This window comes from Aethalodelphis obliquidens, unplaced genomic scaffold, assembly GCF_003676395.1.
Source record: "Aethalodelphis obliquidens isolate GAN/ISIS:26980383/991018 unplaced genomic scaffold, ASM367639v1 scaffold22, whole genome shotgun sequence".
In the NCBI taxonomy this organism is placed as follows: domain Eukaryota; kingdom Metazoa; phylum Chordata; class Mammalia; order Artiodactyla; family Delphinidae; genus Aethalodelphis; species Aethalodelphis obliquidens.
Window position 1 is genome coordinate 26734497 of NW_020837966.1, and position 144179 is coordinate 26878675.

General features: G+C 42.5%; 2 protein-coding genes across 3 annotated transcripts; both read left to right on the plus strand.

The window, feature by feature from the left end:
• The first annotated feature begins 6596 nt into the window (after positions 1–6596).
• ARL8B (ARF like GTPase 8B) lies at positions 6597–72404 on the plus strand. The gene is given in 9 exon segments (XM_027121461.1): positions 6597–6698; positions 6700–6735; positions 6737–6910; positions 55431–55511; positions 56861–56934; positions 57573–57666; positions 67760–67827; positions 68388–68458; positions 70336–72404. Coding segments are annotated over 9 exon segments (735 nt in total). The 5' UTR covers positions 6597–6611; the 3' UTR covers positions 70386–72404.
• An 8094-nt stretch (positions 72405–80498) lies between these two features.
• On the plus strand, positions 80499–106437 carry EDEM1 (ER degradation enhancing alpha-mannosidase like protein 1). 2 transcript variants are annotated; one of them, XM_027121463.1, is made up of 13 exons: positions 80970–81259; positions 83748–83835; positions 86351–86423; positions 89724–89827; positions 91005–91176; positions 92411–92594; positions 94330–94504; positions 96059–96179; positions 96657–96827; positions 98687–98760; positions 99630–99726; positions 100902–101105; positions 102581–106437. In XM_027121463.1, exons 1-13 carry the CDS (start codon positions 81091–81093, stop codon positions 102668–102670), a joined length of 1722 nt encoding a protein of 573 aa, XP_026977264.1. In that variant the 5' UTR covers positions 80970–81090; the 3' UTR covers positions 102671–106437. The 2 variants fall into 2 exon arrangements, with proteins under 2 accessions (XP_026977263.1, XP_026977264.1); XM_027121462.1 differs by lacking the exon at positions 83748–83835 and having other exon boundaries at positions 80499–81259.
• The last annotated feature ends 37742 nt before the right edge of the window (positions 106438–144179 follow it).

The following is a 144179-nucleotide window of genomic DNA, read 5'->3' on the forward strand; positions in this document are numbered from 1 at the left end:
TTCTTACAATGGGGTTGACGAGTTCGGTTTTAGAATAATGAGGAGTGTTCCTTTAAAGAGAATTCCCTAACTGGTTCTTGCTTCCCTTTTCCTGAGGTTGATGCTCTCTTTTTAAAAGACAAAGCTGGCATTCTGCCCCTTGTCAATTTTGAAGGGCACTCTCTATGACCTGGGCTGATGTCCATGGCTAAGGAAAGATTCTGGCTCTTTGACTGACTTGGCCAAGATGCGGCCATGTCCTGTGGAGAAGGCTCAGATGCTGTCATTTTAAAATGCTGTGAAACTGATAATTAGGCCAGTGGGAACATATGGAATGTGTCACACCCGTCTTATTCCTTGTCCAAAACTATTATCTCATTAGACAAATATGAGGCTGACAAAACAGACAGCTAAGAGATGAGACCCTAACCACTCATTTTCTCAGAATGACTTTATTAGTTTAAGTAGAAATGGTCCCTGTTCTTAAGATTACAACTGAAAATCATGTCGCTAGCTGTGATATTTCCTCCTCCGTGCCTCAGTTTTCTTCTCTCTCTCTTTCTTTTTTTGAGATCGACACAGCACAAGCTTTATTCAGTGGCCAAAGAATGGAGGATCTGGAACTAAGTTCACAGATCAACTTCTCACCCACCTGGGGAGAGTTATTTATTTTATTGTATTTATTTATTTTCTAATTTTTTAAACTTTTTATTTTATATTAGAGTATAGTTGATTAACAATGTTGTGTTAGTTTCAAGTGTACAGCAAAGTGATTCAACTATACATATACATGTATCTATTCTTTTTCAAATTCTTTTTCTGATAGCCAAAACTAGAATGGTCTTCAAGGATGCGTCCAGGTCTGATGCCATAGAGTTTTCCATTTCTTATACAACAGCCATGTAGCAAACAAACGGGTTATTCTGATCACTTGCCTTGTCCTCTTCATCCACATTCCCAGGACAATGGGATTCCTGACCTTTACGCATGACTTGGGAATATATCTGAGCACATGATCCTGCATTCCCATTTTTATTATTTATTTATTTACATATTTTTAAACTTCTTTATTGGAGTATAATTGCCTTACATTGTTGTTTTAGTTTCTGCTGTATAACAAAGTGAATCAGCTATACATATACATATATCCCCATATCCCCTCCCTCTTGCATCTCCCTCCACTCTCCATATCCCACCCCTCTAGATGGTCACAAAGGACCGAGCTGATCTCCCTGTGCTATGTGGCTGCTTCCCACTAGCTGTCTATTTTACATTTGGTAGTGTATATATGTCCATGCCACTCCCTCACTTCGTCCCAGCTTACCCTTCCCCCTCCCGGTGTCCTCAAGTCCATTCTCTACATCTGTGTCTTTATTCCTGTCCTGCCCCTAGGTTCTTCAGAACCTTTTTTTTTTCTTTTTAGATTCCATATATGTGTTAGCATACGGTATTTGTTTGTCTCTTTCTGACTTACTTCACTCTGTATGACAGATTCTGGATCCATCCACCTCACTACAAATAACTCAACTTCGTTTCTTTTTATGGCTGAGTAATATTCCATTGTATATATGTGCCACATCTTTATCCATTCATCTGTCGATGGACACTTAGGTTGCTTCCATGTCCTGGGTATTGTGAATAAAGCTGCAGTGAACATTGTGGTACCTGACTCTTTTTGAATTATGCTTTTCTCAGGGTATATGCTCAGTAGTGGGGTTGCTGGGCCATATGGTAGTTCTACTTTTAGTTTTTTAAGGAACCTCCATACTGTTCTCCATAGTGGCTGTATCAATTTGCATTCCCACCAACAGTGTAGAAGGGTTCTTTTTTCTCCACATCCTCTCCAGCATTTATTGTTTGTAGATTTTTTGATGATGGCCATTCTGACTGGTGTGAAGTGATACCTCATTGTAGTTTTGATGTGCATTTCTCTAATGATTAGTGATGTTGAGCATCCTTTGATGTGTTTGTTGGCAATCTGTATGTCTTCTTTGGAGAAATGTCTATTTAGGTCTTCTGCCCATTTTTGGATTGGATTGTTTGTTTTTTTGATATTGAGCTGCATAGGCTGCTTGTATATTTTGGAGATTAATCCTTTGTCAGGTGCTTCATTGGCAAATATTTTCTCCCATTCTGAGGGTTGTCTTTTCGTCTTGTGTATGGTTTGCTTTGCTTTGCGAAAGCTTTTAAGTTTCATTAGGTCCCATTTGTTTATTTTTGTTTCCATTTCTCTAGGAGGTGGGTCGAAAAGGATCTTGCTGTGATTTATGTCTTAGAGTGTTCTGCCTATGTTTTCCTCTAAGAGTTTTACAGTGTCTGACCTTACATTTAGGTCTTTAATCCATTCTGAGTTTATTTTTGTGTATGGTGTTAGGGAGTGTTCTAATTTCATTCTTTTACATGTAGCTGTCCAGTTTTCCCAGCACCACTTATTGAAGAGGCTGTCTTTTCTCCACTGTATATTCTTGCCTCCTTTATCAAAGATAAGGTGACCATAGATGTGTGGGTTTATCTCTGGGCTTTCTATCCTGTTCCATTGATCTATCTTTCTGTTTTTGTGCCAGTACCATACTGTCTTGATTACTGTAGCTTTGTAGTATAGTCTGAAGTCAGGGAGCCTGATTCCTCCAGCTCCGTTTCTCTTTCTCAAGATTGCTTTGGCTATTCGGGGTCCTTTGTGTTTCCATACAAATTGTGAAATTTTTTGTTCTAGTTCTGTGAAAAATGCCATTGGTAGTTTGATAAGGATTGCATTGAATCTGTAGATTGCTTTGGGTAGTATAGTCATTTTCACAATGTTGATTCTTCCAATCCAAGAACATGGTATATCTCTCCAACTGTTTGTATAATTTTAATTTCTTTCATCAGTGTCTTAGAGTTTTCTGTGTACAGGTCTTTTTTCTCCTTAGGTATGTTTATTCCTAGGTATTTTATCCTTTTTGTTGCAGCGGTAAATGGGAGTGTTTCCTTAATTTCTCTTACAGGTTTTTCATCTTTAGTGTATAGGAAAAATTCCCATTTTTAAAACTTAACTCTAGATAAAGTTCAAAGGGAAGAGTACCCACAGGACTTTGTACATGATGGACTGACTCCAGAAGAAAATGCCTCCTCAGTTAAAATATCAAATAAGGGTGGTATCCTTACCCCTATTTTACAAATGAGAAACTGAGCGCCTGAATTGCTAACCAAATGTCCTGAGTCGCTATGTTCCAGAAATAATAACTAGCATTTAGTGAATGTGAATGCTGCACCGGGTGCTATAATAAGAGTTTCATGTGAATTCATTTACTCTTCACAATAACCTTTTGAGGCTGATAGCAATATTACCTCCCTTTACAGTAATTAGAGGCACAGAGAGGTTAGACAGCTTGCACAGTTCACACAGCTGATAGGTAGAGGAGCTGTGATCAGAAGGTTCATTCTATACTATGAACACTATACACAAAAAGTATATCATCTTGCCTTTCATTATCTTACTTAATATAATTTACTATTATTTTATTTAATTCTCACTTTAGTGCTATGAATTAGGTACTATCAGTAGTGTGCCAGTAAATGTCTAACAACTGGCTCTCCAGGGAATGGTAAATTGTAGCCTAAATTGTAGTGCTTGCCAATTTCCATGGTGCAAATACTCCCAGAGTGGTTAATTTCAAACTACCAATGAGAATCGATGAACTCGGAGTTGGGAAGAAATGTTCTCCATTATATGGTATTTCCATCCTATGGATACACTACTTGTAAATAGCTTCAAGAATATAGCCAAGGGCTTCCTTGGTGGCACAGTGGTTAGGAATCTGCCTGCCAATGCAGGGAACACAGGTTCGAGCCCTGGTCTGGGAAGGTCCCACATGCCGCAGAGCGGCTAGGCCCATGAGCCACAACTACTGAGCCTGCGCGTCTGGAGCCTGTGCTCCACAACGGGAGAGGCCGCAACAGTGAGAGGCCCGCGCACCACGATGAAGAGTGGGCCCCGCTCGCCACAACTGGAGAAAGCCCTCGCACAGAAACGAAGACTCAACACAGCAAAATAAATAAATAAATAAATTTATTTTAAAAAGAAAAGAATATAGCTAATAGTAAACTGTATTAAAGTGATTAGGAAATGATAAGTTTTGAATATCTATTTGAATATTTATGCCTTTCTTTTTAATGAAATGTATTTAACTATAACTGAACAAAGGAAGCTCTAGAATAATACCTACAACATGTTCCCATTTTTGTGCATAAGAGAAAATTCTCTACCCCGTATATGTGTATAAATGTTTGTTTGATCAAAAAAGAGTAAACTCTTAAAATGGGTTACTTCAGAGATGGGGACTTGAGGATGCCAATAGACAGATTCCCTTTTTCTTATCATACCTCTCTACTAGTTGATGGTTTTACAACCATCATATTGTGCTTTTATGATAAAAAATAATTTATAAAGTTTTCTTTTCTTTTTTTTTTTTTTTTTGGCCCTGCTGCGTGGTTTGCGGGATCTCAGTTCCCCAACCAGGGATTGAACTCGATTGAACTTGGGCAGTGGAAGTGCTGAGTCCTCACCACTGGGAACACCTGATAAAAGGGGTTTTGTGTTTTTTTACTGTGAAACTAGAATCAGGAGGTAAGAAGTGACTTTTCTATTAAATGGTTTTAGAGGTGAAGGAAATTATGATAATTGTAAAGGTTGAGGAATGTTCAACTTTTCATTTTGAAATTAGTTTGTTGACTTGTTCACTGTCTTTCTCTCTAGAACGGAAGGTCCGTGGCAGCCGACACCTAAGTGTGTCCAAAGTCTTGGGCCCAGCCACCAGCATCACTCCCTTACACTAGTATAAGAGCTTCTGAACCCATCTCACTGCTTCTGCTCTTTCCCTCTGTATTAATTTGCTAGGGCTGCCATACCAAAGGACCACAAACTGGGTGGCTCAAAACCACAGAAATGTATTGCCTCACAGTTCTGGAGGCCAGAAGTCCAAGATCAAGGTATTGGCAAGGTTGGGTCCTTCTGAGGCTGTGAGAGAGAATCCGTTCCAGTTCCTGGTGCCTCTCTTCCAGTTCCTGGCGGTTTGCTGGCAATTCCTTGGTGTTCCCTGGCTTGCAGCTGCAACACTTCAGTCTCTGCTTCTGTTGTCCCATGGGTCTCTCCCCTCCTGTGTCTGTGTATCTTCTAGTCTTCTTGAGGAGAAGAAGTCATTTTGGATTAAGGGTCCACCATACTCCACTAAGACCATCTTAACTGATTACATTGGCAATGGCCCTGTTTCCAAAGAAGGCCATTCTCTGAGGTACTGGGGGTTAGGACTCCAATGTATCTTTCGTGGGGACACACTTCAACCCATAATGCCTTCCTACAGTCAGTTCTGCATGGAGCTGCCAGAGAAAACTTTTAAAAATATAAACTGGTTCACTCTCCGAGTTCCCCATCATATCAAGACCTGAACTAGGGCGACCATACCCTACTTCCTCTGGTCCCTGCATCTTTCTCCATCCATATCTCTTAGTATTAGGATTCTGAGCTAACCACAATGACTGTCTTTCTATTCCTAGAGCATTCCATGTGCCTTTCCCCTTCAGAGTCTTTGCTGTTCCTTCTGTCTGAAACGTGCTTCCACCAGATGTGTGCCTGGCTCTCATTCTCATGTCCTCCAGGTCTTCCCATCCAGGGCCAACTCCTTTGAGAGGTCTACTCTGACCCTAACCCCTAGAACAGGGACCACTCCTGTGTCTTCTTGTTCAGTTTTCTTTATAATGCTCAGTACTACATGGCATTATATCTTATATTTATTTGTTTATTATGTTACATATCTCCCCCCTGGAATGTAAGCTCCTCAGGGGAAGGTATTTTTTAAAATTTGAAAACCTTGCCGATATTTTAGTGTACTTTTTAGTTAAGTTAAACTTTTGAACAGGTGACTTATTTACATGGTTGAAAGTGAAAATGATATAAAAAGATATCCAGAGAAGGCTCGTTCCCATTTCTGGGAACTATCCAGTTTCTGACTATCCAGTTTCCCTGACCCCCATAGAAAACCATTTTTACTAGTCTCCCAGTATCTCTTTATGCAACTACAATACGTATTTGTATATATGTACATATATATTCTTGTTTTCCCATCTTATACTGAAGATGTCATTTAATACATAGTTGGCCTCTTGCATTTATGTTCCTTCAAAATATTTCCTGGACATCATTCCATATCAGTTTATATAGAACTTTCTCATTCTTTTTTTTTTTTTTTTTTTCTCATTCTTTTTTAAACAGCTCTATAGTATTCCCTTTTGGGAACATACTGGAGTTATCACTTCTCTACTGATAAATACATGTGGCTTCCATATTTTATTATATACGACAGGGATTTCCATGCTGTATCCCCAGAGTTTTGAAGTCTTTCTGCACAGAGCGGACTGTCAATAAACAATTGTAAAGAGGATGAAAGATGAATGAACCAATATGAATGAGCCAAGGAGGGTAGTAGGAAAGGAGCCCAAGGGCGGCTCGCAGGTCGCGGTGCTGCACGGAGGCCCCAACAGGTGGCGCTGTAGGCGGCGGGCGCGCCTGGCCGGGGGGGTGGGGGTGGGGGCCCGCCGCTCTTGCCGTGGGCGCAGACGGCAGCGCGGGGACAAGCGTGCGGGGTAGGGCAAGTCATATGACCCGTTCGGCTTCCTGGCTTCGGCCGCTGCCGCCGCCAGCCCGTGCCCGCCAGCGTCCAGCCGGGGTCCCGAGGAACCATTGGGGGGGTTCGGGCCGAGGCCCACTTGTGTGGAGGTCGTCGTCACCGCTGCCTGCCCGCTCGCCCGTCCGTCCTTCCTCCCGGCCGCCATCATGCTGGCTCTCATCTCCCGCCTGCTGGACTGGTTCCGCTCGCTCTTCTGGAAGGAGGAGATGGAGCTGACGCTCGTAGGGCTGCAGTACTCGGGCAAGACCACCTTCGTCAATGTCATCGCGGTGAGTGCCCTCCCGCTCACCCGCCCGGGGCGCCGCAGCCCGCGCGTCCGGCGCGGGGTCCGCGGGCAGGCCTGGCTTGGGGGTCCCCTCTGCGCGGCGGGGCTCTTGGGAGTGTGTGTGTGTTGGGGGAGGGAGTAGCCGTGCTTGTCACCTCCCCTAGGGTCAGGACTCGGAGCTTCGCGTGTGTTGGTGGCTGAAGTGTAGCGCTGAGATCGGCAGCTGAAGGGTTAATTCCATTTAGTTGTTTTCTTCCAAACGCCGTGTTCTTAACGCGGCCGGGGTTTGGAAAGGGTGGAATTGGGCTTATCACATTTTTAAGGCGCTTGGGGGATTGGGGTTTCCTTCGGGTTTGGACTGTGAGGGCAGCGGAAGGGTTAACTCCAGCTTGTCACTTTCCTGAAGGGTGGGATTTGGCGACTCCGTGTGTCCCGTGAGAAAGCATAAAAATTGAGATCCTCTCAACTAGCCACTCGGGACGAAGAGCCCCGATGTAGGAAAGCAGGGGACCGGTGGGGACTCATTCCTGAATTCTGTGGGCAGCTTCTCCGCTGTAATTCAGTTACTGGTTTTCACCCGTTCCCCGAGGGGCCAAGATCAAGTTGATTGTGCTGCGCTCACCGGTAAAGCTGGGGAGGGACATTTCCAGCCAGTCCAGAGTAGTGCACAACTTTTATTTTACTTTATTCTGTACTTTACATATCTAATTGAAGTATAATTGATTTATAAATGCACAGCTTTTATTAAGCCGAGCAGTTAGGGGGTCTTTGCATTTCTAGAGCTAAATGTCCTCATCTAGGGGGTAAGATTTGCAGCCAGCGTAAAGTTAACTACGTTGAAAAAGCGGGGGTGGTCTTTTGTGATGGTGCTTCTTAAATGAAGGGAGAGGAAGGGTCTGGGCAGGAACGTAGCTTATTCCGCGCCCAGGGAATGGGTGTCTGGGAGGGAAATTGCCCTGGGAACCTATATATAATGTGGTGTTTATTCAGCAGTGATTGAGGGGAAGGAGGATGATTCAATATTGCTTGTTTGGTTGGCTGGGGAAGAAATAAGAGCGAAAGATGCTCGTTAATCTTTATTTACAGCCCAGGAGTTGCCGTGCCTCAGTCTTAGCTGATAGGGGCTTGTGCTTGCCCAGCTACTCCAAAGAGAGATGGCAGCAGTTCCTCCACCGTTCAGATGATGGGTGAAAAAATAGGCGACTAGCTGTCCAACTGGTTGGGTTACTGGAATTATTCAAACACGACTTCCTTGTTAGGGAACACAACTTGTGTAACTCGTGACTCTCAGTCCTTGCAGTTATAGAGCAACAGGAATGAGTAAGACTTGGAGAAATAGAGATCAGCAGAACTCCAAACTTCCTTTGAGGAATGTTGCATGGCCTACTTTTTGGGCTCTTTTTGTATAATATGATTGGGGGGGTGCTTGAGGTGACTTTTTTCAACAGTCATAGAAAAGTGGCATGTGTGTCTAGTACCACTAAAATTAGTAAGGAAAGACTTTGCGCTAAGTATCCATATTCGAACTTTTGTGTGATGTGGAAAAGCTCAGCCTGAGTGCAGCTGAGCTCATTTAACTGTACATTTTCTGATATTCCTTTCAGATAAGAATTGGTGTCTCCTCCTAAATTCCATCTTTTTGACAAGACTGAATTATTTTATAGGGTATATAGGTATATTACTACAGTCAGTCTTGTTTGTTGCAGAGAAGTAGTTATTCTTGGGAAACCTAAAAAAAGTTTAGTAAATCTTTGAGGAACTTCTAAAAATACAAGCTCTATTTTCATGCTTATGTTTCCAGTAGACAGTGTAGTTTAATATAATGAGCATGAACTTTGAAGTCAAGCATCCCTGGGTTTGCAGTCTGGCTCTGCCACTTAGCAGCCTTGTATCCTCTTTCAGTCCTTGATTTCCCATCTATTAAGAGGAGATAATAATGGGTTTCTTACAGAGTTGCTGTGAGTACATGAATTGACAGATGTTAAGTGACTCGCGTCATGCCTGCCTATAGAAGGGGTTAGATAAATGGTAACTGATGTTATTATTTGTAGTGGGTATACTCGTTTAATGCAGAAACGATATTTTGAAAAATATTCAGAAAGGAATTAGCTGGGGTCATTTCCGTCTTTGAATTTGTGTATGTATCCAAATGTGGACTGCTGTAGTGGATTCCTAGATTGTGGCAAGTAATCACATCATGTCCTCTCTGTTCCCCCCTTTTTTGCATTAGATTATTTTAACATCTGGAAAGCTGTTGAACTCAAAGTGAGCTATTATTTTAATGTTAGACTCTTCATTGCGTTTTGTTTTGGCTGCGCGGTGCGAGTTGGGGAATCTTAGTTCCCCGACCAGGGATTGAACCTAGATCTATGGCAGTGAGACCTCTGAGTCCTAACCCCTGGACCGCCAGGGAATTCCCTATACCATTCTTTTTGAATGATATGATGTGGGTAGGTTCTGTTAAGAAAAAATCGTGACGGTAATTGCCCGTGGCCTTTAAGATGCTGGAAAAAAAGAGACCTCAGTAAATTTCATGCCTTTTTTTAAACCTCAGACTTTAATCTAATCTGTGGTTCCTATAGAATATATTGAGGGTGAGGAAAAAGTTAGTAATTAAAAGTGAATTTACAGAGTTTTAGATAGAAACAGTGTGTCCAAAATAGTAAGTTTAGCTTTATCTTAAAAAAAATCAACTGCATTATTCTTTGTATAAAGTGTTTGATTTATAGACTCAGAAATTCAGACGCGTTGACTCCTACGTGTTACTTTAGAAAGTTGGCCGTTTATTTCTCAAATTCAACAAGTAACTTTCCAGGTAGGAAAAGCTTCAGGTGAAGCCAATTTTCTTAGGTAAACATCAACTTTTTGTAAACATCAAATTAAAATGTGTCTTTATTTTCTGCCTTAAAAGTTAAGAAAACTTTGAGTGATGTCATTTAACTTACTCAAAAGGTTTGTGAAGCTGAATTACTTATATGCAGGGTTTGGTCCATTCTGAAATTAGGCAGTTTGCTTACAGAGAGTTTCAGTCCTCAAATTCATATTCTTATGGTTTCAAACCCCAAATGATACTTCATGTTATCTAATGTTTTATGTAGAGACATTTAATATACGTAGTGTTCTCTTTGCTTTGAATATTAAAAAACAGAAAAGAAACACATCTAGTCTTTAATTTTTTTGATTAGTGTTAGGAAATGAAATACTGCCCATTGCTAAGTATTATGGCAGTTATGACGTAATAAAGCATGTGTCTTGTATGTATAATGTATGTTGAGTAATCTTTATTTTTAACTGAGACCCTTAGATGGGTTATAGGATACTTATGAAGAAATGTTTAATAGGATTTACCAAAATGTTATGGGATAAGTTTTATAGACATTGTGTATTTTTGAAATTAGTAGTAGTATAAAAATTTGTCTACATTTTTGTGAAGTATCGAGAGCTCAAAGGTTCATCCAAGGAAAAGTTTATTACTGCTGAGAATTAGAAAAAGGAGATATTTGGAAAAATGGTAGAAATCTGCACCTAGAATAATTTTTTTAAGAGTTTGTAAAAACCTTAATTAAGTGGTCTAATTTTACCCTCGTTTTATAGTTGTAGGTAGGAGATCCAGAAAGGTTAAGTGAAATTCCTAAGGCTGATTAGTAGCAGAGATAAAATTAGAACCCATGGCCAGTGCACTTTCTGCGTCTGTAGATTTACCTGAGGTTAGAACCATAGAGCTGTGAATTGGGAGCTCTTAATCCTTTAAACATCTTTTTTGAATATAAATATACTCCTCTTACAAATCTGGATAGCTTTTTAGATCCAACCTTCTTAAGCATATTGACTAACATTTGAGGAATATACACACACACAGACACACACACACAGTGTTTGTGTATTTGAGGACATCAATTAGAGGAAAGAATGATAATCTATGGAAAGTAGCAATAGTGGAATATTATACTACTGTGTTTGGACATTTAAATAACTGGCTAACAGGCATTGTTGGGTTATTGAACTACGTTTAATATCTTTTAAGAGCAGAAATAGTTCTGTGATCACAGTGCTTCTTATTGAATTACTTTGGGGTAAGAAGGGCAAAAATAGTTTTTAAAGAAAACATGCTCACCTGTAAAGTTTAGCAAATCTGAAACTTGACTGTAGGAGCTGGCCTTCCAGTGAGGTCATCTTCAGATACAGATTCAGAGTTGTGGAACAGGAGGCATCCTGCCAAGGAGCATTTCTTCAAAGTTCTTTACCCCCTTCCCCTTTCCCATTGTGTTTTCCATGCAGGCTTAGAATCTCAAAACAAAATGTTCTCCTTAAGAAGCTGTTAAGAGTGCATTAAGGCACTTTAAATTACTAACTTAGAGGATATTTCACAACTTAAAGCACTGTGTTTCTCAGAGATAAAGTGGAATGTCAGTGAACATGGATACAAAATGCACTGCACCTATTAAAGAATAGTTATTTACATATTATTTTTAGAAGATCTTTTTTTCCCCTAATTATCAAAATAGCACAGGGTCATTAGTAGAAATTTGAAAAGAATACTATAAAATAGAAGAAACCGCTTGTTATCTCCACCATCCAAAGTTAACTACTGTCAGCATACCAGAGTATTTCCTTTTCATCTTTTTTTTTTTAAAAAAGTATATATCTAAACGGCTAAAAAAGTCTTGAGATAACGTTCATAATGTTTGTATCCTGGTTTGTTTTCTTTTAATTACGGTGTACACATTTTTCTGTGTCTAAAACCATCTTTAATTCCTTCATAATTTATCCTGTTATAGCATATCTTGTGGATATACCACGTATATTTGATCATTTCCTCATTATTGGACAGTTGAGTGGTTTGCAGGGTTTTGCTGTTGTACATCAGTTTGATCTGCATTTCCTGAGGATGGGTTCCAGAGTTGGCGTCACTGGGTCAAGGGTGTGAACATATTTCATGTCAAATGGCCAAATTGCTTTCCAGAAAGTATGCACTCCTACTGAGAAGGTCTTCTGAACAAAACTTGGACTTCATTTAAGCACTTTGTCCTGTGGTATTTTTAGGGCATACTTAGTTTTGTTGGTAAGGTAAAGTTAACCAGCAGTATTTTAAAACTATCCTATCAGATAATTGCTCTGTTTCTTTGTTTAATGTTTTAAGAAGTGCCTATTTATGCTTCAGCAACCGCTAAGACTGAGACTATAGAGAACATAATTCCTTTTTCAATTTTCTTTTTTACTAAACTTTGCAGGCAAGCCATATAAATACAGCTCATCCCCTTTAGCTATCACAGCCTAATTTGTTTTAAACTTCCTGGTGGATTGTGTTAGGGGTTTGTATTCCAGAATTATGGCATGTTTCCGTGCAGTCCTTACCTGGTCTTGCCTATTATAGTGGGATGCTGCTCACTTTTTTTGCGGGGGGTGTATTAAAAGCAGTTTTTCCTAAACCAGAGTCTAAGAAAGTTTGCCAGGTAGACCACTTTTTGAAGCTATAGCATATGAAATTTTTAAGTTTATAACTTGAGTATCATTTATACTTGTAAAAGTTGATTTATGTCTTTTGAACTCTTGTACGAAAAAAACAAAGGAAAGAAATATTAACCTGTCTGCTGAATAGGTCAAAATCAAACGATAATTTAAGGCATTTAGTTTTTCTGAGACAGGACAAACCAAAATTGAAATCTGTAATGGAGTGATTTGAGTTAATTTCTTTCTTCAAAGTAAAAACCACAAGTCTTACATTCTATTGTGCTATTTTTTTTAAAGGTTACATTGTTTTTTGTTTTTAATAAATTTATTTACTTTATTTATTTATTTTTGATTGTGTTGGGTCTTCGTTGCTGCGTACAGGCTTTCTCTAGTTGTGGTGAGCAGGGGCTACTCTTCATTGCAGTGCAGGGGCTTCACAGTGCAGGGGCTTCTCATTGCGGTGCTTCTCTTGTTGCGGAGCACAGGCTCTTGGCGTGCGGGCTTCAGTAGTTGTGGCTCGCAGGCTCTAGAGCACAGGCTCAGTAGTTGTGGCGCACGGACTCAGTTGCTCTGTGGCATGTGGGATCTTGCCAGACCAGGGCTCGAACCTGTGTCCCTTGCATTGGCAGGCGGATTCTTAAGCACTCTCCCACCAGGGAAGTCCCGTTATATTGTTTCCTAAATTAGATATTGGATCTTGTATTTGGATCTGATTTCATAGTTTTCCCAGTTTTATATAATAGAATAAGATTCTTATTTCATATCCGGACAAACTTTTTTAAAAAATTAAAATATTAATAAAGCTTTAGGGTTCATTGAGAAATTATCTCTAAGAATACTGTATTTTTAAAAAATTATAATACTGGCAAAATAATTTTAGGATTCAGGTACCTAAGTAGTGACACTTTTCTTGAAAATTGAGGCCTTTCCTCTTAAACTGGGCTAGAAAAGTAATCATTTGTTGTTAAAAAAAAATTGTATGATGATTGGCAAAATGCTTCTAAAAATGTCTTTTGTATCAATTTACTTGATGACAGTTACTTAAGCATCTACCAAAATAGTGTTACTATAAGAATATATTTTGAGCCTAAATTTGTTGGTATATGAATGTGGTATGGTTGAGTTTATTTGGAATATGTATAAGTGGCTACATGAATTAGAATGCATGGAGGTTGGGAGTTGAAAGCCAGATTATTTAGGTCCAGATCCTGACTCTTAACACCTGTACTATTTTTGGCAAGTTATTTAACCGCTCAGTATCTGCTTCCTTACTTGTAAAATAGGAATAATAGTAGTTTCTACCTCATGGAGTTATTACGGGTTTATACTTCTAAAACACTGAACAGTGATCAAAATAAGGCATGTGTTAGCTGCTAGGTTACTATAATATGATCTCCTGGAGAGCAGGGAATTCTCTCTTTTTTGTTCACTGATGTGTTCCAAGTGTCTTAAACAGTTTCTGGCATACACTGGGTGCTAACATGTATTTTGCAATGGACAAATATTACATTTAAAATATAAAATTAAGAACAAGTGTCTTTATGAACCCATATTCATATTTCAGTATGCAAAGTGTAGCATAATGTTAGGAATGAGAGTTTTGGAATCTGATAGATTTGGATTTGAATATTGACTTGGCTATATATCACTTGTATTAGCATCTGTGTGTTTCATTTTTTCCTCCTCTGTAAAATGTAGATGGTCAAAGAACTGCCTCCTGGAGTGGTTTTCAGAATTAAATGAATGTATGTAAAGTGCTTAGCACTGTGCCTGGCACATAGCGCTCTAAATGGTAACTGTTATGTGTCAGGGGTAACATTTGATGTAATCATCAGCCTTTATGCTCAATTATTTTTTAGATTTCTCTTAATTATATTTAAATATTTGTAGCTTTTGTTTAGGAAGTAAGGTTTGCTTTTGTTTAATTCTTGGAAAAGTTTTGAGCACGTTATATTTTATCATGTTGAATTTTTTTGATAGCTGAGATGGGCTGGTAGAAAAAATGTTTTAGCCTCCTGGATAGGCTAGTTATTTTTGATGGACCTACTCATATAATTCTTCCTTTTAGAAAATGAGGTTAATAGATCTATATACTTCTCCTTGGACTGTGTGTGTGTGTCTGTGTGTGTGTATATATAATTGTATTATTTGTTATGGAAAGAATTTACAGGGAATTGGAAATATGAGTTGTTCTTTTGTTTGTCCCACCACTGACTAATGGCAGGACTGTGGACAAGTCATTTAACTTCTCTGTTCTTCGGTTTTGATGCTTGTGAAGAGTGAATAAGCACTGACAACCTTATTGTTTGAGAATTTAGTGGTGCTTTCCTATATCTGGAATTGGAACTCTTACTCACAGATCAGAGAATAAAATAAAAGTGTAAAGGCTCCAATATAAAATGCCGGTTATAAGATCCCAGCCTCTTGCCAGAAGAAAAACTGAGATGGTTTGCTGCTTTATTTAAGAGGTGGAAAGGTAGACGGATCCCAACAGGAAGAAAAGAGTGAACCTTTTGAGTAGTACCTGCTCTCTAGAATTCAGGTGTCCTGTACAAATATATGCTTAGATGAACTTTTTAAATTTGTATTAAACCATAGTAGTGCTTTTTGTGTATGTTTGTTGTAATTTTTAAACCAGGATTTAAGATCTAAGTGGATTTTAGTCACTGTTGACAGCTGTAAATTTGCAAGCCCCAGCAGGCAGTGTGCTGTGTCTGTGTTGGCCTGTTCCCCTAGATGAGAACTGGGCTCTGCAGACTGCATGCAGGCTGGGCCAGAAAGGGCTTTTGGCAGAGTTTCCTTTCTTAAGGTGGCTTAAGGTCTGGTTTAGACACACATCACTAGGCTACCTTTTCTTTACTTTTTTCTTGAAAGCTCATTTTGTCTGGAGAATGGTTTAACACAAATATATAGATTTGATCATTTCTGAATAGTTTCTTTCAGAGGAAAAACTGGGAAATGGAGGAAATTCACTTTTTTCTCCCTCTATAATCTACCTGTTTCACTCCACTAGCTGTTGGTTTCCTTATTTTGATCTTATTATTTCTTCATTCAGTGGCTGAATTAAAAAACTTAAAACGTTTAAAAAAATACACAAAATCCATATTGTTTAAAAAAGTAGTGTGGATATACAGATTGGAAAAAATAATCTTTAATACCATTAAGATTTAATCACTATTAACATTAAGCTGTATATCCTTCAGATTTTTTCTTCTCCCTTTATATATACAAATATCAGCTTTTAAAAAATTGATGTATTTGACATATAATATATTAATTTTAGTTGTATAATGTAACGATTCTATGTTTGTATATACTGTGAAATAATCACTACAGTAAGTCCAGTTAACATCACTACCATACATAGTTAGAATTTTTTTTCTTGTGATGATTACTCTCGTAGTAACTGCAAGTATACAATACGGTATTCTTAACTATAGTCACTTTTCTGTACATTACATCTCACGACTTCTGTATGTATTTTGTAACTGGAAGTTTGTACCTTTTGATCTCCTTTCACCTATTCCAGCCCCAATCTGTTCTCCGTCTATGAGTTGGGATATTTTGTGTTTTGTTTTAGATTCCATATATGTGTCTTTCTCTGTCTCAGTTATTTCACTTAGCATAATGCCCAGTATATGCTTTCTTGACAACATTGATGGGATCATGCTGTACATGCTGAGTGGTCTCGAGTAGTCTACTTGATTTACCTACTTTGACGGCTAGTAGGCAACTCACATTCAGTCAGTTCAAGACGGAATTCCTGATCCCTTCCTCTCTCAATCCAAGGAACCAACATCTACCCTTATCTTAAAAATATTTTTTAAAAAAAGAAAAAAAGGATGTTACAGGCTTTAAATAACCCTTATGTGTACATTTTGGTTACAGGCATGATTTTCCACTGTTGAGTGATTGAAATGTTGGCGCCTAAAACTTTCATTTTGTAGTTTTCTTTGGAGTTCCAGGAAGTGGGCCAAATGATTTGACCAGCTTTAACCTTTACATTTTCCTGTCATCCTGTGTATGGTAGGTATCTTCCCCAGTCAGTATTGATCATGTCATCTCCATTGTAATTTTCACCACACTTACCACCATCAGAGATTATCTTGCTTATTGTCTTCATCTGTCTTCTGAATATAAATTCCATAGGGGCAGGGCTTTTTCCTTTTTTCATTGGTGCATCCCAGTGCAAAGAACAGTGCCTGGCACATAGTAAGCTCTCTAAATGTTGAGTGAATGAATGAATATAACAGCAAAGTAGTGTATCTATTCTTTTATACTCAAACTGTGTGCAAGGCATCATGGTAGGAGATGATTCATAAATGTATCAGGCAGGGTTATTTGTGGTAGAGTATTTGCCTCATAATAGCCATGTATAGGATAGAAATATTAAGTGCCTTAAAATTGGCACATAATGTTATGGGAATCTCCCTACCCTCACGGAAGACATAAGGGGAGTTTTAGAAAGGCAGTTTGCTGGCTTTGGGTGGGACTGTGTTGAGAATGGCCATGGAGCTGAGCTTTGAGTAGGGTGGTTTTCATTCATTCAGTGGATAGTTGAATCAGTGTTCTAGGCAACATATGCATAATGAAGAACAAAAGAGATACGGTTCCTTCTGTTGTGGAGCTTCCAGTGCCACGAAGGAACAGTAGGAGAAGCAAAGACACAATTGAGGGCAAGAACTTTTGTCAAATTGAGTGTAACCTGCATGAAGGGAAAAAAACCCAAAAGCCTAGAAAAATGGGTTGAATCAGTTAACACAAAACCTTGAGTAAATTTAAATCTGTAGGCATGGGGAGCCATTGAAGATTTTGTTCATGGGAATGAAGACCTGTGTTTCCAAAGGATTAATTTAGTAGCAATATAGAGAGCATCAAGAAGGAAATTGGTTGCAAGATTATTACAGAAGTCTAGTTAAGAGATAATTAAGTGGGGTGGGGAGTAAGAGAAAGTAGTGAGCTTTATTATGGAAGTGGAGTGGGTACAGTTGAACAGTTGAATCAGATGTACAGGGCAAAGGGGAATTTGTAGTCAAAGACCTTTTTAAGGATTTAAGTGGAAGGTGGTGGAAGAGTGAGACGCGGAGATCACCTTCCTCCCCACAGATACACCAGAAATACATCTACATGTGGAACAACTCCTACAGAACACCTACTGAACGCTGGCAGAAGACCTCAGACCTCCCAAAAGGCAAGAAACTCCCCACGTACCTGGGTAGGGTGAAAGAAAAAAGAATAAACAGACAAAAGAATAGGGACGGGACTTGCACCAGTGGGAGGGAGCTGTGAGGGAGGAAAGGTTTCCACACACTAGGAAGCCCCTTCGTGGGCGGAGACTGCGGGTGGCGGAGGGGGAAGCTTCGGAGCCAGAACCGCGGAGGAGAGCGCAGCAACAGGGGTGCGGAGGGCAAAGCAGAGAGATTCCCGCACAGAGGATCGGTGCCAATTGGCACTCACCAGCCCGAGAGGCTTGTCTGCTCACCCGCCAGGGCAGGCGGGGCTGGGAGAGGGCTGGGGTTGGCGGCGTGAGCACAGCCTGCAGGGGGTTAGTGCACCACGGCTAGCCGGGAGGGAGTCCGGGGAAAAGTCTGGACCTGCAGAAGAGGCAAGAGACCTTTTCTACCCTCTTTGTTTCCTGGTGCGCGAGGAGAGGGGATTAAGAGTGCTGCTTAAAGGAGCTCCAGAGACGGGCACGAGCTGCGGCTAAAAGCGCGGACCCCAGAGACGGGCATGAGATGCTAAGGCTGCTGCTGCCGCCACTAAGAAGCCTGTGTGCGAGCACAGGTCACTATCCATACCCCCTTTCTGGAGAGCCTGTGCAGCCCCCCCACTGCCAGGGTACCGGGATCTAGGGACAACTTCCCCGGGAGAACACAAGGCGCACCTGAGGCTGCTGCAATGTCCCACTGGCCTCTGCCACCGCAGGCTCACCCCGCACTCTGTGCCCCTCCCTCCCCCCAGCCTGAGTGAGCCAGAGCCCCCGAATCAGCGGCTCTTTTAACCCCGTCCTGTCTGAGTGAAGAACAGATGCCCTCCGGCGGCCTACACGCAGAGGCGGGGCCAAATCCAAAGCAGAGCCACGGGAGCTGTGAGAACAAAGAAGAGAAGGGAAATCTCTCCCAGCAGCCTCAGAAGCAGTGGATTAAAGCTCCACAATCAACTTGATGTACCCTGCATCTGTGGAATACCGGAATAGACAACGAGTCATCCCAAATTGAGGAGGTGGACTTTGGAGAGCAAGATTTATTATTTTTTCCCCTTTTCCTCTTTTTGTGAGTATGTGTATGCTTCTGTGTCAGATTTTGTCTGTATAGCTTTGCTTCCACCATTTGTCCTAGGGTTCTATCCTTCCTTTTTTTTTAAAAAATCTTTTTCTTAATAATTATTTTTTATTTTAATTTAATTTTATTTTATCTTACTTTATTTTATTTTACTTTATCTTCTTTCTTTCTTTCCTTCCTTCCCACCCTCCCTCCCTCCCTCGCTCCTTTCTTTCTTTCTCCTTCCTTCCTTCCTTCCTTCCTTCCTCCCTTCCTCCCTTCCTCTCTCCCTCCCTCCCTTCCTCCCTCCCTCCCTCCCTCCCTTCCATTCCTTCCTTCCTTCCTTCTCTCCCTTTTATTCTGAGCTGTGTGGATGAAAGGCACTTGGTGCTTCAGCCAGGAGTCAGTGCTGTGCCTCTGAGGTGGGAGAGCCAAGTTCAGGACACTGGTCCACAAGAGACCTCCCAGCTCCACACAATATCAAATGGCAAAAATCTCCCAGAGATCTCCATCTTAACACCAGCACCCAGCTTCACTCAACTACCAGCAAGCTACAGTGCTGGACACCCTATGCCAAACAACTAGCAAGACAGGAACATAACCCCACCCATTAGCAGAGAGGCTGCCTAAAATCATAAGTCCACAGACACCCCAAAACACACCACCAGACGTGGACCTGCCCACCAGAAAGACAAGATCCAGCCTCATCCACCAGAACACAGGCACTAGTCCCCTCCACCAGGAAGCCTACACAACCCACTGAACCAACCTTAGCCACTGGGGACAGACACCAAAAACAATGGGAACTACGAACCTGCAGCCTGCAAAAAGGAGACCCCAAACACAGTAAGATAAGCAAAATGAGAAGACAGGAAAACACACAGCAGATGAAGGAGCAAGATAAAAACCCACCAGACCTAACAAATGAAGAGGAAATAGGCAGTCTACCTGAAAAAGAATTCAGAATAATGATAGTAAAGATGATCCAAAATCTTGGAAACAGAATAGACAAAATGCAAGAAACATTTAACAAGGACCTAGAAGAACTAAAGATGAAACAAGCAGCGATGAACAACACAATAAATGAAATTAAAAATACTCTAGATGGGATCCATAGCAGAATAACTGAGGCAGAAGAACGGATAAGTGACCTGTAAGATAAAATAGTGGAAATAACTACTGCAGAGCAGAATAAAGAAAAAAGAATGAAAAGAACTGAGGACAGGCTCAGAGGCCTCTGGGACAACATTAAATGCACCAACATTAGAATTATAGGGGTTCCAGAAGAAGAAGACAAAAATAAAGGGACTGAGAAAATATTTAAAGAGATTATAGTTGAAAACTTCCCTAATATGGGAAAGGAAATAGTTAATCAAGTCCAGGAAGCACAGAGAGTCCCATACAGGATAAATCCAAGGAGAAACATGCCAAGACACATATTAATCAAACTGTCAAAAATTAAATACAAAGAAACCATATTAAAAGCAGCAAGGGAAAAACAACAAATAACACACAAGGGAATCCACATAAGGTTAACAGCTGATCTTTCAGCAGAAACTCTGCAAGCCAGAAGGGACTGGCAGGACATATTTAAAGTGATGGAGGAGAAAAACCTGCAACCAAGATTACTCTACCCAGCAAGGATCTCATTCAGATTTGATGGAGAAATTAAAACCTTTACAGACAAGCAAAAGCTGAGAGAGTGCAGCACCACCAAACCAGCTTTACAACAAATGCTAAAGGAACTTCTCTAGGCAAGAAACACAGAGAAGGAAAAGACCTACAATAACGAACCCAAAACAGTTAAGCAAATGGGAATAGGAACATACATATCGATAATTACCTTAAATGTAAATGGACTAAATGATCCCACCAAAAGACACAGATTGGCTGAATGGATACAAAAACAAGACCCATATATATGCTGTCTATAAGAGACCCACTTCAAACCTAGAGACACATACAGACTAAAAGTAAGGGGATGGAAAAAGATATTCCATGGAAATGGAAACCAAAAGAAAGCTGGAGTAGCAATTCTCATATCAGACAAAATAGACTTTAAAATAAAGACTATTAGAAGAGACAAAGAAGGACACTACATAATGATCAAGGGATCGATCCAAGAAGAAGATATAACAATTGTAAATATTTATGCACCCAACATAGGAGCACCTCAATACATAAGGCAAATACTAACAGCCATAAAAGGGGAAGTGGACAGTAACACATTCATAGTAGGGGACTTTAACACCCCACTTTCACCAACGGACAGATCATCCAAAATGAAAATAAATAAACACAAGCTTTAAATGATACATTAAACAAGATGGACTTGATTGATATTTATAGGACATTCCATCCAAAAACAGAATGCACATTTTTCTCAAGTGCTCATGGAACATTCTCCAGGATAGATCATATCTTGGGTCACAAATCAAGCCTTGGTAAATTTAAGAAAATTGAAATCGTATCAAGTATCTTTTCTGACCACAACTCTGTGAGACTAGATATCAATTACATGAAAAGATCTGTAAAAAATACAAACACATGGAGACTAAACAATACTTAATAACGAAGTGATCATGGAAGAAATCAAAGAGGAAATAAAAAAATACCTAGAAACAAATGACAATGGAGACACGATGACCCAAAACCTATGGGATGCAGCAAAAGCAGTTCTAAGAGGGAAGTTTATAGCAATACAATCCTACGTTAAGAAAAGGAAACATCTCAAATACACGACCTAACCTTACACCTAAAGCAATTAGAGAAAGAAGAACAAAAAACCCCCCAAAGTTAGCAGAAGGAAAGAAATCATAAAAATCAGGTCAGAAATAAATGGAAAAGAAATGAAGGAAATGATAGCAAAGATCAATAAAACTAAAAGCTGGTTCTTTGAGAAGATAAACAAAATTGATAAACCATTAGCCAGACTCATCAAGAAAAAAAGGGAGAAGACTCAAATCAATAGAATTAGAAATGAAAAAAGAGAAGTAACAACTGACACTGCAGAAATACAAAGGATCATGAGAGATTACTACAAGCAACTCTATGCCAATAAAATGGACAACCTGGAAGAAATGGACAAATTCTTAGAAATGCACAACCTACCAAGACTGAATAAGGAAGAAATAGAAAATATGAACAGACCAATCACAAGCACTGAAATTGAAACTGTGATTAAAAATCTTACAACAAACAAAAGCCCAGGACCAGATGGCTTCACAGGCGAATTCTATCAAACATTTAGAGAAGAGCTAACACCTATCCTTCTCAGACTCTTCCAAAATACAGCAGAGGGAGGAACACTCCCAAGCTCATTCTGTGAGGCCACCATCACCCTGATACCAAAACGAGAAAATGATGTCACAAAGAAAGAAAACTACAGGCCAATATCACTGATGAACATAGATGCAAAAATCCTCAACAAAATACTAGCAAACAGAATCCAACAGCATATTAAAAGGATCATACACCATGATCAAGTGGAGTTTATTCCAGGAATGCAAGGATTCTTCAATATATGCAAATTAATCAATGTGATACACCATATTAACAAATTGAAGGAGAAAAACCATATGATCATCTCAATAGATGCAGAGAAAGCTTTCGACAAAATTCTACACCCATTTATGATAAAAACCGTGCAGAAAGTAGGCAAAGAGGGAACTTTCCTCAACATAATAAAGGCCATATATGACAAACCCACAGCCAATTTCATCCTCAGTGGTGAAAACTGAAAGCATTTCCACTAAGATCAGGAACAAGACAAGGTTGCCCACTCTCACCAGTCTTATTCAACATAGTTTTGGAAGTTTTAGCCACAGCAATCAGAGAAGGAAAGGAAATAAAAGGAATCCAAATCGAAAAAGAAGTAAAGTTTTCACTGTTTGCAAATGACATGATACTGTACGTAGAGAATCTTAAAGATGCTACCAGAAAACTACTAGAGCTAATCAATGAATTTGGGAAAGTAGCAGGATACAAAATTAATGCACAGAAATCTCTTGCATTTCTATACACTAATGATGAAGACTCTGAAAGTGAAATCAAGAAAACACTCCCATTTACATTGCAACAAAAAGAATAAAATATCTAGGAATAAGCCTACCTAAGGAGACAAAACACCTGTATGCAGAAAGTTATAAGACACTGATGAAAGAAATTAAAGATGATGCAAATGGATGGAGAGATATACCATGTTCTTGGATTGGAAGAATCAACACTGTGAAAATGACTATACTACCCAAAGCAATCTACAGATTCAATGCAATCCCTATCAAACTACCACTGGCATTTTTCACAGAACTAGAACAAAAAATTTCACAATTTGTATGGAAACACAGAAGACCCCAAATAGTCCTGGCAATCTTGAGAAAGAGAAATGGAGCTGGCGGAAACAGACTCCCTGACTTCAGACTATATTACAAAGCTACAGTAATCAAGACAGTGTGGTACTGGCACGAAAACAGAAAGATCGATGGAACAGGACAGAAAGTCCAGACATAAACCCACACACCTATGGTCACCTTATTTTTGATAAAGGAGGCAAGAATATAGAGTGGAGAAAAGACAGCCTCTTCAATAAGTGGTGCTGGGAAAACTGGACAGCTACATGTAAAAGAATGAAATTAGAACACTCCCTAACACCATACACAAAAATAAACTCAAAATGGATTAAAGACCTAAATGTAAGGCCAGGCACTGTAAAACTCTTAGAGGAAAACATAGGCAGAACACTCTGACATAAATCACAGCAAGATCCTTTTTGACCCACCTCCTAGAGAAATGGAAATAGAAACAAAAATAAACAAATGGGACCTAATGAAACTTAAAAGCTTTTGCACTGCAAAGGAAACCATAAACAAGATGAAAAGACAGCCCTCAGAATGGGAGAAAATATTTGCAAATGAAGCAACTGACAAAGGATTAATCTCCAAAATTTGTAAGCAGCTCATGCAGCTTAATATGAAAAAAACAACCCAATCCAAAAATGGGCAGAAGACCTAAATAGACATTTCTCCAAAGAAGATGTACAGATACAGATCTGTACAGATCTCATATCAGTCAGAATTTCCATCATCAAAAAGTCTAGAAACAATAAATGCTGGAGACTGTGTGGAGAAAAGGGAACACTTTTGCACTGCTGGTGGGACTATGAATTGGTACAGCCACTATGGAGAACAGTATGGAGGTTCCTTAAAGAACTACAAATAGAACTACCATATGACCCAGCAACCCCACTACTGGGCATATACCCTGAGAAAACCATAATTCAAAGAGTCATGTACCAAAATGTTCATTGCAGCTCTATTTACAATAGCCAGGAGATGGAAACAACATAAGTGTCCATCATTGGATGAATGGATAAATAAGATGTGGCACATATACACAATGGAATATTACTCAGCCATAAAAAGAAACGAAATTGAGCTATTTGTAATGAGGTGGATAGACCTAGAGTCTGTCATACAGCATGAAGTAAGTCAGAAAGAGAAAGGCAAATACCATATGCTAACACATATATATGGATTTAAGGGGAAAAAAATGTCATGAAGAACCTAGGGGTAAGACAGGAATAAAGACACAGACCTACTGGAGAATGGACTTGAGGATATGGGGAGGGGGAAGGGTACGCTTTGACAAAGCCAGAGAGTGGCGTGGACATATATACACTACCAAATGTAAAATAGATAGCTAGTGGGAAGCAGCCACATAGCACAGGGAGATCAGCTCGGTGCTTTGTGACCACCTAGAGGGGTGGGATAGGGAGGGTGGGAGGCAAGGAGACCTAAGAGGGAAGAGATATGGGAACATATGTATATGTATAACTGATTCACTTTGTTATAAAGTAGAAACTAACACCCCATTGTAAAGCAGTTACACTCCAATAAAGATGTAAAAAACGTTTTTTTAAAAAGGATTTAAGTGAATGGTGGGAAATGTGATTGTGTGATCAACAAGTAGCACATATTGGGGTAGAGAAGGTGGAATGGGTGAAGAGAAGGGGATAAGTTGAGTATAGAATGTATTATATAATTAATGATATAAAGGGAATGCCGTTTGGGAAGGGAATTAGTACTATATTTACGTACAGTGGCACTAAAACTGAGAATTGAAATTTCCTCCAAAATCTTGCCAGTGTTTAGTATGCAAGGACCAAGCAGAATATCTCCACTTCTTCAGAATTGCAGTTGGACTATCTTTTTTTTTTTTAATAAATTTATTTATTTTAGTTTTGGCTGAGTTGGGTCTTCGTTGCTGCGCGTGGGCTTTCTCTACTTATGGCGAGTGGGGGCCACTCTTCGTTGTGGTGTGTGGGCTTCTCATTGCGGTGGCTTCTCTTTGTTGTGGAGCACAGGCTCTAGGCATGCGGGCTCGGTAGTTGTGGCTCACGGGCTCTAGAGCGCAGGCTCAGTAGTTGTGATGCATGGGCTTAGTTGCTCCGCAGCATTTGGGATCTTCCTGGACCAAGGATCAAACCTGTGTTCCCTGCATTGGCAGGCGGATTCTTAACCACTACGCCACCAGGGAAGCCCCAGTTGGACTATCTTGATTTATTTTTGGTGCTTAGGTGCATTAATCTGTGCCCAGAATGAAGGCCTTCCATAACAGGTCCTTTCCGCTGCTGAATGAAGGCTGTGTGTTCAGAGTGATTCATACTCTTTTATAGTCTTGGAAGCCCTTGCTACTTTGAAGAGGAATGTTTCTATCCCTGGAACATGTCTGGTTTAGTGTCTTTCTACTGAAGAGAAAAGTTGTTATGTGTCATTTATTTTCTTTAAACATAAAGAGTATCCGATTTGTTGGGATTTTTTCTTAGGTGCTGGGTAAGCTTGTAGATAGTATTAGGCTCAGAATATCATTTTTTCTTTCTTGTCAGGTTACATTACTGATTATTTTACTGTGTGGTTGTGAAAACAAAGTGTGATCCTCAGTTCTCATGTCAGGCAGTTTGATGTCTGCTTAGAGCCTCACTTAGTGCAGTCTGTCGTGGATTTATAGTGCTCAAAGTGCTCAAAGACATCAGTTCATCTTCGAATGTGGACATTACCATAAAACAAGACAGGAAGTGGCTGTGCCACCTACACTATGTCGTTCTCAAGGGTGATTAACACAAAGAATGTTCCTAGACCTCCTATTTCTTTTAATTTCTTTTATTTATTTATTTTTGGCTGCATTGGGTCTTCATTGCTGTGCGTGGGCTTTCTCTAGTTGCGGCGAGCGGGGGCCACTCTTCGTTGCGGTGGGCGGGCTTCTCATTGCGGTGGCTTCTCTTGTGGCAGAGCACGGGCTCTAGGCGCACGGGCTTCAGTAGTTGTGGCACGTGGGCTCGGTAGTTGTGGCTCGCAGGCTCTAGAGCGCAGGCTCAGTAGATGTGGTGTACGGGCTTAGTTGCTCCAAGGCATGTGGGATCTTCCTGGACCAGGGCTCAAACCCGTGTCCCCTGAATTGGCAGGCGGATTCTTAACCACTGTGCCACCAGAGAAGCCCCATCCTACTGTTTCTTAATCCTCCTTTTCCTTTATTTCCATCACACAGAGCATTCAAGAAAAATCTTTTCATTCATTTAGTTAATGAAACAGTTGACTGTTTTATGAAGTGCTTTCGCACACAATGCATTGTATGATTTTTTGTGGCTCCTTTGTTAAGTGGATATTCATTATATAGGGTAAAGAAAGGTTTAAGTGACACAGTTTTTAGATAGATCTGGAATTCAACTCCAGTGCTCAGCCTGAATGTTGTATTCCATAAAGAAGGCGAACTATGATGAATCCATGGTGACCGACAAATCCTTTAGGGTTGTACTTTGCCACCTGATAAGTACAGTTCTTCCAAGTCCTGTTACAGACTAGTTTGGAAATTGGACATGACCTTGTGTTGTTCCATATGCGATTTTAGCTTTCTTTGGCTGTTTGTTGCCAAATACTTTGTCTCCTTTACTGGTTGTTTAAATAGCCCCTATTTTATCGTTTCTAGGAGCATTTCTAAATCTTAGTGTTTTGTTGTGTTTTTGTGAGACTTAGGAGGGGGTCTTAAATTTGCCAGTGTGGGTGTGGGGAGAAGGATAGAGGAAGCAGGCCTTTGGAATCCATGTTAGACTGTGGAAATGAAGGAGAATGAGACACCCAAGATATCAACACCCCCCCCCCCCTTTAATTTTGGCCTACAATACAGTTTTTATCTCCCAGTGTTCCTTTTCCCTTAGATGACACTGTCTTACACATTGTTTAGGTCCCAGATCTGTGAAACCTTGCCCCAGCTCTTCTCCCAGGCAAAGTTAATTGTCCCTTGCTCTGTTGTCATAATACTTTGTTCAGAATTGTATTTGAGCCAGTTATCTGTTCATCTGTCCCTACTTCCAGACTGTAAACTTACTTATTATTATTTATGCCCCCTAAGTGTAGATCTGGGCCTGACTCAGTAGGTGCTTCATAATTATTGACTTAATAGAGTGAAGCAGAGTCAGGTCATGTTTAAGTATGTTGGGTCAGACAGGCCTAAATTTGAATTCTAGATCTGTCAAAGCTCTGTGATGCCCTCAGAATTTTAGTTTGCTCATTGGTGATGTGGGAGTGAGACTAGGTACCCCAGGGACGCATGGTATGAGGTAAGGTAATCAGCACAATCCCTGGCATGTAGTGAATGCTCCATAGTTAGTAATTATCATTGTGGTTGATGTGATGTTTGGGAATTAGGGCAGGGGCATGTGCTCCATTTAGATGGTAGGTGAAATGGAAACCCCTCACTCCTCAAGTGAGCACTGAGTAGGGATTCAGTTTCAGCGGGGGATGAAAGGCTCCTGAGAGTCAGGGTAGAGGTGTAATGGGTGCTAGGGACCAATTTCTGATTCTTGGTGAAGGTTTTCCATTATTGTGAGAGAGAAACTAAAATAACAGACTGTCCTTTGCCATAGTCCACTGTAGATGTGCTAGGGTGTTTAGAGCAACCGTTTGAAAATTTTGCTGGTTTATTTGGTTTGTCTTCCTGTTTGTACATTTAGTTGTGGTTACTGGTTTTGGCTTGGTGGGAGAGATTCTGATTGCTCTAAGTTGGTATTTTACTGCACATGCTAGTAGAATACTAGCATAGTATCTATTTACAGCCTCTCAATTGACCATTGAGTGTGTATTTTGTTGTTGTTGCTTTTGAGCATCCTAACGTTGCCTTCAAGCTTCTGGACAGATGATGACCCTTGCTTATTTATCAACAAATAACCCTCAAATGCCTGAAGTAGTATATTCAAGTAGTGAATAACATTAGGGCTTTGAAGTTTAGACTTGGATTCAAATCCCGGTTTTGCCACTATTTATAGCTGAGTGTGTGACCTTGACACCTTGACCTCTAACTTCCATTTCTGTAAAGTGAGGCCAATAAATCAAATGGTGTTGTGCTGCTATTGTTATTTTTATTGTTATTAATAGGGTAAGCCAGCAACATGTATCCTAGCTAATAACTAATGTATTCTTGATGCAGTAATCACATATAACTGGAAAATATTCTTGTTACTTCAGCCTCTTTCTGCACTTTCAGTTCCCTGCCAAGCTCCCCACCCGGATGGTAGTAAGTGGGGTTGTAGACAGCTACTGAATTAATAATGATGTTAGCATCTTAGAAGGCTCTGCAGTTTGGAACCTGAGCAGTGTACAGTGACTCAGTGTTTCATGACTGTCCATCATTTAAGAGCTGAGTTTCAGTATGAAGCAATTCTGATAACACTGATTGGGCTAATGGAGTAACTTTACAGTGTTTAATGTTTCTTTGGGGACACCCAGAGAGCCAGAGAGTGAAAAATAGCCACTGAGAGAGAACGTATTCAGATCATTTTGTGCAGCCATGCCACTGTACTGCCAAACTGATAAACATTGAATAAGAGATGCCTCCGCTGATACACAAATAAATAGATAGCTAAAAGAATTGATGTGTTTTAGTTTAATATGTTTTTAGGGAATTATTAACTTTAATATTTAAAAAAGTAAACAGCGCTACTAAACATTTTACAGTGGGGAAGACAAAGCAACCCACATGACGTTATTAGTGGAGGAGATAAGTTTGTAAATCCACAAGGCCAGAAAGTGTTACAAGTAGGCAGTAAAGGACTAATAAATTAAAATCCATGTTTTAATGTATCCTAATGATAGGTCCCACAGTTTGCTTTCTCCAGAGTCTGACATCAGAATTGTGTTTATAAACATTTTCTTGCCTCCACTACTTCTGTCAAGAATGCCTAGGCTAGGGCTTCCCTGCTGGCGCAGTGGTTAAGGATCCGCCTGCCAATGCAGGGGACGTGGGTTCAAGCCCTGGTCCAGGAAGATCCCACATGCTGCGGAGCAACTAAACCCTTGCGCCACAACTACTGAGCCTGCACTCTAGAGCCCATGAGCCACAACTGCTGAGCCCGTGTGCCACAGCTACTGAGCCTGTGCTCTAGAGCCCATGCTCCGCAACAAGAGAAACACTGCAATGAGAAGCCCGCTCACTGCAACAGAAAGTAGCCCCCGCTCTCCGCAACTAGAGAAAGCACATGTACAGCAACGAAGACCCAATGCAGCCAAAAATAAATAAATAAAATAAGTTAAAAAAAAAAAAAGAATGCCTAGGCTAGTCTTTAAAAGATAAGGGAGGATTGCCTATCGGTTTTATGAAATAATTGTGGAGCATGGTTTTAGTAGCTTCATTTATCTTCCAGATGGAAACGAGAACTGATAAGAGATCACACATATACTGTCATCAGGCAAGATATGGTGTAATCCTAGGTTACATTTAGAGGATTTTTCATTCTAACATTTAAGGGTTTCAAGTAGCAATAGTAGTCATGGATTAAGTTCTAAACTAGGAGATGGTTTCTTGGTACCTTCTAAGTAATGTCTTTGACATTTGTTTGATTGCAGATCTAAAAAGCCACTAATGGATATTACAGTTTCAGTGAGCAGTGAAATTTGTTTGCCTGGAAATAGATTGAGGCATACTCAGACAATTGTGTAAAACGTTGCCAACAGTTAGATTTCTTCATGGCCTAGAAAAACTCCTGTATAACTTCCCTTAAAGAAGTGGAGCTGGGCTTCCCTGGTGGCGCAGTGGTTGAGAGTCCGCTTGCCGATGCAGGGGACACGGGTTCGTGCCCCGGTCCGGGAGGATCCCACATGCCGCGGAGTGGTTGGGCCCGTGAGCCATGGCCGCTGAGCCTGCGCGTCCAGAGCCTGTGCTCCGCAATGGGAGAAGCCACAACAGTGAGAGGCCAGCATACCGCAAAAAAAAAAAAAAAAAAAAAAAGAAATGGAGCTGAACAGGAAGCAAAAGTAGTTAATGGATGATATTGGACCTGGGAGTTCTGAATGTGTCAGTTCAGTTCCTACAGGGTGTCCTGTCTAAGAGAAGTTAGGGGAATATGCGATACAGAGCTTGCAGGGCTCCTAGTGACCTTCTTACTCATATTCTTTCAGAGGTGGCAATGGTCATGGCATCATCTTCCTATACAGGATATGATAGCTTGTTTTCTTCACTTTGGGGACCATGTGTGGCAGTTTTAAATTTGATGCTCTTTTGGTGCCTCAGGAACTAAGCTTCATGGATAAATTCCAACACAGATTAATCTTGTCTTTATTTCTCTATTTAGAGAATATTGGAGCAGGTTTTCACACTGCTTAAAACTGAAATGTGGGTACAGTCAGAAGAGAAAAGACACCCTCGGGGAAGCAGCTGTATGTGTGGAACTGATTTGTTGTATTCTGAAAATTAGAATAAATGGTTCCTGGGATACCAGGAACCATCGAGGAGTTATCACCAGTAACCTCCTGGCAGGGGAGCTTGGCATGCTCCCACTCCACTACCCTTCCCCACCAATCTCTGTCTGGGCCTAGAGATTTCTATTTAAGAAGATTTAAAATTACTTATTCCATTTCTTTAATAAATAGAGGACTGTTAAAGTTTTTCTTCCTTGGTAAGTTTTGATAGATTGTAACTTTTAAGGAATTGGTCCATTGCACTGGAGTTGTTGAATTTGTGTGCATAGAGTTCATAGTATTTCCTTATTATCCGTTTAATGTCTGTAGAGTTTAGTGATATCTCTTCCTTCATTGTTGGTATCCATAATTTTTGTCTCCTCTTTTTTCATTTGTTAGTTTATCAGTTTTATCTATCTTTAGAGAACCAGCTCTTGGTTCCATTGATTTACTTCTATGGATTTTCTGTTCAGTGTTATTAATTACTGCTCTTACTATTTTCTTCTGCTTATTTTGGATGTATTTTGCTCTCCCTCCCCCCCTCCCCAGTTTTATTGAGATATAATTGACATAAGCACTGGGTAAGTTTAAGGTATACAGCATAATGATTTGACTTTCATATATTGTGATGAAATGATTGTCCCAAGTTTAGTTAATACTCATCACCTCTAGATACAAAAAAAGAGGAAAAATTTTTTTTTCTTGTGATGATAACTCTTCGTATTTTCCTCTCTTAACAACCTGCAAATATACCGTACAGTAGTGTTAACTATAGTCATCATGTTGTACATATCTTTTCTTTTTCTAATTTAAGTTGTTAATTTGATACCCTTCTTCTTTAATATAAACATTTGAGTCTTTGAATTTCCTTCTAAGCATTGCTTTAGCTGCATCCCACAAATTTGGATGTGTTTTTGATTTAGTTCCTTGAGACTTCCTCCTTGCCCCATAGATTATATATAATCAAGTATTTGGTTATTTGCAGATACTTCTGTAGTAATTATTTCTAGTTTAATTCCATTGCAATCAGAGAACATATTTTGTATGACTTGAACCTTTTAAAATTGCTTAAGTGTTGTTTGATGGCCAGCATATGATTTATCTTGAATGTTCCATGTTTACTTGAAAATAGTGTATATTCTGCCCTTTTTGAGTGGAGTGTTCTATAAATGTCAATTAGACCTAGTTGGTTGTTGGTGATGTTAACTTCTGCACCCTTGCTTGTTTTCTTGCTATTTGTTCTATCAATTAAGAGAGGAATCCTGAAGTCTCTATAATTGTGGGTTTATTTCTCCTTTTAGTTCCATCAGTTTTAAATTTATTTTGAAGCTTTGTTGTTAGGTGCATACATGTTTAGGATGTTATATGCTCTTGGTGAGTTGATTTATCATTATTTAGGGTCCCTCTTTATCCTTGGTAATTTTTCTTGCTCTGAAGTCTGTTTTGATATTAATATAGCTATTCCAGCTTTCTTTTGGTTAGTCGTTGCATGGTGATACTCTTTCTAGCTTTTTCCTTTTAACCTACCTCTGTCATTATATTTGAAGTGGATTTCTTTTTTCTTTTTGTTTTTTTTTTTTTGCATTACGCAAGCCTCTCACTGTTGTGGCCTCTCCCGTTGCGGAGCACAGGCTCCGGACGCGCAGGCTCAGTGGCCATGGCTCACGGGCCCAGCCGCTCCGCGGCATGTGGGATCTTCCCGAACTGGGGCACGAACCCGTGTCCCCTGCATCGGCAGGCAGACTCTCAACCACAGTGCCACCAGGGAAGCCCTGGATTTCTTGAAGATAGCATATAGTTGGGTCTTTTTAAAAATATATATATTCCAACAGTCTGTCTTTTAGTTGGTGTGTTTAGACTACTTACTTTTACTGTAATTATTGGTATGTTTAGATTTAGTTCTACCATTTTGTTTTGTTTGTCTCCTTTGATTTTTGTTCCCTTTTTCCTCTTCTGTTTTCTATTCATTCTTCAGTATTTTAATTTATTGAGGTTTTGACTGTTATCTTTGTATGGCTCCTTTAGTGGTTATTCTTGGGATTAAAATAGACATACTTTACCTAGTTTACCTGAAATTAGTACATTATCACTTCATGTGGAATGTAGAAACCTTACCACCATATAGGTTCGTTTACCTTTTTCCCTTTATGTTGTGCTTGTCATATCATATCTACATACATTGAAAACCATACCAGACAATGTTGTAATTTTTACTTTCAACCATCAAACATTTTATAGTAAAGAGAAAGTAAATACTTTATTACATTTACCCAGATATTATCATTTCTTTTGCTTTCCTTTAATTACTGAAGCTCTAGGTTAGTTTCTTTTATGGCTGAAGAATTTCATTTAGTATTTCTTTTAGAGCATATCTGCCAGTTGCAAATTCTTTTAGTCTTCTTTCCTTTGAGGATGTCTTTATTATCTTCATTCCTAAAGGATGTTTTCCCTGGATATAGTGTTCTAGGTTGACAGTCCTTTTTTTTCACCCAGCACTTTTGAATAAGCATTTATTATTTATGATGAGAAATTCATAATCATTCAAATTGTTATTCTCATGTCATATATCATTTCTCTCTGGCTACTTTCAAGATGTTTTTCTTTGTCTTTGGTCTCAGCAGTTCAATTATGATGTATCTGGGTGTGGATTTCTCTGAGCTTACCCCGCTTTGGGTTTGTTGCATTTCTTGAATCTGTAAGTTTGTCTTTCGGCAAATTTTGAACATTTTCAGCCATTTGCTCTCTTTTTCTTTATTGTATAATTGACATCGAACATTATGTTAGTTTCAGGTGTGAAGTAAAATGATTCAATATTTGTATACATTGCAAAATGATTACCACAATAAGTGTAGTTAACCTCTGTTACCTTACATAGTTGCCAAGGAACTTTTTTTCTTGTGATGAGAACTTGAAAGATTTACTCTTAGCAACTTTCAGATATTTAATACAGTATTATTAACTTTTGTCACCATGCTGTACATTATATCCCCATGACTTACTTATTTTATAACTGGAAGTTTGTAACTTTTGACTCTTTCACTCATTTCTCTTACCCCCCATCACGCATTTCTGGCAACCAGCTGTTTGTTCTCTTATCTATAAGCTTAGTTTTTTTGCTGTTTTGTTTTGTTTTTAGATTCCACATATAAGTGAGAGCTTTTAATATTTGTCTTTCTTTGTCTGACTTTTTTCACTTAGCATAATACCCTTGAGGTCCATCTGTGTTGTTCCAAACAGCAAGATCTCATTCTTTTTAAAGACTGAATAATGTTCCATTGTGCGTGTGTTTGTATGGGTGTGCACATGTGTATATGTCTATTAATCTGTCACATTTAAAAAATCTTTTCATTCGACACTGGACACTTAGGTTGTTTCCATATTTTGGCTGTTGTAAATAATGTTGCACTGAACATAAGGATGCATATATCTTCTTGGGTTAGAGTCTTCATTTGCTTCAGATAAATACCCAGAAGTGGAATTACTCGATCATATGGTAGTTCTGTTTTTAATTTTTTGAGGAACCTCCAGACTATTTTCCAAAGTGGCCAAAAGTGCCAATTTACATTACCACCAAGAGTGCACAGGGGTTTCCTTTTCTCCACATGCTTGCCAAAACTTGTTATTTCTTTTTTTTTTTTGATAATAGCCATTCTAACAGGTGTGAGGTGATATTTTCTTGTAGTTTTAATTTGCATTTCCGTGATGATTAGTGATGCTGAGCACTGTTTCAGGTACCTGTTGGCTATCTGTATGTCTTCTTCGGAAAAATGTGTTTTCAGATCTTCTGACCAGATTTTAACCAATTGCTTGTTTTGCTAGCTTTTGAGTTGTATGAGTTCTTACATTTTGGATATGGGCCCTTTATCAGATACATGATTTACACATATTTTTCCTATTTGGTAAGTTGCTTCTTCATTTTGTTGATGGTTTCCTTTGCTGTGCAGAAGCTTTTTAGTTTGATGTAGTTTCACTTGTTCATTTTTGCTTTTGTTGCTTTTGGTGTTAGATTCAAAAAATTGTCACCAAGACCTGTGGCAAGGAGCTTAGTGCCTATGTCTTCTTCCAGGAGCGTTATGGTTTGACGTCTTTTATGTTCAAGTCCTTAATTCACTTTGAGTTAATTTTTTTAATATGGTGTAAGATAGTGAGTGGTACAGTTTCATTCTTTGGTCAGTGAACCTGGACCACTATCCAGTTTTTTGGTTGTCCAATTTTCCCAATGCCATTGATTGGAGTGATGTCTTTTCCTTATTGTATATTCTTAGCTCATTTGTCATAAATCAGTTTATTTCTGAGTTCTCTATTCTGTTCCATTGATCTTTGTGGTTTTTTTAGGCTCATACAATACTGTTTTGATTGCTACAGCTTTGTAATAGAGTATGAAATCAGGTAGCATCGTGCCTCTAAATTTGTTCTTTATTCTCAAGATTGTTTTGACTCTTTGAAGTCTTTTGTGGTATCATTCTTTTTCTCTTATTCTTGGATTTCAATGACATGAATGTTAGACGTTTTTATAGTCTTATGGATCCTTGAGGCTCTGTTCATTTTTTCCCCCAGTCTTTTTTTCTGTTTCTTTCAGCTTGGAATAATTTCTCTTGATCTGTCTTCAACTTCATTGAGTTTTTTTCTGTCACCTCCATTCTTCTGTTAGCCCATCCATTGAGGTGGTTTTTGTTTGTTTTAGATTTTGGTTATTGTATTTTTCAGTTCTAAGATTTCCACTTGGTTCTATTTTATGGCTTTTATTTACCCTCTGAAACTTTCTTTCCATTCATTTCAACAGTGTTTGCCCTTCTTGGAGTATGGTTATGGTAGCTAGTCTTTGATATTTCCATTATTTGTGTTATCTTGATGTTGGCATCTGTTCAGTGTCTTTTTGCCTTGCTACTTGAAATTTTCTTAATTCTTCACATATTCAGTTATTTTGGACAGTTTGAATATTATGAGACTCTGGGTTTTGTTTAAATTCTTTGGAGAATGTTGATTTGTTGTTTTGTTTTAGCAGGCATTTGGCCCAGTTAGGTTCAGGCCACAAGCTCCAATCAACCTTCTTTGGTCTTTGGTTCTTATGTCAGTCTAGTTTGCAGTAGTACTGTTTGGATCATTCCTGCCTGTACACTACTGAGAGGATTAACCAGAAATCTGGCTAGTGGTCTACCTCATAGTTTAGTTCTCAAGGCCTTTGTTTAGGGTCAGACCCACATACCACAGTTTGAGGATGAGCCCAGGAGTTCAGATACAACTTATGGGGTTCATTTCCCTAGTCCCTTTCTTTATGAATCTCCCTGATACTGACTCATAGGGCTCTCCCCCTCCCCGCTTCCTGATCCTCTGGCTATAAAGTTGTGGGTGGTTGGATGGAGTCAGTCTCCTTGCTTTGCTGTGCCCTTTCCTCAACTGAATCTCTCAGGAGCTAAGTGGTAGGAGAGAGAATAAAGACTAAAAAAAAGAAAAAACAAATCAACAGGGATTTCTCCCTCTACCACCCCCAGTGCTCTTCTCATCCACCCCACCCCCAAGTACTTTCCACAGTTGCTATGGTTAGAGAAGATTCCTCTTCTCAAGGTACTTGCTTGGCCATAGCTGCTGTTAGGTGCTCACAGCTTCAAGACTTGGTTTGTCTGGGGGCTATGGCAGGAGAAAGGATAAAACCCAGGGCATTTCTCCCACTTTCTCTGTCCTATTACCCACCTCCCTGCCGGCCCCCCCCACACAAACACCCATACACAGTCCTCCTACCAAAAAGAGAAGACTCCTCTCTAAGCTTTTTCTGTTCATGCTTGGTATACATTTCTGGCAATTGGGCTGCCTTTGATCCAGGCTCTGGGAGATTGAGAGGGAAGAAAAAAAAGCAAAGAAGCAACTAGGAAATAGCATCAGATTGCTTATGTTGTGTTTTTTTTTTTTTTGAGGATATATTTATTAAAAAAATTTTTTTAATAGATCTTTATTGGAGTATAATTGCCTCACAATACTGTGTTTCTGTTGCACAACAGAGCGAATCAGTCATATGCATACACATGTCCCCATATCCCCTCCCTCTTGAGCCTCCCTCCCATCCTCCCTATCCCACCCCTCTAGGTCATCCCAAAGCACCGAGCTGACCTCCCTGTGCTATGGTGCTGCTTCCCACCAGCCAACTATTTTACATTCGGTAGTGTGTATATGTCGATGCTACCCCAGTTTCGCCCTCCCACCCCATGTCCTCAAGTCCATTCTCTGTGTCTACCTCTTTATTCCTGCCCTACAACTAGGTTCATCAGTACTTTTTTTTTTTTTTAGATTTTATATATATGCCTTCGCATACGGTATTTGTTTTTCTCTTTCTGACTTCACTCTGTATGACAGACTCTGGGTCCATCCACCTCACTACAAATAACTCAGTTTCGTTTCTTTTTATGGCTGAGTAATATTCCATTGTATATATGTGCCACATCTCCTTTATCTATTCATCTGTCCACGGACACTTAAGTTGCTTCCGTGTCCTGGCTATTGTAAATAGTGCTGCATTGAACACTGTGGTACATGACTCTTTTTGAATTATGGTTTTCTTAGGGTGTATGTCCAGTAGTGGGATTGCTGTGTCGTATGACAGTTCTATTTTTACTTTTTTAAGGAACCTCCATGCTGTTCTCCATAGTGGTTGTATCAATTTACATTTCCACCAACAGTGCAGGAGGGTTCCCTTTTCACCACATCCTTTCCAGCATTTATTGTTTCTAGATTTTTTGATGATGGCCATTCTGACCAGCGTGAGGTGATACCTCATTGTAGTTTTGATTTGCATTTCTCTAATAATTAGTGATGTTGAACATCTTTTCATGTGCCTCTTGGCCATCTGTTTGTCTTCCTTGGTGAAATGTCTCTTTAGGTCTTCTGCCCATTTTTTAACTGGATTGTTTGTTTTTTTGATATTGAGCTCCATGAGCTATTTGTATATTTTGGAGATTAATCCTTTGTCTGTTGTTTCATTTGTAAATATTTTCTCCCATTCTGAGGGTTGTCTTTTTGTCTTGTTTATGGTTTCCTTTGCTGTGCAAAAGCCTTTAATTAAGTCCAGTTTATTTGTGTTTTTATTTCTCTTACTCTAGGAGGTGGGTTAAAAAAGATCTTGCTGTGATTTATGTCAAAGAGTGTTCTTCCTATGTTTTCCTCTAAGAGATTTATAGAGTCCAGTCTTAACATTTAGGTGTTTAATCCATTTTGAGTTTATTTTTGTATATGGTGTTAGGGAGTGTTCTAATTTCATTCTTTTACACGTAGCTATCCAGTTTTCCCAGCACCACTTATTGAAGAGGCTGTCTTTTTTCCATTGTATGTTCTTGCCTCCTTTGTCGTAAATTGTGTTTTGAGTTCTGATTTCATTGTCTAATCTATCTGCTACACTTACTTTCAGAGTTCTCAGTTAGCTGCTGCGTGCATTCTGTCCATGGTGTTTAGTTACATTCAGTGGAAGGGACAGGGTGGAGTGTGTTTACCTAATCTTAACCAGAACACTGTGAACTACTTTTTAACATCACATTTCATGGACTCTATGTGATGATGATGATAGCAAATATTCAATGCTTCCCCTGTACCTGTAACCAGTGCCCAAAACAGGCATTGTTCTAAACGGTGTATGTATTTTAAATCATTTAACTTGAGGTAGAGACTTGGTTATATTCATTTTACATTTGGAGAAAGTGAGTTTCAATAAAGACTAGGCTTTTGGGTTTTTTTTGGCTGCATTGGGTCTTCGTTGCTGCGCACGGGCTTTCTCTAGTTGCGGCGAGCAGGGGCTACTCTTTGTTGCGGTGCACGGGCTTCTCATGCTGGTGGCTTCTCTTGTTGCGGAGCATGGGCTCTAGGCGCACAGGCTTCAGTAGTTGTGGCACACGGGCTTAGCTGCTCTGTGGCATGTGGGATCTTCCCGGACTAGGGCTCAAATCTGTGTCCCCTGCAATGGCAGGGGGATTCTTAACCACTGTGCCACCAGGGAAGTCCCCTCTTATTTTGTTTTAAAAGAGTTCAAGATTCATTTTACCATTTGTAGGTTACAAGTTGTGATTTCCATCACAGTGTTTTTCTTAAGACTGAAGGGCTTTTGTTATGTATGTAACTCATTGATGTGTACCATTTGGTTGGCTTTAGGAATCCCCTTTTTAAATTTAATAATAGAAGCCTATTTTAGGATTTGAAGGAAAGTTTTTCTTTTTATAATCTTTTTTTTTTGAACAAGCTGTACATGCACACACAGAAGGGCATACAGTGAAAAATAAGTCTCTTTCTCATTTTAGTTCCATCAATACCCAGTTCTTCCCAGAAAGAGGGAAAGAAACTTTTAAATATAGAAAATCACTTATTTTGTTCAGTATAACTGACATATAGCACTGTATAAACTTAAGGTGTACCGCATAATGATTTGACTTATGTACATCATGAGATGATTACCATAATAAATTTCGTGACATCTATCATCTCATATAAAATTAAAAGGAAAAAAATTCCCTTAGAACGCTTAGGATTTACTCTTTTAATAGTTTTCATATGTAACATTCAGCATTATAATTAATTATATTAATCATGTTGTACATTACATCTCTAGTACTTATTTATCTCATAACTGGAAGTTTGTACCTTTTGACCACCTTTATCCAATTCCCCCTCCCCCCACCCGTCACCTCTGGTAGCCACAAATCTGACCTCTAAAAAGAGTGTTTGTTTTTGAAGTATAATTGACCTGTAATACTATGTTAGTTCCTGATGCACAGTATAGTGACTTGATATTTCAGTACGTTACAGAATGATCATACTGTAAGTCATCATCTGTTACCATATATAGTTATTACATTATTATTAACTGTATTCCCCCACTCTTGTACATTTCATCTCCATGAGTCATTTATTTTGTAACTGGAAGATTGTACCTCTTAATTTTCCTCAGCTGTTTCACTCATCCCCTCCACCCTCCTCCTCTCTGTTTTCTCTGTATCTGTGGCTCTGTTTCTGTTTTGCTACGTTTGTTCATTTGTTTTGTTTTTTACGTTCCACATATAAGTGAAATCATACTGTATTTGTCTTTCTCTGTCTGACTTATTTTGCTTAGCATGATATCCTCTAGGTCCATCCATGTTGTCACAAATGGCAAGATTTCATTCTTTTTTATACCTAGTATTCCATTGAATGTATATATATCTATACACACGCATGCACATATCACACCCCACATCTTTTTTATCCATTCATCTATGGGTGGGCACTTAAGGTTGCTTCCTTATCTTGGCTATTGTCAATAATGCTGCAGTGAACATGAGGTGCATATATCTTTTCGAATTAGTGTTTTTTGTTTTCTTTGGAAAAAACCCAGAAATGGAATTGCTGGATTGTATGGTAATTCAATTTTTGATTTTTTAAGGAACCTCCATACTATTCCATAGTGGCTATATCAATTTATATTCTCACTGACAGCACACAACAAGGGTTCCTTTTTCTCCACATCCTTGCCAGCACTTGTTATTTGATGTTTTTTGATAATAGCCATTTTGACAGGTGTGAGGTGATATCCTATTGTGGTTTTGATTTGCATTTCCCTGATGATTAGTGATGTTGAGCATCCTTTCATGTGTGTGTTGGCCATCTGTATGTGTTCTTTGAAAAAATGTTTATTCATGTCCTCTGCCCATTTTTTTAAAAAATATTTATCTCTGCTGTTGAGGTCTTAAGATTAGTGTCTTTCAACATTTTTATTTATTTATTTATTTTTACATTTATTTTTGGCTGTGTTGGGTCTTCATTTCTGTGCGAGGGCTTTCTCTAGTTGCGGCAGGTGGGGGCCACTCTTCATCGTGGTGTGCGGGCCTCTCACTATCGCGGCCTCTTATGTTGTGTAACACAGGCTTCAGACGCACAGGCTCAGTAGTTGTGGCTCACGGGCTTAGTTGCTCTGCGGCATGTGGGATCTTCCCAGACCAGGGCTCGAACCCATGTCCCCTGCAGTGGCAGGCAGATTCTCAACCACGGCGCCACCAGTGAAGCCCTGCCCATTTTTAATTGGATTGTTTTTTGATGTTGAGTTTTAAGAGTTCTTTGTATATTTTGGATATTAAATCCATATCATGTTATCTTCTCCCATTCAGTAGGCAGCTTGTTTCCTTTGTTGATAGTTTCCTTTGCTGTGCAAAAGCTTTTTAGTTTGACGTAGTCACATTTGTTCAGTTTTGCTTTTGTTTCCTTTCCCTGAGGAGACATACCCAAAAAAATACTGCTAAAGATTGATGTCAGGGGACTTCCCTGGTGGTCCAGTGGTTAAGACTCAACTCTCCCAATGCAGGGCGCCCAGGTTTGATCCCTGATTGGGGAACTAGATCCCATATGCCCCAACTAAAAGAGTCCTCATGCCGCAACTAAAGATCCTGCATGCCTCGACGAAGATCCCGCGTGCTGCAACTAAGACCCAGGACAGCCAAATAGAAAAATAAATATTAAAAAAAAAAAAAAGACTAATGTGAAAGACCATATGGCCTATGTTTTCTTGTAGGTGTTTTATGACTTTAGTTTTTACACTTAATGTAGCTGTACAGTTTTCCCATCACAATTTATTGAAGAGGCTATCTTTTTCCCATCGTGTATTCTTGCCTCCTTTGTCATAGATTAAAAATTAATCTAGTGTGAAATCCAGCAAAGGGCATGTGTACCCATGGTGCTGAAAGCCAAACTCTGATAGTGGTAGTTTGCAGCAAAGTAAGGATATGTTGCAGGACGCCAGCAAGGGAGTAGGAGGCAAGCCTCAGATCCACTCCAACTTGGTCTTTGAGTTAGTTTTTTGTTTTTGTTTTTTTAAAGGGGGGAGAACAAAGAGGCTGGGATTAATCATTGTCATGGGACATTTCTTACTTGAAGTTTTGGGAGTCTGGTTTATGAGTATCTGCCAAGTGGTCCATGGGTTGGGGGTCTGTTAGCTCATCTTGCCCTGGAGGACAACCTGAGTTTGTACGTTAATGTTGATATGATGATATCTGTGATAGCAGTTTTAGTACATTATCGATGGCATCGACAACAGCAGTTTCAGTCATCCAACTGGTTGATTAGTATTAAGTTAGCACAGCATTGAGGTCAGAGGAGACAAGAAAGGGAATAAAGTATAGGACAGAGAGATTAATGATAAACTTGGTAAGGGAACTTAGTTTTAGGGAGACTCAGTTTCAAGTGTGGGTTCATTTCTGGGCTCTCTGTTCTGTCCGTTGATCTATGTGTCTGTTTTTCTGCCAGCACCATACTGTTTTGGTTATTGTAGCTCTGTAGAATAGCTTGAAATCAGGTAGTGTGATATCTTCAGCTTTGTTCTTCAAGATTGTTTTGGTTATTCAGAGTCTTTTGTGTTCTTATACAAATTTTAGAATTATTTGTTCTACTTCTGTGAAAAGTGCCATTGGTATTTTGATAGGAATTGCATTGAATCTGTAGATTATCTTGGGTAATATGGTTATTTTAACAATATTTATTCTTCCAATACATGACCATGGTATATTATCTTACATCTTGTGTCATCTTCCATTTATTTAATCAGTGTCTTACAGTTTTCTGAGTATAGGTCTTTTACCTCCTTAGGTAGGTTTATTCCTAGATATTTTATTCTTTTTGATGCAGTTGTAAATGGGATTTTTTTTCTTGCTTTCTCTTTCTGATAGTTTACTGTTAGTGTGTACAGACACAATAGATTTCTATATATTAACTTTGTATTCTGCAATTTTACTGAATTCATTGATAATTTTTTTTTTTTTTTTTTTTTTTGGTGGTACGTGGGCCTCTCACTGTTGTGGCCTCTCCCGTTGCGGAGCACAGGCTCCGGACGCGCAGGCTCAGCGGCCATGGCTCACGGGCCCAGCCACTCCGCGGCACGTGGGATCTTCCTAGACCGGGGCACGAACCCGTGTCCCCTGCATCGGCAGGTGGACTCTCAACCACTGCACCACCAGGGAAGCCTGATGAATTTTTTTGATGGTGTCTAGAATTTTTTATATGTACTATCGTATTATCTGCCAACAATGGCAGTTTTACTTTCTTTCCAGTTTGGATTCCTTTAATTTCTTTCTCTTGTCACTTTCTTTATGAAAAGGTATTTGTTACAAAGGAAAGTAAAATTAAAAAAAGTAGTAGAATTGTCTAGAGACCAATCAGTAGTAATAGTATCAATGCCTGAAAATGTGACTTGTATGCTAATTCCCCTGACCCTCATGCTTCGGACTTCAGAACATGCTTCATCCTACATGTGAAGATTAGTAGACTTTTTTCATATAAAGATACAAGTATTTATTACAGATTTATAGTGGGCTCTTGATGTTCATGGGAAATACATCCAGACATATTAATGACTTGACAAGTTAGCAAATACTGTATTTGCTAAAGCTCTCCAGCGCTGATTTCTTTTGGGGCCCTTTTTTACATTGTTATTGCATCATCAGAATTTCTGACTGAGTGAAGATGCTGCACTGTGATGTGGTTGCCCAGTGATTGACTAGGGATGCTTACTAGCAAATTGTTCTATAGACTAGCAAATTAATTTTCTTCAGCAGTTCTTTGGATGTAGATTTAGTAAAACCGTTACTAATGTGCTGTTAATGAAAGTCGTAGTGAACGTAGGAAATAGTCATTAGAGACCTTTTGAAGTGAATTTTCTTCAGGAATAGAGGTTAGCAGGAATGAGAGTTTTCAGACTCCTAATTGAAATTGTGGGTTTGAGAACATTTTAATCCTCAAGATTTGTCTTTGTAAAGGAGATTGCTGCATAGTAGCTCTATTGGTATTAGCAGGCAGTAGGGATTAATTAGTTGTTTGAAATGAGTTGAATTACAGTGACAGGCATTTAATTAGTTCCCTATGTCATTATGCTTAGTAAAAAGTTTTTTTTTTTAAATTCGGCTGTGATTTTCAGTTAATTTATTTTATTTATTTTTGGCTGTGTTGGGTCTTCGTTTCTGTGTGAGGGCTTTCTCCAGTTGCGGCAAGGGGGGGGTCACTCTTCATCGCGGTGCGTGGGCCTCTCACTATCATGGCCTCTCTTGCAGAGCTCAAGCTCCAGACGCGCAGGCTCAGTAGTTGTGGCTCACGGGCCTAGTTGCTCCGCGGCATGTGGGATCTTCCCAGACCAGGGATTGAACCCGTGTCCCCTGCATTGGCAGGCAGATTCTCAACCACGGTGCCACCAGGGAAGCCCGCTTAGTAAAAAGTTTTTATCTAAAGAATTCTCATCTGTTATATTCAGATTTCATAGTTTCATATCAAAGAAAACATAGTGTCTTTCACCTAGTTTTAATGTTGCTACCTAAAAATAACTTTTAATTCATGTTGCTACTATTTGGGGTGTATAGATAAAACCTAACCAATAGTTAACTTTAAAAATAAACTATTCACCTGAAGTCCCTCCCAAGGCAAAACTGATTGCTTGCCAAATTACCATAAATTTACCATCAAAAAAGAACAAAACAAAAAAACCTGGCAATTTCAATCCTAAAACCTGGAGACTTGCCTAACTGGACCCTTTAAAGGAGTGGTCTTCAGTCCACAAGTATATCAAGAGTGCCTCTGACAGCAGAGAGACAATTCTTGAGTGGTTTATGAGGATCAGGATAGCAGTTAAGGGTTAAATATTACATATTATGCATCCGAGTGGGTCTGGAGCGTTAAATATCACTCCTTCAGAGAGGCTTTCCTTGGGTACCCAGTCATCCTGTATTATCTCCTCTGTAGGATATATTTGTTGTGTGATGTCTTTATATTTGTTTCCTAGTTACTTTTCTTTTCCTTTTCTCTGTTGTTGAATAAGTGAGTGAATAAATGAATGAATAAAGGCAGAGGCACAGTAGCTTTGTGGGTTGATAAAACCATAAAGGAGGGGGTGAACAATAATAGTTGTTTGTGAATCATTACAATACAGATTCATTATCTGTGTCTGCTGTTGATGATTGGATCATCTGCAAAGTAGGCTTTTATAATTGGCCTGCCGACATTAGAACATCTAGACCAGAGTTTGTAAATGCCTAGCATGAGAGCCACAAGCACTTCTCCCTCATCTGTGTGGATAACACAGATGAAAGAAGAGCACAGCACTCACTGTGCCCAGGTGGAAGCCGCTGCCAGTCAGTTTGAGTTGGCAGACCAGATGGAAAACATTGGCATCTAGACCACAGTCTACACGGGGGCCTGTCCATGCCAGAATCTAGGGATGCCTTTATCTTTTTGGCTAGTGTTTTTTGAAGAGTTAGAAGTTTTTTTTGAGTCAGTATTGTTGCAAATTACGCCACTTTTTGAAGGGTAATCCTGGAACTTTATGATTCTGCAGAAAGTTTTTATTACTTAATTTGCTTCAGAAAAATAGCTCTTCAGTTTGGTTTATTTGGAATGATGGCCCATTTTCAGAATCTGGGCCATTTGGAGATGAGAGGCCTTAATTGATTATGCCCCTAAGAAACCTAAGATTTAAAAATTTTGCATGCTACTTAATTTTTTCTGGTAAGGACTGAAGAGAATCCCTCCCTCTCAGAACAAACAAAAAACACAAACAAACCCACTGGGATTTTGAGAGACATTATTCCTTGGTTACTAATATTTAAATCTCAAATGAATCTTAACATGTGCTTTTAAACTGACATCCTGTGGGAAGCAATTTTGTCTGTAGTTGGAAGTAACTCTGGCACATAAAACTGAGAACAAATTACTGTCTTTTGGGAAATTATTTAAGGAAATGTCCAAAATGTTCTAAAATAGAAAATGAACATTGTATGATCCTTGAAATACTGCTGTAGTGAATGGTCTTTTCTAGCCCCTTAAAAAGAGGTTGTAGGGAGATATCCTTAGATACGATGTATGTGTTCACAGTGGTAACTACTGTATGAAATGTTCAGAAAGAAAAGAAGAATATGTGTTAAGTGGGACAGTTTTCCCCAAAACTAAGAGGAATTTAGACTTGGAAGAGCACACTATGTTTAATTCATTTCCCAGCTTATAAATAAATATTAAAACATTGGAGTAGATTTTAAAATGCCAATTTTAAAGCCCAGAGGCATTTTCCTTACACTGAAACTATAAAACATGGATTTTTCTATTAGAAGACATTTGTAAGTTAGTATTCTTTTAGAATATTAAAGGACAAAACAAGATTAGCAATGACTTGTTCCTGAACTAGTTGTCATAATTCCTTGTGATTGAATGTATTCATGAATTTCACTACTATTGTAGTAGGTAATTTATCTTCTAATTCTAGTTGTGTCCTAGATATGATATACAAGAAGATGGTATTTGATTATTCCATTTAAGAAATCTTTTATTTGGAAACAATTTCAAATTTACAGAAATTTTGCGGGAATAAAAGCATTCCAAAAAACATTTATATACCCTTTACTGAGGTCAAACATTTTACCTCATTTGCTTTATCATTCATGCACTGCGTGTGTCACCTTAGGTAAGTAAGGTCTATGTACCATGGCCCTTATTCCTAAATACTTAAGTTTGTGTTTTCTAAGCTTAGGAATATTCCCTTGCATACTAATTTAGTTGCCAACTTCATTATGTTAGAAAATGATACCTCACATTTTATCTCTTCCTGTTTTGTCACTTGACCCGATAATGTTGTTTATAGTGTTTTTGTTCTCCAGTTCAGGATCCAGTCTAGGGTCAGCCACTGCATTTAGTTGTTGTGTCGTTTTAGTCCCCTCTATCTAGTCTGAAACATTTTTACAGCCTTGATCTTTTATGACATTGACATCTTTGAAAAATTACCCTCTCTCCCCCGCCTTTTTAAGAGAATGTTCCTCTGTTTTGGATGTTTCTTCATGATTAGATTATGAAGAAAATATGTTAGAAAATGATAACCTCACATTTTACCTCTTCCTATTTTGTCACTTGACCCGATAATGTTGTTTATATTGTTTTTGTTCTCCAGTGCAGGATCCAGTCTAGGGTCAGGTACTGCATTTAGTTGTCATGTCTTTTTAGTCCCCTCTATCTAGTCTGAAACATTTTTACAGCCTTGATCTTTTATGACATTGACGTCTTTGAAAAATTACCCTCCCTCCCCCGCCTTTTTAAGAGAATGTTCCTCTGTTTTGGATCTTTCTTCATGATTAGATTTAGTTTATGCATTCTCAGCTGAAATACTATATGGGGGATATTGTGTCCTCGTAGTAATACTTCTGTAGGCACATGAAGTCCATCTGAGAAGCCCATGTGAAGTCAAGATGTTGTCTGATTTCTCCATTGTAGAATTGCTTGTTTTTCCCTCTGCAACTGATGCGTAGTTTGTGGGGTACACTTTAAGATCATGGAAATACCCTACTCCTCATCAAAAGTTCCCCTAGATCTACCTTTCATTTTAAACAACTTCAGTAAAAAATAGGTTGCCATTTTTTTTAACTTTTGTAAATTGAAATAAAAGAGCAATATTATCAGTAATTCTACTTATTAGTGAAATATAAGAAGCGTAATAATGCTACAAACTAGGAAAATGGGTATTGATAATAACAGTTTTCCATTTGAATTAAAAGTTCTTGGAAAGAAAAATGACTAACTTGTGTATTTATTGGCCATATCTTCTCACTGTCAAGTGTATAAATTTTGGCGATTAAACAGTTGAGTCATAGTGTGAGATGACCACTCTGCTTAACATGCGAAAGTAGTTTCTTTGGCTGAAAGGAGAAATTTAGTATGAGTATTTTGTTGTGCTCTTTATTTCATTCTTTAGCTTGATAACTAAAGCCTTAAAAAGTAAAAAGATTCTTAGAGAAAGAGACTGTGAGACATTTGTCGAAGCAGGTATTTTTCCACTTGTGTTTAAAGTTTGTTGAATTGGATTGGACTGCTACTACAGAGGAACAGATTAAGCAAAGAGAAACTTCTACTACCATGTTGTTAATAGCTTGATTTCTGCATTTGTTCATTTAAAAGAGCAATGGTAAAGTCTAATCTGTTCCATTTGGAGTCTCTACTTTAAAGCCCTGAAATGTATGAGTATTTCACTGTGTTCTCACTAGTGTCAGATATCATGTATATAAGCAGCCAGTGCTGCATGGTACGTCTCTGTACATTAACCTGTTTACAAAGAATAGACCCCTCCCCCATTCTTATTGTCTTAGAGTACACTCAATGAAGTGTCCTTTCACTAATACAGGTCCACTGCCTCCTGTTTTCTGCCTTCGTGGTGTTAACTTTTGCCTTGGTTGTTCTCTTTCCTTCCCCTTTTCTATTTGCCTCATTCCTACGATCTGCAGTAATAAATTTAGGTCAGCTCTGTTTGCTGAAGTTGACACTAACAAAACTTTATGGGACAAGGTCTGCTTTTAGCCTTTGGTATACTAATGAATTTTTGGAAAAAAAAAAAAAAAGAGCCACATTTTTCCTACAGCTGTAGGCATTCATTTCTTAACTATATTTTAAATGAGAGGCCTATGAATAAAACATAAAACCGTAAATGTTAGAGCTCGAAGTGATTTTGGAAATACTCTTCCAAGTACCTTTTTCTCTAGTAAGAAAGCTTAATCCTGAGGGTAAGATGACTTGCATGTGGTTAGTAAGTAGTGTAATTGGTGATAAGATTCCTGGACCTTGAGATAGTCTTTTTTTTTACCGTTTTATTTTGCTTCAATTTTATCTTGTCCGAAGCCAGATTCCAAAGATACTACCTTGTGACTTTGGGTACACATTGATAACTGCAGTTCTGTCCACTGTCACAAAATCACAGTGAGTGTCACTTGTGGTCTTGAATTTGTGTTATTAAGAGAAGGTCAGTTTATGTTTCATATCCTATTTAGGAAGACAGGTATGAAAGCATATTTTTACTTCTCTTCACAGATCTTAAAAATGATGGGACTTTGAGCAAATGACTTAACTTATCTTTGCCTTGGTTTTCTCATCTGAAAAATGGGGATAATGCTACTTACTTCATAGGGTTGTTAAAAGGATTAAGTAAGTTAATACTGATTAATATTTACTAAGTGCTTAAAACAGTGCTTCACATTATTTAAGTGTTTGTTAAAATAAATAGCATGATACACAATTAAGTAGTACTTTTAAAGCATCTACTTGTTTCCTGAATTGCTAGTCTCAGCCTAGTGGCATTTTGACAGCATAGAAATAAATTCTGTTATTTAGAGCACAACTGCCAGCTTAGTGGTTTAGTCATTCAGCACAAACTTTGAAAAGTGACGATTAAGATTTGATACGAAGAAAGAAGTTGAAAATGCTTCCAAGTCTGTAAAGTTGTTATACCACAGAATCCATTCATAAAAGCTAGTGAATGATTTTTGAACATTTTGCTGTACTCAAGACATTTGGGGATTAAAAACCCGAAGATTTGATTACCTAATTTTCAGCCATTGCAGATTAGCAGTGCCAGGTGAATTAGGGAAAGTTATTGTTAACATCTGCCAGCAGTGAGAAGTAATGGTGAAGGGAGAGATGAACATTTATGAAAGTTCAGGGGCAGCCGTGTATACTACAGCCCCCTACATCATTTCATCATGGGCTGGTACTATAATTGATGGTCGTAATCATAAAATTTTACTACCAGAAGGGCCCTTAAAGGTTATCAAATTTAGTTTTCTTGTTTTTTTAAAAAAAAATATTTTAAGTATTTCCACTTTTTTTTTTGGGCCGCACTGCATGGCATGTGGGATCTTAGTTCCCCAACCAGGGATAGAACCTGAGCCCCCTGCAATGGAAGCACAGATTCTTTTTTTTTTTTTTTTTTAACATCTTTATTGGAGTATAATTGCTTTACATTGTTGTTTTAGTTTCTGCTTTATAACAAAGTGAATCAGCTATACATATACATATATCCCCATAGCCCCTCTCTCTTGTGTCTCCCTCCCTCCATCCCTATCCACCTCCTCTAGGTGGTCACAAAGCACCGAGCTGATCTCCCTGTGCTATGTGGCTGCTTCCCACTAGCTATCTGTTTTACATTTGGTAGTGTATATATGTCAGTGCTACTCTCTCACTTCGTCCCAGCTTACCCTTCCCCGCTCCCCTTGTCCTCATATCCATTCTCTACGTCTGCGTCTTTATTCCTGTCCTTCCTCTAGGTTCTTCAGAACCTTTTTTTTTTTTTTTTTTTTTAGATTCCATATATATGTGTTAACATACGGTATTTGTTTTTCTCTTTCTGACTTACTTCACTTTGTATGACAGACTCAAGGTCCATCTACCTCACTACAAATAACTCGATTTCCTTTCTTTTTATGGCTGAGTAATATTCCATTGTATATATGTGCCACATCTTCTTTATCCATTCATCTGTCGATGGACACTTAGGTTGCTTCCATGTCCTGGCTGTTGTAAATAGTGCTGCAGTGAACATTGTGGTACGTGACTCTTTTTGAATTATGGTTTTCTCAGGGTATATGCCCAGTAGTGGGATTGCTGGGTCATATATGGTACTTCTATTTTTAGTTTTTTAAGGAACCTCCACACTGTTCTCCATAGTGGCTGTACAAATTACATTCCCACCAACAGTGTAGGAGCGTTCCCTTTTCTCCACACCCTCTCCAGCATTCACTGTTTGTAGATTTTTGGATGATGGCCAATCTGACTGGTGTGAGGTGATACCTTATTGTAGTTTTGATTTGCATTTCTCTGGTGATTAGTGATGTTGAGCATCCTTTCATGTGTTTGTTGGCAATCTGTATATCTTTGGAGAAATGTCTATTTAGGTATTCTGTCCATTTTTGGATTGGGTTGTTTGTTTTTTTGATATTGAGCTGCTTGTATATTTTGGAGATCAATCCTTTGTCAGTTGCTTTGTTTTCAAATATTTTCTCCCAATTTGAGGGTTGTCTTTTCATCTTGTTTATGGTTTCCTTTGCTGTGCAAAAGCTTTGAAGTTTCATTAGGTCCCATTTGTTTATTTTTGTTTTTATTTCCATTTCTCTAGGAGGGGGGTCAAAAAGAATCTTGCTGTGATTTATGTCTTAGAGTGTTCTGCCTATGTTTTCCTCTAAGAGTTTTACAGTGTCTGGCCTTACATTTAGGTGTTTAATCCATTTTGAGTTTATTTTTGTATATGGTGTTAGGGAGTGTTCTAATTTCATTCTTTTAAATGCAGCTGTCCAGTTTTCCCACCACCACTGATTGAAGAGGCTGTCTTTTCTCCACTCTATATTCTTGCTTCCTTTATCAAAGATAAGGTGACCATATGTGCATGGGTTTATGTCTGGGCTTTTTATCCTGTTCCATTGATCTATATTTCTGTTTTTGTGCCAGTATCACACGTCTCGATTACTGTAGCTTTGTAGTATAGTCTGAAGTCAGGGAGTCTGTTTCCTCCAGCTCTGTTTTTCTTTCTCAAGATTGCTTTGACTATTCGGGGTCTTTTGTGTTTCTATACGAATTGTGAAATTGTTTGTCCTAGTTCTGTGAAAAATGCCATTGGTAGTTTGATAGGGATTGCATTGAATCTGTAGATTATTTTGGATAGTATAGTCATTTTTCAATGTTGATTCTTCCAATCCAAGAACATAGTATATCTCTCCATCTGTTTGTATCATCTTTAATTTCTTTCATCAGTGTCTTAGAATTTTCTGCATATAGGTCTTTTGTCTCCTTAGGTAGGTTTATTCCTAGGTATTTTATTCTTTTTGTTGCAGTGGTAAATGGGAGTGTTTTCTTAATTTCTCTTTCAGATTTTTCATCATTAGTGTATAGGAATGCAAGAGATTTCTGGGAAGCGCAGATTCTTAACCACGGGACTGCCAGGAAAGTCCCTAGTTTTCTCTTTTTACAATTTATAAAATAACCCTGAAACACCAAGAACACATTAAATCATGTTCCATAGACTGTGAGAAGTTAACCAAGTATGTATTTCATTTTAGAAAGCTTTCTGTGCAAGCTTTTTTAAAAGTTTTGTTATCTAGAAACTTTAGCTACAATTTCTGGCTGCTTTATTATGTATAGCACCTTTTCCTAATATACCAAATAAATGAAGCATTATCTCATACACACCTCTCCTCAGATATTAATTAAAGCCTATTACAGTTCACAATGGCGATCTGTAAGACATGTAATCAGCAACTATTGAGCTATGTGACCTTGGGAATTTCTTTCTTGTTCTGTAAAGTAGTAGGGATAATTGCCTCCCTTTACATCATACATTTCTAAAAAATGTAAAACACACAAAACGTTAAAATTACCATCTTAACTGTTTTTGGGTGTACAGTGCTATTAAATACATTCACATTTTTGTGTAACCATCACTGCTGTCCATCTATAGGACCTTTGATCTTCCCAACCTGAAATTCTGTACTCAGTAAGCATTAACTCCTTGTTTCCCCCTTCTCTAGCCTTTGGCAACTACCATTCTATTTTCTGTCTTAATGAATTTAACTACTCTAGGCTCCTTATTTAAATAGAATCATGAAGTATTTGTCTTTTTTGGGACTGCCTTACCCTTAGCATAATGTCTTCAAGGTTCATCCACGGTGTAGCATGAATAAGGTTGGGTTTTTTTAATGTCTTTATTGGAGTATAATTGTTTTACATTGTTGTGTTAGTTTCTGCTGTATAACAAAGTGAATCAGCAGTACGTATACATATATCTCCATATCCCCTCCCTCTTATGCCTCCCTCCCACCCTCCCTATCCCACCCCTCTAGGTGGTCACAGAGCACCGAGCTGATCTCCCTGTGCTATGCGGCTGCTTTCCCCTAGCTGTCTGTTTTACATTTGGTAGTGTATATGTGTCAGTGCCACTCTTCCACTTTGTCCCAGCTTACCCTTCCCCCTCCCCGTGTGCTCAAGTCCATGAATAAGGTTTTTAAGGCTGAAAAATACTGCATCGTAGGACTAGACCACACTTTATCTGCTCATCTGCAGGTGGACACTCAGGTTGCTTCCACTTTGTGGCTATTATGAATAATTCAGCTGTGAACGTGGTTATACAAATATTTCTTCAAGTTCCTGCTTTCATTTGGGTATATACCCAAATGAACTGGAATTGCTGGATCATGTGGTAATTCTGTTTTTAATTTTTTGAGGAACTGCCATATTGTTTTTCATTCTCCAGCCCCTGACAACCACTGATATTTTTACTGTTTTCATAGTTTTGACTTTTTCATAATGTGATATTGTTGGAATCATACAGCATGTAGTCTTTCCACATTGGGTCTTTCATTAAATATGCATTTGAGGCTTCTCCATGTCTTTTGTCGCTTAATAGCTAATTTCTTTTAGTACTGAATAATACTGCATTGTCTGGATATACCAGTCTATCCATTCACTTATTGAAGGACATCTTGGTTGCTTTCAGGTTTTAACAGTTATAAATAACGATGCTGTAAGCATTTAATGTGTGAGTTTTTGTGTGGACTTAACTTTGCAAGTTCTTTGGGTAAATACCAAGGAGTGTCATTGTTGGATTGTATGGTAAGAGTATGTTTGGTTTTGTAAGAAACTGTCAAAGTGTCTTCCAAAGTGGCTGTACCATTTCGCAAACCTATCAGCAATGGCTGAGAGTTCCTCTTGCTCTACATCCTCATCAGCATTTGGTGTTACCAAAGAATACCAGATTTGGGCCACTCTTATTGCTTTGTGGTGGTATCTCATTGTTTTAATTTGCATTTCTGTGGTGACACATGATGTGGTGCATCTTTTCATATGCTTATTTGCCATCTGTATATCTTTGTTGATGAGATGTCTGTTAAGATCTTCGGCTCATACTTTAATTGGATTGTTTGTTTTTGTACTGCTTAGTTTTAAAAGTTCTTTGTATATTTCCCATAACAGTCCTTTATAGAGTATCTTTTGCACATATTTTTCTCTTACTCTGTGGCTTGTTTTCCGAGTCTCTTGGCATTGTCTTTTGCAGAGCAGAAGTTTTTAATGAAGTTATCTTATTATTTCTTTCATAGATTATGCCTTTGGTTTTGCCTTTGCCCATTTTCAGGTTATATTTTTTGTTCTTGTGTTATGGCTAGTTATGATATATGTAGTTTTGATATCATGACTAGATCTTCACACATATAAATCGTATATGTGAAAGTTCTGAAAATTATAATGTCTGTATGTATAAATAAAGTAGTGATTATGGTTGTGTTAACTTTCTTCCTTTCTCTCTCTCTCTTTCTTTCTCTTTCTTCTTTCTTTTCTTTCTTTTCTTTCTTTTTTCTTTTTCTTTCTTTCTTCCTTTCTTTCTTTCTTTCTTTTTCTTTCTTTCTTTTCTTCCTTCCTTCCTTCCTTCCTTTCTTTCTTTCTCTCTCTCTCTCTCTCTGTCTCTCTCCCTCTGTCTCTCTCTCTCTCTTTCTCTTCTCTCTCTCTCTCTCTCTCTTTCACATTTTTTTGAGATTAGCCCAAACTCCACTGAACAGGAGGGGAAAAATTTTTAAAGTAGAACACTTTTGGGGTTATGTAGAAGAAATTAATTTGTAAAATTGGAATTCATTGTGCTTGGTACAATTGGTACTTGTAGACAGTTTTGGAATGAATGTGTGGCAAACAATTGGCCAGTGTTAGGGCCTTGAAAACAGTTCCATTTGTTTAATTACTCCCACGTTGATACATTTCATAATCCCGAGCTGTACCTGATAAATAAGAGACCACTTGAGAAATAAACATTTGGCAAATAAAATATATGAATATGTAAATATATAAAATCTGTGTCAATTGTGACTCATTAGGTGTACTTCATAATTGCAGTCAAAATAAAGAATATGACAAGAAAGATGGAAGACCTGTTAGAGAATTATGATACTTCACTGAACAATATAAGGGTTTTGAATGTTTGAGTGGACAAACCATGTGCCTAGGTGGAGAGACTTGGTTAAGTATCAAGAGTTGATAAAGGGAAGTTAGTATTTTAACAGAATTATTAATTTTTAAAGTTTATTTCAAATGCGAGAGATGAAACACATTCCTGAACATTCCAACTTCTTGATCTGCTATATAGAATAATATGTAGGATAAGCTACAGTAATTCATGTAGTCCTAATTTATTTCCAATTAGAAATAAACAGACTAATGGAAAAGAATGGAAGACTCAGATATAGAATTGTCTCTGTATGGAATTTGGCATATCACATCAATCTAGTTAGGAAAGTGTGGATTTTTAAATTAGGAGTGAGGGCATCCCTGATGGCGTAGTGGTTAGGAATCCGCCTGCCACTGCAGGGGACACGGGTTGGACCCCTGGTCCAGGAAGACCCAACATGCTGCGGAGCAACTGGGTCTGTGCACCACAACTACTGAGCCTGCGCTCTAGAGCCCCCAAGCCACAACTACTGAGCCCACGTGCCACAACTACTGAAGCCCACGCACCTAGAGCCTGTTATCCGCAGCAAGAGAAGCCACTGCAATGAGAAGCCCGTGCACCACAATGAAGAGTAGCCCCAACTCGCCGCAACTAGAGAAAGCCTGTGCACAGCAAAGAGGACCCAGCACAGCCAAAAATAAATACTAAGTAAATACATAAATATTAAATGAGGAGTGAGGTGATTATAGGTTATACATTTGTAAAAAGGGCCTTTCTTGCATTGTATAATCAAATCCTAGATGGGTGAACATTTTAAATTTAAAAATATAAATACTCTTAGAAGATATTTAATTTTAGTCCTCTGACAGGAAAGTCAGAAACCAAAAAGGGAATATAATTGATTACATAAGGGAGGATCATGTTCATGAAGAAAACATTTTATAAGCCTTGTTAAAAGACTGACTCAGAAAAGCAACAGTGAATTTTAACAGTATTGTCAAAATAATTTCAATCCTAAAAATAGAAAACTTTGAACTTTTACTTCCGATTTACTTGTACCTTGTATGCAAAAATTCACGTATAGGTGCAAGAATTAATAAATGTTCATATGTAGTTGTACAGTATTTCTTAAACTTAAAAATATGTAAAAAATTATAGTAGTTTCAGAAGTATCTTTAATGGAAGACTATGTCTTTGAATGAAAAAAATAATGCACCTCTTCAAGATTTATGGCTATTAGGAGTGTTTTCTTAAGGTATATTGTTATCGTCACTAAAAAATTAGTTATTTGCTAAGATGGGTACAGAGTAATGTTGATGTGAAAGGTTTGCAGTGTTACATGTCTTAATAAACAACGATTAGTCTAAAAATGTTTTCTTTCAGTCAGGTCAATTCAGTGAAGATATGATACCTACAGTGGGCTTCAACATGAGGAAAGTAACTAAAGGTAACGTCACAATAAAGGTACGTCAGCTTCTTGCCATACTTGATTTACATTGTTAGCAGATACAAACTAGGAATTTTTCTGTTTGTTTCTTTGCGTTTTACATGAGTATTGGCAGTTCTTAATTAATGAGTGGGCATATTCCAAAAGAGTGTAAATCAAGTTTTTTTCTTTCTTGCTCTAATAGATCAAAATGTGTGTGTTGAAATGTTGTTAAGTGCCCATAAAAAACTTAGCATATGGGTTGGCAGAAGTATTATTTGGGATTTAGGTGTTCCTAGGAAAGAAAAATCCCATCTTCAGAGTATTTGGAATGTGATATTATTACATTATTTCATGAATGATATTTTATATTGAAAGATAATAATTGTTTATAATGTTGGTAATTTAGTATTATATTTGTGGTAGCAAATATGGTAAACTAGTTTTCCCTTTCTTTGCTAATAAGCCCTAAAATTAAAACTATAAAACAGTAAAAAGTTAACTAGTTTAACATAATTTTGTTTCTAGAATAAGTTTCATAGGTTTGAATAATGGACTGTTGGACTGTTTTTTAATTTATTAGTAGTATTATTTTTGGCTTCCCTGTTCATGGGGGGAGTTTACTTCTATAGCCTGAACTTTATGGCCATTTTACCCAGTTCTTGTGGTTCACAGAAGCTGTTTACTAAATTCGTTCCATAGCTTATCTAATAAAGCTGCTAATTTTTCGTGTGTGTCTTCATGCATGTTTCCAGTGTCTATGGCTAAATTGGAAGCCTCCTAAAGATAAATATCATGACTTCAGACCTTTACATAGCCCTACAGAGTAGCCATAATAGTGAAATTACTGTGGGTAGTAGCTTTCATATGGGTAAAATAATTTTATATAAGAAAAGCACCTAGGTAGGAATGTTTTCTGTTATGTACAGAATAACTAAAAACGATTAGATGTTAATATATACCCAATCAGACAACTAAAATAGATTCTGAATGAACTGTTTTTTTCTGTCTTGGACTCCAAATATGGATGACGGCTGATTATGCATATTCTAAGAGTGCTATTTCAAAAAATACGTATTTTCAATATTGGAAATTTATTGGTTAACAGGCAAAGAAAGTATTGCACAGAAACTAAATGTTTGCTCAAGCACCACCTATTAGGTCTAATGTAAACATATTAAGTAAGTATGAGCTTCAAGTTTAGAAGTGGCCCCAAGAACTTCCAGATTAAGAGCTTGTTTGACCTCAAGTTTTTCAAAAGCAGTTTGGCTCTAATACTGTGGAAATGAGCATATCTGCTTGATCTTTGTCCCCTCCTTCTGCTGCTTTTTTCTTCAATGTGTTATTTGAAATATCTTTATTAAGAACTGTCTATCTTGATTTGAAGATTTGGGACATAGGAGGACAACCCCGCTTCCGGAGCATGTGGGAACGGTACTGCAGAGGGGTCAACGCTATTGTGTAAGCTGCTTCCACGCCCCTCCCCCCCTGCGCCCCCCCCCCCCGCCCCGTCTCCCCCCTTGCAGTCAGTTTAGGTTTCAAGGGAAAAACGCTGGTTTTCATACTTTTAAAGGCTCAATTTTTACTTCGGGCAATAACAGTCTTTCTTAGATATTTTCTTAGTGTAATCCCATTAGCATCAGACTTTAAAAATAGAATGAGAGTTTTATTTGCTTTTTATGTAGCTAAGAGCTAATGGATATAAATGTTTTACTATCATGTATTAGCCCCCTAAGAACAGTCTACCTATCTACTTATTTTATTGAAGTATAGTTCATTTTCAGTATTGTTTTGGTTTCAGGTATACAGCATAGTGATTCAGTAGTTTTAATTATATTCCATTATAGGTTATTACAAGATAATGGGTATAATTCGCTGTGCTATACAGTATATCCTTGTTGCTTATCTAATTTTATATATAGTAGTTTGTAGAACAGTCTATTAGAAAGTATTTTTGGGTGCCAGCCTTTTAAAATCGAGGACTTTATTTTAATGAACAGTTACAGTAGTATAAATTAAGAAAATTAAAACATCTATTAATTGCGATCATCAAAGAATATGGTGGAGACATATTGAGATCACTTTATGTTTCTGTGAAGCTACATGATAGATGCTGCAGATCGTGAAAAGATAGAAGCCTCTCGAAATGAACTACATAATCTTCTAGATAAGCCACAATTACAAGGAATTCCAGTGAGTATGAAGTACTGGTTAATTTTACATTATATAATTATAATATTTATAATTATTATTACAAGTATAATTACACATTTTTATTTATTGTGTTTGAAATCAGTAAAATGTCTTTTGTTTTAAAGCGTGGAAGGCTTACATTTACTGAGTATCTGCCACATACTGTGCAGTGTGCTGTTTATTCATTTCTTAACCAGCTGTTTATTGCACTGTATGTAGTAGGAGCAGTGATTAGTCCTGGGGAAATAGTAGTGAGCAGAAATGAAAAGAAACATGCTGCCTACAATCATGGAGCTTATGGTTTAGTAGGAAGCTAGGTAGATGATATGAAATCATTTGAATAATACGGCTGTGATCAGTGCTACAAGGGAGAGGTACAAGGGGCTATTGAGTTGTAAGTTAGAGGGGAGATTTAATGTAGTTTGAGGGAAGAAGGAAGGATTCCCTGAGGAAGTGCTGCTTGAGCTGAGATGTGAGGGATGTGTAGGCATGTGAGGGATGTGACAGCTGGAGGAAAAGGGAGTTGCAGGCAGAGGCTCTTTGGTAGGAGGAGGTGGGGCACTGGGAGGAAGCCAGTGTTTCTTGAGCACAGAGCAGAGTGAGGAGGGTGGGGTAGAGTGTGGCGAGCTTGCGGCGGCCCGGACACTAGAAGAGGCTGTGTGGGGCGGGACTGTTTGTTTCTCTTTATTTATTTATTTTAACATCTTTATTGGAGTATAATTGCTTTACAATGATGTGTTTCTGCTGTATAACAAAGTGAATCAGCTATACATGTATCCCCATATCCCCTCCATCTTGGGTCTGCCTCCCACCCTCCCTATCCCACCCCTCTAGGTGGACACAAAGCACCGAGCTGATCTCCCTGTGCTGTGCACCTGCTTCCCTCTAGCTATCTATTTTACGTTTGGTACTGTATGTATGTCCATGCCACTGTCTCACTTTGTCCCAGCTTACCCTTCCCCCTCCCCATATCCTCAAGTCCATTCTCTAGTAGGTCTGCATCTTTATTCCTGTCTTGCCCCTAGGTTCTTCTGATCATTTTTTTTTCTTTTTTTAGATTCCATGTATATATGTGTTAGCATTGGTATTTGTTTTTCTCTTTCTGACTTACTTCACTCTGTATGACAGTCTCTAGGTCCATCCACCTCACTACAAATAACTCAATTTTGTTCCTTTTTATGGTTGAGTAATATTCCATTGTGTATATGTGCCACATCTTCTTTATCCATTCAGCCGATGATGGACACTTAGGTTGCTTCCACCTCCTGGCTATTGTAAAAAGAGCTGCAATGAACATTTTGGTACATGACTTTTTTTGAATTATCGTTTTCTCAGCGTATATGCCCAGTAGTGGGATTGCTGGGTCGGATGGTAGTTCTGTTTTTAGTTTTTTAAAGAACCTCCATACTGTTCTCCATAGTGGCTGTACCAATTTACATTCCCACCAACAGTGCAAGAGGGTTTCCTTTTCTCCACACCCTGTCCAGCATTTATTGTTTCTAGATTTTTTGATGAGGGACATTCTGACCGGTGTGAGATGATAGCTCATTGTAGTTTTGATTTGCATTTCTCTCATGATTAATGATGTTGAGCATTCTGTCATGTGTTTGTTGGCAATCTGTATATCTTTGGAGAAATGTCTATTTAGGTATTCTGCCCATTTTTGGATTGGGTTGTTTGTTTTTTTGATATTGAGCTGCATGAGTTGCTTGTATGTTTTGGAGATTAATCCTTTGTCAGGTGCTTCATTTGAAAATATTTTCTCCCATTCTGAGGGTTGTCTTTTCGTCTTGTTTATGGTTTCCTTTGCTGTGCAAAAGCTTTTAAGTTTCATTAGGTCCCATTTGTTTATTTTTGGTTTTATTTCCATTTCTCTAGGAGGTGGGTCAAAAAGGATCTTGCTGTGATTTATGTCACAGAGTGTTCTGCCTATGTTTTCCTCTAAGAGTTTTACAGTGTCTGGCCTTACATTTAGGTCTTTAATCCATTTTGAGTTTATTTTTGTGTATGGTGTTAGGGAGTGTTCTAATTTCATTCTTTTACATGTAGCTGTCCAGTTTTCCCAGCACCACTGATTGAAGAGGCTGTCTTTTCTCCACTCTATATTCTTGTCTCCTTTATCAAAGATAAGGTGACCATAGGTGTGTGGGTTTATGTCTGGGCTTTCTATCCTGTTCCATTGATCTATATTTCTGTTTTTGTGCCAGTACCACACTGTCTTGATTACTGTAGCTTTGCAGTATAGTCTGAAGTCAGGGAGCCTGATTCCTCTAGCTCTGTTTTTCTTTCTCAAGATTGCTTTGGCTATTCAGGGTCTTTTGTGTTTCCATACAAATTGTGAAATTGTTTGTTCTAGTTCTGTGAAAAATGCCATTGGTAGTTTGATAGGGATTGCATTGAATCTGTAGATTATTTTGGGTAGTATAGTCATTTTCACAGTGTTGTTTCTTCCAATCCAAGAACATGGTATATCTCTCCATCTATTTGTATCATCATTAATTTCTTTCATCAGTGTCTTAGAATTTTCTGCATATAGGTCTTTTGTCTCCTTAGGTAGGTATTCCTAGGTATTTTATTCTTTTTGTTGCAGTGGTAAATGGGAGAGTTTTCTTAATTTCCCTTTCAGATTTTTCATCATTAGTGTATAGGAATGCAAGAGATTTCTGTGCATTAATTTTGTATCCTGCTACTTTACCAAATTCATTGATTAGCTCTAGTAGTTTTCTGGTAGCATCTTTAGGATTCTCTATGTATAGTGTCATGTCATCTGCAAACAGTGACAGCTTTACTTCTTCTTTTCCGATTTGGATTCCTTTTATTTCTTCTCTGATTGCTGTGGCTAAAACTTCCAAACCTATGTTAAATAATAGTGGTGAGAGTGGGCAACCTTGTCTTGTTCCTGATCTTAGTGGAAATGCTTTCAGTTTTCACCATTGAGGATGAAGTTGGCTGTGGGTTTGTCATACATGGTCTTTATTATGTTGTGGAAAGTTCCCTCTATGCCTACTTTCTGCAGGGTTTTTATCATAAATGGGTGTTGAATTTTGTCAAAAGCTTTCTCTGCATCGATTGAGATGATCATATGGTTTTTCTCCTTCAGTTTGTTAATGTGGTGTATCACATTGATTGATTTGCGAATATTGAAGAGTCCTTGTATTCCTGGGATAAACCCCACTTGATCATGCTGTATGATCCTTTTAATGTGCTGTTGGATTCTGTTTGCTAGTATTTTGTTGAGGATTTTTGCATCTATGTTCATCAGTGATATTGGCCTGTAGTTTTCTTTCTTTGTGACATCTTTGTCTGGTTTTGGTATCAGGGTGATTGTGGCCTTGTAGAATGAGTTTGGGAGTGTTCCTCCCTCTGCTATATTTTGGAAGAGTTTGAGAAGGATAGGTGTTAGCTCCTCTCTAAATGTTTGATAGAATTCACCTGTGAAGCCATCTGGTCCTGGGCTTTTGTTTGTTGTAAGATTTTTGAGCACAGTTTCAACTTCAGTGCTGTGATTGGTCTGTTCATATTTTCTTTTTCTTCCTGGTTCAGTCTCGGAAGGTTGTGCATTTCTAAGAATTTGTCCATTTCTTCCAGGTTGTCCATTTTATTGGCATAGAGTTGCTTGTAGTAATCTCTCATGATCCTTTGTATTTCTGCAGTGTCAGTTGTTACTTCTCCTTTTTCATTTCTAATTCTATTGATTTGAGTGTTCTCCCTTTTTTTCTTGATAAGTCTGGCTAATGGTTTATCAATTTTGTTTATCTTCTCAAAGAACCAGCTTTTAGTTTTATTGATCTTTGCTATCATTTCCTTCATTTCTTTTTCACTTATTTCTGATCTGATCTTTATGATTTCTTTCCTTCTGCTAACTTTGGGGGGTTTTTTGTTCTTCTTTCTCTAATTGCTTTAGGTGTAAGGTTAGGTTGTTTGTTTGAGATGTTGTTTGTTTCTTAAGGTAGGCTTGTATAGCTATAAACTTCCCTCTTAGAACTGCTTTTGCTGCATTCCATAGGTTTTGGGTCGTCGTGTTTTCATTGTCATTTGTTTCTAGCTATTTTTTGATTTCCTCTTTGATTTCTTCAGTGATCTCTTGGTTATGAAGTAGTGTGTTGTGTAGCCTCCATATGTTTGTATTTCTTACAGATTTTTCCCTGTAATTGATATCTAGTCTCATAGCGTTGTGGTCGGAAAAGATACTTGATATGATTTCAGTTTTCTTAAATTTACCAAGGCTTGATTTGTGACCCAAGATGTGATCTATCCTGGAGAATGTTCCATGAGCAGTTGAGAAGAATGTGTCTTCTGTTGTTTTTGGATGGAATGTCCTATAAATATCAATTAAGTCCATCTTGTTTAATGTATCATTTAAAGCTTGTGTTTCCTTATTTATTTTCATTTTGGATGATCTGTCCGTTGGTGAAAGTGGGGTGTTAAAGTCCCCTACTATGAATGTGTTACTGTCGATATCCCGTTTTATGGCTGTTAGTGTTTGCCTTGTGTATTTAGGTGCTACTATGTTGGGTGCATAAATATTTAGAATTGTTATATCTTTTTCTTGGATTGATCCCTTGATAGTTATGTAGTGTCCTTCTTTGTCTCTTGTAATAGTCTGTGTTTTAAAGTCTGGTTTGTCTGATATGAGAATTTCTGCTCCAGCTTTCTTTTGATTTCCATTTGCATGGAATATCTTTTTCCATCCCCTCACTTTCAGTCTGTATGTGTCCCTAGGTGTGAAGTGGGTCTCTTGTAGACAGTATATATGCGGGTCTTGTTTTTGTAAGCATTCAGCCAGTCTGTGTCTTTTGGTTGGAGCATTTAACCATTTACACTTAAGGTAATTATCAATATGTATGTTCCTGTTACCATTTTCTTAAGTGTTCTGGCTTTATTATTGTATGTCTTTTCCTTATCTTTTTTTTCCTGCCTAGGGAAGTTTCTTTAACATTTGTTGTAAAGCTGGTTTGGTGGTGCTGAATTCTCTTAGCTTTTGCTTGTCTGTAAACCTTTAATTTCTCTGTCAAATCTGAATGAGATCCTTGCTGGGTAGAGTAATCTTGTTTGTAGATTTTTCTCTTTCATCACTGTAAATATGTCCTGCCACTCCCTTCTGGCTTACAGAGTTTCTGCTGAAAGATCAGCTTATGTTAACTTTATGGGGATTCCCTTATGTGTTACTTGTATTTTTTCCCTTGCTGCTTTTAATATTTGTCCTTTGTATTTAATTTTTGATAGTTTGAATAATATGTGTCTTGGCATGTTTCTCCCCGGATTTATTATGTCTGGGACTCTCTGTGCTTCCTGGACTTGATTAACTATTTCCTTTAACTTATTAGGGAAGTTTTCAACTATAATCTTTTCAAATATTTTCTCAGTCCCTTTCTTTTTCTCTTCTTCTTCTGGGACCCCTATAATTCCAATGTTGGTGCGTTTAATGTTGTCCCAGAGGTCTCTGAGACTGTCCTCAATTCTTTTCATTCTTTTTTCTTTATTCTGCTCTGCAGTAGTTATTTCCACTATTTTATCTTCCAGGTCACTTATCCGTTCTTCTGCCTCAGTTATTCTGCTATTGATCCCTTCCAGAGAATTTTTAATTTCATTTATTGTGTTGTTCATCTCTGTTTGCTCTTTAGTTCTTCTAGGTCCTTGTTAAACGTTTCTTGTATTTTCTCCATTCTATTTCCAAGATTTTGGATCATCTTTACTATCATTATTCTGAATTCTTTCTCAGGTAGACTGCCTATTTCCTCTTCATTTGTTAGGTCTGGTGGGGTTTTGCCTGGCTCCTAAATCTGCTGTGTGTTTTCCTGTCTTCTCATTTTGCTTATCTTACTGTATTTGGGGTCTCCTTTTTGCAGGTTTCATGTTCGTAGTTCCCGTTGTTTTTGATGTCTGTCCCCAGTGGCTAAGGCTGGTTCAGTGGGTTGTGTAGGCTTCCTGGTGGAGGGGACTGGTGCCTGAGTTCTGGTGGATGAGGATCTTGTTTTTCTGGTGGGCAGGTCCATGTCTGGTGGTGTGTTTTGGGGTATCTGTGGCCTTATTATGATTTTAGGCAGCCTCTCTGCTAATGGATGGGGTTGTGTTCCTGTCTTGCTAGTTGTTTGGCATAGGGTGTCCAGCACTGTAGCTTGCTGGTTGTTGAGTGAAGCTGGGTCTTGGTGTTGAGATGGAGATCTCTGGGAGATATTCACCATTTGATATTGTGTGGAGCTGGGAGGTCTCTTGTGGACCAGTGTCCTGAACTTGGCTCTCCCACCTCAGAGGCACAGCCCTGACACCTGGCTGGAGCACCAAGAGCCTGTCCTCCACACAGCTCAGAAAAAAGGGAGAAAAAAAAGAAAGAAAGAAAGAAGAAGATAAAATAAAATAAAATAGTCATTAAAATAAAAAATAATTATTAAGAAAAAAATGTTTTAAGTAAAAAAAAATGGACAGACAGAACCGTAGGACAAATGGTAAAAGCAAAGCTATACAGAGAAAGTCACACACAGTAGCATATACATACACACTCAGAAAAAGAGATAAAGGGAAAAAATATATATATAGCATTGCTCCCAAAGTCCACCTCCTCAATTTGGGATGATTCATTGTCTGTTCAGGCATTCCGCAGATGCAGGGTACATCAAGTTGTTTGTGGAGCTTTAATCCGCTGCTCCTGAGGCTGCTGGGAGAGATTTCCCTTTCTCTCTTTGTTCGCACAGCTCTGAGAGTTCAGTTTTGGATTTGGCCCCGCCTCTGTGTGTAGGTCGCCTGAGGGCGTCTGTTCTTCTCTCAGACAGGATGGGGTAAAAGGAGCAGCTGATTCGGGGACTCTGGCTCACTCATGCCGGTGGGAGGGAGGGGTACGGATGCGGGGCAAGCCTGCAACAGCAGAGGCCGGCGTGACGTTGCACCAGCCTGAGGCGCGCCGTGCGTTCTCCCGGGGAAGTTGTCCCTGGATGCCGGGACCCTGGCGGTGGCGGGCTGCACAGGCTCCCGTGAGGTGAGGTGTGGAGAGTGACATGTGCTCGCACACAGGCTTCTTGGTGGCGGCAGCAGCAGCCTTAGCATCTCATGCCTGTCTCTGCGGTCCGCGCTGTTAGCCGTGGCTCGCGCCCGTCTCTGGAGCTCATTTAGGTGGTGCTCTGAATCCCCTCTCCTCGCGCACCAGGAAACAATGGTCTCTTGCCTCTTAGGCAGTTCCAGACTTTTTCCCGGACTCCCTCCCGGCTAGCCGTGGTGCACTAACCCCCTTCAGGCTGTGTTCACGCAGCCAACCCCAGTCCTCTCCCTGTGCTCCGACCCTGAGCCTCAGCTCCCAGCCCCGCCCGCCCCGGCGGGTGAGCAGACAAGCCTCTCGTGCTGGTGAGTGCCGGTCGGCACCGATCCTCTGTGCGGGAATCTCTCTTCTTTGCCCTCCGCACCCCTGTTCCTGCGCTCTCCTCCATGGCTCTGAATCTCCCCCCCGTGCCACCCGCAGCTTCTGCCCACGAAGGGGCTTCCTAGTGTGTGGAAACCTTTACTCCTTCACAGCTCCCTCCCACTGGTGCAGGTTCATCCCGGTTCTTTGTCTCTGCTTATTCTTTTTTCTTTCACCCTACCCAGGTACGTGGGGAGTTTCTTGCCTTTTGGGAGGTCTGAGGTCTTCTGCCAGCGTTCAGTCAGTGTTCTGTAGGAGCAGTTCCACGTGTAGATGTATTTCTGATGTATCTGTGGGGAGGAAGGTGATCTCTGCGTCTGACTCTTCCGCCATCTTGAAGCTCCCTGGGTGTTTTGTTGTTGTTGTTGTTTTTTTGCGGTATGCGGGCCTCTCGCTGTTGTGGCCTCTCCCGTTGCGGAGCACAGGCTCTGGACTCGCAGGCTCAGCGGCCATGGCTCACGGGCCCAGCAGCTCTGCGGCATGTGGGATCTTCCCTGACCGGGGCACGAACCCACATCCCCTGCATCGGCAGGCGGATTCTCAACCACTGCGCCACCAGGGATGCCCTCCCTGGATGTTTTTAAATGATGAGATTTATCATCTAAATCATTCTGATGTCACTTTAAGAATGGATTGAAGCGTGACTGTAAGGACGACAGTTTTAGGAAGCTATTGAAGTTGTCTTGGCAAAATAGAGTACCATGGATTAGGGTGGTCGTAGACAAGGTCGTGAGAAGGAAATAGACTGGAAGGATCTTTAGGAAGAGTGGCCACCAGACTTGGTAGTTTTACATGGGAAGATATAAAGGATAGTTCCTAGTTCCTGGCTCTTTTAGTCAGGTGGAAGGTGGTGCCATTTGTTGAGCTAAGGGATGCTGGAAAGGACTAGGCTTTACCCTCATGACCAGTTCACGAGTGTCAGATCCTCGCGGTATGTTGTCTCAGTTAATCCTCACAAGGTATTGAGGTCGATGGTGTGATCCCTCCTTTGTAATAGTTGTTATTCACTCAAGATCACACGGTCATTAGCATTTTGGCACAGCTAGGTTTTGACTCCATGTCTTTCTGACTTCAAAGTCTATTCTTCTTCTTCTATGTTAACAACTAGTTTTACATACCATAAGTAAGAGAATCAGTCTTATCTTGGTCACCGTAAGAGTTCTTAGTTGCAAGCAATAGAAGAGAAAGCTGATTTAAGTAGAAAGGAATTTACTGAAAGGATATTGGGTATCTCACCGAGTCTGGGAGAAGGCTGCCCATAACCATCTTCAGAAAATAGGCTGGAACAAGGGAGGCTCAGCAGCTGCTAGGACCACATCCAGACTTACACCATCGAGTAAGTCTGGTGACTTCATGCAGTTTCTGAACACCAGACACAGTTGCTCCGATTGGAAGGTCATTTAGTTGATGCCCCTTCCCTAGCAGAATGGATTCTCTATCCCCACTTTCTTGCAGTACTGACTCTGCATTTGTAGTTCTGGTTGATCCTAGATTATGTGTCCATTCTCCAGCAGAAAGGAAGGTTGGAAAAGAAGTTGTCTACAGAAGCAAGAAGCTTTATTGGGAGGCAGGTTCATAAGGTGGAAGATTTCTTAAATGTAGGAAGAGGGCTAAGATGTCAGGCAACCCCAAACTGACAACTGATCACAAATGACCATGGTGCAGTTTTTAAAACTCACACAGGTCCAGGTTGAGAACGTGGGGTGACTTAAATAAGAGTGTAGAGAGGGATAAGAGTTGGGGAGGGGAGGACGGGCTGACCGCAGGCGCTGAGATTTGGCTTTTGGCTCTCCGACCCCTGTGATTTAGCGTTCCCCGGGGAGCTCCTGGTGACCCTGGCTGTCTGTCTCCGTCCTTGGCTCTTTCTCCTTCGTGAGAACTAAGCGTCTAGGGCCTAGAAATAGAATCAGTCGCCGTGTTTGGAGTTAGGGGTGGGGGTAGGGGCATGTATTAAGTGAAAGAAATAGGTTTGACCAGTGTTTAACAAGATGACAAGGTAGACATGGCGTGTACTTTCTTAGGATTGGTCAATGATACAGTTTCTTAGAGAACGTTGACTCAGTAAGGATGTTATCAAATACGTTATATGTACTCATAGGTTTTGCTTTTCATAAGGTAGAAAGGATGTACCTGGGGAAGATAGAGTGATGATTGGGACGCCCCTCTCCACTCTCCTTGTTTTTCAAAGCACATCTACCAATCAGATGGTGATATTTATTCTCAGAGTTTATGGCTACTGCATTTATTCTGAACCCCAGTCTTATCCATTATCTTAGAATATTTATACATTATATTTTATAGGATGGGTGTAGAATTTTAAAGGCTTATTTACATGTTTACTGTTAGATTAATGACTAACAGATAAAAATAGTTTAAACTCATTCCTCCACCCTTGGTTGTTAAGATCATATTCACTTCTTGGTAAAGATTTATTAAGAAATAGCAGAATGTATACCGTAGACTTAGAATATTTCAAATAGAAGTTGGCAGCCACATATTGAATTAAGGACATGTGCATGGTAGGAGTTAGAATAAATTCTAATTTGAATGATTAAATGAATGAGATAGGCCACCAGTCACATAAATATACTTTAATTATGGCATGATGTAACATCCTGATTTTAATGTCTACAGATATGCATATGGTATGCTTCTGTGGCATTTTCTTAGGTAGAATTTACTCAGTATCTTTTCTTCTTAAAGGTGCTAGTACTTGGAAACAAGAGAGACCTTCCTAATGCCTTGGATGAGAAACAGCTAATTGAAAAAATGTATGTCTTAAGAATGAATGATGGTTTTTTAAAAATAATTTGGTTCTAAATTATACTGTTTTGCTCACTGCTTTGTTTAGCATTGCTGTATTATTCAGTAATGGTCATAGTCACGTTTTGGAGTACATAATCTTGACATACTAGAAAAGTGAACCCGTAAATTTTTTTTCCCCCTTAAACATTGGTTTTTTAATGAATGAATGAATGAATTTTTGGCTGCATTGGTTCTTTGTTGTGGTGCACAGGCTTCTCATTGCAGTGGCTTCTCTTGTTGTGGAGCACGGGCTCTAGGCATGTGGGCTTCAGTAGTTGTGGCACACGGGCTTAGTTGCTCCGTGGCATGTGGGATCTTCCCAGAACAGGGCTTGAACCCTTGTCCCCTGCATTGGCAGGTGGATTCTTAATCCCTGCGCCACCTGGGAAGTCCCCGTAAAATTTTAGTATCAGTAAAATAATTTCTTCTGTATAGTAATTCAAAAAACAAGCAAAATTGAGCAGTGAGTGAAAAGATGACAGTTGTTTTAAGCACAGACTTATTTTCTTAATTCTGCTTTTTATAGGAATCTGTCTGCTATTCAGGATAGAGAAATTTGCTGCTATTCAATTTCTTGCAAAGAAAAGGATAATATAGGTAAGAAATGACTGGTGTTTATGGAAGAAGTGGGTATCATTAGAAGGGATGTCTCATGCTTTTTACTGTTTATTATCTCCATTTCTGTTTAAGTGATTTCTCTTATAAAGTACTATTGCTTTTGCCTCAGGAAAAAGAGTACACATTATACCTTTTGACAACAAATATAATATCCTGAATCTGCTCCACGCTATTTAAAGAAGTAAATGCAAAAGAGACACGAAGTTAAGCATTATGTGATATCAATTTATTGTATTAACTTTTGCAGAGCTAGTGTCCAGCTGTGCATTATAACAGGATGATGTTTTTGAAATAAGACTTTACAAAAATTGGTCTATAGGCATTATTATGATTTTGCATGTGTCAAAATCAAAATATATTACTGCAGTATGTTAGCTCTCTAAAGGATAAGCCCAGAATACCCTTTATCTACTTAATGTCTGTATTAATTTCCTAGGACTGCCATAGCAAAGTACCAGTCCTGCTTAGCTGCCTTGTCCTGTCAGTCTAAGTGCCTTTCCTGGCTATTCTCGGCCACTGTAGCTTCAGTTGCCACCTCTACGATGCTGTCTTGCCAGTCTCCATCTCTTCCTCAGATCTGTACAGATGAAACTACCTGCTGGACATCTCCATGTGCTACCTTCTCCATCTCAAACTTGGTGTGCCTGCTGCCGAATTCTTAGTCTTTTTTTCTCAAGCCTGTTCTTCCTTTAGCTACTGTTAGTCAGCAGCTCCATGACACACACACTTATTCAGGCCAGAAGATTCTTTCTCACCCCCTGCATTTGCTCAGTCCTGTTAGGTTCTATATTTTGAACATGCTCCTCATTTTATTCCTCTCCATTCCTACAGCACTTGATTTGCTTCAGGCCCTCGGCCCTTTCCTGTTCCTGTTGTGATAGTCTCTATACTGGCAGCCTTCCAAGTTGCCCTCCTCGGTTGCCATTGTTGAATTTACTACAATAAACTTAACAGTTTACAATAAACAGTATGGTTTCCCTGCTTAACATTCTCCAATGACTTCCTGTTGACTTGAGAATAAAATCCAAACTTCTGAGCATCTTAGAATGGCACACAAGGTTATCTGGCTCCCTCTAGGCCTGTGGTTCTCAACTGAGAACAGCTGAGCTCCACAGGGGCCATTTGGAGATAATCTGGAGCCATTACTTGTCACAGCTGAGGATGGGGGGTGGTGATAATGGCATCTTGTGGTCAAGGTTACAGATGTTGCAGAATATTGTACTGTGCACAGCAAAGAATTATCCAGCCCCAAATGTGAAAAGGGTGAGCTTGAGAACCCCTGCTCTAGCCGTAGCAATGAGTGGCACCCCCCTCACCCATCCCTGTGCTTCAGCCACATCTTATCACTTGTCATCCAGCCAGAGCTCCACACAGTTTCATGCCTCTGCTTATCCTATGCGTTTTGCTCTTTCTTTTACCTGGAATTCTGTGGAGGCTGTCCTCTAAACCCAGACGACTACCTGCATGTTTTCCAGCATACTGAAAGCTCCTCGAGGGCAGAGAGTGGTTTTCCCGTCTCTGCATCCTGGAGCTTCACACACAATACCTGATCTTACAGGCAATCAGTAAACTTTTGAATGAATAAAGGAAGGCACAAGCTGTTCTGTACACAATTTAGCTTTTAAATTGGAGACTCTTCAGTCTCTCGTGTTTCCAGATTAACCTCTTGAAGGTCAGGGAATGAAGAATAGTGGGATAGATACAGATATCTATATAAGTATAGTAGTATAGAGGCAGAAAAGAAGAGGGCAGGCCCAGGATATGCTTTGAAATAGCTGCGTTTTAAGCATTCTCTGATACTCAGTTTCTTAACTTTGGTATCGTAACATCTTCACTCTTTTCCCCTCCGTCTTCAGATATCACACTTCAGTGGCTTATTCAACATTCAAAATCTAGAAGAAGCTGAAGCATCTCCTGAAGTCTTCCGGTCCTTCCTGGCTACAATCCCAGAATTATTGTCCGTTCCTCTGAAGTACTTCCCAGAATATGGTCCTTCCTAAACCCAAGAAATTGCCTTTTTCGGAGTTTATTTCTCATGTGCACTGCTGAAGATGTGTATCCTTAACCCTTCATAAAGAATCAGCTAGAGTTGTCATGATAAAGTCAGCACACAAAAAGGCTTCTTATACATACTTGTCTTAAACAGTGTGTAGAGCTTTTTTAAAAAAAAACCACACTTTTGACCATCTTAAATCAAGAAAAATTGCATATTTCTGTTCTGGTCTTTCTGGGCCAGGTTTTTATATTGGTTTTCAGTAAATGTCTGTCTATGATATTTCATTATAGAGTCCAGTAGCTTAATACTGATACTGACTTGATACAGCATGAAGTTTCTAGTGCCACACACAGTATTTAGAAAACCTTTAGCCTGACTCATGTGGGATAGAAACAAAATGTTTACATATCTCACAAATGCATGTGAAATGTATAATTACACCTTAGGAATTTAAAAAATGGTCTGCAAAGAGTGAATAGAGGCACCAGATCAATGTTGTTGTTCCTTCTTTACACTGGCAAGATCTTGGGCGATGAATTTTAAACACATTCTGCTTTCTGAGAGTTCTTCTCCAGATAGCAGTCGGGGGTACGGGAGGAACTGAGGCATGCTGTTTTGTATCTGTCCAGATCATTACTTCTATATTTTTTCTTTTCTTTTTCCTGGTTCAACACACTTTTTTAAGGGGTTGGGAATTGAAGATTTTCTCAAAAGCTTTCATGAATTTAGAGCATTCTAGACAATATAATAAACGTGTTAAGAATGTCAGACTGTTGAAACACCTGTCTGTTCTTTCTCTCTCCAGTCACTAAAGCAGTGCTGCTGCATGACACTCTAACTCTTGACTTTTTATATTCCGTCATAAAGTTGACTTTCAGCACAATAGATACTTAGAAACAAATAAAAATTCTTATTTTTCTCTCTTATCGATGTAAGGTTTGGCACTCTTTTGTCTGGTGCCATTAGACATCTTGTTTATTGTGACAACTCTAGACCTGCCTGCTTTATCTGATGTAATCATGCACAACGGCTGCAGGCTGTTGAATAATCACACAGAGGTGAGGAAGTGATGCTGTCTGTTGTTTGCTTCTATGATACAGAGATGTATGAAAACTTACCTGAACACGTTTTGTAGTTTAGTGATCTCCATGCACATAAAGGGACATATTAAAACTGGAGCACTTGTAAATTGTTACGTAGCCCACTGTAGTAGATAAAACTCTGTGGTACACTTGCGTATGTGTTGCCTCACACTATGTGTGATTTTGTTTCTTTTGTTAAGCAGCACTCATGTAGACAGTGCATTTCCAGACATGTTGAGCACTCAAAGTGCAGTCAACAGTAAGTTCTTTTAATGATATCAGTTTTAATTTATAGACTGCCATGGCCTTAATGATATTCTGTACAAAATACTGCACCGTGTTGCACAGACACTATTTGCTTTTCTCCATTCACATTTTTATGAGTAGAATCTTGGCTTTTAAAATTCTGTTCTTATTCTTTGAAGCATGTTGCATACTTCCCTGATGGGCTGGATGGTTCTGTAAATGAAGGGATATTTAAACTTGCTACTGTACTTCAACACCCTTAATGGTCACTGTGAACCATTACAAAGAATGTGGCAATTTGCTTGTGCCTAAAAGGAGGAATCAGAACAAGAATGTGTGACTCTGTGGGGACCGCATAGGTTCATTAATTGACCTACAGCTAAACCGTAATGTGTTTGTGTGTCTGTTCATTGCTTCCAGGGTTTCAAGACATCCAGATACTACTACCAACATTTTCCTGTGCATTAACCTCTGCATGTGGAACCTAACAGTTACTGAACTTTGTAAATATGTGAATTTTTTTATTTAGGTGGATGCGTTTTTTGTCTGTTTTACTGCTCTTCTCAGCTTTATTCAATAAACTTGCATTTTGAGGGTTGTATTGACGGTTTTAACTTAAAATGTCCATCATGCTGGAAGGTGCTGACTTTTTTGGAAGGGGGTGGAAAGAAGGTTACCATGAGCAGGGTCTGTAGACCATGTGCTAGAAAGAAATCAGCTCAGCTCTTAAAGAATTGGGTCTGTGAGCTAGTTAAAATAGAAACAAACTTTTAAATATCCACAGAATTGACCTTGCGATGGGGCGGGGGGTGGGGTGGAGGAAATGCTACTACTTGTAAACTGTCATAATACACCAAATTTAGGACTTTTTTAAAATAAGTATTGAGTTAGTTAAGCATTTTGTAATCTGGTTTTAAAAATCATAACAAAACTATTAATAAACTGAAATTACAAGATATGTCTACTTGCTGACTTCAGTTCCAGAATGAAAAGATTTAAAGTATCAAACCTGGTAGTTTTTCCCAAAGAGGCACACTTTTAAAGTAAAACATTTGACCTGTTTTGTATAGTATGTTATCTTTTGCACTATAGAAGTGAACGTTTATCCCATCAAAGCTCTTGGGGAAATGATTTTATGTATTTTTACTCAGAGAAGTTCAACTCGGCTTTTCCTCCGTGTGCACGCCGTCCTTCTGTGCAGCCAAATTGTGTTGTCAGTTGGATGTGTGATCTTGCACTTCTAGGACAGAAGTACTTGGGTATCAGGTTTAAATTCTTTTATTGAATCAGTGGAGCCATTTAGTCAAGCTATCAGTTTGCTTGTTTTCTCAACAGCTTCCTATAAAGCGATTTTTGAAAGAGGAGTGTGTTGAGGGCATGGCTGGGGAGAGGATATACGTTTAGCTGGCTTCACCCTGCTTCTGAGTCTATGTTTGCTTTCAAAAATTGAGACTTCTAAAATTAGTTCCTTTGGGGACTTCCCTGGTGGTCCAGTGATTAAGACTTCGCCTTCCAATGCAGGGGGTGAGGTTCGATCCCTGGTCGGGGAGCTAAGGTCCCATATGCCTCGCTGCCAAAAAACCAAAACATAAAACAGAAGCAATGTTGTAACAAATTCAATAAAGACTTTAAAAATGGTCCACATCAGGGCTTCCCTGGTAGCGCAGTGGTTAAGAATCCGCCTGCCAATGCAGGGGACACGGGTTCGAGCCCTGGTCCGGGAATCTCACGTGTCGCGGAGCAACTAAGCCCGTGCACCACAACCACTGAGCCTGCGCTCTGGAGCCCGCGAGCCACAACTACTGAAGCCCACGTGCCACAACTGCCGAGGCCCGCGCACCTAGAGCCCGTGCTCCGCAATGGAGAGGCCACTGTAATGAGAAGCCCGCACACCACAATGAAGAGTAGCCCCCGCTCGCCGCAACTAGAGAAAGCCTGCGCGCAGCAATGAAGACCCAACGCAGCCATAAATTAAAAAAATAAAAAGTTCCACGTCAAAAAAAAAAAAAATCTTAATAAAGTAAAATTAGTCCCTTCGATTCTGTCAAGTAAATTGGGTGTATTGGACTGTGTCTGCTTTTGTGTTTATTGTTTTTGACTGAGGAAGTAATTGCCTTGTGTATTCTATTCATGCAGTTACCCCGAAATCTTGTTGCTTTGGTAATTCCAACCTCTTCAGGGGCTGGCGAATTGAGAACTGGAGCGGCTAATTTACTGTAGCCAGAACCATATCTGTAATATCCAATTGGCTGAATTCTGTTCTCTAAAAATGTGCCATTGGGGGAACCACCATGTTCAGTACGTGAAATATTTTCATTTTGTTAGCAACTTTAAAGGTTGTACCCTCAGCAGGATGTGTATCAGTGAAGATACTTGAATAGGAAGACATTTAAAGCAAACACTAGGCTTGCCCGTCTTCCCTTCAGTTTGCAGTTCTACAAATGTACAGCCCACGGCAGGTGCTTCCTGTTGATTAGTAAATATCCTCCACACAATTTCTGTTTAAAATTCAGCTATTAATAAAAGTGGGTACTTTTGTAATTGCCGCCTCTTGAATGTTCTTAGGGAAACAGAAGCAAGTCATTGACATGCTAGACAGACTCAGTGGAAAGTTCCTTAATCTGAGCAACAGCAGTAGTCATTCATTCTTCCATCTCATTAACAAGCGCTCTCTGTGTGAGGTAATTCTATTTTAAAATCCCAAGGTAGCTGGTGATTTAGGTAATGCACATTTCCTGGCAGGAATCAGGAGGGGGAGGGGACCTTAACCTCATTTTACTGGGGCTTGCAGGTCTTGCATTCATAAAAGGGTTGTGGTGGGGAAAGAATTGTCAGCTTAAAATGCTCACTTGGTTCTGTCAGGAGTGCTGGATCGGCATTTAAGAGAATGAATTCTTTGCTGTTAACTGATTGTGTGACCGTGGTGAGTTGCTAAACCCCCTCTGGCTCCGTAGTTTTCCATTCTGCAAAATGAAGAGTAGAGGATTTCTAATATTATTTCTCCTATTCACAGGCTGTGGTTCTAACAGCCTAGAGATTTGGCTGGTGGTGAAACAGAAAGCAGGGAAGAGAGATGAAAAAGCCCGCTGCTCCTAGTGTCTGTCCTAGTGATTGTGTTAGTGTTGCGTGTGTTCCTTCTGCTTGAAAATAATCCTGAAACCACAGAAATGTTTACATGTTGTAACTTTTAACATAGTTAAGGACTGGAGATCACAGACATTTTACAGAATGATGTAATAACTTACATTTTGTTCGAAGGAAATGCTGTAACCACACGGGCTTATACTTTGAAAGCCATTTAAAAATTTTAAAGCATTTCTCCCAGACTGCAGAAAAACGTGTATTCTGGTATACAATGTGGAAAAATATAAACCACAGATATACTACCAATTTGGGGGCAAATGTTTATAGAGTGAGTGTTTTAACACTTTATAACTGCTGTGTTGCTAAGTTCTGCTAAAATTTATTTAGAGCTTGGAGAAACGGGGGGCAGTTAGAAAATAGTCCTTTAAAATAGCAAGTGGGGGGGAATCCCCCAACAAAAATCAATGTGTTCCCTTTTGAACATGGGAAATAGAACATCAACAGATTGCTAATTATAGTATGTCTCCAACCAGCTCTTATATAATCCACAGCTTTGGCCTACCCTCAGTTTTGTACAATTTGTATCACATAATGTACAGTCTTGTTTCTACATTTTCAGAGTCCATCTTTTGTTTGTTTGTTTTCAGTACGCGGGCCTCTCACTGTTGTGGCCTCTCCCGTTGCGGAGCACAGGCTCCGGACACGCAGGCTCAGCGGCCATGGCTCACGGGCCCAGCCACTCCATGGCATGTGGGATCTTGTCGGACCGGGTCACGAACCCGCGTCCCCTACATTGGCAGGCGGATTCCCAAGCACTGCGCCACCAGGGAAGCCCCAGAGTCCATCATTTTTATCTACTGTTACCCAATACATGAATTAGATGACTCCTTTTTCTATTTGTATCATCCCCTAAGGAAAAAGAAATTGTCATACCATGAGCCAATTTATGAAATTGCTAGCTCTCCTCTCCCTTCAAAGAAGGGTTAGGAACTTATTCCTACTCTTTCTGGACGCGTCAGTAACTTAAGGGCTGGGGCATGGCACGTGAATGGTGATGAAAATCAGTTCTCGATGGAAAGTTGCAGTGTTTGATTTAGTGGTATAGTAGTTGGAACACGTGGGCAAGGGACTTCCCTGGTGGTGCAGTGGTTATGAATCTGCCTGCCAATGCAGGGAACATGGGTTCGATCCCTGGTCCTGGAAGATCCCATATGCCGCGGAGCAACTAAGCCCATGTGCCACAACTACTGAGCCTGTGCTCCAGAGCCTGCGAGCCACAACTACTGAAGCCAGTGCACCTAGGGCCTGTGCTCTGCGACAAAGAGAAGCCACCGCAATGAGAAGGCCGTGCATCGCAATGAAGAGTAGCCCCCGCTTGCCGAACTAGAGAAAGGCCGCGCACAACAACGAAGACCCGGCACATCCAAAACTAAATAAATAACTTTATTTAAAAAAATAAAAGTGTGGGCCAGAAAGCTCATCATTTTTTCTCCAAGTTCCATTTGTTTTTTGAATAAGTTGATTTTTCATATGTATGTTACATGTTTCAAAAATTGAAAATACATAAAAAGACGTGGGAACTCTTGATCCCACCCATGACTGAGTAACCACTCTTCCACTACCACCTGGTCTTATAGGTCACCCTTATATCAATTTCTTATTTATCTTTCTAGTGTTTTATACAAAATACAGGAAACAAATAGAAATATATACTTTTTAAAAAGTCTCTTGTATAGGAGGTATTTGAACATAGCTTTTTTCCATTTGCTATGTACGAGTGATATTTCCACAGCCCTATGTAGAGAATTCCTCATTTTCTTTGACAGTAGTATGGTTCCCATTTCACTGTGTGTGGTTTTCACTGTGTCGGGTTTCCGTAATTTATTTAACTGGTCCTTATTGATAGACATTTGGGTTGTTTATATAACCTTTTGCTTTTTTCTTCCTTTTAAATTTATTTATTTATTTATGGCTGCGTTGGGTCTTCGTTGCTGCGCGCAGGCTTTCTCTAGTTGGGGCGAGCGGGGGCTACTCTTCATTGTGGTGCGCGGCCTTCTCATGGCGGTGGCTTATCTTGTTGCGGAGCACGGGCTCTAGGCGCGCGGGCTTTAGCAGTTGTGGCTCGCGGGCTCTAGAGCGCAGGCTCAGTAGTTGTGGCGCACGGGCTTAGTTGCTCCGCGGCATGTGGGATCTCTCCAGACCAGGGCTCGAACCCATGTCCCCTGCATTGGCAGGCGGATTCCCAACCACTGTGCCACTAGGGAAGCCCACATAACTTTTTAGAGTAGAAAAATCCCTCCTTTTTATAGACTAGTCCTGATATTTAATATAGGAAGCTCTGGGACTACTTTAGGGTCATCAAAGGGCCAGAGCGGGCTTCCCTGGTGGCGCAGTGGTTGAGAGTCTGCCTGCCGATGCAGGGGACACGGGTTCGTGCCCCGCTCCGGGAAGATCCCGCGTGCCGTGGAGCGGCTGGGCCCATGAGCCATGGCCGCTGAGCCTGCGCGTCCGGAGCCTGTGCTCCGCGACGGGAGAGGCCACAGCGGTGAGAGGCCCACGTACCTACCAAAAAGAAAAAAGAAAAAAAAAAAAAGAAAGGGCCAGAGCTTTTTTTCAGGGTTTGCAGTTTAGGAAACTAGTGCGTTGATTCACCCCCTCAGCCTCACAAAACTGATCCCCAGAACTGTAATGTCTATTGATTTACAGTGGAGGATATCTTTAAAGGCACTGAAATAGAAGTAAGCAGTCATCTCCTTCAACTATCAAAGTAAGAGGGTGATTGAATGAGGATGACCTTTTGGGACGTAACCCAAATCACACAGATTTAGGCCCTTGATGTGTGGAAGCTGGAACAGGTTAAGTTAAATAGAACTGGAATTAGACGAGGATTCAAAGCTTTTTCAACTGTTCTTAGACTGTGGTAACTTTTAGCCCTTGTCCTACTTTATGCTCGGTTGAGTTAGACACATTTTTCTCCTAAAATAGTGCTTTGAAAATTGTAGGAGCTTAGTTATTTAATTCATCCAACAGACCTCAGCCTTATATGTTCCAGGTACTTTTACTAGTTGCTGGTCTTAACACAGAGTAGATGAGTAGTAATAATAGGCCTCACCATGTATGTGGCACTGTTGTAGGTATACTATATACAATAAAGAATGTGACTCTCACAACCGTATGTGGTAAGTACTGTTTTTATCACCCTCATTTTACAGATGAGAAAACAGGTCCTGAAAAGTAACTTCCCAAGGTTACTCAGAGGGCAGCGCTAAGATATGAACACCTGGCAGCTGGACTTCTGAGTCTGGGTTCGTAGCTGTTATCTCTTTGGCGTCACCCATTTTTACCACGGCGCATTTCAGTGTTCTTTTTAATCAGTCCCCTGTTGCTTTTGTGAGCTTATGTGTGGAAGAACCTATCACAAAACAGTCTCTTCAGGAGTTGATTTTTAAGGTTGGGTTTTCTAGTTAGATACGGGTGTTGTTCCAGTCTTAGCCACATTTACCTTCAGGGGAGTCTAATCTAAAGGGCTAGCACAAGATTTTCGTTGTTGAGTTTAATTCGAGAAGGAGATATTTTCTGAACCTGGCCCCTAAATCCTAGGCTGTGCCTTGCAGGACACTAGTGTCAGCATTGTTGCTTTGGGAAGAATAGAGAAGGACCAGTCTTTCTTTGCTTTGAGGGCCAGCTAGTTACAGTAAATTTCTGGGACTAAAGTGTGAGAAAGCAGGGCAGTAGTGCTTTTTCTGCCTAGAGCCAACTAACTTGGAGGACTTGAGACCCCCAACCTGACTTCTTCCCTTATGGTTTATGGAACAGAGCATATAAGGTTTTCTGCGAAGGTTAAATAAGTACACGTGAAAGTAGTTTGAAACTCGCCAGACATATACAGTTGGCAGGTATTGTCAGTTTGACCATGAAAAGCATCTTTCAAAAGTTAGATGGTTTTCTCTGGTTACGAAAAAAGATTTGTTTTTATTAGACCTTGTCTCTAATGTGAAAACAGGAGCTATTATCAACGTGGTCTGTAGTTGACCGTGGTGAGTTAAGATTTGCAGTAAAATAACTTAGGGAGGAAACATACAACGCGGTCCTTAATATTCACATTCAGTTTGCAAGTTCCAAGAAGGCGGATCTGAAAGTTGAGGATCAAGCGCTGGTGTTGGACTTTCAGCAGGGTCCCTAGGTGCCTTTCACAGGGGAAAAGAATCTGTATAGGCAAAAGACCCACGCTCCAACTCTTTACACTCTTTTCAATGCTTGGGCAGGCCTATCTCAGGATTTTGGACAGGAATACGGCTCAGCCAACAAAAAGGGCCTTACTATGTGCCTGCTACCTTGTGTTAGAATCAAATGTTTCTTTGGATTCCTTCTCAGTCCCCATTATACCTCCTCTGTGTTGCTAAAAGTCCTCTGACTCTGAGAATGTGATGAGTGTGCCACGTGACAACTTTATCATCCTTAATCACTCCCTTGGTCACTCAGCCAATCTCTGATTTGAGCCACCCATCAGGCCGTGCTTCCCAAGCTTTTCGGGAACCTCGGTATGTAAGAAGCACATGGTCTAAGCTTATGGAGGGCAAACCTTAGCAGACATTTTCAAGTGCAGCAAGCAAAAGAAAACAAAACCCCTCAACTGCTGAGTCATCACATGAAAGCAGTAGACCTTCAGAGCTGACATTTGCCACCTTATTAATTATGGAAAGCAGATACAGAGGGGTAAAGTGACCAGGAATCTATCCCACACCTCAAAGGATAGGTCACTGCTGCACTGTACAGGAGAGATGGTGGCAGTGGGAGGGGCAGGAGGGGACATGATTAAATAGATCTAGTAAAAATACTTCGGTGGTGGCAGCGGCAGCCTTCACTCCTACCGCTGTATCTGTTTTTAAAAAGATCCTATTTCCGAGACAAAGGCAATGTAACCTAACTCAATATTTCTTGAGATTGCCGGATGCTAAGAATTGCTCAAGAACACTTGTTATACACACATTCTCGGGACACTCCACTGGAGTTCGATAGGTCTAGGACAGGACCTGGGAACAATCACCGTGAGCAATTCTTCCAAGTTAGGGTGTTTCAATAAAAAAGTGTTAAAAGACTACAAATTAGGATGTTTTAACATAAAGAATTCAGGATACCGTTTTGTGCAGTCTTAAGCTTAAGGATAGTATCATCCCTACCACATAACATCCCCTACCACATAACATCCTCTACCACAAAACATCCTCTACCACATAACAGACAAATTAAAAACCCTGTCCTACAGAAATGTCCTTTTTCCTCCTCGTTCCTTACGTCTTTTACCTGTCACCATCCTTAACATAGAGCTGGAGTAGTTTTCCTCCTTCCTAGCTCTGGGAGAAACAGGCTCTACGCGGAACCGGTTGGGCCCGCGGCCACGTCCTTGTCCCGCGGCCGTCAGCTCCCGTGCCGCGCTCCCATTGGCTGAAAGTTCCCTCGTCCGGAGCCCGAGCGGTCCCTACTCGCCACGCCAGCCCATCCGAATCCTCCCGCCCAGGGGGCGGGGCCCGGAGGGCGGGGCGGAAGGAGGGGCGGGGCCTCGCGGCGCTGGAGACGTACGGGTGGCCTATGGCGCGGGAGGGAGTCCGCTGCCGCGCCCCGCGAGGCCGGGCCGGGGCCGGGCCAATCCGGGCGACCGGGCGGGCGAACGTGGGGCCTGGCCGGCCGGGCCCGAGGTGCTGGGGGTGTGGAGATAATGGGCCAGTTCCTGGTGCGTCACGAGGGAGTTCCTTAAAGGGGAAGTGAGCGGAGCTACTGGGTGGACGTGGGGTGCGGTGGTCGGCGGGGAAGGCCCCCCGCGTTTGTAAATAATGCCCGCGGCGCCCGCGCGACCATGCAATGGCGAGCGCTCGTCCTGGGGCTGGTGCTCCTCCGGCTTGGCCTCCACGGAGTGCTATGGCTCGTCTTCGGGCTGGGGCCCAGCATGGGCTTCTACCAGCGCTTCCCGCTCAGCTTCGGCTTCCAGCGCCTGAGGGGCCCCGACGGCCCCGAGTCTCCTGCCTCGGGGCCCGCGGGCCGGCCCGGGACGCCCGGGGGACGGTCGGGGCCATCGTGGCTGCAGCCGCAGGTCCCTGGGGCGGCGGCGGGGCGGCGGCGGGCTCCGCGGCGGCCCGGGCCGGACGTCTGCGGCCCAGGCCACTGGGGCTACGTGCTGGGCGGCCGGGGCCGCGGCCGGGACGAGTATGAGAAGCGCTACAGCGGTGCCTTCCCGCCGCAGCTGCGCGCCCAGATGCGCGACCTGGCGCGGGGCATGTTCGTGTTCGGCTACGACAACTACATGGCGCACGCCTTCCCCGAGGACGAGCTCAACCCCATCCACTGCCGCGGCCGAGGACCCGACCGCGGGGACCCGTGAGTAGCCCGCGCCGGCCCGACGCCCAGGACCGCGCGCCGCACGCGCTTCCTTCCGTTCTCCCGGCGGGTGCAGCCTTCATTCCTCCGGGTCCCCCCATTGGTGCCCGGGCGTTTAGGGTCCTGGGGGCAGCGCCCACCCGTCCGGCGCCTCGGCTGACCGACCCCCTTTGAGGTCGGCCTGGGCTGGGGGTTGCGTGGACGGCCCGGTGGCTGTCCTGCTCTTGCTTCTCCTGGAATCTCTGTTACTGGACAGCTGTCAGCGCAGTCTCTTTTACAGATGGGGAAACTGAGGCCCAGAGACCGGAAGGGACAGTGGCAGTACCGAGGGGTGGCTTGGGGGGCCTTAGACTTCCGTCTGCAATCCTTTCTCCAAGTGAAAGTCAAATCAAAATGAAATCCCTTGTAAGCGCAGCTTCGAAACGGCGCTTATCTCCCTCCACCTAGCCAACTCCAACTTTACTGTATAAAAATATAAAAATTCAAGAGTTGATCCTGAGAAGGGACTTTCTAAAGCCATCTAGTGAGTTTGAGGCAGAGCAGGGCTACAGCCTTTCTCCTTTATCACAGGGGTGGCTCCTTAGGCTGAGATGGTTAGATGGAAGGGAGAGAGAGAGGCTGCGTGGCCCACATTTGGGGTCCTGATGCTCAAGATGACATTCCTTGCTCTGTAGGGTCTGTTCCATAAATTCCCCCACCCTGGTGGCAGGGCTGTCAGGGAAGATCTACCAGTCTTCCCCTTCCATCAGCCGTGTTTGCAGAGGCTGAGCTTCAAGGGTTACTGCTGATGACATCAGAGTCCAAGAGGACAGCACACCCAGCTAAGGACCTCCTAGCTGGAGGGAACCGGTGTGCCTTGACACTGACCCTGTCAGGCTGGATATGGCTGCCTTTCTCTCGGCCGCTCCCCTCATTTGGCAGTGGAGGAGTTGAGCTGCTTGGTCCCTGTGGACATTTGAGGCCTGTGTTTTCCTTCACCTGATGAAAAGCAGCAGAGTCCAGTCCTTAGGTCCTAAAAAGGAAGCCCATACACTAAAGGGACTTAAAGAGTTTTAAAAATGGTTGGATTATCTACAGATTCTTGTCTTAAATTGCATTTGGAGAGCATGATTTTTAGTGAAGCCAGGGGGACATCCCAGGTTAACTTAAAAAAGACTTGGCCTTTTTAAAGTTGTAGGAAACTGATGAGTTATATTTTTCATGTTTCACTGTGTCAGGCTTTATACATAGAAATGTATTTTCTATCTCAATTTTTTTTTTTGAGAAAAATTTTAAGTAAGTTTTTTTTTAAAAAATTACTAGGCTTTTCCAGATTTTAGGAAATTGAGTTGTTTTGCTTAACTAGTTCTCTTTGCTTGGGGATGACATCTGCTGATGAGTGGTTTGGTTTGACTGTTCAGTGACAGTCTGGATAAGTTGAGGTCAGGTTGCTTTGAGACAGATATATTGCTTCTGGAAAGATGGAGTTAGAGATATTGAGGGGATGCCATGTGGGAAGGGTTGTGCCCTTTCGGTTGGTCAGCCTTGGTGTCTTTGAGAAGGTGAAAGAGCTCTGGGGTTATGGTAGCCTTGAGTAGACCCTCACGCTGGCCGCTCGTAAAGAGTGGAAAGTTAATTTTTCTTAGTCCTTTTCCTTTCACTTAACTCCTCTCAGACTTTAGTGTTTTCAGGAAAAGAGCAGGCCACATTTACATCCCTGAAATAAATAACTGGTAATAAAAAGTCTTTCAGATATTTATTTTAAGCAAATGTATTCTAATGATTACTGTCAAGTGAATTCTAATGACTCACTTAAAAAAGAGAGTAACTTAGCCATTAGAATATTATGTACAAAGTACAGAAACGAAGTCTGAGTGCTAAACGTGCCTGTCTTCTCTTTTTAGTCACGTTTACTTGAGGCTTATCTTACGTGTCTTGTTTGACTGGAGGTAGGATGAAGAGTATTGACACGAAGTAAATAAAACCGGAACACTTTTTTAAAAATAGCAAACGTTTCTGTCCAGCTACAAATCACTATGTAAACTCAGTTCCTCTCACATCCCCGATTTGGGTTGGAGGATCCAAATTCAAAAGTTTCTTCAAGTAAGTCTGGATACTGAAATTTTGCAGTCTCATGAATAATAACGTTAGTTCAGACCTTGGGTGCATGACCCTTCTTTGTTTCTCCCCAACCATATTGCTGTTCAAACAAAAAAGCAAATCAAACCAAACCGATGCTGGCCCCTAAACCGACTCGTTCCTAGGCACCCCTAGTTTAAGATGGCCTCCTCTGCATTCCCCTTTCTTCCTAAAATCTTGGCTTCCTTCAGAGTCAGGCTCAAGTCTTTTTCCATGACACCATTGAACTGTTTGAAGATGACTGTCCTTGATCTACTCAGTTCTCCTTTCGGTTCCTTTCCTTTGAGCTGCTTTTCCACCTTTTAATATCGTGTGAGACTTGAGTACTGTTGTGTGTTCACCTTCCTTTCCCTTTGTCTTGTCTCCCCAGATTGTCAATCCCTGGAACACAGGGACTGTTTCTTATATTACCTCTGTGCCTACACAGCACCAGGTAGATTTCTGAACAGCTGTTACAGGTTAAGTATATGTGGAATTTTTTTTTTCTTTTTTACACATGCGTTTAATTTTGAACATGCTATGTTAGCATTATGTTAGCTGCGTCGCCAGAAATTTTCTGTGAAAGGCCATAGTTTTCTCCATCTTCTCTGTTTGGGGGTAATAAGAACCTTAAAAATGCAGCGTGGGGTGAATGTCACGAACAGGCACACAGGGTATCTTAAGTGGAGAGCCGTCGTGGTTCGGCAGCTGGTTATGTGGAAAGATGGGCACTTTTGAACCCAGCCTTGTACCTGAAGTTTGAGTTCTTGGTCAGGTTTGCACAGGACAGACGGATCGCCGTCTCGCCTGCACGGTGGGCTGGCCTCAATGGATGCCCGGTAATCTGGTGCCGTTAGGCCAACAGGCTTCTGTGGAGTCTCCTGTTTCCTTCCTGCCCTCCCCATTTTTCTTTTTTCTAGTTTGGCACATTTTGAAAGAGTGTGTAACAATCTGGTAGAAAAGAATTTGGAAGTGTTTTCATGAACGCCTTGGATCTTTGAGTGGATTTGCCTGAGTGGAGAGAAGGAACCACCAGTTACTACAAACACGTTTTTTCTTGTGCCAACTCTTATAATTGTTCTCTGTCGTGGCTGCTTGGGCGTTCTATTGAGAAGTATTTTAAAACTGGGTCCGGTGTAGTTATAGCCTGAAAGGAAAAGCACAGTAAACCATGGGAAGGAGTGCAGTGCTCCAGATTAGTCCTCCCTTCCAGGGCCGGTGCAGGTGGAAAGGGTGATACGCCTCAGGGGAGGGTGGTCCCACGGGGTTCACGCAGCATCCAGCCTGGAGGCTAGGTGATGAGGGACCCGTGTTGGGATGAGGTGGGTTGTTGGAGGCAGCTCCTGGTTTCTGAGCAGCAGACCAGTGGAGGTGAATATTTCAGCTCAGTAGAATGTTCTTGAGTGGGCAGCACTGAGGATCTCCCTGTCTCCTTTGGCCTTCCCCTCCAGCTTTTGACACTTCCTGTATCCTCTCTGGCTGGCACTGCCCTTGAAGGGCTGAGCTTAACCCACAGCTCTCGTCTTCAGAGGACCTTCTGCAATCATATTCATGTATTCAGAAAGAATCGACAGCTAGAAGCAGCAGGTGCGGTTCTTCAGCAGGTGTGATGTGCCGGCCTCGTGGCTTGGGAGAGACATGTGAGAGCCCTGGTTCCTAGATCGCCCCTTCTAGATAGTTTGTTTCAAAAAAAAAGGAGGTACAATTTTGCCCTACATTCTTTGTCCTAGATTAAGTGACGTAATCAGCCTAAAACAAAGGCTCAGGTAAAATCGGATGTGAGGTGTGTTTCACGTGGGGCCCACTTCGCCCCAGCTGAGGCACATAGGAGGCCTCTCAGAGAGCAGGGCGAGCAACAGGAACACGGAGATGCTGCCCGTAGGGAAGTGAGACAGGACCCATCAGAGAGAGCCACGGAGCAGGTGACGTGGTCTGGGGTTTGATGGAAGACGTCATAATGACGGTGAATCAGTTGCTGAAGATAAAACTAGGGTGTTTTCACTGTGGTTTTTCATAAACGTAATCTTGAAACAGTCATCCTCTTTCTCTCCTGACTTACATCTTTTTCCTCTTTTTCGTTTCTCTCCTTACTTTCAAATCTTTTCAAGCTTCTGCAGTTGCTTTCTGGGTTTGTGGGAACGGGACAGGAATAGCTGAACTCCCTAGAATTTGTCAAGCTGACTTTATGACTTGCACTATTTCTCCGTCCCCACCTTTCCCAGATGTATTAGTATTATCTTTGTCGTTTTTAGTGCTATAAAGAACTGTCAGTTACCCTCATTGCAGCCCTGAAGTTGGTGTCTTAAGATTGTTTCAGAGTGGGCGACGGGTGTTGATCATGGGGCAGGAGGTGTGTGGTAGAATCATTAATGCAGCTGCAGTTACGAGAAGCCCTGGCTTGGTTCATGGTAAAACAACAGCTCCTCACAATTGATGGAGCTGGTGGGGATTCTTTGGGTGGTACGTTAGGGAAAAAATGATACAAAGCAGTTAGTTTATTCCCCCACCCCAAGGACAGATGAGTGATACTGAGCCTGTAACTGAGGTATTTATTTGCTGCTTTGTGTGTGTAATCTGCGCCAGTGTCTGATTTCTGTATTAAAGTTTTATTTGCAGGTCATGTGACAGGGCCTCTCCTTTTTCATTCCTAATGATTTCGAAATCAGAGCTTTTTGAAGCTGGACAGACAGAAAGGTCATTTGTGCTGTTAAAACTGTATCTTGGAGAGGGCAATGACTCTTGTTTCCCATTTCCTTACTTCCCGTTTTGTGTTCTTTCCACTATAGCATAAGCGTGTGTGTCTCTGCTATTCTGTGCCACTATAGAGACTGTCCCTTGTGAGGCAGAAGGACCATTGCCATACTGATCCACCCACAGTAGTCCCTGAATAAATAAGTTTCCAGCCATTTTAGTTTCTGATGAGTGTTTAGTTTTGTTGTCTCTTTTATCTTTTAAAAGTACCTTGGTTTAATTTTAATTTTCTTTCTTTTTCAGTTCAAATCTGAACATCAATGATGTCCTAGGGAATTATTCACTGACTCTTGTTGATGCGTTGGATACACTTGCAGTAAGTGTTCAGCTTTATTATTATTTTTAAAAATTAATTAAGATATTTTGGAGTTAATTACCCTTACTTTCCCCCAGGGATGAGAATTCCAGGAAATGTGATTCTCAACATGTATTCATAGCTCTGATGGCTATTGTTTATTTTAATGAGCTTAATGCTGAGAGCAAGAAGAACGTTGAAGGTTAGATGAGGGGAAATGTGATTCCCCTAAAAAAGCAGAGGAGAAAGTGTGATCGTTGGGCTTCCCTGGTGGTGCACTGGTTAAGAATCCACCTGCCAATGCAGGAGTCACGGTTTCGAGCCCTGGTCCGGGAAGATCCCACATGCTGTGGAGCAACTAAGCCCGTGCGCCACAAGTCCTGAGCCTGCTGCGCTCTAGAGCCCGTAAGCCACAACTACTGAGCCCATGTGCCACAACTATTGAAGCCCGTGCTCTTAGAACCCGTGCTCCACAACAAGAGAGGCCGCTGCAATGAGAAGCCTGCACACCGCAACTAGAGAAAGCCCATGCGCAGCAACAGAGACCCAGCGCAGCCAAAAATAAATTAATTAATAAATAAATAAATTTTTAAAAAATGTTTTTTTAAAAAAAAGAAAATGTGATTGTTTTGGGGGAAACCTATTTTTCTGCAGGGTCCCCACTATTTTATTCCTTAAAGGAACCAGTATACAGTTACTGTAGTTAAGATTTCAGAAGTAAAAGACAGGATCTCAGGATTTCAAGATCTCCAGGGGACAAGATCCTCTGAAATGTGCCCCAGCTACTGGCTCCCCCAAATCAAGTCTGAGCCCTGGTTCCAGCCCCTGCGCAGAGACCCTCTGTATAAACACTCTTGTTTTATTTGCTGTCCGTGTTTTGTGGACACTACCCCCTCTAGACTTGGGCTGCCAGCTCAGGAGCAGCCTTTACATGCTCAGCCCTTGGTTTCCCTCAAGGCAGCTGGAGGCCTCTAGACAGATGAGCCAAAGCACGTGGAAGGCAGGCAGGCACCATGCATGGTTCTTACTACCAGGCTGCCGTGTGTGCTTGGTGTGCCTCACGACTCTTTGCTGTAGAATACAGCAAGGGACTATATCCCAGCGTAGCGCTGAAAAATTTCCTTAGTAACCACGATTCTACTGCCTCTTTGCTCTCCTCCGTTGTCCGGCACACCTTTACCATAAGAAAATTTGTACTGAAGTCGATTCCAAATCCTGCATTTTAACTTTCCTTAAACAGAGTTTGAAGCTGTCAGGAGTTAGAATTGGGTAACGCTCGCTAAGTTTGCATTACAGCTGTCCCAGATCTTGCTAGTAGTAGAATTACCGGAACTTGGGAAGAGCTGGAGCGGTCCTTCTCAATTCCCCTAGGCTCATGGTCTAACAGAGAGCCCGGGGTTTCATTCTGCCAGGCTGTAGTTGCACAGCAGTTTAGTTTCCCAATCTCTCCTTCTGAAGTGATTGCTACTCCCTGTCAGTCATCCACCATCACTGATCAAAATGTGCCCGGACGGGTGTGTTCACCCTGATTAGAGTTAACTTGTTGAGGGGACCAGAGGCTGACTCAGGCTACAAGTGTTGCTTTAAAAAAAGTCCCAAGACTCATATATAGCTTATGAAAGCACACCTTTTCATCCTGACCCTCTCTCTTTTTGCCCCATTGTGTCTTTTTATCCGTCTGCCATGCTCTTGAAGTATAGAGACCTTGTCCCTGTTACAGTCACTGCACTCTGTCCACACCGCATGGTGTCTGATACATGATAGGAGGGCAAATACGTGTTAAGAAAATGAATTTCTAGTAACCTGGCACTTCCCAACACAGATTCCAAGGGTGTCCTCCCTCAAAGAAGAGTTCTGCTCCCAAATGAACTTGAGAAATTCTACCAGTCTGTCCCACTACTGGAGAGCCACCATGCACACCAGCAGTTTAAAGGCTCTGAGAAGTAAAGAAACGCAGTCCAGCTTTTCTTGAGCCTGAATGAACGATTTCAGAGCCTCGTTACTCTGTTCCGTAGCTGTCTAAAATGGCAAATTACAATATATCATTGAAAGCTGTTGGCTTCCTTTGCCGTCCTCCACGTGATCTGAGATCATATCAGCGCCTGCAGCTGCTATAACAGAGTTTGCTGCTGGTGAACATCTGTAGGGAAACAGACCCATCGCTGTGGTTTTCATTGTAGAACATCCGGTCTTTAAGGTACACTTCAGGCTTATTTTTCAGGTGTTACTTCTGTTGACGTTTCCCTTTTCTTTTGCTGACATTTTAAACAAACTTTAACAGGTGTGCTTTGGAAACACTTGGATGATAGCAGTCCCTTGACTGTTCGATGCAACTTGCAGCATGATCGCATAATCTTTTAAAAAGAAAGAACTGAAAGCCAGAAAAGAAACGTCTGTACTTGCTCTGCATGTAACAGCAAAATAACAATGAGGGGGAGAAAAAAAAAAAAAGCTGCACTAGATCAATAAACACTAGGAAATAAGACATACTTGAAATAAGTAGTGTCTGAATGAAATTGTTTTTTCTTGTTTTGTTTTTTTTTTTTGGTGTCTTTATGATGTCGTTATAGTGCCAGGATTGTCATAAAATTTTGAACGGCATGAAAGCATTTCTATTCAGGTTATTTTTATCAAATTTTATGTCCAATTTGCAGTTCATATAAGAGAGAGAAGCTTGGAATGATACCATATCCACACACCCAAAATAGGAATCCTAATTCTAGAACATTTCTTACAAAGGACGTAGAGCTGGTTATTTGTGTGTTTTGTTTGTTTTGAATGTCATTGGTCTTATGCTATGCTCCAAAAGATAATACCACTATTTCCCAGTGTTCAGACATCTGGGTAACAAGCAAGGAGTCAGTTTTCCAGATGTTTCGGTCTCCTGGGAGCTAAGCGCCCAAGCTGTCGCATTATCTGAGGAGCAGAGGGAAAGCCATGTTTTTCGTTTCTTCAGTTTTTGGATTTATTGTTACTCATTTCAGGGATTTCTGGAAGTGTAATGCCTTGCATGCTAAACAAGATCAGACAGAAGGTGAGGGAGAATGGGGCAGGACGAGGAGGGCTGCTAATGATTTTATGAGGAGTTACACAGTTTTGCCATTTGGAGATAGGATGCTTGAGTTTGGTGGAAATGGGCTTGCCGTCTGTCCCAGAATGTGTTCTAAGAGATAACTGTGCTCTTCTGCCTTTTGTGTTTCTTCTCCCACGAGCGGCAAAACCACACGTACAGACATTCAGATGAAGTGGCCCAGCTCCTGCGATCATGCAGCTCAGTGTCATTTCAGGCCGTTGTAATGGTTTGTGTTCCTCTTTTTAAAGATAATGGGAAATTCATCCGAGTTCCAGAAAGCAGTCAAGTTAGTGATCAACACAGTGTCATTTGACAAAGATTCCACCGTCCAAGTCTTTGAGGCCACGATAAGGTAAAATAGTACATCAAACGGATTGAAGGCTGCTTTTGGGTGTGTAAGGAGAAAACTCCTGGAGGGTCCACCAGCCCCGGGGTCCAGGTAGGGAGTCCGTGCAGACCTTGTGGGCACTGTGTCCCTTTTTCATCTGCTTTGCATTGATCAAAACTGAAACAGTTGCCATTTCATTAATTATATTTGGGGCCAAATAGAAAGACACATTGTAATGCAGGTTTAAGATAGATGTCCCTTTAAAGGAGTTTTTCATTATTTCACTTTATGTCTGGTCTCATTTCCTCCACTGTGTCCTAGGAAAACCCCTATGTATTTCTGAAGGAATCATAGTTTCTCCTGTCACCCACCGCCTGCAGAAAACCACTGCTGACCATTTGGGTCTCCCTCCCTCTCCCTCCCGCTAATGTACTGAGCTCATGTTTTATATCTTGCCTTTTTAGTTTGATAGATTGCGACTGCCTTCCTATTCCATTTAAACTTTGAAAGTTGTATCACTGCATAACATTCCAGATGTAGCGTTTATTTAAAAGTAAAGTTATGAAAACATTTGTTCTGAAAAATGTCACAATCTGCTTCACCTCATTGGAGGGGGACCTGAACTCGTGGCTGCTGAGGGACTGAGATCTAAACTGGGGGCGCCTGCCTCTCAGTCGGGTCATTCTCTCCTTCTCCTTCTCTTCCCCACCTTGCCTGTTCAGCAGAAGCTGGAGAATTGGACGTTGCTTGGCAGCCAGAACTACAAAAGTTACTTAGTGTTTGTTGTCTTGCTCTTTTGTGTTTTTTATTTTGCTAAGTCTTTTCCCCATGTGAGAGAAACCAAGAGTAGTTTATTAATACTAAAAGGTGTTATTTATTCTGGGAATGATTAGGACACTCCCTTCTGATGAGATGATGAAAATGACTAAACATTGTTACTACTTCAAGTGGGATTATTCTCAGAAGCCTCAGTAGCCTCAGAATGGTTCGCTTTCTCCCTTTCCATAATGCTGTTAGCTAACAATGATCGTTTACTATCACGGCTGGAAAGAACTTCAGGGGGTCATTAAGTCCAGTCCCTCTGATTTCAGGCAGCGCTAAGTCCATAGGGGATTCAAGCCTGCTTCTGTCATTCTGAGCTGCATTGTACACATTTACAACCAACGTGATTTTATTCTTCTTTTGTTTTTCCTGTCATTAGGGTCCTGGGAAGCCTTCTTTCTGCCCACAGAATAATAACTGACTCCAAGCAGCCCTTTGGTGACATGACGATTAAGGATTATGATAATGAGTTGTTGCATATGGCTCACGACCTGGCCGTGCGGCTCCTCCCTGCCTTTGAAAACACCAGGACAGGGATCCCCTACCCTCGGGTAGGTAGACGGCGTCAACAACTCACCACCTTCCCGAATTAAAACTCTTTGTTGATGAATTTATTTGCGGGAAGGAGTGGGGCTGATGCGGAAGAGGAAAGCCATGTCCTTGAGAGAATTTGGCCCTAAATATGATAGAAATGGTTTTTAGTTCATTCAGCATTTACTGGACACCTGTTGTGTGCTGGGCATACAGTGAAAATTTTTTTTTTTTTTTTTCGGTGCTTGGGCCTCTCACTATTGTGACCTCTCCTGTTGCGGAGCACAGCCTCCGGACGCGCAGGCTCAGCGGCCATGGCTCACGGGCCCAGCCGCTCTGCGGCATGTGGGATCTTCCCGGACCAGGGCAGGAAGCCGTGTCCCCTGCATTGGCAGGCGGACTCTCAACCACTGCGCCACCAGGGAAGCCCACAGTGACATATTTGACTTAATCCTTTCCCTTAAGGAAGTTATGTTCCTGTGCTCTGTATTCTTAACCCTTTTTGCAGGTGGGATTTATATCCTTTGCTGCAAAACAGTGGGGGCAGTTTGTCTTCATTTCTGACGTGGGTCCATTTCCCCACATGTACGCTATAGGAGCTCAGCGAATGTTCTTTTGGACACTTCATGTGGATCTTTCAAATAAAACCTGTACAGACCAGTAAGGTAGCTGCTGATTTAAATGCAAGGTCTGGAATGAGACTCTGTCTTTGTGGCATCTGATTTACTGAGTCCAGAACCCCTCTGAGAATTGAGTCAGCCTTTGGGTCAGCAACCAGTGGAGAATTGCCAGACCACTGAGCCTCAGTGATCAAACAGGCTGTCACTTGCTCGCTGGGTTCATTTCTCTCAGTCCAAGATTTGTTAATGTTTGCTGAGCAGGAGTGAGTTCATAGCAGCTCACTTAAAATTTCTACGTGGTTCCACAGCTTGCCTTTGTCCCCAGCGCCAAAGCCTGGTGCTGCGTCACCATGAAGAGAACCTGCTGGGAAGAGGCAGATTAGTGAATAGCGTTACAATGATTCCCCCAAGACTTGCTCTTATTAATAACACAGGGCTCTGGTGTTCGTGCTGTCTTGTTTGTGTCTTAAACTTACTCCCATTTTCCTTTTGAATGTAAAGTGGGAGGCAGCGGGCTGACTCCCCCTGTGGTGAGCTTGGTTCATTAGTGGAGTGTGGTCGCTGTAACCTGGTCTTCTAGCCCTGTGGGTTCCTTGACTTCTGCCACAAATCCTTTGTCTCTTCCTGTCCCCAGGTGAATCTCAAGACAGGCGTTCCTCCTGACAGTAATAATGAGACGTGCACGGCCGGCGCTGGTTCCCTGCTGGTGGAATTTGGGATTCTGAGTCGACTGCTGGGGGATTCCACGTTTGAGTGGGTGGCCAGGCGAGCCGTGAAAGCCCTTTGGAACCTGCGGAGCAACGATACGGGATTGTTAGGTGTGGGGCACCTGTGAGGCCCTTGGCACTGTGCACATCGCCCCCTTTCCTTTCCTCTTCTCTGGGGCCCTCCCTCCTTTCCACTCCTTCTTCCTTGTACCACTGAACCTGAAAATTGACAGCTCAGAGAGAAGGGCCCTCCCTCATTGTCTGCCACATCTGATTTCTCCCTGTGACTTTTCACTTAGAGGGTGGGTGGAAGGTTTGATGGGACAGAGTAATGCTCTTCCTATTTGAGGGCTCCCTTCTGATCTGAATCCCTTGGCATATTCCACTTGAAGATGATTGTTAAATGCTATAAAAAGAACTGCCTCGGAGGCAGATTATATTGCTTCAGTATAAGATTCCAAAGATAGGAAGTTAGAGTTAGGAATTTAGAGTTAGGAATTTAGAGTTAACTGGTAGAGTGACTTCCTCCTTTTAAAAACTCACGGCATGTGGTAGTAGTTTAAAAGCCCAGATTAAACCTGTATTAGATTTTATTTTTATTTTTTTAATACAGAAACCTGTATTAGATTTTATTTTTTTCCCTTGAGAATTTTGATCAAGATGTTATTAAAAAATTATTACGGAAAATTTCAAACATAGCGAAGTAGGAAAAAGTATAATGAATAATGAACCCCTATGTACTCATTATTTATCTTCAATGATTATCAGTATTTTACTAGCTCGAGATGTTATTTTAAAATAGGTTGTTTGCCTCTTGTAACTGTTTGTCTTATTTTGAGAAATATTTTCTTTTTGTCATCGGGAAGGAACTGGATTGGTGGTCCTGGAGCCTAGAGTGTCATTGCAAAAGCACTGCTTTTTAGAAGTGATCTTCGATTACTGTTCCTTAAGTTCTTCAATTTATTTACAAATTTTTTGTATTTAACAATAACAGTAGAAACAAAACAGTTGCCCTGTCACCCCATTACCAGTGTCACCCCAAACTGTCAACTTTAAAATTTTCCATAGGCCCTTGCAGCCTGTCATGTGCAACTTTTTTTTTTTTTTTTTTTTTTTTTTTGCGGTACGCGGGCCTCTCACTGTTGTGGCCTCTTCCGTTGCGGAGCACAGGCTCCGGACACACAGGCTCTCAGCAGCCACGGCTCATGGACCCAGCCGCTCCGCGGCATGCGGGATCCTCCCGGACCGGGGCATGAACCCACGTCCCCTGCATCGGCAGGCGGACTCTCAACCACTGAGCCACCAGGGAAGCCCCATGTGCAACTTTTGTATACTTTCAAATTATAATATAGATATTTTTATTCTGCCTTTCATTTGGCAAATCATGCAGGTGGTTTCAAGTTGTTGTCTTGCTTTCACAGTTATTGTCTTTAAAGTCTATATGACAGTCCATTGACTCTTCTGATGTTGGACGTTTGGATTATTTCCGTTTTTCTTTTTTTTTTCCATTTTACAGATAATGTAAATTATATAATTCATCACTCTCTGATGAACAACACCCTTTAGGCTTTTGAAATGCATTGTCAATCTGGAAAAGCAACACAACAAGCCTAGTTTTCTTGTGCATTAAATGTTTTCCCCATTTTTGTGTCAGTGTTGAAACACTGTATGTTCAGGAAGCTCTGGCCACCCATGCTGCTGATAGGACCGATAAAGACGAGAGGGCCACGCGTTCATCCCTCCTCTTTCCTGTGAGGGACGAAAGTGCTGAGCAGCAGTGGGGCTGAAGTAGGAGGCCCCCCGGCCCCCCACCCGGGGGCCCTGACGAGCTTGCTTGTTTTCACAGGCAATGTTGTGAACATTCAGACGGGCCATTGGGTCGGAAAGCAGAGTGGCTTGGGTGCCGGACTGGACTCCTTCTATGAATACCTCTTGAAATCTTACATTCTCTTTGGAGAAAAAGAAGACCTAGAAATGTTTAATGCTGTATATAAGAGTATTCAGAACTACTTAAGAAGAGGGTATGTCTCCTCACCATCTCTCTTACTGTCCCGTCAAGCAAATAGAATGTATTGTGAAATGTTCGTATTTTTCTCAACATAGATTCACAGGGTCTTTTGGTCGCTGCCCTCATTTTACTGCCTCCTAGTTGTTTGTTAGTCATTTGAGGGGGTGGTGAAGAGGTGTATTAGCTATTTACTGCTGCGTAACAAATTACCCTGAAACCTAGCGGCTTAAAACAGCAAACATTATCTCACCCGTTTTCTGAGGGTCAGGAAGCCAGGAGCAGCTGGGCTGATCCAGGGGCTCTTACGAGGTCATCCACAAGCTATTGGTGAGGGCTGCAGCCTTGTCACGGCTCACTCAGGGCTAGAGGGTCCCCTCCTAGGCTTCAGTTCTTCATGTGCTGTGGCTGGAAGTGTCAGTTCCTTGCCACGTGGGCCTCTTTGTAGGCAGCTCATGGCAGCTGGCTTCCTCAGAATGAGTGATCTGAGAGAGATGGAAAGAGAGCCACCAGAATGGATGTCATATGCTTTCATGCCCTAATCTCAGAATGACAACCAGCACTTCTGCCGGACACTGTTGGTCACACAGACCAGGGCTGATGTAGTCTGTGAGGGTACTGCACAAGGGTGTGACAGCCAGGAGGCGGGGGTCACTGGGGGCCGCCCGGAGACTGGCTGCCACAAGAGTGCCACATCCCTCTGTTTCGCTGGTTTTAATTGCACATAGCGCTGTAATGCGGCACAGCTGTGTTGGTTCTTTCACTTTCTAAAGAAGTTAGGATTGATCTTTATACTTGATGAGAGAAAGGACAGCTGCCACCTTCTTTTCCCTCTGTGTTTGTTTAAAACAGCTTTGCTTGCCGCTTGTCAGTTGTGCGTTCAGGACAGCAGAAGAGAAGTACCATTGGAAGCTGCAGCGGCCTCGACCCTGGTGCCGCCTCTGCCTTCCCTGGGTCTTCCCTTGTGCACGTGTGTGTGTTAAGTGGCCAGTGCAAGTGATAGCTACTAGTTGCCTGCCCATTTCTACCCTAGCTGTTGTAGGATCATTCAAGTGATGTGTTTTAGTAAGAGGCTGTTTGGCCAGAGTTCAATCCTTTTCGATTTTTAAAGCCCCTAAATTTACTAAATTAGTAGTAATCACTGAGCTGCTTGCTCTGAGGTGTTCCTCCAGGCCCGTGGTGTAGAATTTTATTAGAGAAGAGACTCTTTTTTTGTGTGCAGAAATAACCAGACTTCCCCACTCAGGTCAAAACTGACCCGTGCTATATACCAAATTACGTGGAAGTATTTCTCAAACCTGATTGTCAAAGTGCTTTCTGCAAAATGCAGTGAAATCCCAGTGTGTTACCATGGCTGGGTTTAGAGCTTTCATCCTTTGGTAAGTGTCATCTTATGTTAGAGTCTTGTATTGAGAGGTAGAGGCAGCCTGTCTGCAAAGGTTTAAAGAATGAGTGAGGAGAAAAGGTTAATGTTGATTCCATCTAAGTGAAGCTGCCAGGGGCTGCTGGGGGCACAGAGCCTGAGCTGTTTCTCTTTCCTCCCCTGTGGCCGCTCTGCGCGGCTCCTCAGTCGGGAAGCCTGTAACGAGGGGGAAGGGGACCCGCCCCTCTACGTCAACGTGAACATGTTCAGCGGGCAGCTGATGAACACGTGGATTGACTCTCTGCAGGCGTTCTTCCCAGGACTGCAGGTATTTCGCAATCCTGTGTGCTAAGAAATAGCAGTCATTGGGAAAGGGCTTTTTTTTCCCCCCTCTGTTTTCTTTTTATGGTACCAGAACATTCTCTGGCCCCTTCAGATTTGGGAAGTGAATAGCACAGTACGTCCCCATTATTCTCTTTGGGCATTACTCCACACTAAATCAGTGCAAAGCCATGCCAGAAAAGTAATGGCGTGTGACTTTTGGGTGATTCATGGCTCAGTTGTCCGTTCTCCATTCACGAGTACAGCTAGCCTCTTGTCCTGTGCAGTTCTCAGGGCTTTGGCATTGATGGCCAGATGGGGGGTGGGGGGGTCTGTCTGGGATGCTCCTTTTGGGTTGGTTTTGTCTCCAGCCACGTTTGTAGGTCAGGTGACCAGTGCGGGGAAGGGGAAGCCCAGGGCCTGTGTCACGTCTTGCCGCTCTGAGAACAGTGTCTTAGCCTGGTGACCTGCGCCTTCCCTGTAGGTTCTGATAGGAGACGTGGAAGATGCCATCTGCCTGCACGCCTTCTACTACGCCATATGGAAGCGCTACGGGGCCCTCCCCGAGAGGTACAACTGGCAGCTGCAGGCCCCCGACGTGCTCTTCTACCCACTGAGACCTGAGCTGGTGGAGTCTACATATCTCCTCTACCAGGTACGAGAGCTTGTTGAACAGTAGTTTGTGTTGAAATGCTGGGAAGACTGTAGCAGTTGGTTCGTAGGGAACACTTGCTGACAGGTGGGGAATAGTGTTATTTCACAGCGACCGTTAGAGTGACCACCGGCCCAGAGCCTTGTTAGCGCTCAGTGTCTGTCCTGGTCGCACGGGACAGGGAAGACGTCTGCGGTCATGTACGCGTTTGCCCTACATTCTGCAAAGCTGAGTCGTATCTTTACTGCAGGGCTTGTTTCTCACGTCCTTCAATCAAGAGGAAGATTTGGTACTCTCTGTTTTCCAAATTTATTTGACCAAACAACTCTTGTTGGGGGACGCATTTCTGTGCTCATGTACTGTGGAACCCTGGTCTGTGTAAAGTATTCAGACAGAAAAATTATTTTTCTTAGTTGGAAAGGGAATCATCTGGGATTGTCTGAGTGCCTACTTTTGTTTAATCGTTCAAAAACACATACAGTGTTCCTCTTTTGTGGAATTACTTGAATGCCAGAGGAAATGTCACTCTAACTGTGAAGAATCTTCTCCCCGACGGTTTAAGGCCGATATTTATACCTCTGGGCGTGCCAAACATATATACACATCGAGAGTTGTCAGCCATTCACAAATTCAGCAGCACGAGCTGCTCACTTTCCAAGAAGCTGGCCCTCCGTGCGTTCAGCAGGCGCGTGTAGTGGGCAGGCCCTCGCAAGGAGATCTCATGAGCTCTGGTAGTAGTAGGATTAGTAGTTTAGATTTATTCCATAGTTTTTTTTAGCACCGAATCCTTGCCATTTGCTTCTGAAAAAGGGAGAAATCCTATGCAACTGGTAAGTGACTTCAGGTGTAGAGAGACCTTGTGAGTTGTATGTAAGCTCTCAGGGGTGGGGAGGTGGCCTCTGGTTTTGCCTCCCGGATCCCAGATCCCAGGGTAGAGTCCGGCCACTCACGCTCCGAGGGTGACACACTCGGGGGCTGGCTGCGTTCTCCTCTTAAGCTTAGGTCTGTTGCCTTTGGGTTGATGCCTCTTTGTTTTGTCACTGCTTCTTTCTTCTTGCAGCTTCTTCCTCATGTTGACTACTTTCTTAGAATCCAGAGAAATCTGTGGCTTTCTGCCCTGCCTTCGGAAGCTGCCCCGTGTGCCCTCCTAATCCAGACACAGCTGACCCTGTGCTCGTTTGCTTTTGGTGCTGCACAGTTGGCACTGGGCACGAATTATAGGTGATCCCCAACTTTCAAACTAGTTTTGGGATAAAAGTCTCATCTTCCCAGAGAATGTTTTTTTTCCCCTAACGAAACCATCTATGAGCATGTGACAGAAGAGGAAGCAGCAACCCGGGGACTGAGTTCCTAGGGTGACTAGAGAGCACAGCACGTGGAGGCCTCCTTAGATACTTGAGAGTCGTCTTGTCCCCTAGCCCTTCTCACGGTGCTGTGGATGGAACGGGGGCCACGTCCTGTTGCCCTGTGCTTGCAGCTTAAGTGTCGAGCGAGTTCTGAGGCAACACAGAAACTGGATTTGTTCTCAGATACGGGGCTGTCAGTGAGGCGTTGTTTCATTTCTGATCATGATGGGGATCACGAGAGCCAAAGGCAGGGAGTTGATCTGCTCTGGGGCAGATCTTCTCGCCGCCCCCCCCACCCCGTTCAAGTTAAGCAGATTGGAGGTGCGCTTTGATGTGAACCAACAGAACACCTTAATCCTGTAACATTCGCGACCCTTCAGGATAAAGTGAACTGGCCCGTGCCTACCTTTGGACAGTGATTCGTCTCCTCGGGACCGTCCTGCAATCACCGCGATGTGTGTTGACGGCGTGTCTTCCAGGCCCCCGCTGGATCACATTCTCTCGTGTTCTCTCTAGGCAACCAAGAATCCCTTCTACCTCCATGTAGGAATGGACATTCTGCAGAGTCTGGAAAAGTACACAAAAGTCAAGTTAGTTTTCTAAGTTCCTTCCTTTTTCTGTTGGCCACTTTTGATTTCATTTGAGTTGTGCTGAGGTAATATTATTCTAGTTTGCATTTTACTTTTTAGAACAGGTCGTTAATGTTAATTTTGTAGGGAAATTGCTTACTTTTTGTGTAGTAGAACCTGCCCATTATAGTGGGAATTAAAATTTATTTTTCACCTTTATTCCTGTAGGGTTCCAGCAGACTATATGAGCTCTTTTTAAGTAACTTATTTCCCCTGTTATACAAATAATATATATACTGAAAAGTTCATGGAATATAGAAAATATAGAAGTAGAATATTATCACTGTAATCTCCACCTGCAGAGAGAACTACCATCGGCATTGAAGTATATAGTTTTATACTCTTTTATATATTTATATATAAATCTGTAATGTGTGTATATATGTATAAAAACTATATTTCAGTTTTTTGAGATGTGCTTTTTTTACCTAGCTATAATATAATGAGTATTTTCTTACAAAATATTGTCTTAGACTATCAAATGATTAGTCAGTCTATACAAGTATTGGGACACGAAATTTAAATCAGTCTTTTTGAATTTGCTGCGAGTCATTTTCTTGGTGTCCTGTTATGCTTTTGGCAAATACTGTCCTCCACCCCCACCCCCCTTCCGCTGCCATTAACCTGATGATTCGGCAGCCAGACCACTTTTTAATGAAGTTTGCAGACAATCTAGGCTGGAAAAGGACAGCCCTTAAACCTACCCTAATTTGTTTCTCACGGGGTGTTTGATGCCTTGGTGGCTCGGTGAATAGGCTACTTCTGCCTCTTCAGTTAATGAGCAGGTGGGAAGGAGCAGAGGTGGGCCTCACTGGCTGATTGTTCTGTAGGTGTGGCTACGCTACGCTGCATCACGTCATCGACAAATCCAAAGAGGACCGGATGGAGAGCTTCTTCCTCAGCGAGACCTGTAAATACTTGTACCTGGTATGTGTGTTGTCAGATTAACCCAGGAAGTGCTCCATTGTGCTGACAGCAAGCACTCCTCCGCCTTCCGTCTAACATACGCCACCAGGCGCTGCTCCAGGCTGGACATTTCGCTGGCCCAGGGGCGCAGTACTGTCGGAGCAAAGGCGCGTTGCTGTCTGCTCCGTGGTTCCTGACCTTGTACGGGAGGCACTGCCGAGTACACACATAGACACTCTTTGGGTTACACGTTGTGTGAAGCGCAGGTAACGGTTCCTGGGGGACCGCCCGCTGGCCGCGTGGTCCTGCCACCAGGTCCTGTGGGCACCGAGGTCTCCCACACCGCACAGTGGGGCCAGTCCGGTCGGCTGCCGAGAGCCTGGCGGGCATCCCGTCCGGCAGCCGTGGGGTCCGGGGTATTCACGGGGCAAGTTCTGGAGCGAATGAATGGAGGAGACCCCCAAGGTGTTCCTGGAGAAAGAACTCAGGGTTGTGGGGGGTGGCGGAGGGGGAGGACCCAGGCCGACCCTGTTCTCATCCTGGGAGCCGTGTGAACATGGAGCAGCTGTGCCGAGTGTTCTTCCTCGTTTGTAAAATACCTGAGGTGCCTGTGAGGTTTCCTCCGTCTCTGAGAGTTCTGCGTTCTTCCTCACGCATCGTTTACCGCACGCCTGGGTTAGGGGTCCTTTCTAGATGCCCCCGCTGCGCCCTCCTCCACCCCCCACGCCCACTGCTGAAGGAAGGACTGCCTGGGGTGCCCTGTGCCCTCAGAGCCCACACAGGAGTGCACCACGCGGTGGCACGTGTGTCAGGCCCTGGGGACCTGGTGAAGGATAAACCACTGACCTCCTTCTCTCCAGGCCTTTCCAGTTCCAGGCCTAGGTGCATGTGAGCTGGGGGTAGTCCCAGGATTCCAGCGCTGGAACTCTCCAGAGAGCGTGGGGGCATCATCTAGGGCTTTTACAGATTAGTGGCGCTTGGGTTATAGGCCCGGGCTTTCTAATCTCTAGGTCTGGGCGGGATCGGGGAAGTCCAGGTGTCTGAGTTTCAACACAACTGGGGATTCCGCCCCGCAGCCTGAGTTGGCCTGAGAGCCAAGCAGGTTCTTGTCCCTAAGTAGTCTTAACTCAGCCGCCCTATGAATTGGTTCCAAACCTGCTACAATTGTGTCTGTTTTCTTTTCTTTTTTCTACTAGCTCTTTGATGAGGAGAATCCAGTACACAAATCTGGAACCAGATACATGTTTACAACTGAGGGACACATCGTATCTGTGGACACACATCTCCGGGAGTCACCCTGGAAGGAGTTCTTTTCTGAAGAGGGAGGGCGGGACCCAGTGGGAAAGTCGGGGCACAGGCCGAGACCTCATGAGCTAAAAGTCATCAACTCCAGCTCCAATGTAAGTTGCTTTCTCCAGGGGTGGTTTGCAATCGGAGGAAGAGGAAACACTACTCATCACATTATCATCCAGAGTGTCTGACAGAATATTCATGGCACACTCGGGTTGGGTAATTTGAGAAGAGTCTCAGAAAGAGGCCATTTCTGTAGCTATAGATAAGACCCTGAAATTTATATTAGGCCATGGAGTGTAGATTAAGCGAACAAAGCGTGATTGAGAGGAAAGGGTAAAACAGGAGGAGAGAGAATATCATAGCCAACGTTTATTTACAGAGCTTACCACATGCTGAGCACTGTGCTAAATGCTTAAGTATGCTAACTTCTCATAGCAGCCCTGTGAGGGGTGGGTATCGTAATATCCCCACTTCACAGACAGCAAAAGGGAGGTACAGAGAGGGTCAGGTCACACGGTGGAGCCGCGTGGTGGAGCCCGGATTTGTACTGAAGGAGACACTTGTCTGATAGACCCGATTCCATTGTGCCGGGCACCAGGGATGCGGGCCGGTCAGAGGGGTCCTGGTGCTGGATGGGCCCAGGGCCCAGTGTAGAGACCGGTTCCCCCCGGGTGCTTGTCAGTAGGAGGCTGTGTGAAGTGCTGTTGAAACACCGAAGAGGGAGGAATTATTCTGCCAGGAAAACAAGGAGGGCTTCACTCAGGAGGTTGCCTCTCAGTAGCTCCTGGAATGATGGGGGGGGGCTTCCCAGGAGGGACGCTCTGGCAGAAGGCACAGCACCTACAAAAAGCATGAGTGGGGGGCGTTGGGACCAACTGAAGAACCTGTCGGTCTCGATGTTGCAAAGTTGAGGAGCAGGGTGTGTGAGTTCAGGTACAGAGCAGCGAGCAAATGTTTCTTTGAGGAAGAGCATGAATATATGTGGAAACTTTCCAGGCAGCACGTTTGGTTCTCACACTTAAATCCCCTTTGAGAGAGAGAAGAGCAAAAAAGCCTTTAATTAAAAAAAATAAGTAAATAAGTAACACTCTTAAGCATTTAGGTTTTAGCTGTGGATGAGAAGAGCAACAGACTCAGAAAAACAACAGTATTTTCAAGTAGCTGAAACATTGTTTGCGATTCTGGGTGGATTGAGGACCCAAGGGGCGCAGGTTTTAGTCCCGGCCCCTCTTCACTTGGGTGCATGTGTTTTAGCCTCCCTGGGTTTCCGTTTCTTCACCTGTGAAGTGAGGAAATTAAATTACATCAGTGGTCCTCAACTGGAGGTGACTTTGCTCCTCAAGGGACATTGAGCAATGTCTGGAGACAATCTTGGTTGTCACAACTGGGGCTTAGGGGCAGGGGGCATATAGGGAGAGCCCAGGGATGCTGGTGACCATCCCGCAGTGCACGGGACAGGCCCCAAGTGTTGACAGTGCCAGGATGAGAAACCCCAGGGGAGGTCATCCAGTCACATCTGAGGAATTGACACATGGCGTCTTAACTCAAAATTCGAATTGTCCCTCATTCACTTTCTTTCTAGTGCAATCGTGTTCCTGACGAGAGGCGATATTCCCTGCCCTTAAAGAGCGTCTACATGCGACAGATTGACCAGATGGTTGGCTTGATTTGATCTGCTCTCCCCTGTGTGGCCTCATCTGAAACAGGACCTAAAACAGCTGAACCCAGGCCAGGCTGAGACCCAGTCCGAAGAGGAGGCTAGGCGTCTGGCTGTCCACGATGGTGTAGGAATCTCTGTCCAGCTCCCCAGCCGCATCTGGTAGATTCTTGGATACTTTAGCGTTTCTCTTCTGTTCAATAAAATGCCCTGTTTGTCTTAAGGATGTACTTTGAAGTGAGAAGGTACGTAGGAGTTGGCTTCTTACGACGTGCGGATGTTACTGTGCACCGTGGGTGGGCCTCTTTGGCTGGATCTCCAGACCTTCCTACTGTGGAATCCGTCGAGTCTTCTCTGCCGGCGCTTGTGTGACCGCTGCCTGGCCGCCTCTCTGCCAGAGGAGTGTGAATGAATTTCTGTGCAGCAGGGCCTGCGGTTCCCCTGACATCCCTATTTACTGCATTCTGTCATCCTCTCTCTCTTATTGGATAATTGGGCTGTGTCCCAGGTCTCCACCCACGGTTGTCGGTCACATGGGGAAAAATCATCCAGTTATGCATTTGCGCCCCATGCAGTTCGTCACGGTGTTGACAGATTATTTGCTCACGAATTTATCCGAATTCTAACAGGCAGTCTCTTAAGTTGTCGCCTCACAGTTTAAGAGCTTAACAGGTAGATCTTTTGGATGGTGTTCTACATTTATTGTGAACTCACCTGAGGATCGCCCATAGTTTCAGAACCAGGTGCCTTTCAAGGGAGAGAAAAATACCTATGATCGTCTGAGCTTTCATCTGTCTTATATTTACTAACCAAGGATTATCAGTTCCGACCACGTTTGGGTTGGAATTGTTTCCTTTTTGTTTCCTGTGTCTAGTGCCAATCAGCTAAGTCAGGGAGAAAGAAATGATCAGATGACTTTCTGGCATCCTTGAGCCATTTCTCTGTGCAATGCAGGCTTTTGATGGGTGCCTTATACTCCTTTGGTTTGGGCCACTGGATGTCACAGCTGCTGCTATGATTTTAACCGCCTTGTTTTGTATTGCTACATGGTGTGACCACAGCGAAAGGGGCATGGGATGGATATCAGGCAGGTTCTGGAAACTTCTTGGCCAGTCCTTGCCTTTCAGCCTGATATTTTAAGCAAGCATACATAAAGAGGAAGTTGTGCTAAAACGCCTCTTTTCTTTGTTGGTATTATTTCTTTAGTGAGCACGGAACTGTGTCTCTTTGAACTGTGCAGAGGGCTCAGAGAAAGCAGAACCCTGAGCTTTGGCTTCCCTGTAACGTCAGAGGTTGAAATGAACCTCAATAGAAAGGGTAGGAAGTCTCTTAGAAACCTCCAGTTTCACCTGTCGTGTGGCTCACCCGTCACCGCTAGGATACTTCAAATGATTTTATTTTCGTCTTTTTAAAGCTAGAAAGGAATGCTGTGTAAGCCATTGCATTTTCAGTCAAAAGGGAGGAATTTTATTCTTGAAAATTTAAGTGTTGCTGGTTTTAAAATAGATATCTAATTCAGTTCTTTGAGGTTTTTAGAAGAGGGATTTTCAGTAATAAACGTCACCTCTGTCTTTTAAACATTTACTGTGCAAATGTTTTAAAGAAAAAAAATCAAATGCTTCTGTTTTACATTTTTTCTTCATTTCAGAAGCATTCTGTTTGTCAACATTGTCTCATCTACTGAACAGAAAAGTTTCTTTGAGAATACTCTATATATTTAAAATATTTTCATTGCCTCAGTAAACCCAAAATATCCCCTTTTAAAGACACACACCTGCATGAGCATCCCTGCACCTGTTCTCCAGGTAAACCAAGGTGGGACTATAAATGAGCTGTTTGGGAGAATGGGGCACCTCAGGGAAGAAAGTGGGCCCTTTGTGATCACACTGTTAGGTTATCGCACCCCAATGTTCCCCCTCCTCTGTGCTCAGGTATCCCATCTCCCTCCCGCTCTGGAACAGGGACCTGGGCCTGAGTGCCACAGAGGCACCTCACGGCTACAGGCTGGCATGAGACATGTTTTGTATTAAGTCTCAGACCCCCTTGGCTTCCAGGCACTGGACTTGTACCAGTCGTGAGTCCGAGGGTGAGCGACCCATTCTCACCCCGGTTGCTGAGCTTCCAGACTGCCCAGTCTGAAGTTGGATGCCATGTAGTCAGTGACTAGATGCCAGAATGCCCGTCTCGTGGCTAGTTACGGAGAAGGTCCTTTGAGCCACGTTCAAAACTTGCTTTCTCTTTAAAGGTCAGAGTGTCAACAACTGTGATATGTCCTTCAGGGTCTTTGCTGTTTGTTCTGGGTCGTGGGAGATCAGGAAGGCGAGGGCTGAGGAGGGGAGTGTCAGGGAAATTCCCTTGTGATTTGCCCTAGGAGCACCCTGATTCCAAACATTCCATGCTTTGGAACAGCTGACAGCTTGCACCATCCTTGCAATCCTGTGTGTAGCTAATGTCTAGACTCTGCTTTGGTTCACACAATGAAAGTGGTTTCGCCAAACCTTTGTGGGAAGCTACCTTATAGCTACCTTTGTGGGTGGAGTCTAAATGTCCCACCACAGAGTTCTAAATTGTTCCAGGGCAGGCTTCGCTGGCTGAGATGCTGTGACTGAGGAACTCCGTTTCCTGGAGGAGGAGGTGATGAAGGAAGTGTTTGCTAGCTCTCCAATTGTCCTGGCCTTGGTGGAAATCCAGCTTCCATGTTCAAATCTTCCCTTCAGAACTTGGAAATCTTGCGTCAGAACTTGCTCTGTGTGACTGCTCTGTGCGACTGAATCCCCAGGTTCTGAGGCTGTCCTGGATCATGGGGCGTGTGCACATCAGTCCAATAGTTTTCTGTGTGTTTATGCACCAGGATGGTGTCTGTGCAGATGGAAATTAGCTCCCTGGCTGGATACGTGCAATCTGAGGGTCTCAGCTTGATTCCTCTCTCGCCTCCCTGCTGTGTCCTCCACCAAAGAAAAACATCCCTCTCAGCTATTTTCTTAGCTCAGTTAATGAATGATTACAAACTGTAATCCTTCACTTTGGGTTTTGTAGACAAAATATCAGAAGTTCTTTTTTTCTAGAGGTCTTTCTTTCTTTTTGCCGACCGCAAATTTAATGCTGGTGACCAGGTCGGGCCGGATGATTGCCCCAGCCCTAGAGTGGCTGAGCAGGGACTTTAGAAAAAAAAAGTCTTGATCTTTCTTTCCTTTTCCATTCCCAGACATCCAGCTCCTTCTCTAGTGCCTGTTCCTGCAGGGCAGGGACTCTTGTGAAAGTGAGAAGGTGAGTCGGCTGGGCTGTGTGTCCCCAGGTTTTGCAGGGCTCAGGGTTACGTTCCCACTTGAATTTACATGTGAATCTGGCGAGAATGTTAAGTACCTGTGGACCTTCCTGATTTGTTTGTTACCCCCCTTCCCTCTTACTGAGAGGCAGAGAAATAATATTTTTAAAGGTATTTTGTTTTAGTTTTAAATAGCAAAACACAGGCTGCATTTTTATTTATTATGCACAAGAAAGGTAAATATGTTTTTACACACACAAAAAAATCTAGAGTTGGAAACTCTGGGAAAAACCTATTGAAATATACAAATGCTTCTCTCTGTAACGTGCAATATGCTTTGCAACTATAGATGATATTTTATGTTTAATCTGTAAAGAAGAAATGTATTTAAATTAAAAGGGAGCTTTTTGTAAAAGGACCAAATGTTCTTTATAAATGTACTAAGAAATATCTTGCTCTTTGAAATTTATTAGGATTTTTATGAGTAATTTTTATTAAAAGATTCTTTTTTTTTTGAGTTGTCATTTTGTTTCTCCTTTATATACTCACACATACACATTATATAGAGGATAAAGAGGGGAGCAGAGTCTATAAAACAGGATGAATAAAAACTTTATTTTGTTTCCTTACAGCTAAGCCCTGAGTAATACCACTTCAGGCTTGTCTGTCATACCTTCATTTAACCGTCCTTCACTCAGAGCCACTTTTAATGACCTTTGTCCTATCCCTAACCTCTTCACCTTAGCCTCCTTTCTCCCAGGCCTGACTCACTCTCAATTCTTGCTGCCATTTACCTGAGTCTCTCTAGAACCTGGAAGGAATTCTTGGTGTTACCTTAAGCAAGGCAATTCTTTTCTCCTATCTTTTTACAGGCTAAGATGGGATTAATGGTCCAGGGGAAGCACGACCTAGGAGGGTTGCAGAGGGATGGCCTCCATGCCTACTGCTGCCTGAACCTTGATGGGGTCTTGAAGCGATTGCTGATTCTGCCCCTGTGACATCCTGGTGTCCCAGCTCTGTGTCATTGCAACTTTGATGGGGCTTTATAAAAATCCTGAATTGCAACAGGGTGAAGGGCAGTCCGGAGTTTGGAAGCACCTGCTGATCTCAGAACACATGCCACTGTAAGGCAGGGTGAGTGTGTGTATGAAGTCCCACGGGTTTGTAATCCTCTTGACTTCAAGTCCAAGCAGGCCCAGTATGCCAGTGGACAGCTGAAGGGCCATAGATCACGCCTCAGCCCCGCCTTCCCTCTCCAAGATGCAGAGCCCTGGTAGCTGGAGCCCTCGGTCAGCTGTGGAGCGAGTGGACTGGAGCATCCTGTGTGGACAGCGCTGGAGGGTATCGGGGTGAGGGTAGGGACTCCGGATCCACGGTCTTTAGGGTAAGTCCTAGCTCTGCCACTGACGAGCTTTGTGCCAAGTTACACAGTTATTCCATCCATTTTCAGTTTTCCCATCCATTACATGGGATGGTGGTAACAGTCCACATGCACAGAGTGGACTGAGTGGATCATTATGTGTAAAGTGCTTAACATGGCACCTGGCACACGGCAGCCTCTGTGTGTGTGTTCCTTTAATCATGGCCAAATTGGATTTGATACCCAGGACAAGCCCTATGGTCTTTTTTTTTAATTAAGTTATTTTTTGACTGCGTAGGGTCTTCGTTACTGCACGCAGGCTTTCTCTAGTTGCGGCGAGCAGGGACTACCCTTCGTTTTGGTGCACGGGCTTCTCATTGCGGTGGCTTCTCTTGTTGCAGAGCACAGGCTCTAGGTGCGTGGGCTTCAGTAGTTGCAGCATGTGGGTTCAGTAGCTGGCATGCAGGCCCTAGAGCACGTGGGCTTCAGTAGTTGCGGCGTGTGGGCTCAGTAGTTGTAGTGTGTGGGCTCTAGGGCATGCAGGCTCAGTAGTTGTGGCTCGCAGGCTCTAGAGCACAGGCTCAGTAGTTGTGGCTTGCAGGCTTCAGTAGTTGTGGTACGTGGGCTTCAGTGGCTGTGGCTCATGGGCTCTAGAGCGCAGGCTCAATAGTTGTGGCACAGGGGCTTAGTTGCTCCGTGGCATGTGGGATCTTCCCAGACAAGGGATTGAACCCCTGTCCCCTGCATTGGCAGGCGGATTCTTAATCACTGCGCCACCGGGGAAGTCCAGCCCTACAGTCTTTAAACAGGGACCCCAGGGAGGGATAAGAACTGGGACTGGCTCGGAGAGGCCTGGGCCAGAGGCTTTCCCCACAGCTCAGAATAATCACCGTGCCTGTGTGGGGATGTGGGAAGGAGGCAGGGAGGCCAGTTGGGGGTCCACATGGCCTCCACACAACAGAAATGCCCTCTTTGAAGAGCTTGGTCCTCCTCAAATATCCACCTTTCCAAGGCGGGGATTTCTGGCATCATGGGGTACATTGAGGAAGCTCTACTCTGAAGGGAGCAGGGTGAAGGGCATCTTCAGTGGCAGGCTGATCAAATTCTTGGAGAACACTGCCCTGTTATTTGAAAAGCTTGACACCTGCTTAGCAAGAAAACCAGAAGGGAGCCAAGAGCCAGCTTCCATTGCTGGAAAACCCATCTGGGCCACCCTAAACTGATTTTGTGGGTAAATAAGGACATTTTAAAATGAAACTGAAAGTTACTCTCTTAAATATATTTGTTTAAATCTAAAAACCATTGCAATTTGTTACCTACCATCATCTATTTAAAAGCACTTTCAAACAAGTTCTTCTTTATTCCTTTTTCACCACAGAATTTTCTACTGATTTAATATATTTCAGTCCTTTAAAGTTTTGCTGCCCACCCACTCAAACTGTGCCACAAAAACATACATAGTTTGACAAATAGAAGGTCTAACAAATTTTCTGTGATCATAAAACTCCAAGTATTAAAAAATTTCTTCAGGATTGAACTAACATTACAATTACTATATAAATAGCGTAAATATGTATTTTGCTAATTTTTAAAAAGGTAAAATTCTTTTGGAAAAATTTCCTTTTATTAAATAACTGTTGTTTTTTTTCTTTCTCTCTCTAATTGAATTGTATGTCTCTGGATGAACACTACTTATTGCCAGAATGAGACGGGTCTTAGAATCAATTATCCTATTTTTCATTTTTATAGATGTAACCTCATTCACATAAATAAGTGGATAGAAGTACAAAGAGTTTTTATAGCTATTATATATAAATATCTATAGCTATAGATATCTTAATTCTTTGAACTTAGCAGTATGCCCAAAATTACCCAGTAGTTTATGATCAGAACTTAATTTTTAGAATCCATTTGCTGACAAATAAATTGGGCTCTCTTTCAATTTTGTTGCAAGCAAAGAATTGGAAACCACTGACTTGCAAAAAAATTTGTTATTCAGTTATTAGAGTCATTCACTTTTGCACTTTCTGGTATGTATTCCAGAAAGGCCTTCCAAGATTTGTCAAATGATTATTTTTTGTACCTGTTATTTTTCAATTTAGAGGCACCTTGTGTAACCTGAAATACTCAAAAGTGCTGGGAAATTTTAAAATATTATTAAATGCAATATTATCTCTGATAATACATTAAAAAAAGTAAGTGCCTTTATCTTATGACCTCCCTTAAATATGTTTGCATCAAAACCTTGAAGCTGTAGACTTATTCAATTTAGAAAAATGTATCCATCATTTAACATAACTGGCTAAGCGGATCCTTGTTTTCAAGTTAATTGGCCCTATCAGGCTTATTTGCTCACCGGAAATGTCTGATTTCATTTTTCAGTCCTAATAGTTGTGGTAATGCATGTCCAGTAATAGCCATCTCCCTTCCGAGTTCTAGGATGGAGAGATGCTGGCAGGAAGTCGCGCTGTAGTTTGCTGCAGGAATGGAACGTGTGGAGACAACCTTTGGAGCAAGGCACTGTTTGCCAACAAGGAGGGAAGGGAAAAGGCAGGTTATTACATGAAAAATATTTCACATGGACCCTTTGGTGCCCCAGAATAAAAACTCGCCACGGCTGTGCAAGCAGAGTGGTGAGATTCTGGGTTTGCGAGAGGCGTGCCCTCTGGTAAAGTAGAAGAGGGGATTGTGGGTGCTGAGAACTGGTAGATTGTAGGTCAGGTCTCAAGCTGATCGATTGTAGGTGAAAGGATCAATACAAAAGCATAATTTTACCCTGAGGATCTGGAAATGGATTCCCTGAGAGCCAGTGGTGTGCAGAGTTCAGAGTGCCTCCAGTACACCTGGAGTGTCTGTGAAAACACAGATTGCTGGGCCATACCCCACAGTTTATGACTCCGTAGGTCTGGGGTGAGACCTGAGAATCTGCATTGCTCACAAGTTTCCAGGTGAGGCTGATGCTGCCAATCTGGGGACCACAGTTTGAGAGCCCTGCTTAGAGCTTTCCCTGCAGCCATGCCCCTTGGGAAATCTTGCAGTAGGAAGGACACTGTCGACTTTTCTATGTCTTGCAGGGGTTGATCCAAGTTTTAGAGGGATCCCTTTAAGAAAAACAATATAAAGTTTTGAAAGTGAATGTAAAAGTGAATATGTATGTAAGATGAGAAGTCTAGCAAATCACAACTATTAAAACGCTAACAAATAATAACATAAAAATCCATAAAAATTACAATGTTTTAATTAAAATTACCTGATTCAGCTCTTTTGTTCCTACATTTTTTGGTTACATACCCTTTGCCTACTCTCTGTACTTACATTCACATTAATATGTAAATTAATGTATGTATGTAATTTTGTGGCTCACATTTGTACGCCCCTCTCCTAACACACACCCTCAACCCTCTGGTTACGGAACCTCAGCTTCCTGGCAGCCAGAGCAAAGAGGGAAAGTAGTTGGGTTCTTGGCCTCTTGTTATCTAACCAAGCTGAGCCTACTTCTTCAACAGGAGACATGTGGTTCTGAGGCAGACGAGTTTATGTGGATTTACATAGGGGATATTCCACTATGCTCCTGATTGCATTTTATAAAAACTACTAAGATAGCAGCAGCCAGTATTTACTGCTTGCATTTTCTGCCTCAAACATAGCAAGCTTTTCCCATGCATTATCTCAGTGAACACTTAGACTAAGCCAATGGGAGAGGGTCCATCATTACTCCCATTCTGCACACGAGGAAACAGATTCAGAGAAGTGGAGGATCTCAGCCCAAGGTCACCCAGCCAGTAGGTGGCTTCCGCATCCAGATCTTAAACGCTAGCTGTATCATTCCAGTTGGCTTTCTGGATCCGTAGATACAGAGGGACAACTTCCCTGTGATGTTTTATGTAAGGGACTGGAGCGTCATCAGGTTTTGGCATCCTTGGGGGTCCTGTAACCAATCCCCCACAGATACCGAGGGGTGACTGTATATTCATGGGGGCCGTTGCTTGGATTGGCTTCCTGTAAGTTGACTAATACTGAATGGTGGTCTATAGTTTTTTTAATGAGCTGATAAAAATCCTCAGATAAAAATTATATAGTGATTGAATTTATAAAACAGATGACCCCACATACAGACAAACAACCCAGAACTCGTAGCTCTGGTGAAGTAGGGGTGGTAACGGGGACTCTCCCCGCTTGGCATGTACACCCTAACTTCCCTGCTTCCCCAGCCAGGCCAGTTTTACAAGATCCAGGGTCCCCTGGAAACCACTGAGACAGCTGCTTGCTCTGCCTTCTTCGCTAGTAAGGTGGTTTTATTTTTCAGGGTTTTAATATGTTCTGTGCTCTGTATCCCGACCCCCCAACCCCCAAATGGCCTCCGCCTCAACCACCACTCTCGGTTGCCTGTCTCTCCTCAGTAGGAAGGCTTCAGAGTTCTAAGACGTGATTTGGATTATCAACATCATTGCCTCCACAATGTGTCAGCCTGGTTCTGGGGCAAGAGGGAGATACAGAAGCACAGGCTTCTGCCACTCAGGTGCCCAAGGGAAAACAACTTATCTTCAGTTTACACAAGAGTAGGGCTGCTGTCAGAAATGCATGAAGTCAGGACTCAGCTACTTACTAGCGAAATGCAAAGCCAAACTACTGCACACCCTTGAGTTCTGCAAAACTTAGTAATGCCAAGGATGGTAAGGATGTGAGTGAAGGGGGCATCTTCACACCGCTGTGGGGAATGCGAACACACCGCGGGGGGAATGCAAACTTGCAGAACCACTCTGGGGAAGCGTTTGGCCTCACCCAGCAGAGTCGGCTGTGGCCTTGGTTCAGCAGGCTGGGCTGCGGCTTCTGGCTGCAGTAGGCTGTGCAGTGCACGCTCGGGTTGCCATGGAATTGTGCAGTGGGGTGGACCCGGCAGTTGCACTCCTCAGCAGGCCATCTTTAGCAGGAGTCCGCAGACTATGGGACCATAGCCCGAATCTGGCCTGCCATCTGCTTTGGTTTTCTTTCGTTAAAATTTCGTTGCAGCACGGTTGTGTTATCTGTTGCGTTCTGTTGACATCTGGTCCTGGTTGCTTTCCTGATACAATGGCAGAGTTGGATAGCTGCGAGAGACAGAGACTGACTGGCTTGCCAAGTCCCAAATATTTACTGTATGTCCATTTACAGAAAACGTGTTCCCACTTCCAGCCTGGAGGATCCCCTTGCATGTGGGAATCAGGTGACATATGAGACTGTTCATAGCAGCATTGTTTGCCAATGTGAACAACTGGAAAAGACCCAAACGTTCATCAAAAGGAGTTGATTTGGGGCTTCCTTGGTGGCACAGTGGTTGGGGGTCCGCCTGCCGATGCAGGGGATACGGGTTCATGCCCCGGTCCGGGAAGATCCCACATGCCGCGGAGCGGCTGGGCCCGTGAGCCATGGCCGCTGAGCCTGTGTGTCCGGAGCCTGTGCTCCGCAGCAGGAGAGGCCACAACAGTGAGGGGCCCGCGTACCGCAAAAAAAAAAAAAAGGAAGTTGATTTGTATCAATACAATGGATTATTATAGAGCAGAGACAGAGCAGAGAAGCTCCGTTTATGTGCAGTTCAAAAGCAACTCGAACTAAATGTATGCTTAGAAATACAAACACTTGTGGGAAGCTGTAAAGAAAAACAAGGGAATGATTATCATAAAAGTTAGCCTAGGGGTCATCCCTGGAGAGGATGTGCTTGGAGAGGCACACCGGGGTCCTGGCAATGCTCATTCTTAGTTGCATGAATGCTCACCTTATTTTTATTCTTTATGCGGTGCACATATTTTAGGTGTTCTCAGTGTTTATGTCAAATTTCATAATAAATTTGTCGTATGTGAAATTGGTTTCCCAAATCTTGAAATACAAGTCATAATTCAGTTCTGGTGCAGCATAAAAAAATGGCAAAATGTTCATCAAAATAGGGGAAAATAAAAGAATGTGCATCATTTGGTGGAGAAATCTACCAAGTATTTTGGTCCTCCTCCAGGCCTTTGAGTTCTGCTGCACCTATGCCAGCATTAGTCTTTCCTTGCCTTTCATGGTCACAAACAAAGACAGCGGTTTGTGGTCAATGGGTTGCAGCCCAGTTTTTTTTTTTTTTCTTTTTAACTTTTTATTTTATATTGGAGTATAGTTGATTAACAATGTTGAGTTAGTTTCAGGTGTACAGCAAAGTGATTCAGTTATACATATACATGTATCCGTTCTTTTTCAATCTTTTTTTCCCATTTAGGTTGTTACATAATACTGAGCAGAGTTCCCTGTGCTATACAGTAGGTCCTTGTTGGTTATCCATTTTAAGTATAGCAGTGTGTACATGTCAATCCCAAACTCCCTAACTATTCCTCCCCCCACCATTCCCCCGGTAACCATAAGTTCCTTTTCTAAGTCTGTGAATCTGTTTCTGTTTTGCAAATAAGTTCACTTGTATCATTTTAAAAAAATTCCGCATATAAGTGATATTATACGATATTTCACTTTCTCTGTCTGCTTTACTTCACTCAGTATGACAATCTCTAGGTCCATTCATGTTGTGCAGCCCAGTTTTGAATAGGCGTCCAGGAGGGAAAGCCTTTAAGTAGCGTGGCCCTGTTTTGACAGTGATATTTGAAGAAAATGCACTTGTATGCCCAGCACAAAGCCACTGAAACTCAATGCAACGCTGAATCTCAGAGCGTATCTCCCAAACACCTGCTTCAGACCCACCTGGCTGATGGAGGGGTGCAGAGTGGGAAGGCTGGTGGTTGACAGGAGGAATCAAATTTTCATGGCCCCGAGGAAAGGCTCCCAAGTATAGCCTCAGGTTTTAGGCCTGAGCCTTCAAAAACCATCCACTCTGAAAAAGGGGCGTTTTTCTACCAATGGGCTTCAAAAGATCCTGTGTGATTCACATTCTACAATATATAAATTGTTGTAGGTACTGTTTACTTCCACAAGAGACCACTATTGCTTCACTTTTCCTAATGGTGCTTTTCAAAAAGCATAGTTTTAGCCACCAGTGATATAGAAAAATATAGTGTTGGCATATTTTAAACACAGCGTGGAAAAATGTCATTTCATGGTCCTTTGGAATCTTGTACTGAATTCTTGGCAGGCTGCTCGTTGAAATATGAGTGATGGTGAAAATGACAGTGAGGACACTGGGCCTCTCTGTAGAGACTTCCTCCCAGGATCAAGCTCTTTCATATATATTATTCAGTTAAGACTCACAGTGCCGTGTGTCTTGGGGTTCCTGTTTTCCAGAGAGTACAGCTGGGGAAACACCATGAGTTGCATAGTCAGGTGATGATACTTCAGAACAATGGGAAGTAAGAACAGGGGAAACGTCGAAACTTCCAGACTGTTCTTTTGGAAGCACACCAGGCCTTCCTCAGTGTTCAGGTGGGTGATTTGATTTTCATCTCAACTTGCTTTCAGCTTGATATGAAATTGGGCACGTACATCATTCTAGAGAAAGCTTGGGAAGGGGGTCTCTCAGTGCCTTGGGAGTTTCCCAGATGACTGCTTCCTCGGACTGTCCTTCCTCACAGCCTCTCACAAGGAGCCTCAACTCTGGATATTAGAAGCTTCTGGGTCCCGTGGAACCTTACCTCCTAGAGCCTTCTGCTCCTCACTGCCCTGCCTTGTTTCCATTATCCCATTTGGCAGACAGAGGGCAGTATTTGCAGTCAAAACTGGGGGTTTGATTCTGGCTCCTTATTGCTGGGCGAGCTGGTAGTAAACCTCTCTGAGTCTCAGTTTCCTCATCTGTGAAATGGGGCTAATATACTCATCTCATAGGGTTTGGCAGGGATTCAAGCAATTGTGTGTGTAAAGGGCCTGACACGCAGTGGCTGCATCTGCTTAGCAAATCCTTCTTCCGTTTCTTCCTCTCTTGCCCTTGATCAGCTGCTTCTGTGGTTATGGGCCCTGAGTCTAAGAGAACTCAGAGAATACTTGTTACTGACCTAATTATGTTCAAGTACAACCCAGCAGTCCTTGGGGCAGTGGTTCTCACATTTAAATAAGAATCTCCTGTTCAATTTGGAGATGCTCGGCCAGGCGGGTCTTTGTGGGGATCTCCGTCAGGAGAGCATGGCTGGCCGTTGGCCCTCCTGCCACCTCCAGCCCCGGTACCTGGCTGGGTAATCCAGATTGCCCTCACCGATATGGGTGTCATCCAGTGCATGGCAGGCCTGATGAGAATGGAAGGGAAAGTCACTCTCCGCTGAGTAAAGGCGTCCATCTTTCCCCTGCCCTGGGACTGCTGGCTCTCAGGTCTTTGTAAGTCATCTTCAGGGACTTAAACCACTGGCTCTCCTGGTTCTCAGGCCTTCAGACTTGGGCTGGAACTACCCCACCGGCTTCCTGGGCCTCCAGTTTGCGGTCGGCAGATCCTGGGACGTCTCGGCCTCCATAACCAGGTGATGCCAATTCCTCACAAATCTCTTTCTATGTACCTTAAAAAAAAATCCCTTGGTATGATTGCTAAACAATTCCTGAGTCAGAAGCTGCTTTTCAACCATCTCTCCAGGGGGTTATGAGGTCAGTGGTCAGAGGATCACGGTTTGAGAACCACAACTCTGGGAGTTTGCTGGCGGGGAGCCGCACCCCGTCCTGTATCTCAAGGCTTCCCTTCAGGGACTGAAGGATTAAAATTCGGGAATCTGGCTCTTCCAGGCAGCTCCCCGCTGTACCGTCCCGTAGACCCCGGGGCACGCGGTAGCTGCCGGCGACACTGGAAATACCATTAGATACAGCTTGGTTCTCAAGCTGTGGTCCCAGAAGCAGCCCCAGCAGGCCTTGGAAACTTAGTCAGAATGCAAACTCAGCCCCCGTCCCAGGGACTGGGATCCCCGGGGGTGGGGCCTGCCGTCTGTGCGTTAAGGGGACTTAGGGGTTATGCAGTAAGTGGCAGGTCACCATCCCGGGAGGGCCAGTGAGGCTTCCTCCCAACCTGCTGGGACAGGTCCCCGCATCTCTCCAGTTCCTGCTGGAGGCCTGGGTGCTGGGGCTTGTTCTCCGCTCTCCCGAGTGCACAGGTGCTGAGCATTTGTTAAGCACCTACTGGGTGTACTGGTCATTTATTCTCCCCTCCAACATGTCCCATCACCTAAACCCTTTATTACTTCTGGTTGAGAGGCAGGTTTGCTGTTTCTGATTCATTCTTTCTTTTATTGAACAAATAAACTATTCAACAGCTATAATGTGCCAGGCGCTCTTCGGGGTACCAGGGATATACTGATAAGATTGTGCCTTTGCAGAAATACGTAAATTTACGCTATGGTGTCAAAACGTGGTAGGAGCTTTGAGGGCAAAGTAGGGTAAGAGGATAGAATTTTGGGTGGGGGATGAAGTGGGAGAGGGGAGGAGAAGCTGTTCTTTTCTTGGAGGATATACAGGACTGTATTTTGCTGCCCTTTTAATCCTTGTTCTGGGAAGGGCACCCTGATCTTCATCCCTGCTCATTTAAAAAGATTCCTCTCTCCTCACCCATGGTTTGCGAGTGGGGGGAGGCACGTGACCAAAGTCTGGCCAGTCAGAGCGTTCATCTCCCTGCCCCCAACAGTGGCTGCTTCAGCAGTGGGCTCCGAGCTACCCTAACGAGACTGAGCCCTGAGGCTTTTCCGAGAAACTAGCGCAGAGAGAAAGAAGTTTAAAACCCCCTTTTAGTAACTGCTGAGGTCAGTGAGCTGTGAGGACTTTAGGCTCGGGGTTTTCAGAGGCTGCCATGCAGGGCGAGCTTTCCTGAGAAACAAAGCCCACACAGAAAGTGGAGCCGAGATGAGACGAGAGTCCTGATCATGTTGTTTGAGCTACTAGATCTAGCCGTGCTTGAAGCCTTTACTCCTGGGATTTTCAGTTGGATGAGCCAGTACTTTACTTTTTCGGCTAGAATCTCTTTCAGTCCCTTGAGTCATGATACCAAACTAAGGAAACTTGGTTCAACTCCCAGTTCTGCCACTTTCAGGCTGATTGAGTCTTGACCTCTTCTGTTACGAGGGCTGGTGGAGAGAGAATTCAACAAGGGCAGAGAATTGGCCGGGCAGCTGCCACAGCCCTTGGCCCATAGTAGGAGTTCAGTAAGGGTTGGCTGCATTGCAGAGAATAAGTAGCTGTCACGCTAATTTCTTTTTACCTTAGCTTGTGTTCATACTTTGCGTTTCGGAAACACGTGACTGAATTCCCGATGGCGGGGTGAGCGGCTGTGCTATTTTTCATCTCTATTCTGACAGTCCAGATGGTACAGTGCAATCCTTCCCTCTTCGCACCCCACCAAAGACGCACAGGTTTGCCAAGGAGAGACATTTTTCTTTTTCTCAATGAAATACAATTACATGGAATTCATGGCATTGATGATATTCATTGTCTCAAATTACACTGTTTCCTGGTGCTGGGTTGAGAGCTATATACTAAAGTACTGATAAGGATATTCTCTTTCTAACCCAAACTGTATGCAGATAGGTGACACCTTCTAAGGGCAATAATTTCTCTTTTCTCAGAATTATGAGAAATCAGTCATTCTGAGGCTACTCTACATTGCATGTACTCTTCACACATCCATCAATTTCAAAATAGATTTCAATGAGCAAAATAAAATTCTCTCAGCCCACACAGCGAGGTGGTTTGATTTTAGTAATATGCAAAGCAGGGGTGAGGGAGGTGAGGGAGAAGAATTGCCAGGCTTGGCCCAGGGTAAATGTGCTGGTAACTGGAGGAGACGGGAAGCATTTCCTCGAGCTGAGAACAGTCTGGGAGGGGAGCCGCTGGGGGTTGGGGTGCTGGAAAAGCAGTCTGGACCGACCAGTCCTTAGACTGGGAATCCTCCCGAGTAACAGAAAGAGGCCATTTGGAGCCCTTGGGGCTCTGCCAACACCATTACCATAGTTAGCATCCATCTAGGGCAGCGTTTCTCAACTTTGTTTTTGCGTTATTGCCCCCCCCCCCCCCCGCTAAGGAGCCTCTCAGACTTTTTCTTTCTGATCCTCTCCAGCTGCCCACAATGAAACTTTAGTACCGCTGGTAGGCTGGATACCTGTTTATGTGCTGTCTGTGTACCTGTGCTTTATGTATAAAAATAATACGATTTTGTTTGCCTCCAAGAGCCATTCCGCTGTCTTGGCGATTTTGTTCACATTAAGTATTCATGATCTAGGCTCGGTTCTGAGTGCCTCCCTATATTAGCTAATTTAATTCTGCTGCCACCTGAGGGCAATTCTCTGAAGAAGGGACAGCTGTGCATCTCTAGGGGCCAATGCTCTCGTTGGTGCTTTGCGGGTGCGGAGGGGGGTAGGAATGGGTGCCTCTCCCCGGAAGGGAGAGCTGGGTGGGGCTGCCACAGAGCCTCCTGCTATCACCTTGCTGAGTACCTGTTTGGTTTCTTTTCAGAAGTTTAAAAATGTCCCTCCTGGTCTTGGCTGAGGCCTGGTTCTGGGAATAACCTCCAGGTAGAGACCCGAGTCTCCTCTGGCTACTGAATCGGTACTTCCCTAATATTTGTCATCTTCAGTCTTGGTGTTTCCACAAGTGATCTTTCTCAATGTTTAATTCTCTCTTCACTGTCTGCATCTGCTTCTTCGTGTTCTCACTGGTGTCTGGCTCAGTGGAAACCATCAGGTCCTCAAAATCTGCTCTGTTCCCTTGGCATTGCTGAGGGTGAAGGGAAAGGGCGAGTGAGCTTCTGGCGGCAGCCCTCTAGCTGTCAGAGGCGAAGCCGGCCACTTCCCTAGCGGCCCCTAGCGGTCCCTGTCTGCTGGTATTCACGACCCTGTGTAGTTCCCGCCCCGTGTGCCTGGGCTGGACGTAGGCGTCTCTCTGTAAGCTCACAGGGTTCCTTGGTGTAATCTGCTAGTGCAGCTCCTGAGCCCAGTGGGCGAATCACCAAGCACAGCAAGGAACTGTGACATTGCCTTCAAGGCCTTTTGCAGGGTGGGCACCTGTCAGCAGGTGCTTTGACTGGATGGAATATGGCAGAAATGGTGGCTGTCCCTTCCAAGTTTAGGTTATCAATGGCTGTGACTTCTGTCTTGCTGGCAGTCTTTCTTGCCTTCTCACTTGCTTGCTCCGGTGTGCACTGCCCTGTGTGATGAGAAACTGAAGAAGGCCACTGGCTAACAGCTCAGGAGGAGCTGGCTGCATCCTGCCAACAACCACCAGGGTGAGCTTGGAAGCTGGTTCTTCTCTAGCTGAGTCTTAAGTTGACTACAGCCTTGTGAGGGAACCAGGGCCAGAGAACCCCATTAAGCCTCTCCCAAATTCCTGACACACACAAACTGTAATATAATAAAAAGTTTTAAAGTGTTTTAAAGTGCTAAGTTTGTGGGTAAGTTGTTACACAGCAGTATCTAACTAATACAAAAGTCCTGGGAGGTGGAAAGTGAGGCAGAGCCTGTGTTGTGCTTCTGTGAAACGTAGTATTCTATGGTAATCATTTTCCCCAGCCATTAAAAACTAGTCATGAACATGGTTTTTCATAAATGCATCATAATTCCTTTAGCCATTCTCCTATTATTGGTTATTCTGACTGCCTTCATTATTTTCTATGGTGAATGATGCTACCAAGGGTTATATATAACCTTTGATCCACATCACTGTTCACTTCCTAGGATTTTTTTTCTAGAAGTGGAATTATTAGGAAACAAACATGTTTATGATTTTGGGTATATATTGCTTGATTGGCCTCTGGAAGGCTTGTATCATTTTATAATCACATCAATAGAGTATGATCATACATCTATAAAGCTTATTCCAGACTGAAAATCTTTCTTTCTGTTTGATTAAGAAGACTTTGTATTTGTTTCTGGATATGCACACTCTAGCTTGGCACCTGACATGTAGTAAGGCCCATTTAGAGATTAATAAGTGATGGGAAAGCCTTCGTGAGTGCCGGATAATCCTTGTTTCATGATTCTTTGTTTCCAGGACTGTCAGCTCATTGGACATCTACTGCTCTTCAGTTTGTGGCTTCTTTTTTTTTTTTTTTTAGTTAATTTATGTATTTTTGGCTGTGTTGGGTCCTCGTTGCTGTGCATGGGGTTTCTCTAGTTGCGGCGAGAGGGGGCTACTCTTTGTTGTGGTGCGTGGACTTCTCATCGCGGTAGCTTCTCTTGTTGTGGAGCACGGGCTCTGGGCGTGCAGGCTTCAGTAGTTGTGGCATGCGGGCTCAGTAGTTATGGCTCGCGGGCTGTAGAGCACAGGCTCAGTAGTTGTGGCACACGGGCTTAGTTGCTCCACGACATGTGGGATCTTCCCGGACCAGGGCTCGAACCCGTGTCCCCTGCATTGGCAGGCTGATTCTTAACCACTGTGCCACCAGGGAAGTCCCAGTTTGTGACTTCTGACCAAGTGGGTAGAAAAGTGCAGTGGATCAGAATGCATGCATCAGAATCACCTGGAAGGCTTGTTAAAACACAGATTGCTGGGCCCCACCCCTAGAGATTCTGAATGAGCACATCTGGGTTGGGCCTGGGAGCCTCTGATGAGCTCCTGGGTGATGCCTGGTCCCTGGACCACACTTGTAATGGAACTAGAGTAGTGGATGTGCCCTACAGTTTGGTCTGTTCCTCCTAACCCTCTTTGGGTACCACCTCCTCCCCATACTCTGTGATTTAGGTGGGGCTGCCAACCAAGGGTGCCTGATCATCTCTGCACCAGGGTGGAAATGGGTCTCAGGTTGGTCTGAGAACCAGGGAGTGGTCCATGGCTTGATGTGTGACCTGGACGGGGCTATTCAGAGTGTTTTTGGAGGGATTTAGATGGATACTAGACGAGAGAGGAAATGTCCCTTCTCTTGAGGCTACAGAGGATCAAGTGAGCCCTGAGCTTGCCTGAGAATGAAGTCAGCAAAGGGAAAGCAGAGCCAGGGAGCTGGAGGAAAACATTCTCTTCAGGACAAACTTTGAGCCCCATATCTAGTCCTGCCATGGACTTCCTAGAAATGGGAACCAGTACACTCCTCCTTTGCTTAAGCTTGTTTGAGTTTGATTTCTGTCTTTTACAATTAGAAGAGAGTCCCGGTCCAGGACTCCTATAAGCTGGAATGTGGGAGGATGCTAATGTGTGGACGTAAGCACCAATCCCCTGCTCGTGGGCGTCTCTCTGTAAACTCACATGTAAAAGAAAACTTTTGCACTGGATGTTTGTTAAGAATGGCAAGGCAGAGTTTATTTGAGTTACTGCAACTGGGGGAGAGAGACTCCAGTATAGAAAGGAGCTAGGAATTCAGAGCCAATGAGCAGAGTGAGGGGGGTCAGTGGATGGAAAATAACTAAGAGAAAATTAATTAGTAGCAAGGGTGGGGAGATTCTTGCTAAACGGACATAGTATTCTTTGCTAAAACTGGGGTCAGCTGGCCAAGGATGTGGAAGGTCAAGGTCAAGGCCTAGTTGTTAAGAGGGCTCAGAGGACCCTGAGTAAAGGTTGATCAAGGAGGGAGTCCTCGTCACAGAGGAATCCTAAGTACGGTCTGCTAGCGCGGCTCCTAAGGGCGTGGGCACAGGAAGGAACCAGGACGCTGCCTGCAGGGATTCTCACAGGGTGGACCCTGTCAGCAGAGATCTCTGCAGATGGTCAGAAGTATTGTCAGCCCAGTTTTCTGTCTCAGGTTTGCCCAGGAAGTTGCCTGCACACAGAGTAGGTTCAGCGAAGGTTTGTGGAATGACCCTCTGCTTACCTGAGGCTGAGGAAGAGGTGGCCTGAGTTCCCTTTAGGAGGGGACAAGTTTTTGATTCCACAAGAAACAAAACTGATGATGAAGAAGCTTCTGGAAGAAAGGCTCTATGAGTTTAATTGGCAGAGATTGATGGTGTGCAATTGATCTGAGTTTTTGATAGAGGAAGGGTTTGATGGGAAGAGGGTGCCCTAGGTTCCTGGGAAGCAAGAAAAAAGGACAGAGATAGTCAGTTATAGGTACTGAAGACAGACAGAACCACGCTGGGTCTTGAGGGGATCTCTGGAGCCAGAAACGTGTTTGCTAATCAAGTGGCGTGATCTCCATTTTGTGCTGGTCTCATTCCCTCCAGATAACCACCTCTTCCTCCTCTTGGCACTTTTCTGTTAATATCCTCACCCCATGCAACATCTCATTGGTCCATTCCTTCCTTCTGTGTGTTTATTTATCTGTTAAACAAATATTTACTGCTAGACATTTGCAAGATTAAGTATTAGGAACCAATGGTGCTTTGAGAAGCAGATGTAGTCCCTGTTCTCATGGGGTTGCAGTCGAGAGGGACAGAGAAACATGAATCAAATAAGTACCCAAATGCGTACTTAGAAATTCCCAAAGGAGCTGAGAAGCAGAAGCCATGCACAGCACCCAGCTCAAGGTCTTCATTGACACAACTTTACTACTGACTGCCTGCGTTAATGGGACTTACCCAGTTCAGAAAGTTGCAGCTACAGATAGCTGTGCTGTTTGAGAAAATCTGTTTATCCAAACTGAGACCTCCCAGGGAGCTCCCACTAGGGCACATGTCTCTTTCTCAGGGCAATAAGCTTCTTAACTAGACTCGTCTAATGACATTTCAAGACTGTGTCAAAACCCTTGCCTGGCTGTGTCTGCCAATCCTAAATGATTGTGATGAACTTTGCCCATGACCCATCAGACCTCGCATTAGCTAGTGGCAACCTGTGGTATAGCACTGGGAGCTCAGCTCGTTGCTCTGTGATGACCTAGATGGGTGGGATGTGGAAGGTCCAAGAGGGAGGGCATGTTGGTGTACATATAGCTGATTCACTTGATTGTACAGCAGAAACTAACACAACATTGTAAAACAGTTTTACTCCAATTAAAAAAAAGTGCTCACACACACCCACACCCCCACAAAAGAGCCGCCTTAAACCAGTTCCCCCAAGTTTCCTAAATATTCCAGCTGTGTCTCCCCACTCTGAGATGTTACTACAGTTTTGACAAGGCTGTGCTCTCCCTTGTTGTGAGAGCAATGAACTTGAAGTTGGAAAGATGATGATGGGGCTTCCCTGGTGGCGCAGTGATTGAGAGTCCGCCTGCCGATGCAGGGGACGCAGGTTCGTGCCCCGGTCCGGGAGGATCCCACATGCCGCGGAGCGGCTGGGCCTGTGAGCCATGGCCGCTGAGCCTGCGCGTCCGGAGCCTGTGCTCTGCAGCGGGAGAGGCCGCAACAGTGAGAGGCCCGTGTACCGCAAAAAAAAAAAAAAAAAAAAAAGGATAATGATGGGGCTCTGAAGGTGTGGACTACAATCCTAGAACACCTTAACAGCAAGGGATTGGGACCCAAACTGGAGGTTTCCTTGGAGAAGTAACGCTTGAGCTGAGTTCTAAAGGATGTACAAGAGCGAATATGGTAGAGAGAGAGAGGAGGATGAAGGAGGGCAAGGAATAGGAAAGGAAGAACATGCAAAGGCCCTGGGGCAGGAGGGAGCGTAGAGCTTCAAGGGACAAGGACAGGTCAGATTGGCCAGAGCCCAGAGGGCAAGGGCCTCACAATGAGAGTTTAGGCTGGGAAAGTAGGAGGGAGCAAACCACACAGGGCCTTATCAGCTGACCAATTTTGTGATTGTGTCCTTCATCTGGAGAGCACTGAGAAGCCATTGACAGATGTTTTTAGTTCAACTTTTATTTTCACGAGTGCTCACCGTCTGCAATCAGCAAGGAGAATTAATTAGGAGGCCACAGTGTTTATCCTGGGTAGAAACAGCCAGAATAGCTCGCATTAGGGGATGAGAGGGCTAGCAGAGAAATGGCAAGAAGAAAGCGGATGGATTTGGGAGGTCTGTAAACTGAGGGCTGGAGAAATTAAGTCACTTGACCAAACTCACATAGAGGCTATTTAAACTTATATTAATACATTTTAATATATTAAAATATGTTTCTCAGTGGCAGCCGCATGATGAGAGCTCCTGAGACACACGGGGTACTTTATTGGACAGGCAGATTATAGATCATTTCCATCATCACAGAAAGGGTTGCTGGACAGTGCTCCCCTAGCATCCAGGTCTCTTGAAGTTCATTGCCTAAAGCATGGACAGCTTCCCTGCTCAGTATGGAGACTCAGTGCTCAGGGCCTGAGGTCAGCAACTCTAGGCTGGGCTTGACCCGCAGGTGTTCCCCAGGTGCTCCTAAAACAGAGCAGAGTCCAGGGCAGCTTTGTTATTCCTGCCGTCTTCACTACAGGGTAGTGACTGAGGCGTCTTAGCAGCTGTGTCAAAGATGCTCATGTGAATCTCATCACAGAGCCACCGGGGCTGCATGGAGACCCAGAGGGAACGAGCACAGACCCTTCTTCATGCACAACCAGCACTCAGGGGTTTGCCCAGCTTCTGCATATATCTCACGGTATATCTCACACACATCTCACGGCTGGAATTGCCCATTCCTGAATTAGATAAAAGATGTCAGAAGAATAATAAAGTTACTTTTGGCGAGTACATATTATCTATAATGAAATAAAATGGAATTGTAGAAACTACAACTCCATCTTCCATCTCAGAGGTTTATTAACTCAAATCCCCCTAGAATCAGTAGCAGGATCTGGGAGTGTAATAAAATGGACTCATTTTTCACACTTTTTCTTCCTCGAGTGCTGGTGGTGTAAAAAGAAGAATATTAAAAACAAACAAAAACCAAGCATTTGTTTACATTTCCCCTGCTAATTTAAGACTGATTTTTGTGGCGATTTTTGTAACAATCCTGTGGTTTTGGAATAGCGGCTTCCATCTCACTTTAGTTTAGAGCCAAGACTGCAAATCCATGGCATATGTCTTTGCTCCCCCATCCCTTGCAGACATCATTAATCTATCACAGAACTCTTTCCCTATGATTTCAGACATGGCCTTAGAGTCTTTCTCTCCTCAACAGTCCTAGGAGGGGAGAGAATGGGTCACAAACCTAGTTGCTATCCTTGGGTTAGGGACGGGTATTTTATCTGAAATGGAGGAATATAAATATTCATTTCTCAGAATGGTGGTAGAAAATTGTTCAGAGCTGTTTACTTCTGTGAAAGAGGGGAACATTCTTGCTATTTTGGGGGTCATTAAAGAGGAATGGTTTATCCCAGTCAACCCGGCAGTGGCTAAATTGTTGTAGTAGCATCATGGAGAATAATGGGAACCCTCAACGTGATGGGGAACGTATTTCTCAGCAATTCCATAGGCTTTTTTTTTTGTCCTGGAAAACTCATTTATTTAATATTTTACAGCCAGAGCCCTACTGATGAGACCTAGGGCTGTTCCTCACCCACATTTGGCAGAAAGCATGGGGTGTCTCAGATCTGGCTCTGAGTCCATTGGCTTTCTTGCAAACCACCTGCCGGGCATCCCACTCAAACAATCAAACTGACTAAGGTAGAATGAAAGATTTCTGGAACTTGGGAGACTCATGAGTGAGTAAATAAATGAACATAGCCCAGTGTTCCCCAAAATGAGTTCCAGGGAAGCATTCTCCAAGTGTTAAGAGGAGTTATAGGTTAGAACAGTTTCATGGTCAACCATGTTTTGGACGTGCTGGGTTAACCAACGTGAAGTAAGCTTCTTTAAGGTAGGACTTCTCAGAGCTCTTACGTATCAGTGCATCTTGTGATTCACCAACGGGGTGACCAACTTGCAGCGTGTTCCAAACATGTCTGATCACAGGATCCTTCCTATTTTTGTTTAAATATATGAAACATCTTGTAAGACTAGTATTCCAAGAAACACATTCTGGGAAGTACCACCCTGGTCCAAACTCCTCATTTTACAGATGGTGAGAAATGAGTCCCAAGGAGGTTAGCATGACTTTCTCAAGGTTTTGTAGGATGGTGGTTAGGCTGGGATTCAAACTTGTCTGAGGTCAGTGCTTGGGCCACTACATCAGGTCACTTCTTGGAGAGTCGGAAGTACCTTGTATCTCATCCTTCTACAAGAGACCCTGGGTTAATGCTGCCCCTTCCAGGCAGACTATTAGTACATAATATAAGGAAAGTTGGCTGAAGCAGTCTCTGAAACATGCTACCAGGACCATCAGGTTCATGGTTTGTCACCAGCAGAGGCTCCAAGTTGGGGGGGGGGGTCTTTGTTAACCTTGTTCATGTAATTATGAAAATTGAGTGCCATTATTTTTGTTCCTAACTAGCACTGCACAGTCTCATCAATTGATCCAAAGCCTTTTTGTGGAGTCTGGCTATTCTACTTGTTGGCAACAATGAGTGGCTTCAATTGTGAGTCCCATGAAGGTACAAAGGCGATTTGGGACATCCTCTTGGGCCTCATTATATCATGGCAGGTGCTTAATTAAACTGTACGTTAACGTCATGGGAGCCCCTCAGAAAAATCCCTTACCTAGGCCTTGAGACCCCTGAACTATGTAATGATGTCTTCATTTCATACGTGATCGATGGAATTGATGAACCGTAGCTACTTTCTAACAGTCTTTTGTTGGGGTCTCCTAAGCTTTCTGTGTCTTTTCCCAGAGATAGGCTGCATATGTATCTGCACAAAATAAGAGAATTCTTAATGTTTGCAAGCCCTCCACTGAGCACGCCTCAGTTTAAAAATCACACTTGCTCGTTATGCCTCCGCTTTGGCGTGTTCCCATACATATTAGGGAGAAGCTTGTGCTTCATATCCCAAAAAAGGCCCAAGAGAGTAGAGATTGGATAGCACCACAGCCTCACCGTTTCTTCCCAGGGAAAAACACTACAAGCCATCAGATTACCCTTCTCCCTGGAGCCCAATTGTACCTGAAAGATTTTCTGTCCCGCCTCATTGCTGCGTGGGCTCTGCATGCCCTGGGGACCAGTGATATTCAGACTATCAAGGAAACCAAACTTTCCCAGAGGAGCAGGGAAAATCTGGATGTAGCGTAGCAGGGCTTCTGGCGGCAACGATGAGAGAGGAAAGCCATTTTGCCACTTGGTGATTCTTGATGTCCCACAGTTCCTGTCTTGGTGTGGTCAGATGGGCTTGAAGTACTGTTTAGACCAGAGGGAAGCAGCCCAGGTCTGGCAGTGTCAGGACAGTGCTCTTGGCCTGGCTTACAGCACTCTGTTCTCCAGACTTTGATAGAGTTTGTTGGCTCTCACCAGGTTCACAGGTCACCTGGCTTTCTGCTCTCTTGTTCTAGGCGCTACGACTGTGTACGAGTTGCTGTAACACATAGTGATTTATGCCCATCGATCCTGTGGGTCAGGAAAGCAGACAAGGTATAGTTCCTCCTAGGTGGTACATCGGTGTTCCAGGACGTCAGGGTCTCAGTTGGGAAGACTCAGAGTTTGGTGGTCATGCAACTGCAGGGGGCTGGTCTCTCCCAGAGGCTCATTCCTGCACATTTGTGGTATCTGGATGAGGATGATTCAGGTTCTGGACCTGGCGTGGCTTCCTGACAGCGTAGCAACTTCGGGGTCGTTAGACCTGAGGCTGAAGCTGCCTCACCTGCTGTGACCCAGCCTCCAAATCCATCAGCAGCAACTCTGTTCTACTCTGTTGGTTGAAGCACCTGCAATCCTGCCTGGTTTCCAGGCTGGAGAGTCACAGTGCGGGCCATCTTTGGCAAATGCAATTCTTCACCTCTCTTAGGAGTCCGACGGGAAGGGGCCAGGCTAAAGAAGGGGTGACAGCTTCCAATGTATGAACTGGAGAAGTGCCCATGTTACCCACTGGTGCTCGGAATTTCCTGGAGTCCTCTTCCTTCTGTAACAGGGAGATCTCCACAGGGAGTCCTGAATCTTAAGCCAATTAGGGCACTAGCTAACACGTAACAGTTTTTCCTAAGTGCCGACTCATGGGAGGCAGTTGTTAGCCTTTATGTGTAGCCTTTATATACTTTAGAAAAAGATGCCCTCTGGATATTTGGAGGGGCAAGCAGAGCCCCTTTTGCAGTGTACTTACTGCACAACCACATGTAGCAGTCCTGGTAACTACTACTGATGTAATTGGTTTTACCATTAAAAAAGCAGTCAAAGCTTTTAGCAGTCTCCATGCCTCCCGGTTGCCTTCCCCAGTGTCCATTCCTAGCTGCCCTTTTCACTGGACCCACGTTCCTCCCCTTCCCAAAGCTCTCCCCTTTCCCAGAGACATGGCTCTCTCTGTAGCAGTTCACCCACTTGGTGAGGAGAGGGCAACTGTGCAGGAAGGCTGATGGCTTAATGGAATGAAATACGTGTTTTACATACTTCTGAACAATTTTTAGATTTTTAACTTCAAATGTAATAGATATGTCTTCTAAAAATTCAAGGAAACAGTATAGAAAGGTAAAAAAACAGTAACTCAGAACTCTCTTTACTTGTGGGGATTTCCAGCAATATAGTAGACCTCTGTGGAAGTAGGGTAGAGGGTATGTGTGGGTATGTGTGTGAGAGAGAGAGAGATTGAGAGAGAGAGACAGAGAGACGTGAAGAATTGCCAAGTAAAATATAGGACCCTCAGTTAAATTAGAATTCCAGATGAATAATGAATTTCTTTTTCATATATCTCAAATATGTTAATCTAAAATTTTAATTTAACTGGCATCTTGTATTTTATTTGTTAAATCTAACAACCCTATTTCTGTGACGTGCGAGTGGGGAGTATATGCTGTGTGTGTGTGTGTGTGTGTACCTGGGGTGTGTGTACATGGTGTGTGTGTGTGTACCTGGGGTGTGTGTACATGGTATGTGTGTGTACCTGGGATGTGTGTATGTACACGGTGCGTGTGTGTATTATATGTGTGGGGTATGCATTTGGGTGGGGGATTGGGAGGGTTGGTCAGAAGAGAGAGGAGATATAGGAAACCTGAAGGTGGTTTTGTAAAGTCCCCACATCAGCCTTGTAACGTACAGATTTTTGTTTTTGTACTTTTAATACTGTGTTGTAACCTACTGGTTTACATGTCCAGATCCCCCCCGGACAGAGAGAGTCAAGAGCTGAGTCTTGTTTGTCTGTAGTCCCTGCATGTGGCATAGAGTACACATTTAGTAGCATACACGTAGATCTGGGTGCTCTCAGACGTTAGAACAGTTAGTATCTTTTGGGGCTGCTATCACAGCTGGGTGGCATATAAACAATGGAAACTTATTTCTCACAGTTCTGGAGGAAGTCCAAGATCAAGGTGTCAGCATGGTTAGGTTCCGGTGGGAGCCCTCTTACTGGTTCATAGGTGGTGCGTTCTCACTGTGTCCTCACATGGTGGAAGAGGTGAGGGAGCTCTCTGTGGTCTCTTTTATAAGGGCACTAATCTAATTCATGAGGGCTCAACCCTCGTGTCCTAACCAATGTCCAAAGACCCCCCCCCCATCTAATACCATCACCTTGGGGGTTAGGATTTCAACATGAATTTTGGTAGGTTACAGACATTCGACGACAGCAGTCTGGGATTTAATTCTGGTGCGTCGCTCTCCCTGAATATCAGCCGTGAAGCCATCCACTGCTGGCTTTGAATATCTCGTCTTTAGTATGTGGCAGAGGAGCCTTTGTTTCCCAATGTTGGGCCATCAGAGTCACCTGGAAAGTTTGTTTAAAACACAGGTTTGTGGACTCCACCCCTCCAAGAGGTGCAGGAAGCCTTGAGTGAGAGGGAATGACGTATAGGAATTGAAGGAACAATAAGTGTTCATGTTTAATTATCTCCTCTTATAAAAGGAAAAAAATAACAGAATCAGACCTATGAGCTATTCTATGAATGAATGAATGTGTGTGTGTATGCAAATCACACACACACACAGGCAACACAGTGTGAAAAGTGAACCTTGGTTCATTGATATTTCATAAAGATTTTTCTGAATCCATGTTGGTGCTACCGCTAGTGAGTCACTTGCCTTGAGCAAATGTGAAGTCATAAAGGTCAGCCTGCAGTGAGCTGGGCTCAAAAATGTCTGTAAGGAAAATTAAGGGAAACAAAGAGTTTATTTTCCAGTAGTAAAGCCCAACTAGGCTTTTCAGAGCAAAGATGTAGCTTCAATCCGATAAAAGTACCTCTGTACTGACTTTAGACATAGAGGGCTTCCACTGATGGAATGAGCTCTTCTAAAAGTAATACTAAAAATTTACAAAGAAAGAAGCCATGAGGTGGGAGAAAAGTAGCATTTGATTCTTTGAGTTCAAAGTTCACGAGGTTAAAAATTCTTTTAGATTTTTCTTTAGTGTTCCCTCCAAAAAGACCAATTCAAAAACAACAGGCTTACTCAAAAGAGGTTACTCAAAAAAAAAAAGCAACTCTGTGAATACAGTAAAAACCATTGAATCATATACTTTAAATGGATGAATTGTGTGGTACGTGAATTAAATACTAATAAAGCTTTTATAAATAAATTTTTAAAAATCAGGAGAACCAAATTCCATAAGCACTAAGCTCTCTGTAAGAATCAGGTCATTTTCACTGGAAATTAACAGTCTGATGATAAATCTTCCGGCAGTTTATCTTCTAAGTATGACCTTGTTGAAGGATTAGGGCTTCCCTGGTGGTGCAGTGGTGGAGAGTCCACCTGCCGATGCAGGGGATGCGGGTTCGTGCCCCGGTCTGGGAAGATCCCACATGCCGCGGAGCGGCTGGGCCCATGAGCCATGGCCGCTGAGCCTGCGCGTCCGGAGCCTGTGCTCCGCAACGGGAGAGGCCACAACAGTGAGAGGCCCGCGTAACGCAAAAAAAAAAAAAAAAAATTGATGTAAATGGTAAAATTTTAAAAAATGCTATGAGATGGATGGTACTCTTGAAAATACTAAGAGAGTAGAGTTTTAGAAAACATTAATGGCAAAGAGATGTCAAATTATTCATTATCATTTTTCTTTTGTTTCTCCACTTAATTTATTACCTGCTGTCTGCTTGGGCGTAGTGGAGGGGGGAAGGGTAGCTAGGCGTGAGAAATACTGACTAGTGGGCTGCTGCTAATTTTTCATAAGTCTCATTTACTGAAATCTGTAAGTTGAACATGGGTGCTCTTTGAAATGCCCTGGTCCCTCAGAGGTCAATCAATTTCTTAATCATGTAACAACAGCGGAAGCCACTGAAAAAGAGACACGGGCTACAGAGAACTACATGTGCTCCCTTTCACAGGGTACAAAATATGGAATTCGATGTCTTCTTCGCAAACCTCATCTAATAACACTGCACATCGGAGGGCCTTGGGGGAGGGAAATGAAACGTTTTTTTTTTTTTTTTTTGCGGTACGCGGGCCTCTCACTGTTGCGGCCTCTCCCGTTGTGGAGCACAGGCTCCAGACGCGCAGGCCCAGCAGCCATGGCTCAAGGGCCCAGCCGCTTTGCGGCGTGTGGGATCTTCCCGGACGGGGCACGAACCCGTGTCCCCTGTGTCGGCAGGCGGACTCTCAACCACTGCGCCACCAGGGAAGCCCAATGAAACGTATTTTTAAGCGAGAAAAAAGGAAGTCCTAAATGATCATTGTTAGATGAACAACAGAAAAAAATCAAGATCTCAACAGCACCTGATGAAAGGCAAATTATACTGTTCACATTGATTGCTTTTCCTCCCTTTTTTCAAGTGATGTATTATCCTTTGACATTACAGTCAGTTGGCTGGCTTGCTGCAGCATAAATATTTGATCTTGGCGTAATGTTTTTCACAACTGCTTTTTGCTATAGCCAGGCATCTTTGCTTTTTGCCTCCATCTTTCCTCGATGAAAACGAGGAGGTAAACGTTAGGTGTGTGAAGAGAAAGGAAATCGTTGACCTGTAAAGTATCCAAGCGAGGGAAAGCCCCAAGGATTAAAACATAGCAGCAGGGAGGAGCTCCAGATCTGTATTTCCCAGGTGCTATATTTGGTTTGTCCTTTTTCAGTTTTTGTGTCTAGTTGCTGGAGAGAATCAGGGTAGCGTGGCGATTATTTTGTCTCTAAATTGCAGTCTTTTTGTACTTTAGTTCTGATTAAAGCGAGCTCTGCAAGGAGGGGACTGGATTTTCGACAGTCATTGTGCGTGTCAAAATTCAGGTCCAATAGAGTGGCTGGGACAGTGCATACATTCAGCTGCTCTGTGGGACCATCCGTGGTGCAAATTCTCCCCAAAAGGGTGCCACTGTGAGAACCTGGCCGCCGACACTCCTAGCAGCCTGGGTTTGAGAGGATGGGTCTGGCACGAGGGAGCTGGGTGGGGCATTGGCAGCCTCCACTGCACCCAGTGACTTGAGTTCTGTGTTCTGAAGTCAACGAATCTAGTCCAGCTTCTAAGAGATAACCTTCCAAACACCAACGCAGAGTCTGATCCCCGCTCTCTGTTGCATTCTTCTTTTCTCCAGGTTAACTTGGTTTTAACCAATGCTCGTAAGACATGGTTTAAAGTCTCACAGTCTCCCTCATCACTCACTTCTGCCGTCACTATTCCAGGTTGAAATCTTGGCTTCTGCTTGGGTCCGTGTGGAACGTGATGGTGGGGGAGAAGCGGGGGGCAGGGGAGGGGAAGTTACATCCCTTTACTCATCCACCAAGCAGGGAGTGTAGTGTTTCCCATCTTATGGGGTGTTGGGAGGAGGCCATGAATGGTGCTTGAGGAGGGCTTAGCACAGTGCCTGACACAAGCCTGTCATTCAGAGCATAATGGCTATTATTACTTCTCTTTAAGAAAATTGTTTGAAATCACTCATGGTGGCTGCTGGCCTTCCCCCTGGCCCAGAAGCCTCGTCTTTCTGTTCTTACTGGTCTGGTCCATTGCCTTGCTCTGACCTTGGGTTTCCGAAACCAGGCTGTGCATCACAGCTAGATGCTGACGAGACTCAGTATTAGTGCTGCCACTTGCCTTGGGTGATGTCTCTGAGCTTCAGTTATTTCCTGGAAAAAAATGTACCTTCCTCACAGTGTTCTGGGGTCAAATGAGACGGCGTGTCCAGGGCTGGCGTATAGCAGCTTGTGACGCGGTAAACGATGGCTACCATTTTCCCCATCTCAGATGCTCCTTCTGCCTCACTCCCTTCTGTTGGCTTGCTTTGTAAATTCTCATTTGCCTCAAGTCTCAGTTCGCATGTTTCTTTCTCAAGAAAGCCTTCCTGGATCACCGTATCTGAAAGACATACCCGGCTGTTACTCATGCCATCCTCTGGACTGTAATGACTTCTTTATGGTGGGTACCTATTTACTACCTCTATGGTGGGTACCTATTTACTCTCTCCCCTACCGCTTTCTGCAGTGTCCCTAGCGCTTAGTACATAAGGCACACTCAACATATAGTCATTGAATGAAGACATCGTAATTGTTATCACTGTGACAGAGAAGGCTAAAGCAGGGCTCCAGTGAGTTTTCCATCCCTAGAATTCTCAAACACAGAACGCTCACCCTCATACGGCTCTAAGTAAACTCCCAAGCGCCAGAGTCTGTGTTCCTGAATCCATGGTCACTGCACAGGGCCTTCTGCATGGAAGTAGGAATCTGAAATTCTATCCCCATTCTATTCTCTGTCTCTGAGTTCCGTCCTGATCTGTTTCTCACCCATCCCCCAGCTTTCCTGCTAAAAATGGTTCATGTTTGTTCACGTATCATGTGCCAGCCACCTGCACATGCTTTATATGTGTTATCTTCCAAATCATCACGACCACCCTTTGTGATCGAATCACGAGTTTTCCTAGTTTACAGAATTCCTAGTTACAGTTGGTTCCAACAGCGCTGGGCTCTGACCACGGATCTTGAACAGAGAGAGAGAGCAGGAAGCCAGGAGAAAGCAACTATGGGCAAGAATGGAAATGCAGGATAAATTGGCAATGGGGCTAAAACTGATCAGACATGAGTCAAGAAAGCATGTTGCCAATCCCAAATCCAGGAAGCTCAACCTGCTTCAGGAGCCCACGGTGCCCAGGAACCAGGATCAAGGACAAGTCGCCAGTCTTGACGGTGGACACACAAGGGCATCCTCCCCAAGCTCCATGTGACACGGAGATCTCGGTCATTTCCTGCTGGGGCAGCCTCCTGCAATTAGGTCCCCATGGCATGTCCAACCCAAGGGTTGTGGTGAAATGGGGATGGGAAAATGGAGAAGGCAGGTAGAGGGAATGAAAACAGATTCTGCCCTGGGCTGGGGTGGGATGGGATAGGGTAGCATTCAGCGGCAAAGGCATCCACAGATACAAAGCATATTTTCAAAAGCATCTTCACCAGGACTGTTCTTTGAAAATGGGACCGAAACCTCTCAAATGTCAAGAGGTGGGGTTTTTGCCAAGGCCACAGAATGCTGAGGACTGCAAGGAAAGATTGTTAGTACAAAAAGGTGCTAAATTCTGGAATAGGGTTTAATTATACCTGAGGTGTTTCTGACATGGTGTGTGTGTGGGAAGCTCTGCCTGTCTCTCTATTGCTGTTATCATCTTGTGGTCTACAGGTTAATTTTTCCCACCACGGGGCTCCTTAGTCATCTTTCCAATCCCCCAATTCCCTCTGGGATGCAGTCTCTGGCGAGGCACTCCGCTGCTAATAAAGGTTGCCCCCTGAGTCCCTGACTATTAGTAATCAGATTCCTGGCCATAGCTAATTGTCAGGTTGAGGCTGAGTCTGTACAGCACAGATACGTTTGTGCTCTATAGAAATGCATCTACCGCAAGCGTTTTCCCCAGTGCGTGTGGGAGCTGAAGAAAGTGGGAAGCATGGTTGCATTTCAGGCTGCCTCACGTGATCTCTCTTGATGGATTTGCTCTTCTCAGCTGCCGGCGTATCTTTAATGCTGTATTTGATATGGTCCATCTCCCAACCTCTCTGGCTGTTCTTCATTTGTTTTGCCGGCTTCCTCTGAATATTTTATAATCAAGTATTTACCAGTGCCTCTGGAACTCATCGGGAACTCTATCGGTGGGGTTCTTTCTCTGGATATCAGTTCATCAAGCAGTGCTGAGCTCTCAAGACCAAGTCAAGGCCATGTTTCCTCTGCTCAGACCCTCCAGGGGGTGTCCCATCTCATTCGTTGGAAATCCAGTGGTCTGACCAAGGCATACAAAGACATGCATTTTCTGGCCTCTGTCTATCTCTCAGATAACATCTTCTCAACAGTCTCACTGGACTAACTCCACTCCTGCCCTGTTGATCTCCTTGCTGTTTCTATTGGATTTCTGTGGCTGCATAATAAATTACTATAATTGTAGCCGCTCAAAACATCCCACCCCCTCATACCCCATGTGTTATTATCTTAAAGTTTTGTAGGTCAGAACTGCAGGTGGGCTGAGCCACTTTTTCTGCTTAGGCTAAAATCAGCTTGTCTGCTGGGCTCTTTGTCTGGGGGCTCTGGGGAAAAGTTTACTCCAAAATTCATTCAGCTTATTGGCAGAGTTCATTTCCTTGTGGTTGGAGGACTGAGGTCCCCGCTTCCTTGCTGGCTGTCAGCTGAGAGCTACTCTTAGCTCCTGGAGGCCACCCAAATTCCTTGCCGTGCAGTTTTCTCCATCTCCAAGCCAGCAAGTGTGCCTCAGATCCTTGTCATGCTTTGAATCTCTCTGACTTCCCTTCCTGCATCCAGCCAGAGCAAACGCTCTGCTTTTAAAATACTCAGGTGATTAGGTTAGGTCCACCTGGATAATCTTCCTCAGTAAAGGTCAACAGATTAGTAATCTTAATTACACTGGCAGAATTCCTTTAACATACAGAGTCATGGGAGTCATGCAGGGGAGGGAGGGGAATTCTGCCTCCTAAATTTTTCCTCAAACATGCCGCCATCAGTCTCACCTCAGGACATTTGCACTTGCTGTTCCCTCTGTCTGGAACTCCTCCCCAGAGAGTCAGTCCCATGGCTGAACAACTGACATATTATGTATTTACTGTCTATTTGTTTGTTCTCTCTCTTCCCTCACGGGAATAGAGGCTCCCTGAAGATGAGGGCTTTGCCGGCTTTATTCAGGGCGGCATCCTCAACTCCTAAGATAACTCCTGGCACTTAGCAGATGCTCTACACGCATAAATAAATGAATGCATAAATGATCTTCAGCTTTCTCAACTCCTCTTCTTCCTTTTCTCTCCAAGATGTCTCTGAATTTTAGAAGTCCCATAAAAATGCTCACTAGGAATGGTTTTTTTCCTCTCTGAGTATAAGCGTGAGCAATGAAAGGAATTAGGAAGCTCTGCTTTTCCACTTGATCTACATAAGCACAGCGTTTAAAGAGGAAGACTCTCTTATCTCCGTTTACCAGACTTTCTTACCTTTTACACATTTGTCTCTTCTTTATCTGGCATGGTTCCCATGCAGTCCCATCTTTATGCCTCAGTTGGGGGTTGGAAAGGCCTTGAAGATGTTTGATGTAGCTTCCCATTCAATGAGAGACTCTCCTAACCTGGAATAGTCTCCCTCTCCTTGCCAAGAACATCCCCACTTTTAAAGGTCCATCTCAGGTCTCACAGGTTTTGTGCATTCTTTGATTGGTACAGTTCATAGGGAGATATTTTTCTTTTGAACTCATTTAATATCTGAGCCAAAGGCACTGGAGGCACAAGGGCAGGATTAGGTGCACTGGTCTATTTTCCGGTTTGTCATTTTTAAAAGCGTTTGAGCCTTCATTCAAAGGAGACGGCAGTCAAAACCCTAGAATTCTGATTTTTCTTAAAAATAGGCATCCTAACACTGTGCTCTCATTTCCATATGGGAGCAACCAGCGCTGGAGAGGAAGCCGCCCCTTAGCTGCGGTGTGTGTCCCTAGTTTGCTGCAGTCCCCACCCCTCCCTACTGTTTCTCTCCAAATGAAGCCTGAGTCTTGTTGCAATTTACGATCATGGTTGTGCTGCTATTTTTTCAAGTGGAGAATTATTTTTCTGTATCTCTATTTTATCAAAATGGGAGAGTGAATGAGAAATCCACCGACACTACCTTATTGTTTTCCATCACCTGCCTGGGCCCTGTGGGGCTTTCGAGTTTTGCAGTTTCTTCCCAGTCTCTAAGCTCTGTGAGTCTGGAAACAGGCCCGCCTTGTTCACTGCTGTGTCATCAGAGCCTGGAGCATAAGAGGTGATCAGTTGATATTTACAGAATGAATGAATGACTGGTATCTGAAAACTGGGCAACTCATGTAGCACCTTATAACACTGGACTTTACTGTTGTCTTTTTATGTGTGAATATCCTTCCACAAAATTCGCCTGTGTCGTCCCTCCAACTAATTTCTTTAAAGCCCGAAACCATATCTGTATTCGTTTCCTCTTGCTGTTGTAGCAAATCACCACAAACTTGGAGTCTTAAAACAACAGAGATTTGTTCTCTCACAGTTTTGTAGGACAGAAGTCTGAAATCAAGGTGTTGGCAGGGCCACGTTCTCTCCAGAAAGTTCTAGGAGGGGGTTCTTGCTGGCCTCGTCCGGCTTTTGATGGTTCCATGCGTCTCTGGTTTGTCACGGTATCGCTCCAGTCCCTGCCTATGTCTTCACGTTGGCCAGCACAGGGTTCCTCCTCTTCTACATTTCTGTCTCCATTTCTGTCTCTTAGAAGAATATGCGTCATTGGATTAGGGCCCACGTGGTAGATCCAGGATGATCTTGCCTCGAGATCCTTAATTCAATCACATTTCCAAAGACCCTTTTGGCAAGTAAACACATTCACGGGTTCTGGGTGGGCATATATATTGGGGGCCACTATTCAGTCCACTACAACATTCCATGGTAATTTCTATTCTTCATTTGAAAAATTTTGGAAGCTTGCTGTTTCTAAGGCTCTGTGCTGGGCACTGAATGGGGAGAGATACTGATTAAGCATCTCTGGGAGGGAGAATAAGGAATATATGCAGGGAACTACTATATCATGACGTTCATGAAATGTACTCTCAGAGCATACAAAGCACTATGGGGTCTCAAAAGAGAAAGGGAATCAGGGAATCAGGGATGGTGTTTAAAGAGGCAGGATTTAGCTGTGCCGTGAAGGAGGGGTAGAATCTTGAAAGGTAGGAGAACATTTCTGTTTGGGTGAAAAGTATGAGAAGCCCAGAGGTAGAGAAACACCACATAGAACATTTACTTATTTTGATGAAACATCAACTATGCATCTCTGAATGTCCTTTGTCTATAGTAGTTGCTCAAGAAACACTTCACTCTAGCTAGAAGCACTCATGAAACCCCCCATGCCATGTTGGGAACAATACCAAATGGATCCATTTATAGTTTTCTTGTGGTTCATGACAGTGAGATAGGAAATAGAAACAACCAGTAGATTAATGACATTGACATTATGCACTGGGAGGTAATATTTGCTGCCAAAGCCCAGGGTTGGGGAGGGGGATGCTGCAGATTGGCTGTTGAATCTCACAAGGATGCAGCTCAGCCACAGGGCTCTCCAGTTTTCGCGTTCTAAAGTCTGACACTGTGGGCTGCTAATTATCCGCTTGGAACCCACAGTTTCTTCGTTGTTTCCAAATTTGATTAATGCTCCTGCCTTCATTCACCCTCCTGGTGGTGAGACATAGCCCCTGGAATTACACCCACCAGGGGGTTTCAGGCCACAGAAAAAATTTCTTTTTCAACAATGAGGAGCTTGAAGGAAATGGCCTGAGAAAGCTACCTGATCACATCCCAAAGGCTGTGCCGCCCTGGAGTGGAGCAGGAAGGAGGAGATGAGGGCTCCCAGCGCTGAAGCAAGACAGTGAGAGGCAGTGGGCACGCCAATTTCAGCAGAACCAAGGAGTAGCCTATGCGGGGAAAAATATTTGTAGTAGATGCTACCTGCCTGTGTTGAAAGTAATGATTCCGACCTTTAGAGTATTTGTTAATACAAATTTAACTTCATTTAAATCCTGGTTAAATGCGGCTTTATTATGTATTAGCAGACTTTCAAAATGTAGACGTTCTAATTAGATTTTGGATTCAGTGACTTTATTGAGTACTGATGATGGGCTCGTTTCCTTGAATTCGGTGCTGCCAGCCCTGCCTGAAGATGATTGCATGTAGAGTCTGAGAGTTTCCTGATGCCTTGGTACCCAGAAGGGCATCTCATCCAACTAACATCAATGCTTGAATCCATCTCGCTCCTTGCCGGCATCATCGGGCCTGGCAGTTGACCAGGTTCTATTTGGACACCATAGTGATGGGGCACCTTTTACCAGAGGAGGGACCGGTTCTGTAGGATGGCATTTGTTTTCCTTTTATTTGATCTCCAACAACATATATTTAAAATACTTAGAAATAGAGTCACAGATGCAGAAAACAAACTTTTAGTTACCGAAAGGGAAGGGGAGAGGAGGGCTAAATTGGGAGATTGGGATTGACACATACACACTACTATATAAAAAAGAGATGACTAATAAGGACCTCCTGTATAGCACAGGGAACTCTTCTCAATACTCCGTAATGACTTATATGGGAAAAGAATCTTAAGAAGAGTGGATATATATATATGTATAATTGATTCACTTTGCTGTACACCTGAAACTAACACAACATTGTAAATGAACTATACTCCAATAAAAATTAATTAAAAAATACTTAACCCATTTTTTAAACAAAGAACTAATATACAGCACATTAACCTCTCAATATGAAGAGAGCATATTGTGAGACATTCTTTCTTTTGCCTCCTAGTCACTCTTTCCAGTGTATTTCATGTATATTTCCAGAGGTATTCTTGCCTTAGGCAAAGGTGTTTGTGAATGTGTGTGTCCCCAGTCTTATCAACTCCCACCTACTTTTTTTTTTTTAAGCACTAATGGGATCATACAATTCACAGGGCTCTGTACCTTGCTGTTTTTTTTCCCGCTATATCTTGGAAATTATCTTACATTAGCATATGTAGTTCTACTGCATTCATTGTTTTCCATCTGTAGAGTTTCCACTGTATAGCTATTTTATCGTTTATAACCATTTCTCTATTAAAGGCAATTTGGGGGTTGTTTAAAAAAAAACCCAGATAATTTTGACTACCTCTTCATGTTTTCATATATATTCTTGGATCTTTCCCCAAATTGATCCCCAGTGCCACTCTTTGTCATGTGTATTCATCCTTCAACCAGTGTAAGCTCCTTGGAGAAGCCTTCCCAAATTCCTCTTCTTGCTTCCAAGGGCATTTTGCACACACCTCTGGGACAGCACTTGGACAGTTTAGCTTTGCCTGGGGTGTGTGCGTGGATCTGGGCTTCTATTAGGCCAGGCTGTGCCTCTTACCTCAAGGGTCTAGTACAGTTCTGGGTCTGGGTCACTTGAGGGCACAAGGGGCCACTCAGACCTCTCCTTTAAGCAGGGGATCTGGGGGGTAGAGGAAGATCAGTAGCGTGGTCATGAAAAATGTCTATGGCCAGACTCCTTTGCCATTTTAAGAAGAGAGTTCCTTAAACCTCTTTTAGATATGATAGTTAAGACAATTGTTTACATGCCTGGCTGTGCCTCAGAAGAACTTAGTGAAATGAGTTAAGATACAGATGCTGGGGCCCTTCCTGGAGAGAATAGTGCACTAGTCCAGGGACGGGTGTCAGCCATCTGTATTTTTAACAAGGTCCCTGGGTGACTCTGATATGCGAAGCCAGGTTGGAGAAATTCTCTCCTTTTTGGACAAATATATGAAGTGCAAGGAAGTGTTTTGACCCTCAAGGAGTTCATAGTCTAGTTGGGAGACAGAGAAAATGGTTAAAAAAAAAAAAAAAAGAAGTGAAATTTCAGTACAAATGGAAATACATGCTAACTGATACTCTGTGGGGAGAGATGCACACAGGCTGGGGCAATAGAAAAGGTGTCACAGGGAAAATGAAACTTCAGCTGGGCCTGGGACAGTGGTACCCAGTCTGTGGGTTTTTGTGGACTTGAGGTTAGTCCTTGTACAGACACTTCCATAGGCTTTTACAGGGAGACAGTAGGGATCAAGGACAAGGGCTTTGGGGCCGGCTGCTTTGCTGCTTTGCTTTAAGTCATGGCTCCACCACCCCTGGTTGTGTGACCTCAGGCGAATAAGTGCACACATCTAGGCCTCAGTTTCCCCATCTGTTAAATGGAAACAGCAACAGTTCTCACTTCACAAGGTCGTTGTGAAAATCAAAGTAGATTAATTTATGCAAAAATCTTGGTGTCTCTAAGCCCTTGATAAAGGTGATCTTCTAATAATATTGAATGATAAACACAGACCAGGTTTCAGTCTCAATCTTTTACTCAGGGAAGTTAGATGTGGTTTATAGGGTCTAGGATCCAGCGGCAAAACAAGACAGAGGGCTCTGTCGGCAAGAGGGGCTGACATACCTTGTGAGCGCCAGTGAATTTTCTGCTGTGAGACTCTCAGCTGTGACCGACCACCCGTTTAAACTGCAGGCCGAAGTAGCCCCCTTAGCTCTCTGTACTGGTTTGTTTTCTGAGTGGGCAGCCTATGCCACTGTGCAAACTGGGAATAGGCCAACATTGGCTGCAACCGAGGAATGGCATGATATTTCCCCCAAATCCTATTAAAGAAAAAAAAAAAGAATGTGGATGAAAGTTATTTTCCTTCTATATCTGCCTTGAGCCACAGCTTATCACCTAATTTTAGAGGAAGCTTTAGGACCGTGGGAACCAGACTTTTCTCTTACTCTGTTTCAGCGATGGAGGCAGCACCAGATAGGAGGCAGCTAGGTGGTCCACTCGAGCTCCCTTCCTCCTTAGCCCTCCCCAGCCAGCGGCAAAGCCCTTCTCTGAAAAGGATCTGATAGCGGTCTTGTAGACCAGGTGTGGCTTGTGAAAGAGCGCTCTTGGTATACGTTGAGCTCACAGCTCACAGTCTCAGGGGCTAGAAATAGGTAATTGGGGTTGAAAGATGAGAGAAAGGAAAGAATCAAAGCAAAAAAGGAAAAAAGAAATGCAAGGAAACAAAGGGTGAAAAGTAGAAAGGAAAGAAAAGAACACAAACAAGAAAGGAAGAAAAAGAAAGAAAAGAGAAATTGGAGGCTTCTCATCTCGTCCCACTTAGATGTCAGTTAAGCCAACAGCTGCCTGGCTTCGCTGATGGCAGGCATGTCGCTGTGCACTCCAACTTTTGTTTAATGAACAGAACATCATTCGTTCCCAGGTCTCTGCTGATATCAATCGATAAAGTCGTTTCTCTTACCAAGGCACTACAGGTGATACTCGGAGATGTACAATAGTGCTAACTAGCTGGAACAACTATTATTTTTGAACTTTAATGAGGTACCAGACAAGAAAGGCAGTTAATTTCTACCTAATGATCCGATGCGGTCCTTGGAGATGTGTGACCAGGTTGCATCGCTTTTATTGAACAAGGCTGTCAGTATTGTCTGACCATGTGTCTAGCAAAAAGCCAATGATTGTACGCTGGGACTGCAGAAAGACATGGTTACATAGTCATTTTATAGCACTCAAATTCTAAAGTGTTGGGTGAGAATAGGAAAGAACAACTATTTATTTTTAAAGAGAAATCCAATTGGGTGAAGCCAATTTTATGGAGCTTAGATGTGAGCAATAAAGATGTAAGCATGTTATCGGTTTCTTACACAGTTGTCTAGGGAAAACCCTTGATCACTTTTCTGAGCAGCGGCCCATTGTGGAAAATTGCTGATGTGTACTGTAATTTCTTTAATGCCATCAGTTATGCTGAGCATTAAAAGATACTTTTAAATTATCCATATATAATAAAACATACTAGATAACTCTAGATGAATAAACTTTTAAACAACTGTGACTTTTGGAAGGAGGACGCCAGGATGGCATACAGGCTTCCACTCCTCGTTATATATGCAGACATTACCAACTGATCACGGCACGTTTCCCACCATGTCCAGACATGACTTCAAAATTCTCAACCCAGCACTTCAGGCAGAACTACTACTTGATTGGAGTTGTCATGTGAGGTGAAGCCTTTTGCCATCGTTGATGTAGATCATAAGAAAAAGTTATCTTTTCTCTTTGCTGGTTTTTTGTTTGTTTGTTACCTTATGGAAATGCTTAAGGATGAACAGCCTGGGCTTTGTATTTCTGGCTGAATCACTAAATGGCTCAGTGCTTTTTATGCCACTTTGAAAGGTGGGCTATTTTAGAAATTCCACTGGGGAATTTGAAAGAATTGCTGAGGCAAGTCTTTATTTGATGTTTTGAGCTTTTTACTCCATACCAGACATTGATGGGCGCCAACTCCTGGAACAGATGGAAAATTGCATATTTCCAGAGAGAGAGTAAATGGATTGCATCACGTGAGAATCCAGTCCTTTAGGGGGAGGAGGTTTTCTCTGATGGCAAGGAAACATCAAGGGACCCCGCGAATGCTCTGGTCGATGTACTTGGTTTCTTCCTTCTTGTATCTTGAGCAAAGGCTGTCAAAGGACCACCCAGAATAGAGTAAGTGATAGGAAGGAATACTTAGGCTATAGTTTTCAAACTTGAGATGTGAAATGGTTTCATTAAAAATGCCTTCTCCCCAGGCTGAAAAGACACAGTCATGATTATTAGCATCCTCGGGATTACTTGAATTTGTCTTGTAATGGACACGGCACAAAAGGCATCAGAACTTTTTGAACGAAGAAGCAATTACAGAATTCAATAATGCAGGAAAAGGAAAACAAATAGGTCTTGTCTATTAGTACACAATGGCACTCGAAATAGACAACTGCAGTTTCATGGCTGACTTGACCTGTGCTGTAGTTTACCCCTGGTGGTTCCCTTACTGACATTTTAATTCTTGAGACTCTACGTTTGTCCAAAAATAATCTGTATGTGGAAACCGTGGCACAGCCTCTCTCAGTAAGAAAGAGAGACAAGGTGGTAGGCATAATCTTCATAATCGCTTCTGTGGCATAGCTGAGGAGAGCAAAGTTCTAGGGTGCTGGAATCCTGGCTTGAGTCTTGGCTGTGCGGACTTGAGAAAGTTATGGAACCTCTCTGAATCTTAGTTTCTTCTGTAACTTGAGTAAGCATACTTGTGTTAGCGCCCTTAGGAGAGGCAGAGATGAAGGAGGGCATGTGAAGTGCCCAGCATAGAGCCTGATACACTGAAACGGCTCCGTAATTTTATTTGTTATTTTTTTAATGGCTTTGGATGGCAATGGTCTTTCTGGTTTAGAAGGTATTTAGAAAAAATGATCTTGGGATTGTGGAATGGAAAAGCGTCCACAATCATGCTCCTGTGTTTAGATTTTAAACTC

What these genes read in the sequence shown, in the direction of transcription:
- EDEM1 (XM_027121462.1), top strand. Translation starts at nt 80,742, where the DNA reads ATGCAATGGCGAGCGCTCGTCCTGGGGCTGGTGCTCCTCCGGCTTGGC. An exon ending in GGACCCGACCGCGGGGACCC is followed by an intron (nt 81,260 to 86,350) that starts GTGAGTAGCCCG and finishes TTTCTTTTTCAG; the next exon opens with TTCAAATCTGAACATCAATG. An exon ending in GTCTTTGAGGCCACGATAAG is followed by an intron (nt 89,828 to 91,004) that starts GTAAAATAGTAC and finishes TCCTGTCATTAG; the next exon opens with GGTCCTGGGAAGCCTTCTTT.